General features: G+C 38.9%; 2 protein-coding genes across 3 annotated transcripts; one reads left to right on the forward strand and one right to left on the reverse strand.

Annotated features, from left to right (window-relative positions):
• Nucleotides 1-1,352: 1,352 nt before the first annotated feature.
• acsl6 (acyl-CoA synthetase long chain family member 6) lies at nucleotides 1,353-64,207 on the reverse strand. Its single transcript, XM_084729946.1, has 22 exons — nucleotides 64,087-64,207; nucleotides 62,058-62,415; nucleotides 37,007-37,227; nucleotides 34,050-34,164; nucleotides 31,434-31,498; nucleotides 29,170-29,271; nucleotides 28,714-28,813; nucleotides 27,137-27,315; nucleotides 25,873-25,905; nucleotides 24,734-24,785; nucleotides 20,126-20,199; nucleotides 19,889-19,966; nucleotides 11,658-11,792; nucleotides 10,469-10,603; nucleotides 9,427-9,522; nucleotides 7,316-7,388; nucleotides 4,067-4,155; nucleotides 3,721-3,837; nucleotides 3,475-3,618; nucleotides 3,171-3,272; nucleotides 3,010-3,081; nucleotides 1,353-1,709 (listed from the first exon to the last, which is right to left on the reverse strand). The coding sequence occupies exons 2-22, from the start codon at nucleotides 62,101-62,103 to the stop codon at nucleotides 1,569-1,571; spliced, it is 2,169 nt and encodes a 722-aa protein (XP_084586072.1). The 5' UTR covers nucleotides 62,104-62,415; nucleotides 64,087-64,207; the 3' UTR covers nucleotides 1,353-1,568.
• An 11,824-nt stretch (nucleotides 64,208-76,031) lies between these two features.
• irf1b (interferon regulatory factor 1b) lies at nucleotides 76,032-79,952 on the forward strand. 2 transcript variants are annotated; one of them, XM_084729947.1, is made up of 10 exons: nucleotides 76,032-76,189; nucleotides 76,910-77,002; nucleotides 77,471-77,570; nucleotides 77,664-77,831; nucleotides 77,984-78,021; nucleotides 78,130-78,259; nucleotides 78,378-78,500; nucleotides 78,627-78,658; nucleotides 78,867-78,978; nucleotides 79,739-79,952. In XM_084729947.1, the coding sequence occupies exons 2-10, from the start codon at nucleotides 76,916-76,918 to the stop codon at nucleotides 79,849-79,851; spliced, it is 903 nt and encodes a 300-aa protein (XP_084586073.1). In that variant the 5' UTR covers nucleotides 76,032-76,189; nucleotides 76,910-76,915; the 3' UTR covers nucleotides 79,852-79,952. The 2 variants fall into 2 exon arrangements, with proteins under 2 accessions (XP_084586073.1, XP_084586074.1); XM_084729948.1 differs by lacking the exon at nucleotides 78,867-78,978 and having other exon boundaries at nucleotides 79,739-79,897.
• Nucleotides 79,953-138,973: the final 59,021 nt, after the last annotated feature.

Consider the following 138,973-nt stretch of genomic DNA (forward strand, 5'->3'; position numbering starts at 1 on the left):
TTACAGGGACAGTGAACATCAAAAAATATTTCTCTAAATGTGCCAGTTTAGCCACCTTGGCTAATTTTCAACTGTGCAAGGCAGGTTTAATAACAACAGTTGATGTGGATGAGTTAGCCAGTTAGCTAGCATTCTGCTGACATTGGCTTTAAATGAGACTACATATATGGAGCATTTACAGGTCCCCGAGCAACATCTTTTAACCATCTTCAAAAGTTTTGTTTTCAACATAGACAAGCATAGCTAAGTACAGGAAACAGGAAAGGAGGGAGTTGGCCAAGGTTTTGGTCAATTATTTAGCTTTTTGTCTTTAATAACAGAATTGTTTTTCATTGCTACATGAATTTTCTAATGCCACATTAAAATCAAATCACATCACAGAAAACAAAGTGAGATATTGCATTTGCGTATTGTCCAGCAGAGAGCAGCTTGTACACATTAGGTCACACTGTACAGTCATTTTCTGAAATTTGTGCTGTCAGAAGAAATGTGTCAATGAGAGCTGACTGTCAGAAGATGTAATGTTAAGCACTGAAATATACCTTCAGCCTGTCAGGCAGTTTGAGTTATCCGCCTTGTGGCTGCCTCTTAGCATTAGCTAATCAGTACAAAGTGAGTTTGTCATTCTACCTAACTTTGTTGTAAATAAAGTTGTTAAGTTGTTTCTATTAGCTTTAGTTTATACTCCTCCGTTAAACCACATATGATCATTTTAAAACACAAATAAAATTTACGTATGTATGTCCATTTATGCTACAAACACAGACACAACACAGAGAAAACAGCAAAAAACTGTTGATTTTGATGGGCCGAGTGGGATGAATTTTAAAGTCTCAATTTTTAAGTCTCTAAAGTCTCTGGAGGAAGAAACTGTTCTGTAATCTGATGGTACGACAACGGATACTTCTGTATCTCTTGGCAGACAGCGGCAGGATGAACAGGCTCTAAGTGTCTTTGCATACTGTCATACTGCCAACTGTCACTCATTAATGTAACCACATGTACAGTCAATGGTGTCCCTTTGGCTGGGTAGCTGACAGCAAATGCTAAGCTCCACCTACAGCCCCGCCCCTAACATTATGACTGGGCAGTTGATTGTTTTTCATTTTGGGATTGACAATGTGTTTCCATTTCAAAAAGGAAAAGCTCTCCTGCATAGCTGCATCAGAACTAATGACAGTGCCTTGTATTTATTATCGGCAGCTCTATGTTGCTGGACAAAACTGAAATGCAACATTTGATTTGAATTTTGATTTGTTTCAATTCATGCACAACACTAAATCATTGTCCTTTTAACATATGCTTTCACGTAATTATGACACAATAAATGCATACATGCAGTAAAAAGGAAATACACATAATGATGTGTATGTATTCCACTTTATTTCTTTGCTTTGTTTTTATTTGGGCATTTTACATCTTCCATCCATAGATGGGCCAGATTTGGCTTTCTTTCCCAAAAGCATGTTAAGCCTAAGGTGTCATATCTTTGTCCCACTGCGGGTCAGTGGTCAAAGCAGATCTTAGCGTTAAAATGCTCGAAGGGAAATTAGGTCGACTGCCAGCCTTCACATGGAGATACTGCTGTAGAGCTGGTCGATCTTCTTCTTGAAGAACTCCTTCAGCTCCGGCCTCTTGGCCTTTAGTGTCGGCGTCAGGAGCCCATTTTCAATGGAAAACATCTCGTTGTGGATGTAGATGTTCTTCACCTTGAGAAGGACAAAGGAACGGACAAGAAAATATGTTGAATGAGAACACGATTCTTCAGAGTGTCCTCGAACTTATTGCAAGCTTCCTTGGTTATAACACTTTAAAAACAGTGAAATTTTAACCAATTATTAATATAGATAACACAAGTTAAAGCGTAAGACCTGTAAATACACAGTATTTTTGCACCTATGTTAATAACTCTGTAATATCGTGGGAAAAGATCTGCTAGACACAATTTTGAAAGACAAAACATTGTCTTTCATGTTTATGATGATGAGGATAATGATGTTTACAATTTGCAATATAAACACAGTAAACTGATTCAGTATAAATATGTTACTTAGTAGTTCTACTGGAGCGATTTGTGGACAGCTGCATCACTCAAAGACCCTATAAAGACATTAAACTTAATAAAACAGACCTTACTTGAAATACCACTGGCACTGGAATAATTTGGAGTTTTTTGAGGTACTCGTCCATAATCAGCGTATCACCTACAGTAGATTGACAGTTGGCACAGCCCCAGTTCGGAAAAGCAGCAGGAATTCAAGTGTCAGAAGCTAAGCAATGTACAGCTATGGACAGGGTCAGCAACAAACTGTATTTTAGCCCCCTAAAACAAGGCCTATCTAAAAAAATCAATATCAGTTTAAGTATCTGCTATATTTACAATATTTTCACAATTTTACCTTGAGATCAGACAGCCTTTTCTGTTGGGAACCCGCAGTTATATAAACCAAATATCACTCTGTCCAAACCAACCAAACTCCATTGACAAAACCAGCAGTTTTATCTTGCAGAACACAGGAGCTGCCAGTCTACTGCTGCTCTGGTCGATTAGTTAGTTTGTGTTATTGTGTGACTTCGGAGAATCTGAACTGGCTCAGAAGTCACACAATAACACAAAACAAAATAAATGATCAAGGCAGCCGTAGACCAGCAGCTCCTGTGTTCCACAAGGTAAAATTACTGATTTTTTCAAAAGGGAGTCTGGTGGCAGGGAGAAAGTGATTTAACAAGCTATTTAACTTCATTCTCCCATCGGAAAAGGCTGTCTGGCAGCAAGGTAGAACAATAAAAATATTCTAAATATAAATTACACTTAAACTAATTTTTTTCTTTTAAATATTTTTTCCTGCTGACCCTGTCCACAGCAGTACTCCCGCCATCTACAGAAGGTAAAACGCTGACTATTGATTAAGTATCTCAGATAAAACAATCCCCTTCAGAACAAAGTTAAAATAACAGTTACAACAAAGGTCAGACACGCTATTAGCCACAATAATAACTGTCACTTACCTGTTCAAAAGAGTGGAGGCCACTGGCCTTGCCCAGACGCACCAAATCTTCAAGGATCGCCTTCTTTAATTCCTGTCAACAAAAGTTACAGAAGTTACTTCAGTATGTCCAGCACGTATTATTATCGGTATTTTGAAGCGTTTTAGTTATGTGTCACCTACCGTGTTTTTACAGAGGTCCTTGTAGGTGCCTATGATGCCTTTTTTCTTGGCCCATTCAGGCATGACTTCAGGGTCAGGAACCACAATTCCCACCAAACAGGACTGGAAACACAAACGTAAGAGGGAGGAGTTAAAAAGACTGCGTATTGATTTTATTTGTGCTGATTTGAGACAGAGCACAGGAGCCACGGACATACACTCGGGCTAATTCCAGTCATTCCTGACACTAACAAAGGCAGCTGACAATCACATCAATTAAGGCCTGCCACATGTTAAGATGCTGAGTGTGTGTTAGTATTCGTACCTGCAGGCTATCTCCATGAACGTACAGCTGTGCCACGGGTTCACTCCTGATGTAGATGTTCTCGATCTTCTCAGGGGAGATGTACTCGCCCTGCGCCAACTTGAAGATGTGCTTCTTCCTGTCAATGATCTTCAGTGTGCCATTCTGCAGGAGGGGAGAGGTTCAGTAAATCACGAGAAGAAGAAACCCGCATAAAAACAACGCGCTGCTTAATGTTAACGTCTGATGTGATGTGTGTGTACGTACAGGTAACCATTTGCCGATGTCTCCGGTGTGAAGCCAGCCGTCTGCGTCCAGCGTCTCGGCCGTCCTCTCCGGGTCTTTGAGGTAGCCCTTAAACACGTTTGGTCCTTTCACGCAAACCTGGGTGGGAGATGAGAAAAGTGCAACCGAATTTTGAGTAAATCAGAGGAAAATAATGCAGCTGAATGCTTGCTTCCACCCACTGCTGTTTTGCGTTAATTAAGCAGTAGGTGGTGCCAGGAAGAGGGCGCAACAAGATAAGGCAATTAGAAGAGCGCCAGTCAAACCTCAAATGGTGAATGTATGGGTATATGTGTGTGTTTCTTTCTTTCAGGATGGTGTTGCTCACCTCTCCCTCTCCCTTGGAGGCAAAGTAGTTCTTCTCAGGAACATCCACCAGTCTGATGAGGTTACATGGCAGCGGGGCCCCGACGTGACCTTTTCAAGGGTCAGGACAAGCAAAATAATTAAAAACTCAACAAACTAACCTCTGTATTTGAACTTTATCTGTCCATTGACCCCAATACTGTGACACTGCTAACACTGTCCACTGCTAAGTGGATTCACCTGATGTTTATATGAAACCAAATATGTGAGGACAAAGGAGACCTTTTCACCTGCACACATTTGGCTACTTTGATTAAAACCAATTTCAAACTTTCAAACAACAGAAAGGAAAGAAGAAAGATTAATCATCATGCTTTTCATAGAAAAATAGATCTCTCTTGGAGTTTCAGGAGTGAGCAGCAGGGGGCGATGTTACACTACAGTTTGATGCTTTTTTTATTGTCTAATCTTTTAATTACAGCCCCTGTGACAAGCTGCACAGCAGGCTGAAGCACATACATTGTACTGGTCATTTTGTGGTTCTGTCTGTGTTTGTTTTGCCAATCTTAATTTGTAAAAACAAAATGTATATATGTGGACCGATATTAAATTCAAGGGTCAATGAAATTAAATGCATTTACTCCTGTTAATGTGATGTGTAGCTTCTTAGTGTTCTTGTCCTTTAAGCTGCTCTTTTATTTTACAATGTTTGACATCAGAGGAATAATGTTTAACAATTCAAACTCAAAGAAATCTAGTATCTTATCTCCTTTATTTACCGGGTTCTGGTCATTTGGTAAAGCTCAAATGCAATAATGTTGTTCTTCTCAAAAGTATATCAGTAACTATTCTAAAGATTTATTTTTTAAATTAGGGGCATTTTACTTTTACTTTAACAGATTGTTATTAAAGTGCATTTTTTTCTACTCCAGTTAAACTGCAGTAAATAAACAGTATTTGAACTCAGTTTCTGGCTGCACAGTTTCTGAATGTCGAGTATAAATATTTTTACCAGTTCAAACAAAAAATAACTCAAATATGAGTACAAAAATGAATCTGTCTCATAAAAACCACACAGTCTCTTCTGCTCTCCAGCTGCTTTGTGCTGTAAAGGTCAGAGTTCACGATTGGGAATTACACTCCACATTAAGAGTTACGCCTATTGGGAATATTTTAGAATAAGAATGATGCAATTCTGCGTAAACAATGCAGCTGACAAACTTTTAAGTCATGTTTCTCTGTTATTTTTGCTAAAGCTGTTGCTGCTTTTTTACCATGAGGTCATACAGTGTAAAAAAAAAAGAAAAAGAATACCCATGCAAACAAAAAGACAAAGACGAGTCAAAGAATCCTTCGCACTGTGAGGGATTCATATGTTGACTTTCAAGATTACAGACTCACGTCTTTCATCTCTACCTTCCCCTTAGGGATTAAGAGGATTTATTGAGGGAATCTAACAAGACAAAGTCTTCACATTCTGTCCACACAGACTAAACTGATGTAACTGAACAGGTGAGAGCAGGTTCACAGCACTGAGCTTTGATTTCTTGTGATTTTGGTGTCAAACGCTCCGGTGTTTTTGGGCTCAGAGTGTGGAGCTCTTTGGTGTACAATGCTGGGTGATCAACTTTTATTTATTTCAATGGAAAGACTCCAGAACTGAACTTTCTCTGCCACATTTCACAGATTTTTGCTGCTTGACAAGGGAAACTCCAAGAAATTCTGGCATTTCATTTTGAATTTTTATTTTTTTATATTTATAGGAGACTTTATAATTAATATATTTTTGTGTCATATTCTGTAGATTGCAGTACCCATTGTGTGTGATTGTGTTTAAATGGCACAAAAGATGCAATTATCTCAAATGTTTAATGAATTGTGGGTATTAGGTATTAGTTTATGTGATATGATGTGTGCAGCTTTTACATTTTGCACAGAATTTTGATACTGTAAATTGTAAATAACCGGGTTGGGTCAGATTAGTTTGAAATGTTGTTATTTACAGTTGAATACAAATTACATGGCAATTTTTGGATTACAAAAACAAACAAATGAATAAAGAAAAAATAATAAACAATAATAAATAAATACAAAAATACATAAAAAAATAAAGAGCTCTACAAACATTCCCGTTTTCTTTTTAAACATCTCAAAATATTTTTTGATGCAAATAAAATGCATTTTTGCCCGTGGTTCTTTTTTGTGGAGCAGTTGTCCGATAAACCCTGTATGAGTAATAGAGTAGTATATATCATTTTAAAAAGTGTCATAATTTTTAAAAACTGTCATATTACGAAAATATAATAATAATCAAGTTATAGTTATTTATTTTTTGTAATCTGATTACATAATCCCATTCACGTTATCCATTACTACCCAACTCCAACTGTACCTGCACATTGTGTTCCTTGGTTACTGTTTTGATGACCTTTTTCTCTTTATTTCTTTTATTTTTAGATTTTTCTTCACTCTTTATACATGTGTTACATTATTTAACAGCATTCAGAGTGAAATGTAAGGAAAGCATTTCATTGTCCAGGAAACTTGCTTTTAACTGTGCACATGATAATAAAGTTTAATTGATTTTGCACGTACAGCTAAAATCAGAAATAAATGTGATGTATTAAAATGTACTGATTTACTTTGATTAAACTCTAAAAAAAATCTATTTTGTTGACTGTCTTCAGAGGAAGAAACACTTGACAATAAATCCAGCAGCCAATTATAACACAGATTTTAAGTCTGTGTAATTGCACTGAGGTCACTTGGAAATTTACCATCAATGCCAGGAGGTTTAAATAACAATACAGCACATTAGAGGGTAAATACAGGCAGTTAGGGCAGCTACTTGCCTTTTGTACCTGTGTGTTGACGTTGGCTCTCTTCTGAGCACGCATTATGTGCGTTAATAATGCCACTTAACAGCTCTTTCTTCCACCTGTCTCACCCTTCAAGGCCCCTCCTTTTTCTTCCCCTCTTGAGCTCCTCACTCTCGCCCTGCTTTTTTTCCACCGAGCGTGATCTATAAAACGTTCACCGGGCGCAGAGCTGATAAGGCCGGCTGCGTCAGTATCTGGGCGGCTGTGGCTCCGCCGTCACAATTAAACACCGTTCTAACAGCGGAGATGTTTATTCCTTAAAATCATGACTCAACCGCATCACTTGCAGACCTTTGAACCGAGCCTCGGGTCAAGTAAACAAGTTCACAGATCTGGGCAGAGATAAGATACAGTATGTCTCCGTTTTCTAGGTCAGTTGCATAAACGCTTACCTGGGGTCCAGTCTCCAGGTGTGGTGAAGGTGCAGCCAGCTGTGCACTCTGTCTGGCCGTACGCCTCGTACACCTACGAACAAACAGAGACATTTAGAAGAGGGGTGCGTGAGTGCACCCACATGCTAAATGTGTGTGTGATTGTGTTCTTAGAGGCATGATCTGTACGCTGGTTGTAGTTTGTTCCTATCTTTATGAGGACCAGTTCTAATTTTACAGCTTGAGAGGGAGGACATTTTGTCTGATCCCCACTTCCTCGGGTGAATTATGAGACATCGGACTGTGCCTTTTTGGCCCATTCAGTAATCCATCCACACCCACTTTGTATAGCTGCTGTTTGAATATTCAGACTTGGCCACTAGGGGGCATCAGTCAAAGAATTTATGAACAAAACATCAGGTATGTTTCAGATGAAACGCACCTCGCCTGGATGAGATCAGGCAGCCGCAGCAGGAGGTGGTGGCCAAAAGGTGCAGTCACTATTTGTTTTGATCCTCTTACATAAATATCATTTATTATTATTATCACAGAGATATGTCTGTTAACAGTTTAAGCCTTCATTGCACAACATCAGACTAGTGTCAAACATTACAATAACACATAAAATTAGGATTTTGTGCAACACGTGGTGCCAATCAGAGCCTGTCAGCTCATTGTTCAGCCAGGGCCGGGATCATCATGAACGAGTCTACTGACATATCATCACATGTTAAGTTGACATGGCAAAGTCGTCAACAAACAGTTGATTTTTTATACATCCAACAGTTAAGGAGCAACGCTGTCATTCGTTTAGTTTTGTGCTTCTGGTAACCTGATGAGTTTAAGCTCTGTTTTTGTTCTCCACCAACACCTCAGAAAAAAACATCTGGCTTTTCAGCTGATAAATGCTCCACTGTAGCTCTCTCTTCCTCAACCACATGCTCACTACACACACAGAAAGGGGCTACGCTACTCTTAGAACAGAGATTATGAAGGGTGGATATTCTTTATACATCTGCACTTTGCCAGGAGACCTCGGTGTGGTTTTGCGGGCTGCCATTTTTGCATGAATAAAAAAAAAAAAATTGTGGTCTGTATTTGATGGTAGCTTGGATATTTAAAAATGCTGGGTTTGTGCAGTAACTCCCGCGTCACATCAATCAGCAGTATGCATGTCATCTTTTAGTATTGACTCAGCTCGCTTGGATCTTTTCGGTGGAAATGTGGCTTATGTTGACCAGCTAGTCACTAACTGTGTCTATCTGCTGTTTGGTGCTGCGCAGGTAGCATACAGTAGGTTATACCTTTTTTTTTGTTATGAACAGTTGCCTGCAGTGGCCAAAAATGACACCATGAGACCAGTGAGAGTGAACCAATACAGTAAAGACATGAGCTGAAACTACAGCAGGCAGTGTCACACTGTTTACACGTTGTCGTTTGATACATCATCAGTACAAAAATATACTAGAACTAGGTTTAGATAAGGGCAGGGTCCGGGTTTGGGTTAGGCACATAATTGCGATGGTTAAGTTAGGGTTAGAGCCAAGAGAATTCATGATGTGAAAGAGGCTCTTCTCAGAATAGAAGTATAAATGTCTGCGTGTTTTTGTGTGCGTCATAGCTGACAACCCACCTGTCTTTCCGCCATATTTAAAGGAAATCTACTAGCACTCTCCCATTTTATTATTTCTGTCCCATAATTTGCATGGCCCTCATACTTAATTACGAACACTCGTCATCCACGGATTCTTAAGTTTCGTGTGTTTGTTTGATGACACCAGGTTGTCTATGAAACACAGTCTACACACTGCATACTTCATTTTAGCCCATCTGTTACCACACTGGCAACCCACAACCCAAAGGGCGTGTGAACAGCTGCTCTCTGTGCAGGCAGACAGACCAGATGTCAAAATGTCAGGGCAGGATGGCGTTCCACCTACATACTCTAAATACACCTGCAAATTTAAGCAGAGTTTGACCAAACAGTTTTCATCTATATCTGCTAGTCACCAGGACGGTGGCCAAGATTATAGGGATGATTTTAATACAGGAGACCATCACCGTAACATCCTGTGTTTTGAAATGTAAATGTTAGCAGGTATGATGTTTGTGTGTGTGTGTGTGTGTCTCACCTGGCATCCCAGAGCTGCTCTGAGGAATCCCAGGACACTGGGCGAGGTAGGAGCTGCTCCTGTTATAATCATCCTCAACCTTCCTCCCAGGCTGGCCTGTTCACACAGGAAACACCTTATCATTACAACATCAGTACAGACAGGTCTTTATTCTCTGTTTCTCCTAGAGTTACTATGAGTGATGGAGTCCAGTACAAATGCACAATTTCTGCCAAAGTTTGAACTGTTTTGTTTATTATTATAAGCGTTTTTGTTCTTCTTACTGGTTTGAAGTGGGTGAGGCCTGCCTGGGAAAATATGATGTCACATATTTCTAAGTAGTCAGTCTGACAGTTGGCAGATTTATGTGGTTGTTTCGCTGAAATCTAAACAAACTGCACCCACGCACTCCTGGGAGAGCAGTTAACTAACAGTTTAGCAAATAATACCTAAAGCTATGGTTTTAAGCCTGGCCTTTTTGGTCATTAACATTTCATAATGGCAAGTTTTCAGGGCCTCTTGGTCCACAGCCACAAAGAGGTCACCTGGAAGATCACCATGAGTGTCAAAGAGTTAAATGACTAGTTTAACATCTGGCCAGGGGACAGTGGTTGAGGATTAGTCTTTTGGTTTATACTGGCACATTTGGGTGATGTTGATCAAAGAGTATTGTCCACGGAAAAAAAAGCTTGTCTCTTAAATAAGCTTGTTTATATTGAAAGTTAAAGAATTGCCAATGCAAAAATTAGATTGTCTCTTCACAATTACCATAAGCATTTTATTTGGACCCACCTTACTATAAAATTACAGTGAACAGTGTCTTGCATGGTGCATTCAAGCATGTAATCTGCTCTTTTCAGAAAATCTATAAAACAATACAATAACTTTTTGATACCAAAATGGTGCAGCATCAAACAGGTGGGACTTTTAAGGCCAGACAGTTGCCTGGAGTGCAGGAGATGCATTTCCTTTAACATCATCAAAATGTTATAAAAATGAACAGAAATGAATAAAAATAGCTCATGGTGGAACATTTAACTCAGGGAGAGGAAACACTCCTTACCTGAATCTTACTGAAGAAGATTTTGTCCCAGATGCTGTCACTGCGAATGATCCCACTGCTGACCTCAGCACCTTTTCTCTTGGCAGCGAAGTTGAGCAGCCAACGCTTCAACGGGCTGTTGGCCTGGCTGAAGATCTGCAGGGGAGACAAAGATAGAATAAACATTGTTTTTTGGTTGGGGACGGTCCCCTCTCATTCAACCTGTAAAAACAAAAAAAGTAAATAGAGACACAGAAGAGCAGCTAAACTGCAAACCAAAGAGGCTTTTTAAAAAAATATCTTTCTCTCTGCTCCTCTGCATACTCATCAGTCAAGATTAAGAAGAGAAGGTTTATCTTGGTGCTAAGGGAAAATTCCCATGTATCCACCTACTGTGGCTGGAATAGCACAAAGAAGATAAAAGTTTGAAACTCAATCTCGATACAACTGGGCGTGACTATAAGGATGGATTTGTCTGGACCCACAGAGGTCAGAATAAAATGAGAATTGTGCTTCTGAGACTTACAGTTTGAAAGCTGCAGGCCCAAACATAAAAATTAATTATTATAGCGCCGACATGTGGCCAAATTGCACCAAACGTGACACTGCACTCCGTTGGGTCCTCAGCAATACGCCCACCAAGTGTGAAGTTGATCTAATAAAAGGTAATCAAAAAAACACTGAAGGACAAACACAGTCTCCAGCCAGCTGATATCAATTGCAGCAGAGGTTTTTTGGTAATTGGCTGGTTAACATGTTGCAATACATTGTAAACAGAGGCTTTGAGTTTGTCCCTGTTGCTACGGTTACGCATTCCACTGCATTAATTTAGAACAGAGAACCGACAGTTTCGCTGGAACTTCCCAGTAGGTATCAGGAGTTACTGGACCCTGCAGGAAAAAATGCATTGGGTTTTCACCCAGACATGGACAACCACACAGCCTGCATTTCTTAGGAAAGCAGGTTCAAAAAGCATTAATCATTGCTCATAATAAGTACTTCACTCTGTCCATCAACAATACCTACGCCTACAGTCACCTCAACATAACATAATAAAGGCAGAGTAAACCACAAATCACAGTCAGTCTCCCAAAACAGTACTTATTTTCACAGCTGACTGTTTTAAAAACAAGACAAATGGCTTCATCGCTACAAGAACAAGCAAGTAAAGGTTTCTTTAAAAGCCCTTTTATCCATCTGTTGATCTCACCTTGTCGTACATGCGGTTGAGCAGTCGAGGCACCACAGGGAAAATAGTCGGCCGCAGGGCCTTCATGTCATCTGGGAGCAGACGGATATCGCCCTGATAGAACCCGATCCGTCCTCCATGGCAGTACACCACAGACTGCGGAGACACACACACGAACAATGAACGCTGTTATTAGTCATCTCACTGGTTTTCAACCTGGGGTCCGTGTGCCCCCTTAGGGAGGTGCCAGAAATCACAGGGGGTCCCCAAGACTTTGCCTGCTCCGAGGCCCTCAAAATCAGATTTACACATGTAAACTAAAATCACAGTTTCAGGGTTTATACACCTTTTCCAAAGTCAAATTCAAGCACTTTTCAAACGTTTTCAAGCTTTTCCAGCACCTTACAGCTGTGCTAAATGACATATTTATATACAAAATGATAATTTCACCTCTTCATCACATTAAATCGGATGTTACTGTGCTATTGTCAACCAAAATTATGTTTTGTGACAGAAAGTTTAAGGTTTCAAAATCTGTCACCTGCCTGTAAGTAGATTTGACTCCCTGTTAAGGTTGCAAAATTTTTACTTTTTCTTTTTCTTTAACTGATAGTTGAAAATGCTTACAATTGATTAATCAGTAATAATTAATAAAATATACAACACATTTTTAATTTTATTCCTTTTAAGTTTAATTTTAAGTTTCCTTAGCCAATGAATGGCTCCACCAGACAAAACAACATCAAATGAGGCACAATGAATGCCATTTCAAGACTACTGACTAAATATGAATTAATTATAATCAATTAATACATGTTTAATGAAACAATTAGGGAGAAATAAAGAGAATAAAGAAAGGCTATGTTTTAGTACCAAACTGAGTAAGAGATATGTCACAAACAGGTGAATTACTGGCAAACTTACGAGCATTTGTTGGACATTTATGTGAAATACCAGTTTATCTCTCAGTCATCATACTTGTCGTAAAAGGTCAGGGTTTTTCAATCCCACGCTCTCTAACCTCGTGTTTTTTAAGAAAAAGAGGAACTCAACTTGTACTGCATGCAGTCTTTCACTGTTTTACATTGCGATGTATCAGATATTGCTCCAGTAATGTGGTCTTTGTCAATTATGTAAATGATTTTCAGAAATAGAGAAGAAGAGCTTTGGCATTCAAGTCTGTAGCAAACATTTCATCACAGGTGAATTAATGATGTCACGGAGTAAATGACGTGTGGCGTGCTGATTGTCACTGTAGATCAAAGTGAATCAGAAAAGAGTCTTAGTGATGGTGTAAGTTTTTACTGGGAAAAACATGATGCTACCTTGAAAGAGATGCTTATATAATGGAGTTTGGTTTACAAGAACAATATGAAACAGCTGTGTGTCTAAAAATGAGTCCAAACATCCAGTTGGAGCCACTGACAGTATTAAGTAGGTTGGAATCCCATTTAACATACAGTCTATTGTTGAAGAGATTTCCTTCCAACCCAGACTCAAGAAAGCTCAGACAGGCTGCAGGAGTGCAAGGCGAGCCCAACAACTGCAATTTTTACAATAATAAGTAACAATAATTCCTATACTGTAAGTTGATAAGCTGTTTATAACTGTCAGTTGTCTGTCAATGTAAAGTGAAGCCCATTAAAAACCCAATGCTCTGAAAATACACAGTTCAGTTACTGACTCCATTAACATATTGCTCAGTTTAACTGTTATAAACATCTATTTCTTCTAAAAGAGATTAATGATTTCTTACGACTTACTCATTCTGTGAACATTTGGCATTAATTTGAACTCTAATTAACGTGTAACAAACAAATGATGACAGTTATTCTGGCCCAGAATGGAAATTTCAGAGGAGGACACCATGGCTGTAGCTTTGTTGTCAGAGTGGCGAGTATCTAGTTTGGTTTCCCCAATTTGTCGCAACAAACCATGGTCATTTTTTGATTTATTACAGTTAATATATTACAGATTTCTGTAATTTTTCTGTAACTTTGTCCACTTGAAAGACTGAAGGGAGCACATTTCACGTGAAGAATTCACACACACTGAGCTGACCTACCTTTTAATAACGAATCTTGTAAACAGCATAAAATAACACAGGAAGTGGGGCTAAAAAACTGACCTATTTTCCGCTTCTCACGGTTTGTAGCAAAAGGTCACGTAATAAACACACTCGACAATTAAAAATAGAGACTGCTTTGCAACCCTTCTTGAGTAAAAGTACATAACTCTCATCAGAAAAATGTACAGAAAGTATTTGTTCTGCAGAAAAACGGCCCCAGTGACTAATTTATTATATATGACTGTTGTTGTCTGCATAAGCAGAATTTTGTTTGTTTTTGTGTAACTTGTCAAAATGGAGCTTGATTTAACTACATTATTTACAATGAGGTGTTTCAATTCAGTGGATCCCAAAAGAACAAGAGCAAGGAAGTAAAATAAAGTTTAGCTTTTCCCTAACCAGCTATCAGATAAATTTAAGTTACGTAAAAGATACAATAGTTCCTGTCGCAGTAGGGTGAAGTACAAGAAGAAAACACTTGAGTACAAGAAACTCAAAATATTGCTGTAGTTGATTAAATGTACATAGTTACTTTCCATCACGGGCTTCTAATGAGGACATGATTGATTATATTGAGTGAGATTTGAGTCACAAATCTGATGACTTTAGACTTTGCTTGACAAAATCAATGACTTGTGACTCCACTTGGACTTCAGCCTTTTGTCCTAAAAATACTTTCCTATAAGCCCAAAGATAAAAAAGCCTATTATTTAAAAAGTGCCAAGAATCAATTAATTTCACTACATTTCTTGACATTAACACAATGTCTCAGCAAGTCGACACTTAATTCCCCACTTCCACTTTGTCTGAATCAATGCAAAAGCATCCAGCCTCGCTGCAGGAGAAAAACATGAACAACTAATGATACGTTACTGAGTTTTGGCTAGAAAAAACAATATCAAACATAGTTTAGTTTGCAAACAAAAACTACAAGGTGGTCAACAAAAAACAAACTGCAGCATGCAGAATGAATGCAACGAGGCAACATTTGAAGTTTCAGAAAGAACAGTAAATCAAGGCTAATATTAACAAAATTAGCAAACAAATACTTGGCTAATGTTAGTTTAAAAACTAAGTAACTGCAAGTCAGTGAGGCTGAAAACCCAAACTTTAGGACTTGACTTGACTTGGGACTTCAGTGCAAAGACTTGAGACTTATTTGTGACTTGCAAAACAATGACTTGATCGCACCTCTGATATTATCTTTCCATCGACTAAAATATTTAGGTGAGAGGTGGACAGATTTTCTCTTTGGGTGTTAATGTGAACTGAAATGAACTTACTCTTTGTTTTGTAACGAGACTCTCTACTGTCTGTGTTGAGGCAGGACACTCACACAAGAGTGAAAATACCAGCGCTGACAGAGGATTATCTCACGTTAACAGCAGAAGAAGTGACTCATCTATTAACTTCTGACTGCTGACACTCATTTGGACCCTGCTGCTGATTATGTTTTAACAGTTCTGACTCAGATCAACAACCGACAAATCAGGAAACCAAGAAAACTGACGTGTAGTTTGCAAATTGTTGCTGCAGGAGTCTCTTAGGAATTATTGTACAAACTGAGAGGTGCAAATACACAAAATACTTTTACTGCAAATTACTGCATGTTCAGTTGGCCTATTTGTGCCCCCCCCTACACACACACACGCACACACATCACCACTACACAACCCTTTATAGATGATCTGCAGCTTGTGACACGCTTCCACAGCCTGAATGTGACCTGGAGATTAACTCAGCTCACATCCTATTGTTGTGAACCCTCTTCCTGTTTCTGAGGGTGTCTGAGGACATGCTGAAGCACAAGGTCCACCCTCTTCTCTTCTCTTTGGTTGAGATATCATCACCTGCATGAGATACAGACTGCTGAGCTTGTGTGTGCGTGTGCACGTGCGTGTGTGTTTGTGTGTGAGACTCTTGAACCTGCTGCTATTGTGCGACCTGATGCGCAGCTTTCTGGGGAAGTTAGGTGGTTTCCTGTGTCTGAGTCTCACGCTGCTGACAGCGGTGCTGCAGGCAGACAAACCAGGCTGGTTCAACCTGATGCAACCAGCTGGATGTATGGTACATACATGACACACAACACCCAGATGTGTAGACACACACACTTATATATACTTATATGGATTATATTATTTAGTTCTAACCAGAGTTTAGCAAAACTTGATTTAAAATGAGTAGCTTTAAAACTAAGCAGAGCTCTGTTGCGCAATCAGATAGTAATTTCTGTTTAGTAAATCCAAGTTTTGTGATGCAAATTGAAATTGAATAGAGTTTCAGTATGGATAAAATAAATAAATAAGTAATTCAAGTGCTGTTGGGACCTTCTAAGTCGCCTATAAAAGATGGGAGAAAACCATTTTGGCTGCTCTATATTCCTTAACAAAATCTTACATTGTTTGCATTGTTTAGCTAGCTAAAAAGTTAACAGCACTGTTTGCTAGCTAGCTAAAATGTCAACAAAACATTACGTTGTTTGCTAGCTAGATAAAATGTCAACAAACCATTACGTTGTTTGCTAGCTAGCTAAAATGTCAACAAACCATTACATTGTTTGCTAGCTAGCTAAATAGTCAACAAAACATTACACTGCTGGCTAGCTAGCTAAAGTTAACAGAACGTTTCATTGTTTGTTATCTAGCTAAAAAGCTAACTACACATATGGTTTGCTAGCTAGCTAAGTTAGCCCTGTTAGCCCTGATGCTCTAATTTCTAAGCCTTTCTTGGCCCAAATAATGGAAGAATACAATAGCTAAATTCTAAAAAAAAGAAGAATAAAAGCAAATAATTTAAAAAATGGACACATTAAGAAGAACGAGACGACTTGGCAGCAACTGGCAGACCGTTGTTACAGATCAACTGATAAAAGACAGAAGGGACCTGTCCTGTCCCTGAGGATTCTTCATGTAACTTCATTATTTTTACTCAATTCACCTCAAAAGGCAGCCATTTTAAAAGTTAAACCTCCTGAAGTGTTGGTTTAAAGTTCATACTGTATCACAGTTTAAAGTCTTTGGGTCTAACGGGATTAGATAGAAAATTTAGAGAAAAAAACTACCCTGGGGTTTAATGAGAGATCAATTTTGTTCTTTGTTTTAAGCTAGTTTTTTAGGTTTGGTGCAACATAAATGAAAGTTAAACTATGACGTAATCTGGGTTTCAAATCCATCCATGTTGGTGGAACGCAGCCTTAGTTAAGTAATGATACCAAAGATTTACAGAGCGATAAAAAGGCTCAGCAGGGCTTATTGAGGGAGATATAAAATGCTGTCTCAGCTGTTTGTTGTTTGATGTCTCATTTTATGACTGAATCAGCGATGAAAAGCTCTCAAAGCGAGCACCTGGAGCCTCTGATTGACAGGGTTTGTCTTCACAGCTTCTCAGTAAAAACAACCTTCACAAATCTGTCTCAGGTTTGTTGTCTTTGTTGTCAACATTTTGTAGAAACCTGGATGGAAACTGCTGGTACGAAACTAAGCTGAAACTACCCCACTCAGTGGGTGAATAGCTGGGGCTCAAGAGAGACCAATACCAAGATTTACTGATACCGGAACATTTTAGCTTTTGTAATCAGCTCTGTTTGTGAATCATTAAACCATGAACGTCAAGGAACACATTTTCTCCTCTTAAAATGGAAAAGTAAAATCTTTTGAATAAGACGGAGAAAAATGGCCAAACTACCAGTGCACCTGTTTGTGATGACAAAGGACAGGAACGTTTGCCCTGCAGGGGTGTTAACAGAGAAGCTGATGTTTCCCGTGTGCAACGTGATTGAGTATTGTTGTTCGGGTGTTATTTTATGACACGGTTTAGACAGATGACCATGCTGACACACACACACACACACACACACACACACACACACACACACACACACACACACACACACACACACACACACACACACACACACACACACACACACACAGCATGGGTCCATGAAAGGGATAGTCAGTATATTACATGGTCAAAAATAAATATCAGCTTCATATTGCCATCAGACAGCTTTTTCCATTAGAAAAACGCCATCTCTCTTTCTTTCGTTCAACCAGACTCCTTTTGCAAAATCACTAATTTTATCGTTTTGCTTGTCTACTGCTGCCTTGATCTGTTAGATTGTTTTTGTTATTGTGTGACTTTGGTGAATCCAAAGTAACCTTTTAAAACACCGACGTCACACAAAGAAACTAACCCACTGAGGGAGGGATCGACCAGCGACTCCTTTGACCTGTGAGGCAAAATGATCATTTTTGCCAATGGAGTCTGGTTAAACTGATATTTTTGCTGCTGACTCTGTCCATAGCAGGACATTGCTTAGCTTACTACACTGGTACTCCTGCTGCTTCTCCAAACTGGGTTCAATGCTGACCTTCATCTATTGTACATAATACACTGACTGTGTATAAGTACCTCATATAAATCCACTTCAAATAACCCGAACTATCCCTTTAAATAATCTTATGCAACCTCTACTGTTTGTTTCTACTTGACGTTGGCACCACTGTGCATGCGCGTGTGCTTTCTTGTGTCTCAGGGGAACCATTGTCCTTGTCCGGGCAGAAACGCCAGGGAAAATCCTCCAACGTGTGGACATTTTTTCATACTTCAGTCATTTAATGGCTGGTTTTGGAAATGCAGTGGGGAATGATGAGAGTTTAAAGAACAATCTCAGTCATTCAATGGGTCTGGCGGGCCGGAGCGACCTAATATCTCAAACATGTAAACAGGTTTGTTACTGGGCTGAGACTTGGAACGGGGAAAGTGTCCCTTTGGCAGCAGCGTGGGATGAAGGGGATAACTTTCCTTTCTGACTAAAATTGAAACTTAAAAATCAAGTTGTTTTCCACCGTGGAACAGTAGACTCTTTGTCAAATTTTAGCACTGTAAGGACTGTAAGGACATGGTGCGTGTTGTCATTACACTACTGTACCCAGCAGCCCGAATCTGACGACTAAAACTGAGCAGCACGATACACTTAAATATGACAGATGTGGTTCAAATATAAGAGAGGAGGTAAAGTACACTCTTAGAAATAAGGGTTCCTGAAGGGGTCTTCCTGCAGGGCAGAAGCTCTACCCAGAACAATGTGCTTCTGAACAACCATTTTTTGGAGACAAGGTTCCTCTGAGGGTTTTTTTTTTTTTTTTATAAGAACCCTTTTTAGAAGAAAGAGTTCCTCGGTGATTGTCGAAATCCTTGAAGAACTCTTTTATCAAGGGTTTTCGTAACATAATGTAAAAGGTTTCTTGGTAGAAAAATAAAACATTTCTTTGTAGAGTTGCATGGGTTGGTTCTAGATAAAACCCTTGGAATATAAAGGTTCTCAGTAGAACCCCCTGAGTGGGTTCTTGATAAAATGCTCGGAATATAAAAGAATTCTGAGTAGAATCCCCTTTGTGGGTTCTAGATAAAATCCTTGGAATATAAAAAGGTTCTTGGTAGAACCCTCTGAGTGGATTCTAGATAAAACACTTGGAATATAAAGGGGTTCTTGTCAGTATCTTTTAGAAGTTGGAAGGGTTCTGTACAGAACCTCCAAAGAGGGTTCCAGGTGGAATCATTACACCATAGAGGGGTTCTCTGTAGAACCTTTCTTGGGGGGTTCTAGGTGAAACCTTTCACAGAAGGTTTTAGGTATAACCCTTTACACTGGGTTCTCAGTAGAACTCTCCAAAAGGATTCAAAGTAGATAAAAAGGGTTCTGCTATGGGGATAAGCTGTAGAACTCTTTATGGTTCTAGTTAGCACCTTTATTTCTATGAGCGCACGGGTTAAATGTGATTAGGGAGCAGCTGCAGGAAAACAGATTTACAGTAAATTAGATTTCACACCTTTACCTGATTTTTCTAAAGAACATACATATATGTGACTGTGTGTGTGTGTGTGTGTGTGTGTGTGTGTGTGTGTGTGTGTGTGTGTGTGTGTGTATGCTAGGAAATGATGCAACATCCCAGCCAGTGGCTCTAAGAGGCAGGTATGGAAGTCACTGTCAGAGTTGGAAAGCAAAACCAAAGAAAAACAGAGGAAAGGCAAGTCCCTCCCTCTTTCCCTTCCTGTCTCCCTCCCACACACGAAATAATCTCAAATTAACGCCCACCCTCCTTCCCCTGCTGCTTAACATCTTGAAACTCATAACTATCACATTCCTGTGGTCAGATATATCTCGGTTCAACCCATTTACCTCAATGAGTCTCTCGAACATGTGAGCCAGTGGCAGGAAGGAAATGAGGCAATCATCTTGGTTAGGGAAAATGACTTTCTGCAGGAGATATAAATAAGGAAACAATCAGTTTACATTAAAAAAAAAGATCTTGCAACACAGCAACTTAATGAAAACCAGAAGTTGCAGAGAAGAGAGAACTAACTCGGTAAATGTATTACAATGTCTTCAAAAGATCATCATGAGCGGGTCACTCACATCTGTTACTTTGAGGAAGCCTGAGAAATCTGCCACCACGTTCCCATGGGTGAGCATGACTCCCTTTGGGTTCCCTGTGGAAGCAGGCACAGAACACAGCCAAAAATCACAGAGGTGAAACACACCTGCACCTGCCCGACTCGAGGATCACACACACAACCAACGGGAGGACAAAAGAAATCTGACATGGAAAAACAAGCCTGGGTTTTACAAGGCTTTCCTCTGAACTTCACGTGCATGTAATGCCTTGCAACACAAGGATGACGGTGATATGTGTTAACAAAGGAGCTATTATGGGGCTCGCACTCACAGAGGGGGTGTGGGGAGCAAAATATATCAGAGGATTTCATTCAATAATAGTCCTGAACCAACCTTGGGTAAATAATAAATGTTTTCTTCTAAACCAGCTAATATTATCAAGACTGATCAATTGCCAGAATTTCTTTGACCCCTAAATTCACATCTGTCCCAACTCCAGGACATCTCTCAGCACATCATCAGCTCGTACATCAAAATGGCAAAATTAGCCAGTGGAGAATATCTAATTGTGGACAATACATTGGCGAAGGCCAAGTCTGACGTTTTGGGACAAAATTTGGAGTGATCAAAGACTGTGAGAATAATGTTATCAGTGACTTTGCTGCTGGTAAAAAGTTTTTAAAAAGTATTACCTTCCGATAGCCACATTGCTGCCGATGAAGTACACTGACAGCTGCAGGCATGGGTGTCTAGATTATAATTACAGTGGGGTGCAAGATTTTTTTTTCTGCCGTGGTGACAAAAAGTTACAAAAATATACATATAACCACACTGAGTTAAGTACAGCTCCCTGAGCTTTCCAGGGAAAGTATTATGCCAAACTCCCTTTAAGAAATATGACAATTCCTTACATGTCTGGAAAACACACAACTCTAGAAACACAAGATAAAAGGCGTCATATGTCGGTATCAATAAAGATAAACTGAGTTTCTGTGCAAACTTCAACTCGCTACCAGCTTTTGTTGGTTGGCAGCACTATTTAAGTGACGGAGGACAGTGGTGATGAAAGGCAAACTGTTCCACAAATAAGATTTCTCAGTGAAAAACATGCTGATTGGTGCTGAATTAAACACAAACTCATGACACTGTTTTCACCTTTTGTGTGTGTGTGTGTGTGTGTGTGTGTGTGTGTGTGAGACCATACTTAAGGCGGCCGTTACCAAAGTGACTACCTGAGTGACGAGTGATGGTATAGCCTGTGTGTTTAATCGCAGGTCAGGTTGCAGGACTTGTATAAACGGGTTTTTACTGGACCAGATTTCACTGTAGATACATGCGGGTAACAGGTTGGTTCTGGTACTGGAGTGATGGCGTGCGGGTTTGCAAACCAAAGTGAGACAAAGTGTTTCATCTTGTTTAATTCTTTTCTCATGTGAAGACTTCACATCCTGTATAACTGTTAAAAAAAAAAAAAACTTTTTAAAATGTAATACACTCTAAATTATTTTTCCAAAATTCACCTGCATTTAATAATTTAATCCTGTGATAAATCAAAATTTTAAAATTTGGTGTGCTGGTTGATATGGCTCATAATAAATACCTACATATTTTTTAGGCTCTGACACAATATAGAATATATATCTCGACATTTTCTGGTTAATTATACACTGCAAATTCTCAAATAATAAACATATTGATCTTGAAGAAAATAATTCATTGCTATACAGCCGAGTAAAATAACCAACAGATAAATGAACGCAACCTTAAATGTCAGTAAAATGGAACATGCACATGAATCCAGCCGTAATATTATAACATAAACATCATACATAATAAAGTTAAACACTGGCAGTAGAACTCAACAGTATGGACAAAATCAAAAATCACAATATTACTGATCAAACACCTTGAATTGATCACGCAACAATATTGTACAGTAGACTATTTTGTCATGGGAAATGGTTGGATATGACAACTAAGTAAGTAATAGAACAGCTTTACTGTAATGCAGCTTTTTAAACAAGGAAAAGACAAAACTAATGCCAAATCAAGATAAAACGATATCTAAACTCTAAGATGAGATCTAGTCTCACATCACAATATCACTAAAATATTGATATAGTGTTCAGCCCTGTGTTGGAATATTTCTCTTATTTTTCCAGTTATTTTACCTCTAAAATCTATAAATAAATATTTCACTTAAATTACCAGACTGTGTTTTAAAAGCCATGTTGCAACTATTATGACAAAAAAAAGAGAGAAATCTATTGTGTCAAAATTTAAAATAGCTCTTTCCCAGTGTGTGTGTGTTTGTGAATTCCTACAACAGACTAAATTTACCATATTTTGTTTCCAGTTACTGTAATGTCATTGCTCAGGCCCGTTTTTAACCGCACAGCAGTCGTCTACATGAAGCAATGTGTCTTAAACACAGTGTTCCTCTTTCCAGACGAGTCAGCTGACTCCCACAGCTATGAGCAATGTTTGAGCTTCAGGGCCGGGGAGATGTCGCAACAGAGACGGAGGGAATTCTCGAGAAATGCAAACTGATTTATGGAAAACTTCACCCCGTGTTGGCGTGGCTGCAGCCAGCAGGTGGCGGCGTTCTCAGTGGACTCTGGGTAAGCGTGGCGAGCTGTGTCACTTGTAAACCGACACCAGTGTGTCCTGATACGACCTTGCGTTTGTTTCCGTGTCTGTTCAGAGGTTGGCGCTGACTGTGGGATAAGACCTCCCTAAAAAAAAAAAGGCAGCGGTGCCTCCTCACTCACATGAACGCGCCGCCCTCGAGCATTTCTGGGCTCGCAAGGGAGTGATTATGTCACTCTGCTGCTGCTGTGAAGAAACTGGATCCATTTACTGTAAATGTGAGGGGACTCCATGAAACAAAATCCTCTCAAAACTGGAGGTCCATGGTCAAATGTGCATCTACTGTGGGGCTCCTTGACATGAAAAAGTTTGGGAACCCTGGAGCTAACCAGAAAAAAAAAAATACAGTTTTCCTGGGTTTATTTTCTTCATCAGTCTCCGGCATTTCAGAGCAAATCTCATTCATGTCACTGCACCATACCTTTCTGTGCACATTCTGTATTCAGAATATAAATAGAGGAAACTGACTAAATAATATGTAGGAAACATTGCCGGGTAAATAATTGTCCCACCGCTCCAAAAGATGAGCTGTAAAAAGTGGGGTGATCATCTACATGAGGAAGCTGACAAGATTATAGTTTGTAGGTTAAAGAGGACGTGATGGTATTTATCTTTTTATTTAAAATCCATGTATAAAACAGAGAACCGCAATAATAAAACAGGGGTCGAAATGACTTTCTCATGTCAGACTCTGGCTGTAGGACAATTGTAGTGATTAATATCATTAAGGACAAAATATTTTTTTCACACTAGTAAATGTATTTGAATAAATGTTCTTTAACTCAACCAGTTATTGTTATTTTGCTTCATTTCTAATTTTGAACTGTGAACACTTGCATTTACTCAGAAGATCCCAAATGCTTTTTAAAGCATACATTTATCACTGTGCAGTCACTGTATTCAATCACTGAATGTTTTTTTAAGTGCATATCAAGTGTGAAAAAAATGCCTTGAACTGCTTGTTTTTATCTAATTTAATTTAATTCACTGGCAGCACCCAGCATCACCATGAGAGGGTGGTCATGGGTAATAACAGTTTAAACTGGGAAAGCTGTGTCCACTGAGTCACATGGGATCAACACGTACAATAAAAAGCAAAAAGGTGTTGACTGATGTTGCAGCTCACCACAGCTTTATTAGTGAATAACTTCGTTACTGTCCCAGAATGGACTCTTGCCAGGCTTCTTAATAAAAAATTATAATGAAAGCATGTGTTATGTTTGACCAGCAGCTGCATCGTCACTAATTTAACTTGGAGAGGAATGTTGTTGACAATATTATGTGTGTCATCAGCAGGTTCTCCTGTCCAACTTGTTTCATAATGCAGATCAGTCATTAATCTCATTTTCCTGGTGTGTTAATTTAGTTGAACTCAAAGTTACCTGTTGAGAAGTCTGACCTCTGCAGCTGCTTTATTTGTATTGACAAAATCTTGGACAACTTTGTTTTATAACTTGTAAACTCATAAACAACAAGGAGAACAAAGATTATTCGATCATGAGTCAGCGACCGCTTTATTGCTTTGCCAGAATTTAAGGGAGTAGTATCGGGTCAGTGTAGTGCAGCCGCTAAGAGGACGAAAACATCGTTCGGACTGACGTCAGCGTGAGAAACTTTGTTAAAGGTGTGGTTGTTGGCTAATTATATTGGGGCATACTGAACATGTTGGAGTTTTGGCATCATGCAGTATTTATAAGAAGCATTTTGCATGGGGTTGCAAACAGATACTAACAAAGAAGGAGTTTAACAATGGAAAAAATAAAGATTATCACCTACGCTGTGCATTTTTAGATACTTAATGCACCAAACCTAATATTGCATTTAATTTTCTTAGCATATCATTAATTGTCTTCTCTTATTTTTTATTAAAAGAACACGTGTGATTAACATTAACTGGAATAAAAATAAATAAATGACTTGTAGTTGTGAATTTCTCAGAACAAAACACAAATATAAGCATTTACTTCACACAGTTCTTACCCGTGGTTCCACTGGTGAAACACACAATGGAAAGGTCATCTGGTACTGGTGGCTGTGGAGAAATAATGGTACCAGTCAAAGCATGAGATTGACATGTAACTTCTGCTTGGCACTGACTTGCACCATCACGTTAGTATAGATTAACATTTGTTTACATATGTAGAACAGCTGTATTTATAGTTGTATTGTACCAGCAGTAGTACACGTGGTCTTCAGGTGTAACTTGCCAAAAATGTGTCACTTGGGCTGTTTAAAGTAAATCTCTCTGATTTTCTGAGTAGTAAATACCAGCTTAGCTGGCTAATACCCAGCAGCCGGAGGGCTAAGTTGTCAGTGTTGAGTGATTTATTAGTAAACAAGAGCAACAAGTAAGTGAAGCTAAAATATCTGTCACGTTACAGATAAATGTTTTTATCTATTTATAAGAGAATGTCACATTATTAGGACCAGATTAACAGGCTCTAAACAAGTTCAAATACGTGCGCTGTTAGACTGAGTTCATATTAACACCAAAAAGAAGTGTTTCATCCTGATTTACAGTCAAAGCAAGACTATGCTAGCGGCTCTGGGAGGCCACACCACAAAAGCTGAGAATTCTCATAATTTAAACTGCCTCCTCTAGATTTTTGAGTTTTTAATTAAACTCAACTTTTACGTTTTGAAATGAATAAACAAAGTTTTGCCGACCTATAATCTTTTGTTTAGATAATTTCCTTTCCTTCTTTAGATAAACGTTAATCTTTATTTAGTCAATTAATCTTGATTGTTTGGAATGCAATTTTTGGTGGGTGATTCCAAAATTCAAAGATTCAAATGTATCTAAAGTAAATAATCTCCACAAAACATTATTTGTTGGTATAAGTCGGACTCAGAACTCAAAAATCTATTGAACTAAGTTGCCTTGAAATGTTTACTTTTCTCAACTTTAAGCAGGTTTAAAAAAAAAATCTAAATTATTGCTTTTTAATTATGCTAACATTTCCTGATAAGCATTAAACAGAGTAGAGTAGTGGTTTGCGCAAAATTTCATGATAATACATTTAATAAGAGTTGAGATATATTCACTGACACACCAACATTGCTAAACACGGTGCATCTTTCCACATGTACGTATAGTGGGATTTTGAATCAGTACTTACTATGGGGTTTCTGTGGTGCTCTCTGCCCAGAGCCTGGAAGAAAAAAACAACATGAAAATAACTGTTACCACTGGACTTGACACTTGATATGAAATAGTATGATTAGACACAGCTTTAGTGTTATTTCCTATGACTCCTTGAATAGTGAGGGTCTTGTGAGTTCTGTCAGTAAATTTTCTAAAACCAAGGACGGCACAGGTCTAAGTTCTCCAGAGAATGTGTGATTCAACTGGTTGCCAACTTTTGGGGTTCTACGTTGATGATAAGCAAACGTGCTCAGAGGGGCATCTCTTCAAAGTAAAATTAAAAAAAATTGCCAAGCCCCCTGCATTTGTGCACACTTTACTGCTGACTTTGTGATTGTAGGTCAGTGTTTAACAGCACTTACAATAAATCCTCATCTCATTTCTTTGAAGACACGTGGTAAACCAGCTGAACTGGGGCGTTTACCTCACTGACACAGTGCAGACACTTCCATTAAGGGTTTTCATCAAAGAACAATGACAGATATGTACACATGTGACTGCTGGCTGCTTGCCTGCCATTGTCTTGGGTTTCTGAAAATCACTTGAGCATCCTCAGTGTGCTATAAATCCCTCATCTATTTTATTCAAACACACCAAATGTTTTATTTTCCCTTCTCACACACATTGTCTTTGTGATGGAGCCAGAGGAAAAGGGAAAAATATTTGCATGTTTCTTAAATTAGCTGTGATCTGCTGGACTGGTTTCACATGTCTGTTTGGTGTGATTCTGCTAATGAAGCATTAACAGTTACAGGAATTGAAAGAGCAGTGCAGTTACTGTAAATGCCCACTTCAGACGTAGAGGCGCACCTTGTGTTGTCTGTGTGTGATTCTGTGCGTGTGTAATGCCACATTTGTCAGATTTTGTGCAACCAGAGTAGAGTAGATAAAGATCTCACCTAACATGCCTGGCAGATGACTTATTTTTCAGATATCTTGCTGATAAAATCAGTTTTGTTTTGACTGGCTGTTGTAGAATTTCAGTTTGTGCATATTTGAGACACTCAACTTTGACCAGATCAGAAAAAAGCATGGCGCCGCTGTGGTCATTAGTGTAGATCAGACGCAGTTTCACTGACAATCAAGGCATAAATATTTAGGTTAATCACAGTCAGCAAACTGATGGTATCAACTTTCTGAGAAAAAAAAATCCACAAGGTAGATGTGAAAATAACAGTAACATCGTCCCCCACCAGACCCTCTATAGCTGTTTTTTCCCCCGTCACGTCATACTGTACCTCGATTTCATGCATGGCCTGCACGTCGACGCCGCAGCTCTTGCCGTGCTCCACGAGAGCAGAGTCAAATGCATCCATCAGGATGATTCTTCGCAGGCCCGGAGTCTCCTTCCGCTCCACGTTTTCCAGAAGCACCTGAGCTTTGTCTACTTTGTCACAGATGACCGTGGAGATGTCCGCTGAAAAGACACGAGCACACAAGAGCACACGCACCCTTGTGTGAATATCAGCAGAATAAAAAAACCAAAGCGAACAAAACATACGGAGATTTGATCAAATTTTTGATTTTAGAGAGGGATTTTAGAGCTCCAAAGCATCAAAGTTGTGTTTTAACTTTGGGGGGACTTATTTCTGATTAGTAAATGACTATGCAGCTCATTCAGTCTTTTCTTCTAGTCTAAGCTCACACCACTGTGGTGCTTTGAAGAGTGAGTTCAATCCATTTCTGATTCAAACAATTAAGTTTATTACAAAACTCTGCCTCTTTCAGCAGTGTTTATAAGGCCAATTACTCAGCAGCCACCTATTTGCAGCAGAATTATCACATTATGACTGTTTCTAAGGATTTTCAGTCTTTAAACAAGATTTTATCCAGGAAGTAACTCATGACAACAGTGCTCTCAGACACCAGTGAGGGGAGCTCCACTGCTAAAAGTATGTTGCTGACTGAATGTATCTGCAGTCATAAAAAACTGATAAAGTTATTTATCTGCAGCCTTCGTGGTTTATTGCTTCCATGAGGAGAGAATTGCTTGTCATGTTCACATTAAGGATGGGTGATACCAAACTTTTTTTTTTTTAATTTGACATGATAATGACACTTTATAATTTTACTGATACCAAATCTGATACTGATAATTTCTTAAATGTGCATATGACTTTTCAATATACTTGTCATTTTTATTAAAGAAAATTGAAAAATCACGACACATGCACATTAATACACATCAATTAATTTAAAAAAAATGTATCACAAATGTAAATACACAATTAGCACAATTAAAAAGAATTATTTGTGCTATTGAGTGTAAAATATAGTCTATTATTTCACAGAGATACTATGATAAAATGCAATTTTGTTCAGCTTGCATATGTATTTTAAGTGTCTGAGGAAATGACTTGCGTTGCTGCTGTGCAGCACCTTCTTGTCACACACAGTGCATCTTGCTGTATTTTTATAAGCACCAAACCACGCCACGTTTCCTTTCTGCCGCACTCTCACAAGTTTGATGCAGAGGTGTGTGACCGTTCTCATGTCTCACGGGTTTCTACAGTCATGTGATTCAGGTAGAGGTGGAAATAACTCATTACATTAAACATCACTGTCTAAAAAGTAACTAATACTCTGATTAGTTTTAGACAAGAACACTTTGTACTTTTATTCACAGATTTATTTTAATGCCAGTAGTTTTACATATAATTGAATAATATTTTAGTAATTGTTATAATTGCAAATATCAAAGTATTGTGCAGAATCAGTCAGCTCATTCCTAATTTACATCTCAAGCTCAAAAGTTAGCAGGGTTGGAGGAGAGTATTAACCCTGAATGACCCTGTGAGTGTGTAACAGTGGTTACCAGTGTTGATGATGAACCGTATGGCGTCTGGGCCCAGTGTGTCATAAAGGGGAACCACCACCATGGAGTAGGTGTAGCAGGCTAGTTCTGAGATGATCCACTAAAATCACACACAGACCAGGAGCCAAAGGTCAAACAAACATTTTAAACCGTGCATATACCTACTAATTCCACTTTAAAACAGTACATTTTACATTTTTCAACAAAGAAAAGGTTAAATCTGTAAAAACAAGAGAGCATCACTATGTGCAGTTGCTAATAGAGTGTGAGTGCGTATGTGTTCGTGTTTACATCAGTGGGTTTTTATGAATGAAACCGCCTGTAGAATGGTTTTATGTGTATCTTATCTGAGCCAGTTGGTGTGAAGCAGAGAGACTGTGAGAAACAGCGAGTCAGAGCGAGAGAAACGACACCAGCAGATGAGAGATAGAGATCGAGACAAACAGCGAGAGTCACCTCTGGCCTGTTCTGGGCGAACACTCCTATGAACTGGTTGGGGTTGGGCTGGCAGCCCTGGTGCAGAAGACCCGAGCCCAGATGTTCAGCCCGGGCCGTCACCTGTGGAGTGGGAAGACGGGACAGCAGCAAACAAATGCTGAGCTAGTGAGACATTTCATCGCCAAAGATACCACATTAACAACAGATAGTGCCACCTCATGTGTAGGGAGAACCCTGCCTTTGCAAATATCTAAAAAAAAAAAAAACACATTAGTGTATTTTACAGAGCCCCAAGTCCCAATTCATCTTCCCAAGCTGCTGTGCAAACATTTTTGCCTCACACCAAGTAGGTTGTTGGTTCAAATCCCGGTTCGGACACTTCTTCCATTAAAACTGTGTACGCTAGGTCAGTTCTCTAGTTAAATGCAGAGACCGAATTTGACTGTATAACTGCACTCTGTATGTTTGTAAAGTTGACCTTTGCCTTTAAACTCACTGCTCTCTTTATAAACCCAACTGATCCCAACAAGAGCAAGTACCGAGGCGGCCGTGGCGAGGAAAAAAATCCCTTTTAACAGGCCGAAACCTTGAGCGTATCCAGGCGGACCACCAGAGAGAGGCTTGTTACTGAGTGCCACATGTCAAATATCAGTGAGATTTCTAAGGTACAAGCAGGCTGCAACAGTTTTAGTTAATGTTGAAAATAACACTTAGCTCTCCAGTGTTAATTGTGGAGACTGGGGATCATCAGGATTTCATATGACCTGACCTGTGACTAACTCGATCTTAGCAATGACTTCACTCCCAAATCTAAACACACATTTTTTCCAACTCATTTTAGCTTTTCAATTTCTTGGGAAACCGTTTATAGCAAGCAGGAATGCTTCTTAGTGTTTGGTGTTTGGCTTAGTGAGTTTGAATAAAGACTTCTGGCAATAACTCGGACGAAAGAGAAATCCATATCTGTGTTTATTGAGTCATGAAACACCTTAATAACCAAAGGTCGTCAAATTGCCGTGATTGTGAAAGACATCAGTGAACCGAGATTAAGATTGTGTGTAGACAGCAAATTAAGTTGCACAACAAATTTTGCATGCCCATTCCAGCAGAGGGCTTGAACATAATTTTCCAATCCGGACATACATGGCTTTTCCTGGGAATTACAGTCAAATGAATAAACACAGACAATCACCTTCCACCCACGATTCTCTTGTAAAATAACGTGATGTCACTGATGAATGTTGAAGGTTGCATAATAGTGCCTTGGGCATCGCTTTAATGCAGATTTCTACATCTCTCGTCTCAGTGAAGTTTCCCCCCAAACTGCCAGCACTACAATAAGTTTCCAAAACATGTCAGCGGATTATCTTCCAAGTTCGGGGATCTGTTGGAACCTGAAACTGCTTCAAGGGAGGTTGGAAGTTTTCCGCTGTGATACATGCACAAGGCTGGGTAGTTAAAGGGAAGGTGACACATTCAGAATTACTTTCCAAAAATAGGATAACTCATCAACACTGTCTTGTGACCTGGAGCTGATGATTTCCTGCATGTTTTTTACCACAACTGACTGATTACTTACCATAACGATTAGTCGATCAACTGATTAACAGGTTTTGATAACTAATTAGTATTACCTTTAGGAAATTGTGAATGTATATTCCACTATTTTCTGAATCAGTTATTCAACAAAAATACGAATCAATACTCAAAATAATTATTTGCAGCCCTCCTTACATTAAGATGATATCAGCAAAATTATTATTATGACACGCCAACCAGAAAAGGTTCGACTTCTCAATAACCTGCTAACTTTCTTTTTCTAATAAACGTTCACACCTCATGTACACTCACACTGCAGCATTTTTTTTAGACTGATGGTTATCTGTATTTACAGCAATGACTTGACGAGACTTGGTTGCCAGGCAGGTTTCGCGACACAAAGCCTCTGTGGTGCACAGATGGTAAACTAGACCTGGGTGTTGACTTACAGTTACTTTCATTGGGCTGGGCTGGGAGATTATAACTCATCATATGCTAACATTTCTAGGATGTGGGAAATGCTATTTGTGTCTTTAACAGACACTGTGTACTACATTTATATTTTTAATATCTCTACCACAGCAAAGATGTATGATAATGTGAGGAGAAATAAGATTATATTGTTAACAAGTCATTTTAAACTGTAAATTCTGCTTGATTTCGCCTCCAGAAAGCATTTTGTAGCTCCTGTGTGTGATTGTTTTACATGCCGGGCGAAAAGACATGACCTGAATGGCACTGACCTCTTTGTAGGACATCCATTTGTAAGGCTGGTTGGGGAGCCGCGAGCCTAAGCAAGGTCCGTCGCCTGTGGAAAACATGCAGCGACACATCAAATTAAGGCCTGAACGAAATATTATAAAGAACCTACATGATGGAAAGAGCTTTACTGTGAGTTTCAGCTCATTGTTTAGCTGTACAGCCTGAAACTTTAGTGTTTTCATTCAGTGTTGTCACTGTAGCCTGCATAAAAGCATAAACCTTTAAAAACCTACTGTACACTACCTGCAGCAGACAGACACAGTTAGCAACTAGCGAGTGACCATAATGGAAAATTATTTAGAAAACACAGTGTGTTTAAGAGGCACAGGATTATTTACACATTATTATGATACACATATTATTAACTTGATATAAATATTAAATTTTTTACATATCATGGTTATCGTCAATACCGGTATATATCATAACACCTCTGCTCTCCTCTAGCTTAAGTAACCCTTCACTTCCATCTGTCACTTTTTCATAAAATAAAATTTTAATTTGCACTGGTACGGCGATTCTAAACAAGCTATGGACTCCAGTAAACTATAATACGTGAGTCACTTCTGAAGATGCAGGTGTGTTTGAGTGTTGTCCGTGAGTCAGTCATGTAGTCACTACAACTTCCTGACACCGTTACCGTTGGCAGCGCTGGCCATTACCTTGGAAACCGGGAGGCTTATTTTATCTTCGGCAATAAAATATGTGATTGGATGTTTTATGGTCACACCGCAGCTTTGTCAGACTGTGTGCTATTTGCGTCTGCAGGGTTGCTCGGGTGTGTAATTTTGTCCACAGGATGGTACAGTATTGTAGTATGTGTGTGTGAGTGTGTGTGCGTGTGTGTGTGTACTCTTTTACTGTCCATCTAGGAGTCTGAAAACTTCTGTGCGATGATAAAAGAGGCTCAGTGGTGTAAATGTGTGCTGTGAAAATCCTGCCTCACTTTAGACTTTTGGTATCCCTTATAATATTTTACATTTTTATAAATGACTTATAATCTGTTCTCGATTGATCGTTTCCTCCATCAGTGTTTCTGCAAAGCTGCAACATGATACTGGGGTTTTGTCCATAAGCTAAATGGAAATCCACTAATGTACTGGGGCAGTAAAATTTGCCCACATTGTCATTTTAATCAAGTTAAAACAGCGACAACATTGTCAGCAATTAATTCAGTCTCAGTAACTGAATGCTCCCATGGGGAGGGTTAGACAGTGCATCTATGGCAAAGACTCATGGGAGTTGTAGTTGTTACTTTCATTAGCATTTTATTACCACAAATCACTATTTTGTCTTGTTTAAATCAACAAGGTGCAGATTTTTATTACTGTAATTATGATACACTTATTAACACTGACACTGAACTTATTTTATTATTTTCTAGTTTAATTTTTTTTGTATATATATTGGTATTACATACTATAGTGTAAGGCACATATTTTTAAACATTTCTTATTGTGTCATACATTTTTTGCTACATTATGATTTTTATGTTATTTTGTCTTTAGAATAATGCACATATTTTTAAATACTTATTATTTTGTTATCTTTATTTGTTATATTATTATTTTCTTATATATTGTGGCAGAAAGCACCTATTTTAAAATATTTTGTTATGTTTTTTATTATATTATTATTGCTTTATTGTTTTTGTTATTTTATTCTTCTTATTTTGGTATATATTTTATTTCATTTTATTATATATTTGTAGTATAATTCACACTTTTTTCCGTACCTTCTTATTTTCTATTTTCTTGTAATCTTTCTGTGCTTATATATATTTCTGCTGTAGAATGGGAGTAACTGCAACATGATCCAATTTCCCCCTAGGGATCAATAAAATATTTCTGATTCTGGTTCTGATTCTGACACATGAAAGTTTTTCTTTAATCTCAGTAAGACAGTAAGTTTTGTTGATTCTTGATTACTCTGCTCCCAATTTATCTGATTTTTAGTGGCCGTTTTTATAACCTGTATGATCTCAGTACTATCTATTGACCAGGATTTATCTTGACCAGGACAAGGAGTAATTAACGTTATTGATTAAAGGGCGACTCCATCTGTGATCTCTTCTGGGTTTTTCAAAGGGCCCACCCAGCTGTTTGCAGAGAGCCGTGATGTAGGTCACAGTGCTGATGCCCTTCCTCCCTCAACCTCGATGGTTTATATGTAACGACATCATCATGCAGGAAACTACGTCAGGTCAGGTAGGAGAAGGCTTTTAGAGGGTCTTGGAAAATACAATCTAATGCTACGTACTTCGACCAAAATCTGAATGTTTGAGTTTGAAATTGAGGAGCACTACAGGGAAGCAACAGAATAATAATTAAAAACAGACTTGCATATACTGACCTGTAGATATAATATTAAACCTATAATATGGACAGAAAACTCAAATATCTTATATTTTTTAGGATGAAAGAAAGAAAAAGATGAAAAATCTCTTCGTGGAGAAAGAAAAAGACAGTGGCTAACTTGAAAAGTCAGCAGGCGTCAGCTCTCATTATGCAGAGTCAGACTGCGAACATCTGTCTGTATCTGTATACTGTATGTGTGAGTCACCGCTGCCTATTTTTCCCACCTCACGTCATACCCACCAGATATATGGAGGCCTCTCTGGAAGACCTCGTACATGGTCTTGGCGTCGTCATGGTAATGAGTCAGCAGCTTGGAGCTGTCGCCCATCATGGACCTGCGACCTCCACCTTCATGCTGCGAGACAGAGGGAGACAAAGAGAGAGAGACACAGTGTAAATCAGGACTGTTGCACCAACAAGGACTAATTTAATCTAAGATAGGTTCTAATTAGAGTTTGGCAGTTTTAGAGTTTTAAATACTTTTTTTATGGGCTTTTATGGCTTTATAGCTATGGCTACTTTAAACGTCTGGTGCAGCATAATTTAAAGTTAAAACCTGATTTAATCGTGTTTAAAAACAAATCCTTGGTAATGCAACACAGCCTTGGTGTGTCGGTGTCATTAAAAATAAAATTTGCAAAAGCAAGAACTAATTCTTCTTTATCATGAATAGATGCCAAAGCCTGAGGGAGAGTAAGAATAAAATTGTTTTCTTTGTTCTCCAAATGATCATTTCTGTTAGCTCACTAATGCATGTAAAAATATCTGAGCTGCTGAGATAAACTGAGCTTTGTTTCCTTCTCTGTTGTGAACATCACTGATGCATTCTGGGTCATTAGAGTTCAAGCTCATAAAGATGGAGAGCGACCGAAGCAAATTCCTTTTTTGGAAACGAGTCATTTAGGTTGTAAAGATTACAGAGCCTGGTATGTATGAAACCCATGGGTGTATGTGTGTGTCTTTGCACGCATGTGTGTGCTTGTCAGGTACACAAGCCGTCATGTCCATCTGTTAGATTGTACTATCACAGATTCAAACACCTTCTCAGGTTACAAAAAAAAACAAACACAGAACCTCGGAGCCACAGAAAGCTTTTCAAAGGAGTCTCACATTGTCTACAAACGCTGCCAGCCTCACCTGTCAGGGACGGGGCTGTGGTATGTTTGAGCGACAAACAGCGTGTGTTTGGTTTAGTTGGGATGGTGGTTATGGTAAACCAGGGCAGCTGTAATCGAGGGCATTAAATGAAGTCAAAACAAGCTTTTGTAGACACAGAATAGTGGCTAACTGTCCTTTGTTTATACGTAATTATATAACTCTAAGGTAAATATCTGTGACGCTGTTAAAGGAAAGTATTATTATTAATATCAGTGAGCAAACATTATAAATTGAAGGTATTAGGGGTGTAATGATGATGATTGATGCAACATTAGTGTATTAGTACATCTCATTAGGACGTGCATATGTTTCATTTTTGGCATCAAGAAGCTGCCGCTGTAACTTTCCTCCGTTTTCGCTCTTCTCTCTCTGCCTGCACCGCTCTCGCTGGACACCTGCTGCCGCCCTCACGCAAAAACAAGCGCTCCCTCCTCCCTCTCCAGCGTCTCCCGTTCATTTACTCAAAACAGGCCGCGCTGAAAACAGCGACAGGAGTGACATCGTACCGCGTCGCACCGCCAAACTTTCATAACACGCAAGTGTAGAATAAGTTTGGGTTTTTATAAGGAAGATGAGAAACGCTGCTGCAAATCATTCATGCAAAACGTGTCGGACAGCAGAGGACAGAGATATGAGTCTGTGTCACATCAGTGTGAGAGCAGGTAACACAGAGCATCACTGTTCCTCCACACTAATCAAAACCACAGCACTCTTCACATGAAACAGAGTAGAATGTCATCTTACTGCAAAAACACTAATATTTTAAACAGTTTTAAAGTTTGTTCAGTTTCTCATTTAGGCTGCAGTATCTCATTTACACATGAGACTCATAATAAAATGTTAACACCACTGTAATGTCTCCTTTCTGTCTCTCCTGTAACTATATTTGGTAAAACTATCAGGATTTCTTTTGGCCACTAATAGCGCTCTACAAATGCAGCATTAATTGAATCAAAATGTAAAAGATTCATACACTGCATTGTCTTGTGTTGCATCATATCGTATCATGACACAGCTCAATCGTATCGAACTGAATCGTTGGTAAATGCTTCTCAAATATGTTTTGAACACAAGATATTTTTCACTTTTTTGACATTTTATAGATGCTGCAGCTCTAGCTTAAACATGACAATTAACCTTAGCTCTCGTCATCATTTGATAACAGCTAATTAATAAAACAAATTTGAACAGGAGCTCGTAAAAATGGGCTTTGGGCAAGTAGAAAAACATTAACCTTGAACCCTCACAAAGTGCATACAGAGGAGATCACAGCAGAGTCAGCTGGCTGCTGTCAAGCTGTTCAGATGGTTAGAGCAGCATGTATGTAACCTGACAGGTAAAACCCAGGGCGAAAAAAAAAACCCATCACAAAGCACTTCCATCCATGCTCATGAAGCTTAATGCTGTGAGTGCATGAAAACAACTGAAGGTGACCTAAATGAGCTTATTAGCATTTTCTTTTTCAACTCTGACTTCTCTCATCCAGATTTTGGCACTTTAACAAATAATATTTTGAAAAAGTGAGACACATATTATCCTTTTGGCATATCTATGAAAGTTTTCCCAAATATTTACAGCATTTGTGACCCAGACCCTGACTAACGTTGAGTGATTACGCAGCTGAAACAAGTACCCAGTATGTATAATGTACTTTTTAAGATTCATCAGAGTAAAATCAGGGTAGAATTTGTCACTATCGAATCTTATGATGAAGGAAAATCCTCAGTGGGTAGCTAATACTGCATGTGTTGTGTTCATTCATTCACTTAAGTTTGTTCATTTTTTTTTATTTGTAATGAGAAGCTCAATTCTGCTGCTGTTCTGTATCTCTTTAAAACTAAATAATCAATACAGCAACTTCTAATCAGCTCATATCAATTAAAGGCTTAAATTATAAATTTGAATCCCTGCCCATCGTGAGTACAGAAGATAATACAGATAATTTAGCTGGTTGAACGGATACAGACACAGTTAATAATGTACCCACTCATCACTGACCCTGCATCTGTTAATCTATCTGGGTGTGTGCTCCGTCTTACCGGCACCTCCTCAGACTGGTGCAGCAGGCTGCAGGGAGGCTTGATGGGACGGGGTCTGGTGGCGAGCCAGTACGCCAGCACGGCGGTCAGAGCACCAATGCCCACCAGCGTGGAGGTCGGCAGGGAGCGAAAGAACTGTCCGAGATCGTCCATCTCCGGTATCCTCAGGCCGCTCATCATCTCCTGGGCCTGCATCTTTTCCATCAGGGTGGAACTCAGCTCTGCGGGACAGAAGGCACATTTTGACACATGACTTCTAAAAGTAGATTTGGTGGGGTTTCTGTGCATGTGTAAACAGTAGTAGCTTTGTTATTACAACCCAGACCTGAAAATTACTTTGATACAGTGGCAAGCACGTGAAATATAAAAAAGTCTAAACGTTTGGGTTTTTCCCGATTTTTGTTAGTGTATGTATGTGTAATAATCAAAGTTTTCAAATTCCAAAACACTATTTTCATTCAGATTTTATCTTTGCTTAGAAAGGGTTTCAAATCAATATTTGTTAGAGTAGAGTAAGTGATCCTGTCAGTGTATTAAAGGGATCATTCAGAGTATTTGAAGTGGGGTTGTATGAGGTACTTATACATAGTTTTCATATTACCTACAGCAGAGGGTGGTCTAGTTTGGTGAAGCAGAGAAGAGTACTGGTGTAGGAAACTAAGCAGTGTCCTGCTGTGGACAGAGTCAGCAGCAAAATGTATTTTAGCCACCTAAAAATCATACCTAAATAGTGCTCTCTTTTGCTCAACCAAACTCCACTCACAAAATTGGCAATTTTATCTCACAGAACACAGGAGCTGCTGGTCTACTGCTGCCTCAATCTGTCAGTTTGTTTGTGTTACTGTGTGACTTGGGTGTTTTAAAATGTTAGTTCAGATTCACAAAGTCATATGATAAAACTAACTAACTGACTGAACGAGCCAGCAGTAGACCAGCAACTGATCTGTTCATCGAGGATAAATTACCAATTTCACCAATGGGGTTTGGTTGAGCAAGAGAGAGTGATATTTATTATTTCTTTGCTAACCCTTTTCACATCAGTACAATGTTTAGCTTATGTGCTGGTCTGTATATTCATGTTTAACAACTTTCTTATGTGAAGAATTTATATATTTATGCTTTTTATTCATATCTATAAATGATCAAACAGCCAGAGGCCATTTAAGAGCCGAATTTGACCCACTTGCCACCAGTTGAACAGGCCTGTCCGAAGCACTATAGAACAATGCACAGAAATCATGACAGACATTTATATGATGGCACCAATGACCTATCTGCTAACCTAGAGTTAGTAAATGTAAAAAAGTAACTTGTTAACATTCAGACAAAACTGAAAAGTTTAAATAATAAAATATAGAATAAATAATAATAAAAAAAGAATTAAAAATAATATATTTCAAGATACAGGATATGTACATGCCCTTCTTTGATAATCGACACGTTTAACCATGGCTGTTTGTTTTTGTTTCTCAGTTAATTTGTGTATTTTTGTTGTCTTTTACTCTATTTTTGCCTGTAGAACAACTCATATAGTTAACATACACAATACCTTGGATATACTCAAAAAAAAAAAGACAATAAACATTAAAATTTCCCCCCGAAAAAAAAACAAACAACAAAAACATTGGGACAAAAATTATTTTTGTTTATTATTTTGTTTATTATTAAAATTATTAATACCCATACTCTAATTCCAATTTTTGGGTGAAATGTATTTTTAGGGCTTTATATATATGAAATATATGTAATTTATTAAATGTTTTGGTTTTGGTTTGATTAGCATTAAGAAAACGCTTTATAACATTAAAAAACTCAACTACTACAACTACGCTGTGAAATGAAAAAATAACATTTTATCAACCTGTAAGTCATCACCAATGCTTGGAAGTTAGCCTCTTAAAATGTTTGATAGCTGAGAGTCTGATATTTTAAAACATATTTTCCCAGCATTATTTCAGAGTAAAAATCAAACCCCCTTAAAAAAAAATTAAGATTTTTGTCCTAATTTTCAAGAATGAGTGAAATATATTCAGTTCTGAGAGCTGATGACATATGACACACCTACAGGTCTCAGCAGTGGTTTTTCAGTTTGTCTGACCTGCGTGTTTTCGCAGTGCAGGAAGAAACCCACACACGGTATTTTTAAAGCAAAGTTGCATTTTTGGAGGTTCAAATGACAAAAAAAGAGAGATATATGAGTGGGCTTGACCAAATGCAGACACACACAAAACAAGACCCTCCTACAAACTTCTCAGGGTCATGTTTAAACCACTCTGAGCCAGTCTGATTATGGTGTTTAATGGATAAATCTGACCCCCCTGCTCCTCCATCCAGACCCTGTGACCTTAAACACATCATTTACGCTTCAAAAACGGTTGACTGCGGGGTCGTCCCCCGCATTCCTGCTCTTACTGTAAAAGCAGCTCAGAATAAATCATCTACGCTACAGCATTGAGAAGTGGTGGGACTAGAGAGTAGAAAAAAAAAAACACACGTGTGTCACACAGTGTTCATTAAAGCTCAGTGTCTGTCATGCACACACACACACACACACACACAGTATGAGATGCATAATTTATCTGGGGGAGGCTGGAGCTGCAGCGCTGACTGGAGGGTTTCCTTCCCTCCCCCTGGGAAATGAGTCACAGACAGCACCACCTGACTGAACGAATGGCGTTGGGGCACTGCTGCAGCTCACGGCCAATCAGAATCACTTCCTGTCTGTTAACACTCTCTCTTTATCTCCTACACACACACACAAGCCACAGACAGCGAGGCCGATAGGTATAAATATCTGAGGCCGTGGGAACACTGACTTCCTCATTCACCTGTTATTTTGCGCTGAAGCACTATAACTACTTTTTAAAACGGAAGCCAAATCATATGAAGTAACACGCGAGTGACAACACACTTGAGGAAGCCCACATGCAGCAGAGAGGATCACCTGAGCTAAGCAAAGAGCTGCTGGGGACGGGCTTAGAAGCAAAATGTACTTTAGACATTTAAAATAAAGTCCACCCCCAAAAATATCAACGTCACTTCAAGTGTGCGTCAGGGTGAAAACTCTTTTCTCACTGGCTGGCAGATGTGCATTAAAACCGCTTAATGCACACATAGTTTGGCTCAAATTTAATCACCGTTTGAAATTCATCTGCTACCCAAACTGTAGCCATAGCAACCATAGCGACGTTAAGGAGCTCAGCTGTCGAAGGTCACACCGCTTCTAACCTGGAAGCGTTTTGAAGGAAAAAGGGGAACTTTTAGGAGTTACAAATGAGTAAACTTTCCTCCAGCCACATCGAAACGAGGCTGATTTACGAAAATGACGTGAACTCACCATGATCTCATCTTCCAAATGATTCACTTTTGGTCCTTGGATATTCCTGACTAAATCCTCATTTGTGCTGCATTATACGAGGGGAAATCACAAATAAGTATAAGTAGGTGCCATCAGTTATAAATAAACATGAGATTTACAGATCACTGGTGCTTACGTTACAAACTTTCCTCTCAAAACCTGCATTGGCAAGGTTCTTTTTTTGGCTTAGCATTTTTTATGACTCAAATTTACAGTAAGCACACCACCGGAAATGATCTGAAGAACTCTAAGAACATTTTTATAAATGATGCCCCTACTGACAGAGGTCATTATAGGATACATGCATTGTCTCACTTACAGTGCTTCATGTCTTATGTGCAGTTAGCATTCTTAGACAAGTATCGATGGGTTTAAATACTTAGAATAAAAGAATCTATAGGAAATAATGTATGTTCTTGCTAAAGGACCGGATAATACTTGTTGTTGTGGATAACAGCACATCATGTGGGTAATAAACTGCTTTTGTAGTTGGAAGACATAATCTCAAAATAAAGAGATATCATGTTCACATGATTGGGACTTAAGGTCACAGTGACCTCAAAACTCTGTCCAAGAACGAGACGGACGCTCAAGGTCACGGTGAAGAATTTGAAGGCTTTCTTCAGATACTGCGTTCACAAGAACGTCTGGATGAATTGCACATGGACGACGGGACGGATGGACGGAGAGGCAACTCTAAAAAATAACACCTCCAGCCATGGCTGTCGCGGGCCTGGAGGCATAAAAACAACTGATAGCAAAAAAAACAAACAAAAAAACAAAACAAGAAAACATTTAATTGGACACAAATTTAGTAAAACTCTGAAATACCATTAAAAATACTCTTCAATATCTACAAACTTTTCCAGTTGGGTCAGATGCTGGCGTATAGATGACGTATAGTGAAATATATATGTGATAAAAACACCTTTAATATCAACTGTAACTTTAAGGACTCTGGTGGCTTTGGAGAGAGCAATATTTGGCTAAAAATAACAGCAGTTTCCTGTAGGAAATAGCTATCCGGTGGCAAGGTAGAGAGATGAAAATATTCTAAATATAACCATATGCTTATACTGATATTGATTTTTTTTTTTAGGTGGATGAAATATATTTTCTTGCTGACTCTGTCCATAGCAGTTCATTTCTAAGCTTCTGTGCTGTCAGCTAAGCTGGAGGTGTGCAGACCTGCATCTGTTGTAGGTAATACAGTGATGGATAAAAACCTCATACAACCTCACTTCAAATAATGCAGACTATTCATTTAACAGAAATAAAAAGTTTCTTTATTATGATTTGAAAATATTAACATCAAATTTATTGACGAGTTTATTTCTTTATTTATGGTCAAAACTTACTAATTCACTCATCTTTCGGCATCACCACAAAGCCCACATGCTATTACTTAAGTGTTCTTACACACACACACACACACACACACCCACACACACACACACACGCACACACACACACGCAGTCAGCAAGAAGCAACAGTCATTTGTAAAGTGTAACACAGCTATTACTCATCGCCTAATTTGGTTCAAGTCAGAAGCACAGTACCTTGAGCTGTAACAGTGAATTCCCTGACGCTGCTTTCCCAAAATCTTCTCAGGCTCGAATCCTCTTAATTCAACTTAACTTGAGTTTCTGTTCAGATAGAAACTACCATCTGTAACTGAAAAACCACAGCTTCAGGGATCCCTCTGATGTGTCTGAAAACAGAACTGCCTCTAGAATACCGCAGGACTCCCTGCTTCTCTTTTCGTATCTGCATCAATCAGATATTTCCCTTTTCTGTTGTCCCCTTTTTGTGCTGCAGTTTCAGTAATGTTGTTAGGGGTTCAGAGCTGCCCAACTGCTGGGAATTGTTGCACGATGAGCATGGTAGTAAACACAAACCATCTGATGACGGTTCTGGGCAAAAAAACGCTGCTCGTTGCCACGTGTTTGGATGTAGAAGCAGAGTGTCAAGGTTACTCCAGGATAAAATGTCCTGCCCCGTTGAGTACATTAAGTCTCCCACTGGGCGTAACTGGGGTCAATTAAATTTAATGACCACAAAGACATGAATTGGCACAGACTCAAGTATGTAGAACAGATTGAGAGCTCTGAGAAACTTTCTTGACAGCGAAACATCTGAAAAGTGAAGTTAAACACCTAATGAACAGAATATTATATCCAGTGGTGGACAGAGTACTCAACCCCAGTACTTGAGTCAAAGTATAGATACTCCTGGTCAAATATTACTCAACTACAAGTGAAAGTTGCTCAGTCAAAATTTTGCTTGAGTTAAAGTGCTAGAGTACTTACTTTTAAAAATACTTCAGTATTCAAAAGTACAAATTACAAAGTACATTTTCTAATATCAATACATTTGTAGAACAGCTCTGCTACACAAAGCCTATAGAAACACCTATTAAAACTTCAGCAGAGAAATGCAATCAAAAACAAAAAGGACAGGTGTTGTCGTATTCTGTCACTGTATCAAAATCATCACATAAAATTAGATCGAAGCCAACTGTAAGGAGTTCTCCGAGTCTGTTAAATACCTGAGGGTTCTTTCTGGCTTCAGGGACAGTATATACATTAATTATGTGGTATTTTTCACCATGATAAAAACAATCCGACATTAAAACCCTACCTAGAATTATTTCTCTTTTTCTCTGTGACTGGTTTCCTTCTGTGAGGAACATAGCGTGTGGCCGGTCGCATTTTAGAAAAGAAAAAACAGCAACAGCTGACTTCAAAGAGTCAAAAGTACAATATTTGTCTTTGAAATGTAGTGGAGTGAAAGTCATAAGCCCCCCCCCCCCCCTCCAAAAAAAAAGTAAAGTAAAGTAAAGTACAGATACTCAAAAAATTAAGTACAGTACTCAAGTAACCTAGTTACTGTCCACCACTGCTTATATTACACCTCATAATGTAATTTTATTTAATTATTCTATATCAGAAAACCAAAAAAAGGCAAAGTGGTTTTAATTTAGTCAAGGTGTGTCCAAAGCCACCTTTGCTGTTTTTGCTGAGTCCTACAGCATCTATAGAAGTCTATAAGTCTATATAAGTCTATATAAGTCTATAGAAGACTATATAGGTCTATGGAAGTCTATGGAAGTCTATCCATTTGCTCAGTACTTCAGTGCAGTGTCTCCCTTTAAAAGACTGTCTACATGTCTGTATATGTTTGGGTGAAATCAAGCATAAAATGCATTGATTAGTAATGGATTACTTGTAATTGAAATTATTTAACTAGATTACTTGATTATATTATATTTTGATTTGGCTGATTTCTTAGACAAACACAAAAAAGAATCTGATGCGTTGAGATGTTTAAAAAGACAAAATAATATTTGTGAAACTTCAATTTTCACGGCTGTTTCCATTTTTTAGTGTAAGGTTTTGTTTTGCTGTTGATCCTGTCCACAGCAGTGCATTCTTTAGTTTCCTCCTGCTGCTTCTCCAAAATGAGGCGTGCCGGCATGCAAAAAACTCAGACTATCCCTTTAATGTGGCTGTGGTTTTTTTCTAAGCCAAAAATACAGCTGACATTCATATTTAATTTGCTTTGCACAGAGCAAGCGGATGTTATCCTATCATACGCTTCATTTTCCACATTACAGCACATATCCTGCACCTCACATTGTATTGTTCCATATTTACAGCAGATGTATCTCAGCAGTTGTGATAGGAAGATCAATGACAAAGTGCCAGGCAGGCAGACAGCACAGCACAACACACACACACACACACACACACACACACACACACACACACACACACACACACACACACACACACACACACACACACACAGACGAGATCATTTCCATGTCTGTGTCGTGCCGTCATGACACCAAACTGCTGGAGCGTGTTATAGAAAAACAAACAAACAAAACTTCTCTTCACGGGCCAACGTCAACAAAAGCGCCATCGTTCACCTCATCTGATACAGAAACAGTGATGTGACTCGTTCTACAACTGTGGAGTGACCACGGACTGCATCCCACAAGAGATCTGATGGTAGATTCTGGCTGTGCTGCCTGACGATAAACGCATTTAATCTTCACAATAGTCATTTTTGAGATGATTATCAGGTTTCTGTTTAATGGAAATACATCGAGACTACAGATAACCACTAAGATAGTTATATAAATTATTTGCCTAATAGGGTTTCTATAATTCAAATAGAAATATGTAGGAATTGCCTGTGCAAAAAACGAGCACAGCAGTCCAAAGTGTGAGTTGGAGCCTGCAATAGAGATTTCATTTCATGTTTGGTTGCAGCATTTATCTCAGAGAAACAAGAATTTCAACTGATATGTTTCCTTGATCTCTGATGACGTATCAGGGTCATTTTATGATTCATTTCAGTAAATATATTAAATATTTCTCCTTTGAAGGTCAAACTTTTTCCACAAATGTGCAGATATTTTTTTAATGAGATCGCTGAGGCCTAAAATGCCTGATTCTATTCCTGATCCTAATTCTATGGCAACCTGTTCCAAGGAGAATAAACCCACAGTCTGAATGTCCAAAATAATCTGACCAAAAAGGCTCAAAATTCAAGAAAATTGTGCTTGATTTTAGGGCTGCAAAATATGGTAAAAAAAAGACTCAGCACAACATTATAAAATATAAAAGTGCACAGAGCATTGATAAATGTCAATAACAGTTGCAAACCTTATGTTCTTTTTGGCACCCGTGAAAATAAAGCAATAATAGCGCAAAAAAAGTCTAAGAAATAAAACACTGAGTCAGTTCAATGAGACGTTCATGTATGACGTTTGTGTTGAGGACTGCTATGACTGGTGGAACTCATGGGAAGCGACGATGATTGGTCAGCTTTGCGGAAAAGTTGCTGTGATTGGAAGAAATTGCAAGATTGTGAAGAATTCACGGAGATTGATTGAATTTGCATTAACTGTTGTGATCATCGCAACTTCCTGGAAGGACTGCCTGAAGAGACACACTGACTCAAAGTTTCCAAATTTTCAGCTGCAGCTGGATTTTAATAAAATAGCTTTCACAGCACTGATCCAAGCTGAGATGAAACTTCAAAGGATCTGTGTTATTAGTGAATATGACAGTTGACATATTCATTTACTTGCTTTGTCTGGGTGTCGGCCTGCATGCTCGATTGATTTTGTCATCGAAATTCAGATATCCTTCATGAACGCTGATGCACCGCGGTGGGAATGCTTCGATCTGACGAGGGCAGCGTGGATGACATAGATATGACGCAGCTCCCTGCATGTGCTTTTGTGTGGGGTTCAATGACTCGTGTGGCCTGGCTGCAGGGAGGACGGAGCCACAGTGTAATGGCTGGTGTTTGATAAAGGGAGGCAGAGGAGGGAAAACAGCACTCAACCAGCTCTAAATATAGACAGACTTCATAACCCACTGACACTGCTGTGTGTAGATAGCTGGGATACAGGAGGCTGAGTTTGGCTTGAAGGAGTAAGAAAGATTATTTTCCGACGTGTCAGTTGTTGTGTTCCGACACAAACGCCCCACTGAGCAACAACAGGGTTGTCAACGTTTTTTTCTAGTTGAAAACTGGGTGATATTTGTCCCTTTTCAACCAGCTAAAATGTGATTACACAGAACACACATTTGTTTAATCATTCTGATAATTTGTTCAGTTGTAGGCTTCATTAGTGTGAAGGTATTTCTCCAAAGTCATATTTCACTGGTAGGTGAAATCTTGTCAACACAAAGACATATTTCAACATATTTCATATAAAATTTCATAAATAAGAAACCGTATCGGCTGTGTGCTGCTAACAACAGGCTTCTAGGACATTGTAAGTGGACAGGTTTTGAGACATGCAGCACTGGGAGAAGTCAGTCTTCAGATCTTTCAACTTTCTGGCAGAAAGACTTTAGGGTGTCAGAGATATATTATAAATAAGTGACTAAGTCCGTATGTTCAGGAAGATAGGACGGATGAATGGGGAAAACACAGGAATTTCATCCAAGCAGCTGGGGTCTGCAGCCTGCTCTCATCCCAACTCATCACATACTGATGTTTTATCACCACCATTCGGCTGAAACAGATGCTGCCAGAAAGCCTGTTTAACACTCGAATAACACTGTGAAATGGACACAGTTTGGGTTTGGGTTGGTTTAGGGACAAATACTATTTGGATAGGTTTAGGATGGGACCATGTTTGGGGTTACAATAATTATATTATATGGTGAATGTCACGTGACATCTCTGAAGTGACTCACAAAACAAAAATCACGTTACATTACGTAACATTAGCGGTTGGTCTTTGTAGCTAATGATATCAGTTTGTCTTTGTAGCTAATGTTAGCGGCTAGTATATCAGTCAGTCTGTGTAGCTAATGTTAGCGGTTAGACTGTGTGGCTAATGATATCAGTCGGTCTTTGTAGCTAATGTTAGTGATTGGTCTGTTTAGCTAATGTCAGCGGTTGGTCTGTGTAGCTAATGTTAGCGGTTGGTTTGTGTAGCTAATGTTAGCGGTTGGTCTGTGTAGCTAATGTTAGCGGTTGGTCTGTGTAGCTAATGTCAGCAGATGGGCGGTGTAAATAAAGTTAGCGTTTTGTCTTACCTGTAAGGGTTTCTTTAAATTAGATGTTGAGTTCTTGGATGATGACAATATTTTCACAGCTAAAGTCAGAACTGTCAATGTTCTATGATGTTGTTCCTCTTCAAAGACAAAATAATGGTGAAATTTACACCTAGTGAAGCTTTTTTTTTCTATAGAGGACACTTGACTCTAAGATTAGCTGCTGCCTGCTGCTGTGAGACGAGGCTACACCGTTCTTTATTTTAAAATATAAATTAAAAACAACATCCACAGAACTATACAAAACAGCACGATATAATGGAGTCCATCAGTGTGAGGTAATGGATAGAATCGACATAATAAATTTAGCAGTTTGGCAGTGACAAAACACTGGTGTGTGACACGTTGGGAATGAGAACAGGCTGAGATTTGAGTCGAGTGTGAGGACATTTTTTCTGGCTGGCGTTTCTTGGTTAGGCTCCAAAGCGACAACAGGCTATTGTTTGTACATTGTAGAAAATAGAAAATGTTGCAAATCCTGGTGATATTTGGTTTAAATCTTAAGGTTCAATTTTAGACTTTAAACTGTCACTACTGAGCCTTTTTTGAAATCGTTTTCACCTGTGACCAGTCGCTTTGTAAATGTCTCTTCAGCTGAGAAATGCTCTCTGGGACTTGAACAAGCCTTGCATTGGGATTGTAGAGTCAGTGACACCTGACTTTTTATGATTTTATTAATATTGTTTGTTCTGTTGGATTCTATTAAGCAGTTTAAGATTATCCTGCTCTTTATAAATATATAATATGTTAAATGAGGTGCCATCTCACATCTCATTTGAAAGAAGAAAAAAATCTTTGTTGCTTATCTCTACAGAGCAATGCTAGATGCATTTTTTTTTAAACTTTCATAGTTTATAAGCTGTAGTGGGGACAACATCTGGAATTAATCCACATCTGTCGGCTCGTACTCAAGCTCATACCGATGCCCCCCTCTTTGGCACCTGTTTGTGAAGAAACAGGCTCCCATGTGGAGCCTGCAGGGTTAAAGGAACCAGCCAATGCTACAGTGCAGGCATGTTATCACGCCACATCTCCCGACAGCAGCAGCAGGAGACGCGCAGCCTGCCAGGCGCCTAACTGGCCACCAGGAGAGATGCAAACACTTAACTGCTCGTCTTGTGTCTTGCTCTCTTTGTTCTGCTCTCATCTGCATTTAAAAAAAAAAAATCAGTTTTCTTATAATATAAAAGATAAAACGCAGGAAATGTTCAGAGCAGAGTCTGACCCACATCAACTGTAAACTTGATGACCTCCTCTGATAAACCTCTCACTTAAACCTCAACTGTACACGACGCAGACAGTGTGTCAGACTGTGTCCAGACAGAGCAGGGTTGACTATACACAGCGGCTGTGTCCCATTTGAGGAGCCGACTCCCTCAAAGTATTAATATTTGGGCTGAAAACACTATAATGTCACCAAAAGCCTGTGAGATTCAAGAAGCTCAGTCCCCTGCCCCCCTTTTCCCCTGTAATTTAGATGATAACCAGCGTATCCTTCACTCAGTGTGACCCCGAAGTGAATTCTCAGTACGCCGTCTCATTGACGGAGGAGCTGCAGGTTCAGCTGAAACAAGCTGGCAGTCCTCTAAAGACCATGTTTGCACCCTGAAATCTGACACACATTTAATGTCTCTGTTTTATGGAAACCCATTTCTGCCAACGGGACGAGACAAAAAAAGATCCTGCAAGTCATTATAATGAAAAACAGTGTTTAAGTTTGTGCCAGTTTAGGCCAATACAGTTATAGGAAATTGTAATTGAGGTTGACAGGTTATGTTGCAATTCATAAAGCAACAGTTAACTCTCTTAACACTTTTGTATAATAACCAGATTCCTTACCAGTTTGATAGTGCTAGCCTAGACTTTCCAATCGGTTTTATTTTCTGCTGGATTATGTGTAAAGTATATCCATAAATCATCAAGTCTTTTCCGCCCTTGTGCTGACGTCCATTAACTGTGTCTGCGACTGGCCCGGTGTGCACTGTGCATGCCCGGCGGTGGGCGTGACCAAACAAGGACGGGATGCAGGTGCATTGTTGATATCATCAGCATTTGGCAGACAGATTGCACGCACAGTTGGAGGAAATGCCATGCATTTTGATAGTCCTATGGTCAAGCTACTAACATTTTTGTCTCGTCTCTTCTCGTCAACGAAAACAAACATACTTTCGTCATCAAAGAGCTATGTTTAGCTCGTCACGTCTCGTTTTAGTCATGAAAAAAGGTGAGTTAACAAAATCATTTCATCATCGTCATCGTTAACGAAAACAACACTGATGAGAAACTATCAAAATAATGAATTGGCAATCAAAATATTGACTTAGTTTAATATCTTAATTTCTCAAATTAGTGAGAAACACTCACTCACTTGCTCATCTCAAAAGAGTGACTTTGTATCTCAAAATAATGAAAAGCTTCCACAAAATAATGGCTTAACCATGTCATGTAAATAATAATTATTTAAAATAATGTTAGTATCTCAAAACAATTATTTAGTGTCTCAAAACAACGAGAAACTCACAAAACAATGACTTGCTTGTCTTGAAATAATAACTGTGTATCTCAAGAAAATGAGAAATTTTCTTTAAATATTGACTTAGTCATTTAAAAATGACTTAGTTTCTCAAAATATAAACTAAGTATCTCAAAACAATGAGAAACTTAAAATAATACCTTACATAGCTCAAAGTAATGAGTTCTTATCTCAAAATAATGAGAGACTTTATCAAAATAATTAATATCTATCATTATTTTGAGAAATGTTCTTATTATTTTGAGATATTAACACACTTTTTTCACTATTTCTCATTCTCATTCTTTCTCATTACAATGACTTACAGGATCTTTTTTCAGCACACTGGCACTCTGAATGAACGTTTAGCCGCTCAAGTAAAATTCAAAACCGAATTTGATTTCAAATGTCTCCCAAATGGGAGACTAGAAAATGGATCTTACAGTTGAGATCAGGCTGCATGTTTAAATTTGCATGACTACTTTGGATAAACAGGGTCATTTGCTCAGCTGTTTCAACCTTTTCCCCACTACAGCCTATGGCTCTGTCCTGTAGTAACCTAAAAAACACACCACACGCACACACACATTCAAGTCCATCCCCGTTGCCTTTCTGCAAAGATTGTTGCTACAGCTGGTGCGACAGGACAACAGCAGGTCGGCAGCATCCCCATCAGCAACAACAATGACCTTTGTCAGCATGTGAACTCAACAACCTCTGGGTTTAATTTGTGGAATCAAGAGCACATCGCACCATGAAAATCTTTGTCGTCCCCGCAGCGGCATTTTCAGCTCGAGCATTTTGGAGGTTGATTTGAGGTTGGTCTTGCTCGGAGGTGAAGGGACTGTTGATGTGAACACAGGCTGCAGTTTAAAGCATCATTACTGATCCATTATAAAGCCACCAATGAATATACTGTACCTGCCTGAAGGAAATTTGCAGCAGAGGCAAAAGTACACATAAAATTTCTTAAGTATAAGCACAGATACTTGTGCTAAAAAAGACTCTTTTATGCCATTTTGATTTGTAACATCTTTTATGTCACATTATGACTTTTGTGCCTTGTTACTTCTTTATGTAGTTTTTCATTTGTTACGTTTTTTTTTGTCTTTTTACACCATTTTTCATCTTGTAACTTCTTTTACATCCTTTTTCGTTGTGTTACGTTTTTTCTTACCAACTCTAAGGCTGGAGAAATACTTGCTGCTTAACCATATGTTTGCGTTCGCGTATGCGTAGCGTTAATTTCTGAGGACACGCACAACCATCGCTCCAAATGGACGCAGGATACATGAGGCAGCCATGAAGCGTAGGGATGCGTATGCGAACGCGTAGTTAAAAGCAAGTATATTTACGCCTTAACACAACAGACTAGTCTAAAATATCTTTGTGAAACCGGCCAAGTCATGCGTTACGTGCCACAGTGTGTGTTGACTTCTCTCCTGTGTCCAGGTGTTGCACCTCCCCCTCCTTGCAGCTGCAGTGATTGGCAGCAGCTGTCACCAATGTTTCGAAGCAGGGAGTTTTGCGACAGAACAGGGCCAGTGGGCCATTCGGCAGACTTTGGTCTGCATGTCTGCAGTCTAGTCCAGTCGTGGCAGGCTAGCATTAATGTTAGTGTTCGTTAGCATGTGTCTTGCAAGCCTCCTTGGCTAGCAAAGACGCTCATTGTCAGTTTGTTTTCTTTCTTTTTTCTAGGTTACTTTTAATTATTGTTACACCCCTCATCCGCTGGCCCACACTTTGGTTCCGAAACACATGTGACTCAAGTCCACACCAAGCTAATAAGGCAACTTTGAGTTATGATCAAACTGTTTACATGAGCAACACAATTTCCCCAACAGAGTGATGCATTTAAGTGACCACAACAAACATTAGCATTTCAAAAGTCTTCCTACTGCTGCAGACCGCTGTAGCTTTCTCTCAAAGAGCCATGAACTTCTCTTTTGACTCATACTTTATAAAATGCTTGTTGTTGATCATATACTGAGATTTTATTTAGGATATCCAATAACACCGTCTGTCATGTTCTGAATTGTAAAGGAGAGATGGGATCAATATAAACTAACACTGAAATCTAATCCTGAGTGAGTTCTGTCAAGAAGACAGAAACGAGCCAGGACAACAAAACACAATCAAGACTGACAGAAAAATGCAGCTGCAGTGTCAATCAATGTCCGGCTTGGAGGGAACATCAGGTGATGAACACTTGGCCGGAGAGCCTGACAGATGTGCGCAGTCAAACGCTGTACTGAGGGAACATTATACAACCTGTGTCATATCCGTTACAAAACATTTAGAGCACATACTGTGCCCGAGCAGCTGGATTAAAAAATAATAAACATTTGAGTTGTGTGCATGCTACAGGATGCCTGAATGAGCAGGGCTTCATCCTATAAGGGCCAGAGCCCACTTGATTAAACCACCTTCAAACTTATCTAATTAGCTAAAAACAGTACAAATGGGAAAGGGAAGTGAGATTGTTGACTACAGTGACAGAAGCACAGCGCACAACTACAAGTTCAAGGATGTGGAGGGAGTTTGGGTGGAAACAATCTAAATGGCTACTTCATCACACCTAAAGTGAAGAGTAAATAAACTGGTTCACAACAACCCTGTTGGAGGATATGCAGGAATACAGAAGCAAACCACACACATTCTTTGGGAGCGCCATAAATTACACTCATTTTGGGAAAATGTACATCCCAGAATATCTTTAATTATGATGCACATTCTGGGAGAATGCACATGTACACATCATCATGTTTTGATGTTATTTCACAGCATTATTTTCAGTGGTAGCTAGCTTCTCTGAAATGGACAACAAAGAGAAAAAAAAGAAAAATTAAAGCCAAACTGGACAGAAGACGAGAACGTTGTTCTCCTCAAACACTATGGAAAGAACAAGCACATACTCCAAGTAATAAACCTACAGCAGATGATGTGACAAGAAGTAACTGACAAAATCAATTTGAGAAACATGTTCTTCAACAAGCTGTAGATGATGTAATGAAGAAATATGAAAATCTTACTGTGACAGCAAGAAGCATCGACAGGAATCAATAGACTGACAGATTTCGATAGAAGGATATAGCTAATGTTAATATATGAGACAGTTATATTAACATTTGGCTAACTAGCTAAAAAAGGACCAGGCAAAAGCTAAAAAAAACCCCAAAAAACATAAAGAGTTAAACTGTTAAACTATTTTGAAAGTGCTGTTTTGATTTTTCATGCAAAATTAGTAAAAAAAATAAATAAATAAATTATATATATATAAAAAAAATACTGTTTGAAGCCTCTCAAATACTCAAAAACTGAATATCTTTGGATTCTAGGCAAAACGAGACATTTAAAGACATCACTTTGGGCTTTGAAAAAAGTGGGATGGACATTTTTCACTATTTTCTGACATTTCATAGATGTTGCAGCCCTCCATTAAACATGGCAATTAACTTAAGTTTTTGTTGGTGTTTGATAACTGTTAACAAATAAAACTATTTGTATAGGACCAAATAAAAACCGACTTCAGGCAAGGAGATTTATGACACAACATGCTAACACGTTGCACATAGTGTCCAGTGGGTATTTTTCTTCTCCTGAAAAATGGTTCTTGGTATGTTCACCAAATTATTTCACTTTTTAGAGACTGGTAGGGATCACTTAAGTTTTTCTGAGGAAATGTTTCTAAGGACCTTCTTACAATGCACAAAGGAATAGGAAAAGGAAGGCAAAGGACTTCCCCTTACAACATCCTAAGGAAATCCTTATGGTGATTTAATGCAACTCTTTTTTTTCTAAGGCATTGTTGGGTGAAAATTCAATGGAAACATTAGCTTAATTGGTTGACTGGAACCGGGCTCAGGTTAAATCAGAATGAGAAAAACTGTATTGATCCCCAAGGGGAAACTGGGTTGCATTACAGTTGCTCCAAACAAAATTTGAAATATATAAGCAGAGGGAATTGTAAGAAACAGACAACATAGGAAGTGTGTAAAAATATGTGCATTATACTACGCAAAATAATACATAGTATTTATACAGAAAAAAGAGAAATAATAATTATTTCAGCTATAAAATGGATCAGCAAGTGAAATCTTTAGGGCCGTAAATAAGTGGCACATAAGACTAAACTAACTTGAAGGAGCTTAAGATGAATAATGTGAGCGAGTTCAGTTACAACGTTTGAGTCTGAGGATCCTAAAGCTGATCAGTTCACACAAAAGGCTCAGTAAACACGCTTATATACTGAGGAATGGAATCACATTAAAATTACATTAGTAAAAACTGACTTGACTTTCATTGAGAAAAACTTCATAATTCCATAATTTCTTCTTTTTGCACATTTTTATACTTTCTGAAGATAAGTAAATAAATAACATACAAAAACTAAAAGATGTGAACTCAACCAGAACAAAGAAAGAAAAGAAAAAGGGGAAAGGGTTAAAAAAAAAAAAAAGGGGTTGAGGAGGGTATTTATCGCTAACCTTGGACTTGATTGATAGATTGAGATAATAATTTTACGTCTATCTTTGGGGTTAATCACACTACATTTTTTAAATGTTCTGTCTGATTGTAAAGGTTAATCTTACATCTCAAAAAATTGTTCTATTGTTATTAGTCATGAAATTAGTTTTGGTGGATTTGGCTCCTGATCACCTGCTTTGGCTGTCACGCACAATCTGTAAAAAAAAAAAAAAAAAAAAAAAAAAAATAGCTCTTGATGTGATAAATTACAATGAGTAGAAGAAAAAATTACCAGCTGTATCCACTCACATAAAGAGCTAAATGTGTCCCAGAAGTGGCAGCATTTTGGGAAAGGAAGGACATTTTTTAAACGTTACAATCCCACAAATGGCATCTAAAGTGCCTCTGAATTGTGGCTTCCCTGAGGATGGAGTGAAAGCTTTCCATGCAGCAACACATTATTCAGTCCATTTGAACAACATGCATAAAAAAAAAAAACTTGTCAAAATATTGATTTTTATCTGCTGCGCCGGCATTTGTTTAATGCAGCAGCTCCTCATCTGTACTCTCGTGCCACGTTCCTCTTCCTCTCTCGGGAAGACCCCACTTTGCAAAGATTTTTTGGTGCAGCGTGGGTACTGCAGGGATGGAGGCTTGTGAATGGGCCAGCTCGACTTCCTGTGACCTCTGAGGCTTAAAGCGGAGGAAACGCAACCCTCCTTCATCCTCAAGCCCCACCCCATCGGCCCATCTGAGGGACGTCACCAATGATTAGAGTCCAGCGTGGGGAGATTACAGCCTATTAGCACAGAGACAGATGACCAGTAGTAACCTCACTACAGCACTCTATTTAAAGACATCCTGCTCGGCTTTCTCTTATTCCTTAAACGCTTTTTTTCCCTCTCACATCAATGCATCTGCATCTTTCTTTTTTGCTATTTTAACAACCAATGCTTAATCATCATTGCACAGCGCCTTCTCTGTCACACTCTCCTTACTGCGAGTCTGCAATTCACCTACTTAGACCACCCTTGAAGAGTCAAACCACAACTTCTCCCTGTCACTGTCACTGAGGCACAAGCACAGACACAGTTGCACCATGTGCCCACAACAACAGCCACTTCCCATCCTCAACTGAGATGCAGCACAACAGGTAACTGCTGTTATCGTTCATAAAATAAAATCAGACTCATACAAGCTGTGGAGGACAGAAGTAATAGGAATGAAAGCATAAAATAAATATATAAAGTCAAAGATGCAGTGCTGAAGCAAAAGTAAAAAGAGACATAAAAAGCAAGCAAATGCTAGTAAGATCTAATCTGTAATTGCGTTGCAGAAGGGTTAAAGCAGCTGTGGTCTAGGCAGCAGCACTTACAAAGGCGTCGGAGGCAGCCAGGCAGCCGGTGAGGTGTGATATGTGTCTGTGTACGTGTGTGTATGTGTGTGTGTGAGAATGTGTGCGTGGTGTGCCAAGGGGCCTCAGGCGGATATCACATCACCCTGTGCAAACTAGTGATTACCTTCCCATTGCCACCGGTCAGATTAAGCTGAGGCAAGCAAGAGGAAGGCAAGCGAGATGGCCTCGTTTGGGCCCTGCTGGCCTCCGTATCACACCACCCTCAGCTCGACAGACGCTGCGCTCTGCCTCACCACACCCACCCACCCCTCCCTACGCCACTCTCTCTCTCCATCTGACACCCTCCCCCTGCCTAAAACACGCAGCGCTCATCTTCTCCTTCACTAAATGACACTCGCTGGATGACACATAATATATATACACATGTAGGCACACATATGCAAATATGCATGTCTGCTTACACTGTTGATATTTGCACATTTAAACAAATCACACAGAACAACTAAACAAGGCTGCTTCCAGTTTGATTTGACTATCAAAGCAAGAGAGGGAGGGGTGGTACTGTAGATGTCAGTCTGACCAAAGGGTTGCAATGGTACAAGGTACAAGATAAAAGGTAGATATATTTATTGTTACACAACAAAAGCAAGGAAAAACACACTTGTCTGCTATATTAAAGGGATAATAAAGAAAAGTTTGGATTATTTGGAGAAGCTGAGAGGGGCAAAAGCACAGAAGCTGATCAAAGAAGTTCAGCAGGTCATCGACAAAACGTATTTTAGCCACTTAAAAAGACCCACCTACGAAAAAATCAATATCTGTGTAAGTGTAGGCTATATTTAGAACTTCGTCACCACTTTACTTTGGCATCAGACAGCCTTTTCCAGCAGGAAACCACCATTATATGAGTCAAACATCGCTCTCTTCAAGCCAACAAAACTCCATAGGTGAAATCAGTAATTTTGCCTCATAGATCACTGGAGTTGATGGTCCACCGCTGCCTCAATCCGTTAGCTTGTTTCTGTTAGTCTGTGACTTTGGTGTTTTAAAAGGATAGTTTGGATTCACTGAAGTCACGCAATGACACAAACAAACTACCAGATCGAGGCAGTAGTGGAGCGGCAACTCCCGTTTCTGGGAGGTGAAATGACTGATTTCACCTGTGGAGTTTGGTTGGTTTGGAGAAAGCGATATTTGGCTAATTTAATGGCAGTTTCTCATCAGAAAAGGCTGTCTGACAACAAAGTAAGGTGGTGAAAATATTCCAACTGTAGCGCAGACTCTAGGTGGATCCTTTTTCAAGGGGCTAAAATACCTTTTGTTGCTGAACCTGTACACAGCAGTACATTGTTCAGCTTCCATACTGGAACTCCTCTCTGCTTCTCCAAAACAGCATCTACTGTAGTTAATACACTGACTATCGAATAGCTCCTCATCCAAACCTCAAATATCCCAAACTACCCACTTATTTTTAAAGCTGCAACAGTTCATTGATTAATCCATAATCTGTCAACTGTAAAATTAATCCTCAGATGACTTGATAATTGACTAATCATTACGAGACTGATTTTCTTTTTAAATGTCTTCATTTCATGATTTCACCTTTAACATTTTCTGGTTTCTTCAATTCTCAGTGACAATAAACTTACTACCTCTAGCTTGTGGACAAAACAACACATTTGAGGAAATCATTTTGGGCTTTGGAAAACACTGATCAGCATTTTTCACCACTTTTTGACATTTTATAGAGCAAACAACTAATTGATCAATTGATAAAATGATCAATAATGAAAATAACCGAGTTGCAGGCCTACCCATTCATGCTGATTAATGCTGAAAATGTTAAATCCTTCGAGTTGAAAGGGAAAAACCACTTTCATTAAATTTCTTCACTATGCATCCTGTCACGGGGGCCTTTGTGGCCACGGCTACATTTTTAAGGATATGAAACAAAACTGCTGACAACCAACAAGTTAAAAGCTGGATGTTACTGCCTCCTCCATTGTTCCTTGTTAAGGGATTAAAAAAAAACTCCTTTTGATTAATTATGAAATTAAACACTGAGATTTTAGGATTAAACAAGGCGTCTGGAAGGGTTTTTACTGAAATGAGCAGGGGCCTCATTACAGGAAAAAAAAACTTAATTATCTTCACTCAAAGATAGGAAAAGTCCTATAATGTAGAAATACTTTCTAAACTCATGGCTGTGACTGAAGAAATACAAACTGTAAACTTTATTCTTCGATTGACACTCTTCATTTTAACTTTAATTAGCCAGGGGCATTAATTCTGTCAAATATACCCACATACACCCATTAATACATTGTTTGAGAAATTTAGAGCTTCATCAAAAAGTATGAGCAGCCTTTGAATTGTCATATTTCAGAGGTCATGTTGTTCCTCATCTCAACTGTCATTGCTGTACAGACCTAACGGTGTCTAATGTGCTGCTGCCAAATTTTGGCAGTTATTTCAAATTTATGACAGATGCCATCATAACTTCCTCACTCAGAAAAATCTTCAGTTAGAACAGCTCTGTAATGACTAAATTCCTAACCTATAGTAAGATAGGATTTTTTTTTCCTAAATGCAGTTTAGAAAACATGTTTTTACAAAACAAAAACTCCTAAATCCAGTTGTTTCCCCACGCCCCCTCCTCTCCAGATGTGAGAAAGCTCCGTCAGGCTGCAGGATCAATGCGGTGAAAACTGAAAATTGACGATAACGAGCGAGGACAAGTCCTGTGCTGCAAGTTGATCAGCTGATTATAACGGTCAATTGTCTGTCAGTGTAAGGTTAAGCTCGTTATCCTGAAAACAAAAGCTCGCTGCTCGGAAAATACACACTCTGGAGTTTGAGTTCAGCGGCTGTCTGTCTCACTGCCTGCCCGACTCCATTCACATATTGCTCAGTTTATATAGTTATGAAAATCTACTCTGTCTAAAAGGTTATTAATGATTTCTTGCCACTCATAATAAGACATTTCCTCATTCAGCAAACATTCTGAATTAATTTGATCTCTAATTAATGTGAAACAGACAAACTAAAGCAGTTAATCCAGCCTGGAGTAGAAATTTCAAATGAGGACACCGTGGCTGTGGTGTTGTCATCAGAGATGATGATTCAATCATTTTATGATTATGATTATAGTTAATATATTACAGATTTCTCCTCTAAACTCAGATGAGATAGAATTTCACAAACCCCTGGACTACAAACAAAAACCCCCATCAGACAGTACTGTATATTGTACTCGTAAGACAGACGGGCAGACCTGGTTCAGCACATTAGGCTGAGCCATTACTGCCCGGCATCCCACAATATTGAGGAAGAGGATGCACAGAATGCTGAGACAGCAAAACACCACTCAGACGGAAAGCTGCCATGTGGATCTGAGAGCACGATATTGATTACGCCAGGATTGAGGCTTGAGAGTACTCGTGTATAGGTAAAGTAGATCCCAAAACGACCACCTTGACATACGATTGTTGCAGAATTAAAACAAAAATCACCTGTCAGATGCGCAGCTGTTCAGGAATGTGCCTTGGTATAATTAAATCACAACCTCTAATACTCAGTGCAAGTGCACAGTGACTGACATTCATTACACAGCAGGCAAGACTTAACACTCAGCATTTATCCTGTCATATTGTGCAGTCATGCAATGTGTCTTTAATTTGCAGGTTTTCAACATTTTCACAATCCCTCTGACTCCCCTCCCTCTGTCTTGTTACGGTGCTGAAAATGCAGCACGCATGGTACACTGAAAAATCAAGTTTTGGACACTTTCAAGAAAATATTAGTCCACGGTTCATCACATGGCAATTCAGAAAGGATGACTGACAGTAGAAAGGCCCTAAATAGAACACTTGTGACCACTCCATTATTAGAGATTTAGCCATTATTAGGACCTAATATCATTTGTGCGAGGCCCATGGCAGCCTGATCAATTTCTCATGTAGACTTTCTTTCTAAATAATCACCTGCGCATTGTTAAATATCCCTTACATGATGCAATACTGTAATCTATCCGGTAGTAAAGTATCTAAAAATGGCTCCACACTCATTAAATTAAAACATTAAATTGCTCTTACGTGTAGTTGTTAGTGATTAAACCAGGATTGTATAATATTAGATGATAACTTTCAGCTGTTTGTTTTCCTTGACATACCATTACACTGTTTGCTAGCTAGCTAAAAAAAAAAGGGTTAATAAAACATTACATTGTTACCAAACAATGTAACGTTTTAAAACATTACATTGTTTGGTAGCTAGTTAGAAAGTTAACAAAATATAACACTGTTTGCTAACGAGTTCAAAAGTTAGTTAGCTTTGTTAGCCTATTCACAGTGGCTCGACAGAGAGGCTCTAATTTTTCCTAGAGAAAAACTTATTGGCTGAATTGCCGGAGTAATATGGCCAAATAATAGAAAAACAAAAAACAGACAGCACAGTAAGGAAGAAAGAGACTGTCAGGCTGTTTTAACAGATGCTCCTGTAAAATAACAAAGAGAAAACTCAATTGGATTAAGCTTGTCCCTTGACTTCTTTGAGGAGCTTGATTATTTTGCTCTATCCTTCTTAGAAAAACAGCCATTTTAAACAAAACTGAGCTTTAAAGATTTAACCGTGTTTAAAAATTAATCTTTATTGGTGCAATCCCTTACAGTTACAAGCCATTATTCCTCTGGTGGGCACGGGGCTCAAATACAAAAACATCACTGGTTACTTTTTAGCCACAGAGTGGGGCGATGCCACCACCACTACCACCATCCTTTTTAATTAAATATTGAGGAGGGAAAAAGAATAGGTTTACATGCTGCGTGGGGCTGCACTAGATGGTGATTAAAATGAATTATTTATAGTGAGGAGCAGCTGGGTGTTGGGATGTGATGACAGGTTAAAGGTGGCATGAATCCCCCCAGGGGGTCCTTTTATCGGCTGCACTGTACTCTTTTACTTTTCAACCAATCAATTCAGCATATTTCAAACAAATTTTGGGCCTCAATTCTGATTGGCTGTCTTTTTTTTTAAATCAAATATACAACGCCCGCAGGCCTGTAACAGCACGTTTTAATATTAATGCGGCAACCAAAATCCCAACTGTTACTGGTTGTTGGTAACTTAGCAACCACGCAGTGCAGCTGCTACCAAAGATCTATACTCTTTGGCGGAGAAATCAACGGTCACACCCGCGCATATTTAGCTTTAAAACTTAGCTTTGTGTGTAATCTACCACCATGATACGATAGAAAAACCCTTCACTCAACATTTACGCCGTTTTATTTCACGACACATGAAGCAATATACCTCCGCTATTGTGCCGTACAACGCCTCTAATCGGTTCTGTACCACTTTAAATTACATTTTTTAAAGGGATAATACGCTTAAAAAGTCTCCTCCTGTGCATATAATGTCGGTTAGAGGTCAAGGACTGTCTCTCTGAAGTATTTCGATGCCCCTAAACCGGCTCTGTACACCAGGGTGGGGGTGGTGTCGGTAAGAACGGAGCATGCTGTGCTCTCTAGTTTGCCGGTAGGCCGCAGGATTTGGTCGTATTTAGAAGGAACCCCAGACACGCGATAAAATCTCGCGAGAGTGATTGCTGTAACCCACATCATTATCTTTCCCGAACGCTAACCATGCGGCCTTTGGCTCTAAACCCACCCAAATCTTACCCACAATGTTGTCACATTATAAAACACGGTTAGTTTGTACAATAAGTAACAAACTATACAATTCTCGCGAGAGTTTCACAACGCAAGGGTTTCCCTCTAAAATACGACCGCATTATTTCAGCACCCCTCTCTCTTGGACAGCTCCCGTCCAATCATCTGCGGTTGTATGAAGCACGTCATCCTTCCTCATCCTCCCTCCCCTCCATCACTGAGACGTGGCGGAGGACATCACAGACAAAAATGCTGAGTTTTACAACCGGCTTCCTACCAAACTGACACGTTTTATGTGAAATAAAAGCAAGATATATGGATGATTGTGCAGCCTCGTTTGGGTAGGAACACCAGCCCCATCAGGAGGTCGTGAGACTGTACCTTGATAGGTGTTTTTTTCCTTTTTAAATGACGTGTGTCCGGTTTCTACGCACAATGTCACACGACCTTAGCAGCTGGCCGGCCTCAAATGCACACGTTTTATCCCGGTTGAATCACAATGAGAGCAACCCTTTCTGTAAATGGTGGATTTTCAACATAAGACACTCACAAATTTGACATGAAAAATTAAATTACTCATGTGCAAAATGACCCACATGTATTCAGCCGCATGGCAGCTTGTCCACTCCCACTGCACCTGATTATAATAGGTAAAGCCAACCTGGATGCATCCATCCATGTTGCACTGATAAATAATAAGAACCGGAGCAGAAATTCAAGCCCCGTGGTTGCAGCTAGGGCCTGCTAAACTGAGATAGCACACGTGTGCATTGAGGCTGGGTTTACACACGTGTAGTGTGAGAAAAATAAAAAAAAATGACACTGGTGTCATTATCGTGCAAATAAAACACAAAATGCAGCAACAGAATATCATTAAATTTTGGATGAAACAGGATTTTAAAGCAGTAGAAAAACCACAGAGCTGATGAATGAAAAAGCCGGCAGTGAATGATACACAATGTGCTTCAGCCCCTGCAGGTGCATCGCGTCTAGCCACAGCCCTGCCGTGCTAAAAAAAAAAAGAAACAAAAAAAAAACAAAAAAAAACAAAATAGCACCAAAATGACTGAAAATACGAGCAGATACTCAGAACTCACCTAATATAATCCAGAGCGACCCAGAGACCAGGACGAATGCGAGCATGTCTTTCTCATTGAGTCAGCGGTGCCGGTGCAGGAGCGGCTCAAAACTGCAGCATCGACTGCAGCAAGTCGCCGACAATCTGGGAGATTAAGAAGGGAGGGGGGCGACAATATATCTGAGACAGAGCACAGAGGGGGAGCTGCCTGGGCAGGGGGATGGCGGTGCTGTCCGGCAGGATTCGTGCTGAGTGGAGAAACAGACCCCGACCGACGGTCTATTGAAGCATCCTTCCTGCTGCTGCTGCTGCTGCTGCTGGTGGATTTTCCACCTTCACCCAGTTGGCTGCTGCGTAATGGCAGAGAGACACCCCTGCTGCTGACAGGAGAGGGTTTATAAATCAGACGGGAGATGCGATCGACGCCAAGGTTACCGGGGATGCCTGTCTGTACTGGATGCAAACGGATTAACGAAATATTAATTTTATTCTCAAGATTTACTGCAAAACAATCATGCAGTTTAGTGAAGTTGTCTCAAAAAGCCACGGATTCGGGCTTTTAAATCATCATCGTTATAATATTAAACGATTGCCTATGCTTATAATTTGCGTTTGTGTATTTCCACACATGCTTTGAACGTTTTATTTTAAATGAAGCTGTGTTATTTTTAGTCCATGATAGCCTACATCACACCATGCAGTCCCTGCAGCTGAGCGCAGCTTTGACACAGAGTAACTTTGCATCAGGATCACGTGGTACAGTAAGACACTCCCAGTGAACTAAAGTAACCTTGAGACAGAGACCGACAAAGTGACACAGTGAGTGACAGCATGGATGAGACAGAGGGGATGAGAGCAAGAAAATATCTGGATTACATTAAATTCAAAATTTACAGTGATTACATTTTATTTCATGTGCCTTCAGACTGATGAGTGAATGAACGTGTCACAAGTGATTCCGGAAGCCCATTTCTACCAGTAAAAGAAAAAAAAAACAAAACATATCCATGGTAAATCATAAATAAATATCTCATAATTATGATTTTTTTTTGTCATGATTTCAAACATTTGATTTAATAATTCTGACTTCATCTCATAATTCAGACTTTTTAATGTCATTTCTATTGTGTCTGATAATTATGACATTCAACTCATAATTTTGACTTTCTATCACACAATTCTGAATTTTGGTCCTAATTCTCTCTCTTACAATTTTGACTTTTTATAGTGTAATATGACTTTCGCTCATAATTTCAGGATTTATCACATAATTTACTTTTTATATCATATTTTGTTCATCACAATTCCACATTTAAACTCATAAATTTGACTTTCAATCTCATAATTCTGATATTTGATTCATAATTTTGAATTTTTAGCTCATACTTTTGACTTTTTTAAGAAATTATTTCAACTATTTTTTATCTTACAACTTCAACCTTTTATCTTATAATTCCAACTTTATGTGATAATTATCTCTTAATCTCATAATTTTGACTACATAACTCATAATTATGACTCACAATGTCAATGTTTTATTTCATAATTATTACTTTTTGTGTCATGATTTCAACTTTTTATTGCATAATTATGACTTTTTTTATCTTAGAATTCCAACTTTGTCAAAATTACCTCTATCTCATAATTTTGACTTTTCTCATAATGTGGACTTTTTAAAAACCTCATAATAATAATTTACTATGGGATTTATTTTTTTTTTTACTGGTGGCAATAGACTTTAGTACTGTGGCACCTTTAGGGGCAACCTAAACCAGATTTTCAGTGTGACAACAGACAGATTTATTTGAGTATTTCCTGTCTGTAATGATTTTCAGTCATCCGGGTCATGTAATTCATAAAAGGGTTATTGATAACCCTTTTACAAATTGAAAATTCCATATATAAAGGATGTAATAAATCTCATCAATCTAATGTTTGTCATCACTATTCATTCACAGACCCAGTCTGTTTATCTACTGTATCCAACGGTGTCTCCGGTAGTGACCGACATGCTTACTGCCTTATTGTGCTGCTGTCATGTGACTGACCTTATTAAATGGGTCACTTGTCAGGACCTCTAATCTGTCACTCACAGCCGTGCCATCCGCCACCTTCCTGTTCTCCTTCTATTTCTTCTTCTCTGATCCCACTGTAACAAAAACACACCTGGCAGAAGCAAGAAAGACAAATAATAAGTGATGGAGGAGGAGGGAAAAATGGTTGAACAGATATAAAAGAAGTGTAAATAATCGAAACACAAATTGTATTTTATTTTTCAGTGCCGTTACCTGTGATCTACAAGCAGGACACCAGGAGAGTGACTGGGGTTTAGGGGAGAGCACCGATTACTTCATTTATTTGTTTTGCAATGTGATCAAAGTACATAGAAGAGAAGATACAAAAATCTGCTGAGTAAAAACCTGCCCATTATGTAAAACACTGTACTGTAAACGTCTTTGGCAGGCTGGTAGTATATTATTATGTTTCAAGGTCAAAATGTCATTTTCTGATATGCATGAAAAACATCAGTGTGATGTGCTTTTCCAATAAAAAAAAATACTAGCAAGTGAAAGAAGTAAATTTTAGTTTAAAGCAAATAAATAAAGTAAACATTACAATAGTAGGTCAATGTGCATTTGTGTGAGAGTGGTGTGATGTGTGTGATGTGTGTGATGTGTGTGTATGAGTGTGGGACACAAAATACAAACAAATGATTGTATCAGTTTGCAGGCCAAGGGAAAGAGTAAGAGGATCTTGCAGGTCTGTTTCACAGCTTCCTGAGTCCAGCCTGCTCAGGTGTGTGACACTGCTGATGAGGTCTCAGCTCCACCCACCAACTTCCACGAACAAAGGAGATAAACAGAAGGACAAGACTGGGGCGACTGTGAGGCTGTCACATGCAATTTTTTAATAAAACTCACAAGAAGGACTGCCACAACTCAATTGACCCTTTGGACATCAGTTGAGCAGGCTCTCCACTAAGCAGCTCTTCGGGTCAACTTTTTTTCTTTTCCTGTTTTTCCTGTTATCAGCTATGTGCTAGCCTCGTCTACGTTGAACCGCAGCAAGCCTTGACATTATGCCAACTCAAAATGTACCCCAAACACAGTGGGAATGTCTTTTTTTGCAGGCATTCACAAGGTACAGACAAAACTTTGACCTGATGATGGCGCAGGATGAAAAACTGGACATCCAAATTTATTAGGATTCATCCTTTTGGTGTTTTGAATGACCTTCATGACAATCCATCATACAGTTATTGTGGCTTTTCAGTCCACAGAGACTGACATTACCACCGCTAGCACGGGTAAAAATAACCAAGTGGTAATTCAACACTTACTGACGCAGAGCAAAGGAAATCTAAGCAAACAAAAAAAAAAAAAATGAGTGGGTTAGTAAGAGGTCTTCTAAGATGTGTGGATAAATGGATCTGTAAACTCAGCTAGGACAACAGTGTTGAAAGGACAAATAAGCTGCATGAAATATCTGCGTAAAGACCTGTTGAAGGCAAGAGAATTAAAGAGACTGTTGGCATGCAGGCATGTAGAAATACTGTATGTTTCATGATTTACAGCACTTAAGATAAGAAATGCCGTCATCACTTTGACCCAGGGATCCTCTGAATGTATTTTACTGCCGTCTTTGTTCCTACAACATATAGGGTTTAATTTGTAACCACGTCTGAACCCAGAGACTTCGTTGTAATGTACCATTTCAGTGCTTTACACAGTGTGGGCTTTGTTTAATTTACAGTAGAGCCGCTGCACACAATTTGATGAGATCTGGTTTCAGGGAGTTATCAACAAGTAAAACGGTGAAACTGGGAAGATGAAAAAAAAGACTGAAGAACCCAAACCAACTCTTTCCCACCTCTTCCTCTTGCTTTCCTTACTTCCTCCAAATCCTAGTCATTTTTCACGACTTGGTTTTTATTCTGTCACAGAACAAACTGCAGACACATATGTTTAAATATTCACCAAAAATAGCCCTGAACAAAAAAAATAAAAAATAAAAAATAAAAAGAAACACTCTTTCAACCTATTACTCGTGTTATAATTAAGTGCATTTACTCAAGTACTGTGCTTCAGTGGAAAAATTCTAATTTGTACTTGAGTATTTACATTTTTTGCTACTTCCTACCTCTGATAAAAGTAGATGTACTGATTGAACCTATTTACTCAAGTAAAAGTGAAAAAGTACAAACTCTGAAATGTAATCAAAGTATAAAAGTAAAAGTCACCCTACCAACTGTTTCTGAGCAGAGCTAACTGAAGGTTCCACCTGGAACCTAGAACTCAACATGAAGGGTTATAACTAGAATCATCTATGAAAGGTTTCAGCCGGAACCCTCAGTGAGAGGTTCTACAGAGAACCCTTCTAAGGTGCAATGGTTCCACCTTTCCATCCTCTAAGCGTGCTGACAAGAACCTACCCAGGAGTTTCTACCTTAAAACCCTTTGTATATTCCAAGGGTTTTATCAAAACCCCACCCATGGGGTTCTAGTGAGAACCCTTTCATATTTAAAGGGTTTTACCTAGAAACCATCCAGAGAGTTCTACACAGAACCCCCCTTTTATTTTTTTATCTAGAACATGTATTTGCATGGAGAACTCCTTTATATACCAAGGGTTTTATCTGGAACCCAACAAGGGGGTTCTAACAAGAACCCTTACATATTCCAAGGGTTTTACCTAGGACCCAACCATGGGGTTCAAGCAAGAACCCTTTACATTCCAAGGCTTATATCTGGAACCCACCCAGAGGGTTCAATAGAGAACCATTTTATATTCCAAGGTTTTCATTTGGAACCCAACCAAGGGGTTCTATCAAGACCTCTTTTATATTCCAAAGGTTTTATCTGGAACCCAAAGAGAGGGTCCTGCGGGGAACCCATTTATTTTTTGATACACGGATTACTTGAGGAAAGTGTTCTTCAAGGATCTCAACAACCCTTTAAGAATTCTTTCTCCTATTAAAAGGTTCTTTGAATGAAAGGGGTTCTTAATGGAACTCTCAGTCTTACAAAGAACCCATGAGAAACTTTTTATTCATAAAAGGATTCTTCACAAGCAAATGGTTCTCAGTTGAAGTCAGGCCTCCGGGAAGAACCCTTTCAAAACCCTTATTTCTAAGGGCGTAGGAATTTTCACATTGTGTTGATTTTGGATGAGCATGTGGACAGACGCATTAGTGTCTCCACTGCCGAAACCATGAAAAATAATGTCAAAAATAAAACTACCTAAAGAAAAATGTCCCTCTTTTTAACTGGCTCACATACTCCTCACTGTAACTTTGTCTGGGAAATAACACAGGCTGGTTTCATCTGATTTCAAGGGAAATCCAAGCCTGTAGCAGACATTAAGAATGACACACTCTCACGGACGGTCATACAGAGACATCAGTAAAAAAAATCAGACAGTTTCAAAATCAGTTAAAAACTTAGAAGAAGTAGTAGACTTAAAGCAAAACTTTGACTTAAGATACGATGAAACGAGTATTTTCACACTGTAGTAATGGTACATGTACTAAAGGATCAGAGTACTAATTTCACCACTTCTTATACTTTAAAAAGAAGTTTATAGAGGATGATGCATTGTGTCTCTGTGTTGTGGCACTCACAAACAGTACACTTACTGGCCTGAAGGGGGAACTAAACTTTAAAACCATCACACACCAGCAGCAGGCCGATTACAGTGAAACCTGCAGTCATGATATCATTTGTGTCTGACTGGCCTGAGGGGTGTCTCTCTCAGTCATGGAAACCTGACATGTTTACTCTCAAACATATGTGGTAGAACTTGTCCCAATAATTAATGGATTTTTAGCTCTATTTTCACCTCCTTTATTAATCTCGTCTGTCTTTCTTCTTCATTTTCTCCCTCCATTTCTTCTCTACCAGAGTCACAAACTAACAGAAACTTGGGGAGAAAAGTTCAGGAAATGTTTGTAGAATTTTAAAATAATGGGACAAAAATGACTTGATATTTGAGATGACTTGTTATTCTGTTCTCATTTAATCACATTTTGTGTTTTACAGCAGTAATACTTTATTTTACGGGTTAAATTTTCAAATGATTTCCATTAGGTATCCTTCACATGTGTTTTAAACTCTGTATTTGGTATGAATTAGGGAAAAATACTGACCGTGTCAAACACACTCTGAGAAAAAAGGGTTCTAGTAGAGTTCCTCCTGAAGGGCTGAGGTTGTACCCAAAACCATTTGCTTCTGAAGAACCCTTTTTTTGAAGAAACTCTTTGTAAAAGGGACGAAAAGGGCTCCATTAAGAACCCTTTTCATCCAAAGAATCCTATTCTGATGAAAGGGTTCTTTCTTTTGTCATGTGTGATAATATAAAGGGGCTCTCAGTACATGGGTTCTAGATAAAACTCTGAGAACATAAAAGGATGGTGGATTCTTGATAACACCCTTACAGTATGGAAAGGTTCTCAGTAGAAACCCCTGAATGTGTTCTAGATAAAAAAAAACCTTGGAATATAAAAATGATCTCAGTAGAACCCCCTTTGTGGGTTCTAGATAAAACCCTTGGAATACATAAAGGTGCTCTGTAGAACCCCCAGAGTATGTTCTGGATAAAACCCTTGGAATATAAAAATGCTCTCAGTAGAGCCCCCTTGGTGGGTTCTAGATAAAACTCTGAAAACATAAAAGGATGGTGGATTCTTGATAACACCCTTATAGTATGGAAAGGTTCTCAGTAGAAACCCCTGAATGTGTTCTAGATAAAAAAAAAAACCTGGGAATATAAAAATGCTCTCAGTAGAACCCCCTTGGTGGGTTCTAGATAAAACTCTGAAAACATAAAAGGATGGTGGATTCTTGATAACACCCTTATAGTATGGAAAGGTTCTCAGTAGAAACCCCTGAATGTGTTCTAGATAAAAAAAAAACCTGGGAATATAGAAATGCTCTCAGTAGAACCCCCTTGGTGGGTTCTAGATAAAACTCTGAGAACATAAAAGGATGGTGGATTCTTGATAACACCCTTATAGTATGGAAAGGTTCTCAGTAGAAACCCCTGAATGTGTTCTAGATAAAAAAAAAAACCTGGGAATATAGAAATGCTCTCAGTAGAACCCCCTTGGTGGGTTCTAGATAAAACCCTTGGAATACATAAAGGTGCTCTGTAGAACCCCCAGAGTATGTTCTGGATAAAACCCTTGGAATATAAAAATGCTCTCAGTAGAGCCCCCTTGGTGGGTTCTAGATAAAACTCTGAAAACATAAAAGGATGGTGGATTCTTGATAACACCCTTATAGTATGGAAAGGTTCTCAGTAGAAACCCCTGAATGTGTTCTAGATAAAAAAAAAAACCTGGGAATATAGAAATGCTCTCAGTAGAACCCCCTTGGTGGGTTCTAGATAAAACTCTGAGAACATAAAAGGATGGTGGATTCTTGATAACACCCTTATAGTATGGAAAGGTTCTCAGTAGAAACCCCTGAATGTGTTCTAGATAAAAAAAAAAAAACCTGGGAATATAGAAATGCTCTCAGTAGAACCCCCTTGGTGGGTTCTAGATAAAACTCTGAGAACATAAAAGGATGGTGGATTCTTGATAACACCCTTATAGTATGGAAAGGTTCTCAGTAGAAACCCCTGAATGTGTTCTAGATAAAAAAAAAAACCTGGGAATATAGAAATGCTCTCAGTAGAACCCCCTTGGTGGGTTCTAGATAAAACTCTGAGAACATAAAAGGATGGTGGATTCTTGATAACACCCTTATAGTATGGAAAGGTTCTCAGTAGAAACCCCTGAATGTGTTCTAGATAAAAAAAAAAAAACCTGGGAATATAGAAATGCTCTCAGTAGAACCCCCTTGGTGGGTTCTAGATAAAACTCTGAGAACATAAAAGGATGGTGGATTCTTGATAACACCCTTATAGTATGGAAAGGTTCTCAGTAGAAACCCCTGAATGTGTTCTAGATAAAAAAAAAAACCTGGGAATATAGAAATGCTCTCAGTAGAACCCCCTTGGTGGGTTCTAGATAAAACCCTTGGAATACATAAAGGTGCTCTGTAGAACCCCCAGAGTATGTTCTGGATAAAACCCTTGGAATATAAAAATGCTCTCAGTAGAGCCCCCTTGGTGGGTTCTAGATAAAACTCTGAAAACATAAAAGGATGGTGGATTCTTGATAACACCCTTATAGTATGGAAAGGTTCTCAGTAGAAACCCCTGAATGTGTTCTAGATAAAAAAAAAAACCTGGGAATATAGAAATGCTCTCAGTAGAACCCCCTTGGTGGGTTCTAGATAAAACTCTGAGAACATAAAAGGATGGTGGATTCTTGATAACACCCTTATAGTATGGAAAGGTTCTCAGTAGAAACCCCTGAATGTGTTCTAGATAAAAAAAAAAAAACCTGGGAATATAGAAATGCTCTCAGTAGAACCCCCTTGGTGGGTTCTAGATAAAACTCTGAGAACATAAAAGGATGGTGGATTCTTGATAACACCCTTATAGTATGGAAAGGTTCTCAGTAGAAACCCCTGAATGTGTTCTAGATAAAAAAAAAAACCTGGGAATATAGAAATGCTCTCAGTAGAACCCCCTTGGTGGGTTCTAGATAAAACCCTTGGAATACATAAAGGTGCTCTGTAGAACCCCCAGAGTATGTTCTGGATAAAACCCTTGGAATATAAAAATGCTCTCAGTAGAGCCCCCTTTGTGGGTTCTAGATAAAACTCTGAGAATATAAAAGGGTTCCGGGCATCTTTATTTCTAAGAGTGTAGCATAACCTAGAGAAGTCATTTATTAGTGCAGAACAAGATTACACTGTTATTTTTCCAGGACTTTCAGGAAATTATCATGAAATTATTACAATCTTGTAAAATAAAGTTACATTTATACTTAATATACCAAATAGACACATGTCATTGCAAGTGCTTTGACAGGTGACTCTTAGGAGTGTTTGCTGGGGTAAAAGGACGAGAAAAAAAACACAACCACAGGGGCAGGAGTGAATTAATTACCGAAAAAATTACCTGAGGGATTTTAATTAAAAACACACACCTTTAAAATTAAAAAGATAAATGTAATGTCTGCAGCCAGTATCCAGTAAAAAAACAAGTTCAAACAAACTGAAACTTTTGTGATACTGAGCTCTAAGAAGCTAGTACAATACAAAGTCCCCCCTACAAGTCAGATCAAAGAAAGTCAAATATGTTATCTGAAAAATGTTCTATCCTGCTGCCCACGCACTCCCACTTCCCGACTTCCTCCTCCATGCATGCATGAGGTTGCAGTGCCATCACAGGCTAACTAGGGAGGGCCTTGACTTGATCCAGTGTCAGGGAGCTGTCAAAGCAGATGGTCCAGGGGGATATTGAATGCTCAAGCTGCTTGTCTCATCCCAAAGCCTCAAATTACGGTCTTATCCTTGCAGGTGGCCTAAATAATCAGAATTATCACGACTGTGTGCAGAGACAAAGGGTGCAACCAGTGTACAGGAATTTATCGCTGTGGGTGTGAAAGCACAGGATTAGGTTTCAAATAAAGTATTTAGGTTGAAACTTGGAAATACTGAGCTGGTTGGTCATTTTCTAGTTACATTTCTAGAGGATAGTTAGTTTACAGATCCAAATGTTTCACTGTTGATAGAAATTAGAACAAAGGCTACAAAATGTTAAAAAAAAAAAAAAAAAGATATTACATGCAGCCATAAATCCTCTCTGACACAGGCGGTCCCACCATTTTCTTGTATTTTGCTCATTAAAGGGAGAATGTGGGATATTTAAAGTGGGATTGTATGAGCTAATTATAAAAAGCAAATGTATTACCTATGGTACATGGCAGTCAGCATGCTCCCAGTTTGTAGAACCAACAGCAAAATGTATTTTAGCCACCTACAAAGTCAATCAATTTCGGTGTATGATATATTTAGAATATTTTCACTGCTTTAACCTGCCGTCACACAGCTTTTTCCGAAAGGAAATGGCCATTATAAAAGCCAAATGTGACTTTCTCCATACAAACCAAACGCCATTAGCAAACTCAGTAATTTTACCTCGGAGAACATGGGAGTTGCTAATCTGTCACTGCCTCAGTCGGTAAATTTGTGTTATGGTGTGACTAACCCTAACCCTGTTCACAGCAGGACATTGTTTAGCTTCCTACACAAGTACTCCTTCTGCTTCTCTGAGCTGGGGGCGTTAATCGCCATCTACGGTAGGTAACTATGGATAAGTACCCCATACAACCCCACTTCAAAAAAACCCTTTATCATCCCTTTAATTATTAGACAAAGTCAGCAGAACAGGAGAATAACTTTGCGTAGACAAAGTATTGTATTGTATCGTATAGAATCCAGTGTTGGGCAAGCTACTTGGAAAATGTAGTGAGCTCATCTACAAGTTATTCTACATTAAATGACGCTTCACTACACTGGAGCTACCCACCAGAGAAATGTAGCAAGCTAAGCTACAATAAAATGACGAAAAAAAGCTTAACTACATCAAAGCTATTTTTTAAGTAAAAATAAAGTATCTATGTATTTGTCTGTCTGTGTTTAGTAATATATTTATTAGCCCCCTTTTGTACTGGGAGCCATCTACACAAATATCAAATTATTTATTTAAATTGACCACAACAATTTGGTTTTGTAGAGAAGTTTGTAAAAAAAAAAAAAAAAACCTGTACAAGTAATATTTCTGAGTAGCATAACCCAAAGTTATACTTTTCAGCTTCTCCTGTCTTCTCATTTTTCTTACCTCTTCCTGCCTAAATTCCCTTCACGCACACACGCACACACTCACGCACACGCAAACACGCGCACACACAGTTTTATTCTTTTGCTGCCAAAGGACATGTTGCTAGCTAGCGCCATGTTAGCTGTTGGTGTTTGCTAACTGAGTTGTGATGATTAGCTTAGCTAGCGATTGTTGTGTTAACTTCGGGAAATACCTGAATATGCGTCCTTAAATTTGTGTTGGACGTCTTGGGTGTTGACAGGAGCCTCCTTTTGGGGTTCCACAGTGAACACCGGAACGTGTAACTGTTCTGTGAGGACTTGATAAGAAACATGAACTTGTTAAGGTTTGGCCATGGAGATTCACGACACGTACACGTCTCTGCCCCCCGTCCTCTGCCGCTGTCTCCTGCTGCGCGCGGTGCGACAATTCGCAGCCATTTTTGTCCACACAGATTATGGCGGGAGGGCAGGTACGTGACGTCACATGGAAGAGACGCATTTAAGGTTTAGAAATGCGTGGGGAAATGTAGCTACCGCGTTACTTGATCACTAAAGGAGCTTCACTACTGCAAAGCTTTTTGATGAAGAAAACAGCGACGTTACGACCACGTTACTGAGAAATGTAGTTAAACTAGTAACGCCGCTACTTGTAACGCCACTATTGCCCAACACTGATGGAATCATATCCTATTGTATAGTACTGTGTCATATCGTTCTTGCTTATCCAATTAATGATATTGCAACATCTCAGATTTATCTTGCAACCAATCTGAGGAGTCCTGTAGGGCTGGGCAGTATGACTTACAATATCGACAATATCTTGATATTTTTAGGCATTTCCTCAAGATACAACATATATTTTGATATACATTATTTTCTGTAAAATTACATAATTTAAATTCTCAAATAATGCGATGATAAGATTATAGAATATGATGTCCTGTGGATATAGTGGCATTAAAATTAGTACAACCTTAAACATCTACTGCAGTAAAATGATTTTTGATAAGTAATCATTAAAAATATATGGGTATAGTGATAAGAAAGAACAGCTGAGCAAATTCAGAAAATTACATCACTTTATCATAATGTTGCCTTAAAAAGCAGTTATGACACATGGCAACACTATCACATCCAAAATCGATGATAATATCTAGATGTTGATATATCAATATATTGTCCAACTCTAGTCTCCACCTGCAGTTAGGGAGCAACTACTGATGTTCATGCATTTTAAAATTATTTATTTATGCTAATTCTCCCTGAAAACAGAGCTTCACAGTTTAATCTGAGAAATACGTTGCATGTTTTGCGTCAGCAGCTCCTGTGAATTCCTTTAAGTCGCTCCTTTGTCTCCACACTGATGTCATTCTACCTCAGGGGAGATTTGTTTGTTTGACAGCTTTACAAGTTCAAACTAAACATCAATGAGCCTAATAGGTCGGAAAATCGGGATGATTTTCCCCTGCAAATCCAGATATCTGGCTTTTACTGGGAAATCCCGCGGACTGACTGCCGGTGAAAACTCCGCAGGAAAACTCCCTCCATTCCCCTCCCAGCCGTGCCCGCGCCTTCGACTCTCGTTATCACGCACATGCGCGTTACGGGCGTGAGCGCGCAAACACGCTACGCGGGAAGCCCCTAAATGGACACACCGGTATCTGCCCCCGACAACGCTGTTGTGGGGTTTCCCAAAAATCACACTAAGGCACAGGGACGGTGAGATATGCGTGTGACAACCACTTGTTGTTATATAACATGAGCTCGGGATGTATTAGGTGCTGAAATGATGCAAAAAAAATAAAATAAAAAAGAGCACCAGAATTAAAAATTTATCATAAAATATAATGAAGATCATGCACTGTCATTTTCATCCACTCTCTTGCAGTGTTGTGCACGCATTGCTTTATTTTTGGTGAAAGATCGCCACAGATATGAATGATATTGTGCATAAAAGCCTATTTTATCGAGCCCTGACAGCTGCTGCAGCTGCCGCTTCCGGGTTTCACACACAACTGCTCCTTTTTCGCGCTGTGTCATCATCACGCTGCTGCTGTCTGCCCACAGATAAGGCTGTACTGCGCTGCCCCTAGTGGCGACAGAAAATTACTACAGCATTTCTTGTAAATGCCCGACTTCTCAGCTGAAGAGCTGTTTATACTAAAGGGCTGCTCCCAGGCAGATGTTTATCATAGCAGGCTGTGGGGTCAGCTGTGTTATCTGCTGGAATAAATGTGCGTGGGCGTGTGTGTGTGTCCGTGTGTGTGCAGGTGTCTTAAAACAGGACATATGCTTTTTATTATGTTTATTAGCACAGTTTATATGCATATTCTTATTTAAAGTTAAGCACACTTTGCACAATCTCTAACCTGCACGTTGTTATTACAGATTCTATCAATACTAAAAATGTAAATTGTTATTATTATCATTAATATTACTATAGTTACAACTATGTACTGTACATAATACAATATAATCATTGATATATTATATATGATTAATAAAATAATAAAACCATGGCCTGTCATGCTTTAGTATTTGATTCTTTCTGTTATTCCACAGTATATTTTGAGCTGTATTGTTGTTTTTCAGGGGATTTGTTCATATAAATATTTGTATCTTGTTAAAATGTTATGAGCTCAGAGGAACAACATATCGTCTTTTTTCATGCATGAAAGCATATAACAATATGACAATAAACTAACTCTTGGTCTTGACAGTAAGATAAAAGCTGCAGTGCGTGATGATACCTGCAAATACTTAAACGTTTCTGCAGAACTGTCTGCTTAATATTTAAAAAACCGTAAACAAAATAACATTATAGTGACAGTCGTGCTCCTGCAGGTATGAGGTTTGGTCCAGTCTACGTGCCAGAAGTCGCCGTAATCATCCCATGTTATTATTAACTTCCTCCTTGCATACAACAGCGTGATTTCTCGGAAAAAGGTCTACTGCCGAAAAGGGAGCTAAGGCGCATGCGCGAACGCCTGCACTGTAAAAGCATGACATTTTGCTTAATTTACCGTCTACATCAGACTATGTAACGTCTTTAAATGGCATTTATGATTCAGAATGGACCATATGCATGGATTTCCACTGGCACAATCCTGTTAAGGGATAATTATATATATAAAAAATGTTACGACTGATTTAAGAAAAAGTTTTAGTCATCACGTCTTATGTTTGTTTTGGAGGCGGAGTCTTTTTACAGTGCACACCTCCTTGTCCAGCCGGGGAAAACCCGCTTCACCCTGTATAAATACAGTGTCTATCCAGTCTGAAGCCACTGCTCGCTCTTGATAAGACAACTCTTCAAGTGGATAACACACTTAGGCGAGAAGAAGAAGAAGAAGCTTCTTCGGAACGATCTCAAACCAATCGGACTATACTTGTGCATTTTCCTCTTCTTAAGGATCATTAAACAAGCAAGCCTGTAAGTGATTTGATATTAATTTATCACTTCTACTGACATGGTGTGCATCATAATTAAATATTTTATTGCTTTGTATTTTATTTTATTTTATTTTTTATAATTTTATTTGGTTTTGAGAATAATACGTGTACGGGTAGATAAAGTTGTTTGTAGCCTCTAACACGCCTAAATTACTAAAACAGTGATGCTTCTAATTTATTATTTTTCCGGATTGGTAAAGTTTGTGTAGTTCTTGCACACAATGCTTGCAGGAGAACTTTTAATTTCTTGACAGACTGATTAAACAGTCGATGAAGAGAAAAAAAACGTGTGTGTCTTATACATGCAGCAGTGCGGGTCAGGGGGACGCGTGGGCGCATGCGGGACTTTGAGGCGCACGTCTACTAATTCATGAAATAGTTGCACAAAGACTTTTGGACTGCAAAAACGAGTCCAGCTGTACAAACTTTTTGTTGATAAAGCCATAAAAAGTGATTTTCGGTCTTTTGTGACCTTCGTGAGTAGCGCTGTCTCCTGCGCGTAAACGCCCCCCGGATCGCCTGCATGCCCTGGCCGTGAACTCCTCTCACACTCCTCCTCCGCAGGATGGCAGGCGGCTGCAAATCTAAACCGAGGCAGATGCGGGAGTTTAGAGTCGCTCCCACTACTGTACGCTGTTTCTCACGGAACATTACTCATTTACCTAAAGATCTCCTTTCCTCTGTTGCTGTATGTCTTCAGGCAAACATGCCCGTGTCAAGGATGAGGATGAGGCCGTGGCTGGAACAGATGATCGACTCTAACTCCATCTCGGGGCTGAACTGGGTGGACAAGGTGAGAGGCTTACTTCATGCAAATAGTATGAAGTGTCTGCCTAGTCAGTATAGAGATCTATCTATCTATCTCTACTGCATGGCAGCAGGAGAAATGTTGTCATTAGTTTATGAAATAAAACATAAATGTTAATTTTACTCAAACATATACATATAAATAGTAAAACCAGAGAAACTGACAGTTTGAAGTAACTAATTAACTCAACTAAGAATAAACACTCCCTGGCACTCCAAAGAGGTGAAAAAAGACACCAAGACAGTCTTGTTTTGTGTGTTTTTTTTCCTACTCCGCCACTGTGCTATGCAAATAATAGTTTTACATAATTTAAGGCCATGCATTAGAAAACTGCTACAAGGTCAGCATAGTTTGAACAGCAGTCTCTTGAAATATTTGAAAATGTCTGCTCATATTTTGTTGGATGTCCAGACAGCCTCATTCTAACTCTGTATTTCATTTTGTATTTTACAGGATAAGACCATGTTCACAATTCCCTGGAAGCACGCAGCCAGGCATGGCTGGGAGATGGACAAGGACGCATGTCTGTTCAAAAAGTGGGCGGTCCACACAGGTGAGCAAGCTGTACATGCAAACTTTGCAGATAATAACACAGAAAATTCGTACTTTTATTGATGTGTTAAACTAAACAAAATGCATTCTGCAGGGAAATACGTGGAAGGTCAGACTTGTGACCCAAAGACATGGAAAGCCAACTTCCGCTGTGCGATGAACTCACTGCCTGACATTGAGGAGGTGAAAGACAAGAGTATCAACAAAGGTCACCAAGCCATGCGCGTCTTCAGGATGTTGCCCTGCAGCCTAAAAACCAGAGGTGAGACGACTGACAGGAAGCGAGCATTCTTGCTCACTTTAAAAAAAAAAAAAAAAATCTGAATTAACATTGCTGCAGGTGCTGATTTTTTTCTGTTCTGCAGTCACACGAGCTGTTTAAGTGATCAAAATGTCTTTCTGTCATCTGCGCAGATAAACGCAAGACCAAGGAAGCAAAGTCAAGGAATATGGTAAATACTGCAAATATTTTATGACAGTTCCACTTGATTTTAGTGATGTTTGCTTTATTTGTTACACAGTCAGAGACCTATTTCTAATTTCCTGAATCTCTCCTGCAGAGGTCAGCTGTCAAGGTGGAGGAAGACGACTACAGCGACACTCAGTCTCCCATGGATGAGTCCATGCAGGAAGACACTTCATCCACTCAGGAGAACACAGTCGACAGCACAGTGAACACAGAGCTGCAAGGTGAGTGGGAAAAGTGTGTGTAGATGAAAAATAAATAAGTAGATAGGTATGGACACAGGAAATGCTTTACACGTTAAAGAAGCAAAAAGTTAAATTCTATTGTTTGCCATCTTTGCAGACTTCAAGTTCGTGCCTTTATCTGAAGTTCCAGACTGCTCTTCAACAGTTGACGTCTGGGCTGACGTTTCAAACAACAACAACTTCTACCACAAGTTTGAAGTTTCACCTGAGCACAGCCCCGGTAAGACGATAACACACGACACACTGCCAGTAAATCCTTTAAGAATAATCTAAGTAAAATTAAGTAAATGCAGAAGCTCATGCTCCCTCCCTTTTCTCTCCCCCTCGATTTGCTGTGACCATCCAGATTATGACAGCAGCGCCGATGACATTATCAGGGTAAGCATTGTCTCTGGCTCCTACTCCTCTGAACAGCATGCATTTTTCATTGACAGGAATACCCATGTTTGTCTTACTCTGCCTGTTTGGCTTGTTTAATAATACCTAAAACAGTGAGACTGATTGTTAAAGGCTGTTTGGTGTTGCGAAAGCTCCAGTTGTACAAAATATTGGAGCCATATTAAGTCCAGTGTTGCTGTTCTTTCAGATTTGCGAGCAACTGGAGAAAGAATCACAGTTCCTCAGTTTAGACGACACAGGGTTCCTGAACAATGAAGCATGCGGCAGTCCAGGGAGCCAGTGGAGCGATTCTTCCTCAGGTAAATGTTGCTAATTGGATTCATCTGTAACAAAATGTCTCAATTTAGGTAATATAGGAATTGAAGAGTAAAATATAGATGTGAAAATGTGCTTATTAATATTAAAGCAGTATTCAGGCAATGATACCAAAATCTTAAAAAACAAAAAAATGCATTAATCAGGCTGTAACAATTACAAACAAAATCAACATGGTCCACCTTCAAGTGTGGAAACAACAAGGTCTTATATTATATTCTTATATTGTTGGCTTCATGATAGATTATTTAACTAACATACTTTTTTGCCATTGCACATGTGAAATAGGTCTTAAATTGTATTCATAATGGTCTTAAAAAGTCTTGAATTTAACTTGTTGAAATCTGCAGAAATCCTGGGCTGTATTAATTCCAAAATGTTACACCTTAAAGTAAAGCAACATTAAATATTAAAGAGATACTTCAGCAATAAAGCATCAAGAGGCAGATCAACAAAATAAGGCTCAAAAAGAGGCGGAGCTATCCTGACTTTTAGTTCTTTTTAAGGGTCAGCATGCAAAAAAAAATCCTACATTTCCCATAATGCAACTTAATAGCATGCTCTGTTAGACCCTCTCTGCCTGGTAAATGTTCATGTCTTTCACCATATAGTCTGACATGACCCTGCTGACATCACTATGACATCATCAGGGTTATTTTGTCAGCTTCTGTCAGACTGCTAATGTAAGAACGTGGCTTTTTTTGTCACCATCCTGACCTTGGATTTCCTCTGTTTGTTTTGCAGCCGACGACCTAGACGACAGTCCTCGGTATACCACACTGGGCTCAGGCTTCAGCAACCACACAGACGACCTCTGGAGCAACATTTGGTCGCCCCGGTTCGCCAACATTTTCTGAGGACATCAGGACAGGACAGGAAGGTGCTCTGAAACTTTGGACTTTTTGAAAAGCTCTTCCTGCCTGCCATCTTTTCCCGTCTGACCCCACCTCTCAGTCGACTCGCCCATCATCACCCTCCCTCCAGCCCGTGAAGGGCAACGTCCACATCTTAAGCTACAAAACCCACCCACTCTATCGCCATGTCTTTGACGTTCGGCAGCAGGACTCTTCCTCATTTCCCTCGACGTTTCTGTGAAGTTATGAAAGAAGTTATGAAGTGCACTGCTGTGTTAGATGAACTCACCTGTTGTTTGTTCTTGATGTTTTTGGCTGGTTCGAAGCATTTTGGGGCTCAGTTTCTTGTGACAGTGAGTTGTTGTAGCACAGTTTTGCTCAGGCATCATACTCATTGATACATACAAACAGTATATTCAGTGCTCTCTACATTTAGAAGTACCCTTTATTATAAAGAATAGAATAATTATCATTTCCTTCCGTTATACGCAAAAAGTGAATCTTAGCTTGAGGGATCCTAATGCATTTTGACAGACTTCTGGTGCAAGCTCTACTTCACATTCTTACGTTTTGTTTTCCCAATTGTAAATGTTATTTGTACATAGTTGTTTTTGTTTGTGTGTTTTTATAAAAAATAAAAAATCAAAATAAATTGAATGAATATGACTCTTTATTATTAACACAAAGGGATTTAACAGAGAAATCTGTAATATTTTTACTGCAATAAATCATAAAATGAAGTTAAAGACACATGCAAAGTTTAAATACTTGCTTATCTGACAACAACGCTACAGCCGTGGTCTGACATTTCTATTCCGGTCTGTAACTTGTGTTATTATTTGCCTGTTTCAGGCTTATTAGAGTTAAAATTCATGCCAAATTTTTGCCGAGTTTATAAGTATCTGTTTGTGAGTTGTACAAAATCATCCACAATATTTAGAAGGAGAAGATGTTTATGAGAGTTAAATTGAGCAATATTTTAATGGAGTCTGGCAGACAGAAGGGTGGCAGCCACTGAACTCAAATTCCTGTATTTTAATTTCATTTCAACATATTTAATATACAGTCTATAGTTCCACTGGACTGCTGTATTCATCTAAGTTTTTTAGTGAGCGGAGATGGATGACTTCAAGTGCTCTGCTGCAGTGAAATCAATGACTTTGACCAGAGCCTCATATTGTCAAGGATCAGCGGTGGACAGTAATGAAGTACTTTTACCTGAGTACTGTACTTAAGTACATGTTTTGAGTATCTGTACTTTGGAAAGCTACGACTTTTGCTGCATTTCAAAGACAGATATTGTACTTCGGACTCCACTACATGTCGAGGAAGGTTGTCGTTACTTGTCAGTTTTGTGTTCCTCACAGAAGGAAACCAATCACAGTAACCGCTCTCAAGTGGGATTGATGTAAAAGCAGAAATACGTAATCTGTAACAAGCGCAAGCGCAAGCAAAACTCGGTAATGGCGACGGCAGAAGAAAGACAAAATTAAATCTCAAGATGTTATTTAGAAAAATTATGATTCCAGGTGGGGTTTTAATGTCGGATTGTTTTGTCAGGGTGAAAAATACCACATAATTAATGTATATACTGCCCCTGAAGCCAGACAGAAATCTCAGCTGTTTTGATTATTTCTATGCTGAAGTTGTTATAGGTGTTTCTATAGGCTTTGTGTAGCAGAGTTTCTACAAAAAAGTCAGTGCATCATTATGTGGTTTCAGAGACTTACTATGGGGGAAGATCATGGTCTCATCGGTCAATTATCTCGGTCCAAATCAACGCCAGATCTAAGTTAAATATTCTAGTATTGAAATCAAAATGCATAAAAAAAACACAAAATCCCTCCTTGGTACAGTTTTGTCTCTAGGTAACGTCCTCATTTTACATTCACCCTATACAGCCTCCATTATGGGGCAGTGCGGTGAGGAAAGCACCAGCGGTGTTTTAACTCGTCACATGACTCATGCTGAGTCCTTTTTTTTTTTCTGCGGCCGTCCTCACATGGTTCAGTTCTGTTATCTCTCTCCGCAAAAATTGTCTGAAATGTTGCCTTGAAGTAACACTGTTCCATTATGGAGCCCCACCTTGGGGCAATAAAGGTGGGAGAAGCAGGACGACATGCAGTAAAGGGCCGCGGGCTGGGATCGAACACAGGCCATTGCAATAAGGACTACAGCCTTAGTACAGTGGTGCACGTTACATTTACTCAAAGATACTTCACAGACCTTGTTGTGAGCAGTTGCATGAAGGAACTACTTCACTTTCTTTCTGCAAGAAAGAAAGTTCCGGTAGATTCTTCTGCAGACAGAAAGTAGTTCCCACACGAAGCTGCTCACATCAAGGTCTGTGGATTATCTTGAGTAATCGAGTCATGATATTTGGAAAGAGACACTGGTTTTGAATTTTTTAAATTCATTTTTTTGGTACTTTGAGCAACACAGGCTGAGTGCCATTTAGTCTCATTATACTGGAGAGAAAGCAGACATCTCTTCAACCAGTATCTAAACTCTGCAACTCAAACTGAAACAAACCAAGTGGAAAAATATCACTACAGACCAGAGAAAAACAAAACAAAACATGTTTTTTTATTTTGGGTTTATTTTGAGTCCCTTCAAAGAGCTACCTCATTAAAATCATGATTTATATCATAATTTTTCAAACTTAATTTTAATTTTGTTTTAGCTAGAATCATCTGGCGCGCCAAACTGAACCTTATGTCGCTCTGTGTGGCTCGTGCACTGTTTTGAGAATGCTTACCATGTTGATGTGTTAGTGGCGTTTCAGTGTGTTGTCCTTATAAATGAACAGGCAAAGACTTTTTCTACGCCTGGTCTGATACGGCAGTCAATAATGTTATTAATTAACATGTTGCATCCATTATTTTTTAGCTTCCTTATCTAGAATCTCCCCTTTAATCCCCACAAATCTTGAGGAGGTGTCATCACACATATTTGCATTACTACGGTATAAATAAAAATGAATGGCATTCAGACAGACAAAGGGTGTGAGGAAGCAAATTGATTGATTGATTGATGTGATAAAAAAATGTCTGTATGTTTTTGGCAGCTGATGTTTTCCTTCAAGTTAAACCGCTACGCTGGCAGAACACACTGAACAGTAATGAGATTCTTGTCATTCACCGTGATCATCTTTTTCAGGTTTGTCGGGCTGATTACTGTAAGCCGTGTAAGTTGACTTGTTAAACCACTTGAAAGATGAAAATGTGATGATAAGACACCTGGTTTACAAAGAAACAGCTTTAGAGCCCAGATTAACTGTTGCTTGTGAGACATAGAGATGTACTTAAAGTTAAAGTACATCAGGGCACATCATGTGGGGCAAGTGAAGCCTTTTAAGGGCAAACCACACATTTCCTGTTGTTCTTAAAGGCAGAAACTGGGAGTTCAGTTTGTATGTCTGTATTTTTGAATTACAAAAAGGACATGAACATCTCATCTCGTCGGATAAACAAAACTTTTAGGAGAACAATAAGTGTCTGGGATTCTTTCTGATGTATGCGTGTGTTTGAGTGTGAGCGGCTACATTTGCTTTGTGTCTTATCTCTGCACCTATTTTACATTCCTTACTGCTGTACACATGTCTGTCATGCAAAAGTGATGTTGATCTCAATTAGTTTACCCAGATTATATAAGGTTATAAGGTGCAAATACAGTTATGCCAATTATTCTTTATGCTAAGTACTTTTTTTTTAATAATTCACATATTTGTTTTATTGATTCTGAATGGTACATGACAGGTTAACATATAAAATCAGTGATAAAAATGAAAGTAAAAATGTCTACAGAGTAAAAGAGATATCCATACTGGAAAGGAGCAGGGCGACACAAAACAACAATCAGATTTCAGGGTTTTCCGACGGTGTGATATAATTCCAAAAATTCCCCTCGGATTGGCTTGTTTAAAAATGTTTTTATTTTTCTGCTGTTATGTTCAGCACTTTGGTGATAACCCCGGCCAGAACAACTTCTATGTCATGTACTTGTGATCTGTCTCCTAATAAAGACATTCTTGGAGACACCTGCAACGTCTCACCCAGCCACTCACTCACGTGTCGTGTGTCAAGTGGACAATCCCTAACACAATGTTAAAAGGTCCCTATTTCTTTTTGTCATTTCCAACATGAGTTATTAGTTAATAAAATTCATCTTATGTTGTCTGGCTGGTGATAATATTACCTGTGTTTTATTTTAAGCCTGTGATGGCTTGTGAAGGCTGTACGTGGCTTTGTACCAGCATGGCAAAAGTTGTTATGCATATAAGGTGAAAAAGTTCTAATTCCTTGACAGTATTTTGTCCACTAGATGGGCACTTTACCATTTTTGTCAACTAGAAGAGCATCTTAGAGGGCACTTAACCATATTTTATCCTCTTGAAGTGCTCCTTAAAGGGTACTTGACCACACTTTGTCAACTAAAAGGGCATCCGAGGGGCATGTTTTGTCATCAGCACTTGACCACAATTTGTCCATTTGAGAGGCGTCCCAGAGAGCATTTTGTCATGTTTTGTGTTCTAGAAGAGCACTTCTGATTGCACTTAACCATGTTTTGTCCTCTAAAAGGGCACCCTGGAGGGCACTTTATCATGTTTGGACCTACATGCTGTCAATCACAAAGTCTAAAATTGTGGTGAAGAAATGTTATATCGTTTATTTATTGAGACTTGTCAAATGTCAACATACTGAGCCTAAAAATATTTGAATCATAAAATACAAATTGACCCCCACGCAGATCACTTAAGAAAAAAATCACAGCACATTTAAATTGTAGCTACAACCATGGCTGATGTGAGGACTTTCCATGTTTTGTTGATTTTTGAGGCACCTGTGGACAAATGCAGTTGTGACCATAAAATAAAACATCAAAAATAAAATCATCTAAACAAAAATCTCCCATTGCTTTTGTTTAAATGGCTAACATACGACTCGCTATGGAAAATATAGACTGAGGTCCGTTTTAATCTGATTTCATGGAGAGTCTGACCTGGTGGCAGGCTTTAAAAATATCAAAATAGAAATAGCTGATCTTCTTGCGTTTGGTCTTGTTTACTTATATATAGAGGCATCAGTAATAAATTTGGACTTTTTTGTAATGAGTTAAAAACTCCTTCTAACAGTATTCAAACACTTGTATGATATTGTCAAATGCAGGACTGAAAATTAAGTATTTTCACAGTGTAGTTTTACAACATTATTTTATCAACAGCTGTTTATTCTAAACAGCTTTATTGTGGTGGATTCATCCTTTCAGACATCTTTGTAAAGAAAGACTTGCTTTGTACATCAAACAAAAAGGGACTGACTGGAGTCTTACTAATATTTATATTTATTTACATCACCATAAGGGATAATATATCCTTATATACTCTTATTTTTCATACATACTGTTAATCCTTCACATCTCTAATGTGTGTACTTACTTTATGCAATATACTGCATAGTTACATTTTCTACTACATTTTTCAAACTGTAAATCATCACTGTGAAGTTTTGATGTTTGCATTCTGTGCAATCCAAACTGTTCTCTGTGCAATTAGCCTTTAGGCAATAATACCTACATTATTTTCTCTTAATATAAAGCTAAACACCATGTGTGTCACAGCATGTGTGCATGTTATCTTTGAGGCTTTGTAAAGCTTCTTTGTTGACGTGTATTGAAACAGGGATATGAAGAGTGCATTAATGTAGGTATCAACGTCCATTAATACAGCCTGAAAAAACTCCTCGCCGTCTGTTGTGGTTAAACGCCTGAATATAAATGACCTGCAGCTGCTGCTGCCGTTAGCGACCTGCTGTAAAGTGAAGTAAAATAGTCCGACCAGTTTGACAGGCTCATACACAGATAAACACAAATGAAATTACAAACATATTTATTTTCTAAATTTATTTTATTGATGGTAAACATAGCTCCTGGCTCAAAAATATATTGGTCAACTTTGAATTGTCTAAAATGTTTTTCTTTGATCGCTCACAGATGAGGGCAGGGCACTGACCTCCATTTATAAAATGTATCAGAAAAAACACATAAAAGCAGCTTTAGTACATAATTGTGTAGTTATATTATAACTTATGGAATAATTATCTTTAACTTTATTTCAAACACATAAGTCCACATCAATGTAAAAAACAATAAAATAACAATAGAATAGAAATACAATCATAGACGTCCACAATACTGTGAAGGCTCAGTTAAGGCTACAATCAATCAGTATTTTCATTTGAAATGTTTTTTTAATATAAACTACACAAAAGGCAAAGAGAACGTGATCATTTTGACCTATTTCATCCACATATAACTCACTGAATTGTTGTATTAAAACTCTCAATTTTTTTAAACAAAGTGCCCTTACTTATTACAAATAGAAAAGTTTTCAACTTTTTTTTGGTTTTATATTTGTATTTGTTTCCAGTCTTTTCCCATAGGCTATTTTCCTATATTCCTGTGATAGTTCTGGGGGGAGATGTGTTATTATTAATGTTAAAATAACATGTTTATAATCTTACAGAACACATTTAATAGTTTCTCGCTCTGAGTAATGCTAGATGAATCGAAAATTTTAATTGGATCACTGATGGTTATTATTCCATTTCATTTCATTTTGGTGTAATTAACTTTTAACAGATAAACTAGCAAAACTAACAGATCAAATGCATTAATTTCTTATTCTGGTGATTGTCATGAGAGATGAGAGAGTTCTGGTGTTAATGTGATCAAAAGCTTTGGTTGCATCCATAACTTCAAACACAGAAACACTGGTGACTGTTCGTGGTAGTTTGATCTCTCCCTCCGATGTTTGCATAAACATATATTAACTTATCTCACCATAGCTAGGTAATAAATATAACAAATTAATCATTAACTAATTCAGGTTGATGTCGTGCTGCTGCACGTTAGACGTTTGATAGTTGACGTTGAATGACCACTTTTGTTGAGTTTATGAGTGAAAAATTTGAAATAATCTTTTTGTAAATAGTTAAAAACTATATGATGAAGGTGAAATACCGCTGGTTTATTAGGCCACATCCTGAGGTCAGTATAAACTGTTGACTGGACAAACTGGATAAACCAACAAAAAACAGACATGAAACTGTGTAAAGACTGACTTCAGATCTCATTTCCACTATATGTCCATATTTTGTTGCTGAATACATATAATTACAAAATTCCCACTGTCTGACTTTGGTCAGGTTTCAGACAGTTCCTTTACAGACAGACAGGCAGGCAGATGAATGGCCATCACGCTTCTTTCTTCTTCCTTCTTCTGCTGAGACACCATACTTTCCAGATTTTTATCCTATCAGAAAAGAGAACAAAAAGTGTATGATTAGACACACTTCTGCCTTATTACATGGCAAATATGTAAATTTGTGGCACATGGATGGTGCATTTAAAATCGTTTCAGTCCAGCTGCACTCCACCTTTTTTTTCTTGAGACGTGTCAGTCACTCCTGTCTGTTCTAGTTATTCTGAAAGAGTTTACTCATTACATTACAAATGCACCAGTCATTTTAAACCGTGTGGCAGGTTTGATTGCATCATCCAAAAAAAAAAAAAAAGGGAGAATTTTTTTTTTTTTTTTCACCAGAGTAATCAAAACAAGGAGCTGGGGAGTGGAAGTACCACAAATATGAGAGTAAATTTTGTAACTGTGGCATTCAGTTGCTAAACAGGACAAAATTACAACCAATAGTAACCACGGAAAAAAAATAATGGCACCCACTTAAACTCAGCATGAACTCTATAATCTCGAAGACGGACTAACAACAATATGAATGAGAGAAAAAAAAAAAACACTCCAGACTTTTTGTTCCATCTGTGAAATACATAAGTCACAATACTGTTAAAAAAACTTCTTCAACAACCACAGTCACATGAACACTGGGTTTTCTGTTGTATCGTGAACAAACGCTAAATACGTTTGATTTTTATTACTCATCATCATCAGGAACAACGCTGACACAAACTCTGTCACATCTTTTATGTTTATGACATTTTAGCATAGTTTTCAGGGGTTTTAATTCACTATATTCTATTGATTTCATAGTAAAACACTTTTGAAACATGCAGTATGAGTAAAGTTTATTATATTTTTATATCTAAAGTCAGTCCAAAGAAAATAAACTGAAAGGCTAATGCAGCGGGCTAACTTTTAACCAGTCCTCTGAAAATGTGTTTCTGTAGCTGTACTCCATAAATGATTGAAAAAATCCTAATTATTCTAAGATTTGCACCCCTTTTCTTCAAACTTCCTACCCTAATTCTCACTCTGGGGATTACTTATTTTATTTTATTATTAAATAGTTCTCAGCATACATGATATGATCTATGATTATGTATCTCTTTGCCGACTGGTATTTGAACCTCACCAGTTTATATAAATTTTGCCCACAACAAATAAGAAGGCTATTTATTTATTTATCATGAGTGATAGTATTCTGTTTGTTAACACTGAAAGATACATTGTAGGTGCCAAGGTATCGTCCACCTTGCCAAAATTTCCCTGAAGGCACCTTGTAGTTACCAAAACACTTCCAAGTTCCCAAGTGGAAACAAACAACTTTTCAGTTCTTCCCGTTTCCAAAGTGGCATTATTGTTTGTGTCGCTGTAGCAAAGATAACAACTGTGCACAGAACACCAACACCGGATCGCTTTCCATTTCCTCAGAGCCGACCTCCGCGGAGGAATGATCAACAACACTTTGTACTAAGACAGAAGGAAGAGGCACATAATAATAACATAGTTTGAGAACATTTATTGCTTGTGAATTTGTATTGTTTGGTAATTGATTTAGTCTGTAATGGAGACATGATGGAAAAGTCGCGGTGGGAAACAGATCATCGAGAACCAATCTAACTGTGGACGGTGTCATTATTCTAAAACCATTACAATTAACATTTACTTCATAATGATAATTTAAAGCAAAAAAAAAAAAAGTCTTCCACTTTACGAATTTCATTTATTTCTGCTTTCCATTAAAATGCCTAATTGTGGTCTTATTTTCTTCCATTGATTAAATTAATTTAAATTTCTTTGATTAACTGATTTGTTTTATTTGATTTTACGGCATTGTATATTCTTTGCTTATGGCTCATTTGTAATTTGATCCAAGTGCAGGAGGAAAGTGATGATGCAACACCTATACTGTAATTATTTACACAATTATATATCAAAGTTCATCAGTGAATTAAGAAAAACAAGTGATGTCATCTTCAAAACAGTCAGTGAATGATTGCTGCTTATTATTATACTGTGGAAACAACTCTACACTTAAACCTCCTTTTTAACCTTTTTTTTTTTTTTTTTAATAGACTTCTAGAAATAATAAGAAGCAATTATCAAAGTCTCACAACATGGAACTATCATGGATCACTAAAATATTAATAATAATAATATAAATAACTATTTTGTCTAATGCACCGACCATGACAAAGTACATTTCAAAACTGACCAGTTAAACTGTCTCCCCTTCATAAAATATTTAATGTAAATAAATAACAGGTGAAGCGTCTGTATAGTAAACTCAGCAGGTGGTGTGAACAGCTGCTGGTCATGGTGCAAACTTTAAATGAGGGGGGAAAAAAAACACACAATATAATCACTTTCTTTGCTCCAAATTTTTTTTCCCCTGCTGCTTTAACCAACACTAACTGACTGTATATCATGAGTCCTGCTTACAGCCTTTTTAATCCGCTCTATTAGTTTAATTTTAACTTCAATGGACTGGTCGACGAGAAATTGGGCTGATGACAGAATGGTTGGCTGACTGTAGGTCACTCAGAATCAGTCATCATTGCATTGATTTACCAGAACCAAAACAAACAACAACAACAACAGCAATAATAATAATAATAATAATAATAATAATAATAATAAGAAGAAGAAGAAGAAGAAGAAGAAGAAGAAGAAGAAGGAGAAGAAGAAAGTCTTTGACGATTTTCAAAAAAAGTGTGCTATTTTCACATTTTACACTCCTTCACACCCTCTTAAGTTGCAGTTTATTATTAGTAGTATTAGTATTAGTAGTATTGCTGTTGTTATTTTACATTTGCTTCTTCATTTTAAGTTCACTTCACGCTGCCAACTTTTTAGGAACTACGGATAAAAAAAAAATGCCTCTTGGCTAATTCAGACATATTTACAGCAGTGGTTATTAATGTGAATGAATGAAACAATAAATAGATAAATAAATAAATATTTCAACCATAAAAAAATACGTAATTTCTTCAGGATCAAAAGACACACACACACACAAAACAACAACAACAACAAAACTATGACGGCATCAAAAGAAACTCATTTCAATGAAAGATCTGAGCTTCTACAATAAAGTAAAAAGATGAAACAAAGACACATATATAGGTGAGGTGATCAGCTTTATGTGTGTGTGTACAATATATGTTTGTGTGAATTGAGTTTAATTGTGTTTAAGTTCATTGTGAACCTCCCAGGAACTGAGAAACACCTGGTAGTGAAACATTATGTGGGAACTCTTCAGTTAGTTCCCACATAATGTTTGGTTAGTTCGATTCTGATTTTGGTCAGATGGTTTCTTTCGCTGCCTGTGTCGCCTGTGGTTGTGGTCAAATGTGTTGTTGTTGTTTTTTTTTATTTTTATTTCCACTCGAGAGAAAGAAAAGGTATAAATCTGCTGCAGCAGCACACTCAGTCACGCACACAAAGGTCAGAGAAGGAGGAAGTGCAAAAGGCATCCAAGGAAGTGCCTCAACTGCCAAAAAGACCTAATAATATTTTCTTAAGTAAATATTGGACACAACCTGAGCTCAAGGTAGATGACGGCTGATGACAGAGGCGGTGATGGATGGGTTCTGTGTTGAAGGTGTCTGGCTCTGCACCAGTTAATACCAGTTTACTGAGGTAGCAAAGTGTTACTGTGAAGAAAATCTATTGAACCCCTTCATTTACTGCTTTTAATCAATATCAGTATTCAAACCCAAGACTCCGTGTCTTTAAGGCTGCACCATTTTATCAAATGTAAATATTAAAATTCAAGATAATGCAGCACTAGTGGCAGCTTGTTCACGGTCACTGTTGCGCCTTTTCCCTTCTAGTTTTGTCTTTTTTATTCCTTTTTTAAATATATTTCCTCTGTGCAATGGTGTAAATACATTTGTTGATTCTTATATTGTATATACTATTCCTTATTTTATATGTTTTTATATTTTATATTTGTTATCCACTTTGCTGCTGTAACACTTCCTTTATTAGTCCCTCGTGGAATAAAGGAATATCTTATCTTATTTTATTCTGGTTGTCTTGGGCAACACAATCTCACCATGACATAATCTGAACTCTATAAATTCCAGGAAACAGGGTTGCATTTTATTCACACATCCCCCAAAACGTAACCTGAAACGTCTGGCATTTTAATTTTGGGATCTCCGCTGTAAATCAAAATAAAGTTCGGTGGTTTTGAGCAAAGTTTGGATATGCATATTCATCATATATTATAATGTGTGTATTTAAAGGTCCGGTAGGTGTACCGTTTCAAACCAAGGACCTACACAACCATCGCTTCAAACTGACACAGGATACACGAGAACACCATGATCTGCATGCAAATTTTATTGTTGTTTGGCTGGTTGTTAAGTTTGACATCAGGCTGACAGGACGAGGGCTTAAACAGAGGCCTTGTGGGAAACTGTGGTCTCCACCGCATGACAGGACACCACACAGAGCTGTGAACTGTGTTATGACTTCGCCCCTCTTTCTGAAAGGAGAGTTACCTAGAAGAAGACTGCGGAAGTGCTCAACCGCCCAAGGAATTATTTTGTATTTGAGTCTTTGTCTAACAAAATAATGGAATGGACTGCTGAATGAGAGGTGGCACAAGGAAAACAAGAACAATACAATAATTCATAAGTATGTTTTGAAATAAGAATTGTTTTGAATTGTGTTTTTGTTACGTCAGAATGAGCTGTTCATATCTTAGAAAGCATGTGGGTCCTCTACCACAGAAACCGCCATGTTGCACAGACATGTCTCTGCAGCAGCCAAGTATGGACGAACCAAACACTGGCTCTAGACAAAGCCGTTTCACGTTTTGCACGCAAGTTTCATAGCCACCATAAGTTCCCCTACATACAAGACGTCAAAAATAAATATTTTTACTCCGGCCTGTGGTGCTATTTATCCGTCTAGATTGTTTTTGTGTGAGGTATCTTGTTTTGGAGATATTGACCGTAGTGACGTCTGCTTGTGATACACTTGAAACACACAACAGCAGTGTTTCTCTCCATTCAAGATAACCCACAGATGTTGTTGTGAGCAGCTTCATGTAGGAACTACACACACAGCAACATCAGCGTACCCACATTAACACTGTCACAACTGATTTCAGCAGTTAATTTAACTCTTTTTACAGAGTTGGGACCTCAACACTAATATAGTGCAATTATTGACTCTTTTGGAGTTAAAACACTTCTTGGGGCATCCTTGTCGCTCAGTCGGAGGGACGTGCGCTCCAAGTGTTGAGGCTATCAGTCCTCTGCAGCGGCCGCTGGCTTGAATCCCACCTGCGTCATACTTGCTGCATATCATCACCTCTCTCTACCCTCTTTCCTGTCATATCTTTAGTTATCATCAATCAAATAAAGGCAAAAAGAGCCCCTCCAAAAAAATCTTTGAAAAAAGAAAAAAAAAAAGTAACACTTCTTACCACTAACCAGTGTCAAGAGTTTTTCCCAACTCTTGTAGTGTCAGACATAAACTCTCTCATGTTGTCACGTGTAATTATACAAGTGTGTAAGGAGTAAATATAGCTTTTCTGAATTACAGAAACACTTCGTAAATAAAGTTTACTAAAATAAAGAAAAATCATGCTTGGTTAAAATACATTTACAGAGGAACAATGTGCTCTCTTGCTTATTTAGGGTCTAAAAAACAGCTTGTTCATTATTTTTGCTCTTCTGTACAGTATGCAGCCCGCAGCAGAAAACACTGCAGAAGTTAGCCTTATCCAGGAAAACTGTCTCAAAGTTAACAGTGAAAGGTTAACATTGGCTCACCATTGAAAAAAAGAGAACAGGTACCAGAAGAGAAAAATCAATTTCTAAACATTACATTAACAGACAGCACCTCATTTTTTTTTTTTTTTTTTACTGAACAGTGTGAATGAACTTTCAAACGTTCATGTCAGAGACTCCAGCTTCAGTCTGTGAAGTTGTGTGTACGAAAATACATCCACAGTTCATTTAACACGAGGTGTCACATCCAAATAATTCAGAGTTGTGATTTAAAATCACCACAAATTGACATTTTGTTTTGACACCAGCTATCAGGTTGGAGTAAAATAAAATGGATTTGACTACATTTGCTCAAATTTCACTGAAACCAAAAATATAAGTCTTCTGAATTTGCTGCAGTCAAAAGAAAGTAGTTCCAGTATATTTTACTGCAACAAGAAAATATTTCACGAAACTGCATGCAACAAAGAGCATTTTGAGTAAGAGTAAGAATAAAAATACACATTTACATATACACATAATTTTAAAATTATCCAGCTTTATTGTTGTAAGTTCTTTACATTTTGACACACCCTGTTCTCAGCAGCCATATTGGTATGAAACAGTGGGGTAAACACAGGTGTTACCAATGATATTCATTAAGGTTCAGTTCCATTTAGTGTAGCAGAGCCTTTACATGTGCCAACATGCACAGTAGCACCCTGACTCTGTCTGAGCTGAATGGAACTGGACCTTAATTCTAATAATCGGTAACACCTGTGTTTAAACTACTACTTCATGTCAAAATGTCTGCTGTGAGAAAAGTCTATTGTTGAAGGAAAACACTGGCGTTATTCTTTATTTTTTTTTCAAATCCCATGAAGAGACCACAATGAACAATGACTCAGTCTGTCTCATCGAACTGCCCAACTTCCCTATCCTGTCTCTCTATCCTGCTCTCAGCCCATTTCTTTCTTCTGCAAAAAACATACAACGGCAAATTTATTTCCTAAAACATCTGGGCACTGTAGTTTTCAGCGAACGTTAAACATGTGGGAGTAAATAGTGCATTTAATGTGGACTATTTTCAACAGCGGAGTAACACGCAGTGTATTGGTGAGTATTAACAGCTGCAGGATGTCTGTGTGTGTGTGTGTGTTTGTGTGTGTGTGTGTGTGTGTGTGTGTGTGCGCGGGTGACTTAAAATAAACAAGTATGTGTGTTCATAATAAGGCAACATGACACCCAGTGCTACAGTGTGGCTCACTGATGTGTTTCTAACAGCTTCTGGACGAGGGAGTTCACAGCATGCAGGAATCAGACAGACACTGTAAGGCTCTGGCTAAGACTTTTTCTCTGTTCAGTTGATTGTTGGTTTTGGTCTTTTCATGGGATTTGTTGAAAATAAGAAAAATATAGAAGAGTCAGCATTAATCGGCCACTGTAGCAGATTTAGATGCAGTAGCTCAAACTTTTCTCAACTTTTCTCTTTCAAGCTTTTATTGTTTTTTTAAGGTGAAACGCATATAACCTATGACTGAAATATTTTAGTAGGCGAAAAAGGAAGGTTTGGATTGAAGGGCAGCGGACCTCAAGATGATCAACCACAGAGACAGATCAGCTGAACACGTCGCGACAGACCACCCCAGAGAGATTATATCTATGTATAATGATTGAGGCCCTGCCCTTATTTGTCCCCTGACAAAGAATCCAGGAAAGATAACGGGGGGATAGTTGGAAAAAAATGCTGCATTTCTGACTCATTCTTATTACACAGTATGGCTAATAAAGCAAATCCCTTGTTTCTACAATGAAATACTGATTTACTCAGACTGACAACTCACTCAAACTTCAAAGACAAAAGTTCATCATCATCATTATGTAATTGCTCTCTGATGTTTTTCAGGTCAGTGTGTCATGAGTGGCGACGTTTGCTTTCTGAGTGGGAATTGTTGCCACTTTTTTTGGTAACATGAACGTATTCTGGGACACGTATGAAGTGTTTTGGTGGTTTGAGTTTTGGCGTGGAGTTGAAAATGAAGAAATTGAAGTTCACCGGAGGGCATAATATGCTCTCAGGAAAAGGTGTTGCACTTGGGTGGAGTCACCAAACCCAAAATACTCAACTGTTCCTCATTTCCCTGTGCATAACTGAGATGACAGCTGAAAAAAAAAACAAAAACACTTAACTTGTAAAAGTCAGAAGAGAGAAGCCTGAAGAGGGAACCGTGCGTGTGTGTGTGTGTGTGTGTGTGTGTGTGGGTGTGTGTGTGTGACATACGGTGGGGGAACATAGAGAGATATCTCTGGTGCTTTCCATCTGGCTACTGTAAACATTTCACTTGACATGCGCTCATCTTAATGACACACTGAGTCACTTTAGACCCAGGAGATGTTTTTTATGGTTGTGAAACGACAGAAATCTACATGCAGGATTACTTCCCCCCGAAGACACAAACGCACAACACAGGAACCTGCGGGGTAAAATCAAACCGGCTTGGTATTTCCCTAGAGTTTTCACCCTCGTGACACTGACTAATATCACTCAGAATTTGAGTGAGTTTGAAACACTGTGGTGAATACTTTAATTATACACATTGCACACTGCACCTTGTGTTAAAATCTCTTTATCCAGAATTTCATAATGTGCTTTACTACACATTATGTTATATCATGGGAAAATTAAATTAAAGGCAATCTAGAGGTTTAGGTGATCTTACACAAACATCGGTGCCATGTTCTGTGAGTGTGATTTAGCAGCAAAATTCCTACCTGCAACCCTACTTTAGACTCAAATTATTCAAATAAATAAATCGTAATTTATTTTATTTTATTGTAGTTGCATTTCTTAACTCCAGAGGTGGGAAGTAACAAAATACAAATATTTCTTCCATCTGTTCTAAAGTAGAGTTTTCTGGTATTCTTACAGTATTTTACTTGAGTATTTATTTTTTTGGATTTTCCCCTACATTTTAGCACATATATCTGTATTTTCTATTTCTTACATTTTAAAAACAGGCGTGTGACTTTAGTTTTAATACATTTGGAGGAAAGGTTGGTAGAAAAGTCCTTCGGAGGAAAATCTGTCACTGTTCTACTTTGAATACATTTCAGAATCGGTACTTTTCACTTTTACTTGTGAATAAAGAAGTTGTATTAGTACTTCTGCAGAGTCTTTTTTTAACTATTTGAACTTCTACTTTAGCAACAGTCTTGCGTAGCCACACAGTTCTGGAGAAAGGTCTGACTCAACACAACATCATCATCAGGAGACAAAGCAAACATTCATACAGAGATGACACACTGGCTCCTGGATCGCACTTCAACCTCACCACCATTTCCGTCAGGTCAAGACTGACCTGTGACAAAATACGTGTAAACATTTATTTCTCAGCCAAACTCAGTGAGTGGTGTTATATTCAAGGGCTCATGATTTATGTGGAGTAAGAAAAAAAAGTTATGTCCCCTGCTTTGTCCTCCAAAATATACGTCCATGTTTGCATTTGCTACTTCAAACTTATTTAGAGCCAGAGTTCAGCGAAAAATGACGCTCATCATTTTTCTTGCAGCTCTTTCGCTGGACCAGAAGATCCTTGTTATGACGCTGGAAGATAAACTGCTATATGTCTCAGATACAGAGTTTGTGTGTAACATGTTTGGGTGAAACCTTGAAGAAACAAATGACAGACATGTAACTTTCTTTTGGGCTTCAAAAAGTAATTATGTTAAGTTCATGAAAGTTATATAACAGACCTGCGCTGAGGTCAGCTTCATGATATATGACCTGCAGTCAGAGACGTTTTAGTGTAGGAATGTGTTTATGTTAGATCTTTTTGGTGAAATATTGGCTGTAATGTGCTCTGCTTTTCCAGTTCGGGAGTATCACAGTATTGCAGATATATCTTTCTGTTAGTATCTCTCTCTGCAAACATATCTGAGTGTGTTTTTCTTGGCAAAATGACAACGGATGCCAGTTTACTGCAAGCAGCTACAGCAGACCATTAAGATACGTTTGCTTCCATCTTTTTTTTATGAATGTTTGTTAAAAAAAACAAAGACACTCATACAAATTGCTGCATATTAGAGTTGAAACAGTGGTTTCACATATGTTTTATGACCTTGGCTTTCTGAACATTGCTACTGCTGCAGCAGCTCCTTATTGGTACAACAGCATTTTCCTGTTTGGATTTTTGTAATTGGTCTCTTTCCAGTTTAACTGGGGCTGGACTCATGCCCACATTTTCAGATAGACTTGTGCATATTTGTAGTGAGATGTGCTGATATTTTTGAGAGAAGTAAACCAAATGTAAAGGAACAATCACTTTTTGTTTTTTTTTAACAAATCGCTTCAAACTTGGGTTGAACAAACCCTTTGTTTGCTTGGAAAATCACATATACATTTCCAAATTTACATGTTTTGCTGTTTTAATCCTTTCAAATGGAAAACATCAGGACAACCCTCTGTTATCGCAACATGGCAGCACACCATTCCAAGATAGTTATCTCCATTTTTGGCCTGGGAGTTGCCTCTGAGGAGTTCAAATTTACATGATCCAGGGGCAACTTAGGACAACATGCAAACAGACAAAATGCAAGCAAATTTAGAGAAGATCTTCACCACAACACTTGACAACACAAAGTGAGAAAACATGACAGAAATACTGCAAGTAGCAGAGAAGACAACATTTTCCAGGGAACACAAAAATTGTGTTATGTTTTCTCTTCTTCTTGCATACATTTTCTTAAAGGGACAGTTCATCCCAAAATGAACTTTCTCATAGAAAGTAAGTAGTTCTGGTACATTCTACCATAGAGAGAAAGTAGTTCCCATTAATTACAGCTGAGATGCACACAACTGCCCCTACTGCAGACAGCAACTGTCCAATCATAGGTTAGCAACTGTAACTACCACAGGCATGTCAAGTTTTGCATTACTCTACATGTTGAAGCGTTGTGCATGGGGCTCTAAGAGTTTTTTGACGGTGGCGTCTTTTTGTAAAACGGATAAAGCTTACTAACTGCAGTAATATTACAACTCATGGCTAATTCCCAGGGGTTACATAGGGATTAGGTGGGGCTTTAAGGAGGAGGATGTGGATTTACGACTACACACTGAATAAAACACACTCTGTCTGACTTGCTCTCTTGGGTCTAAGCCAGACTCGCTTCGCTCTCATCCCAGCTCTTTCCCTTCAATCGTGGCCCGGCTGGTCTGGCTGGGTGACCATCTCAAGGTCCGCTGCGCTAATCGATTACCAGCGCTTCCTTTTCCCACGTTAAAGAGGGTGTTTCTGTTGCCTATCATATACATAAACAAGTAGTATTTCACTGTCCGACCAATGTTTGCTCACATGTAAGATAGCTTTAGCCTCAGTCTTTTAGCACCGACCTTATCACATGTAGGCAGCCCTTAAATAACTTCACATATTTAATACACTCTCACAGGCTTCTTGTTTTAAAATGTGTCAGATGGAAACATTAAAGTCCACCGGAGACAGATTTCACGTTTCTCTCAAGGTTTAGCATTAGCTTACATGAGCCAACTACACTTGTTAAATCTGCCAGTGAGAGTCATCATTTTAGCCAACAGAATCCAGCATCATCGGCTAGAAACGAGAAACTGCTTTTGTTTACTTCTCTGCGGAGTCAATCCTTGTGTCACCTTGTGTTTCAACAATTACTCCCAGTTTCGATGTTATTCTGCCACCATTATCACTGTAAACTGCATATGTGCAGTGCAGGAACGGAAAGCTTGACAGGCATAGCAACAGTAACTAGGGAGGGCGGGGCTTAGCGACAGGTCAGTTGGATAGCACTGATCACTGGAAGTCTATTAACATTCACCTGCTCTCATTAATTATACAGAAATGTCAACGTTTAGGAGGAAGACAGACAAATGGATAAAGTTCACCTTCGATATCAAGGGAAAGAAAACTCTTTGTAAAATGTGCCACTTGACAATCGCCCATAAAAACACAGCAACTTGAAGCGATATTTACATTTTGAAATTCACAAAAAAGTCAACAAACTTAAATGTTATTGTTTTTTACGCTAATGCTATTTTATCAGGTAACTCAAGCTGGTGTGTTTTCACTAAACTTGAAATCCTTTCCTGGAGCTATTTATGTTTCAATTTGAAAAATGTTATTAAAATACTGCAATAAATGTAAAATACATTTTATCAGTAACCCACATGGCTAAATGAGGAATAACACTTTGCACAATTCATTGTTTGCTACCATTGAAAAAAAATCTACTGTATCACAAAGAAAAAAAAAATACTTCATATGGTTGAGTATGAAATGCTCCATGCTACTCTCTGTGCTTTTGGATGCACAGTCCTGGTAAAAATAGAACAAACACACGAGTAGAGACAAGTTAAGTCCGGTCTCTGGTTGTAGATGAATCTATCAACAGTATGATGGTACAGTAGCTGGGGTGCTGGAGTGAGCTGCAGCTTTCTAGGCTCTAATTAGCCGATTTAATGTAATTTGACTCCCCAAAGCTCAAAACACTCTCCTGCCATGGCTGCTGAAATGGGCGCTTGGCCTTTGTTTGACACCCTCAGACAGGAAATGAAGTCACTGAGAGCTGAAAAACAGACATCTGCACACATTCAGTCCATGCATGACAGAAAAATGTCTTTCATCTCGATACCACAGACCTTCAGTTAAACATCTCTCCTGGGTGTGCTGGTTGGGCGTCTCGTACTTTTTTTTTTTTTTTTTTTTTTTTTTAACATTTTGGTTTTTGGTGTAGTGCGGCTAAGGATGTGAGTCTGGTGTGACTGCTTTGCATATTCAAGGCGTGGGAGGACTGGCTCTTCATTCACTTGTGTTCAAACTGTTACAACCGTCTCTGTCATCTAAATGAGTACCGACGTGGGGACGTTTGTAATATTTATCTTGTCAAAACAAGTGGGTGAAAACAAGTGCATCTAAGGTTCATGTACAATTGAATTGAGCGTGAATACGCTGTTGCACACTTTTAGTGTTAAGGCAAGTCAACTGCAAACTACACCCAAAATGCATCACAGGAAGTTATCAATGCTGTGGTCTCAGTCTGGTGTCTTATGTTGTTACACAGAGGTACAACCTAACTGTCACTGTATAAAGTGTGGGTGTGTTTGAGTCATTGGACGACTCACATGCAGACATCTTTGTTGCAAACCACAGGTGATTTCAATCAAAAAGCAGGTAATCCTCTATGGTTTCCTTCACGTTTGTTTTCAGTGTTGCTTCCATCTTTGGCTCACTGCTTTTATGAGTTAAAATAAACGAATCAATTATCAAATAAAGTATATTAAAAAGTTAAAATTCAAAATGTAATGTAATAACTACCTAAACTACATGACCCAAAGTACTTAACTACTGAAAAAAAAAACACCACCCAACTACTACAAATTGTAGTAAAACTAATATTTGCACTAGTGCATGTAGTTAACTACACCCAGCACTGCACATTTTACACCATTAAATATGAATTTATATTTTGCTTTCAGTATTCTTTGAACAATACTGTAACAGCAAAACATGACTCAGTAACAAAGAACAAATACCTCATTACTGTACTCAAGTATAGAGTTTTCAGGTATTTATACTTTACTTGAATATTTATTTTTCTGGCAACTTTTACTTTTGCCCTTTCTGCCCCTTTCCTGCCCATTTCTAAAATAGTGTTGTTACTTCAGTTTTTATGCATTTTAGGGGAATTACTGATTATTTTTTTTTATTTTTGCATCATTGCACGCTGCCTTTCAAACATCAAGACTGGTTTCAACATAAACAGACGGGACAATAACACGTAGAAAAGACGATTCCTTAGGGTATCCATGAGTGCACATCATGCACGACAGACAAAACACGTCGAAAACGAAATAACAAGATGATGAACAGACAAGAGGAAGATTTGACCACGGAAAAAAGAGACGAGTTTCAGTTTTAGCCTCTGCTGTAACTTCTTGAGTACAGAATGTGTTTACTTCTGCCACCACCAATAAACTACACTCCCTATGATGAAACCTACTGACTTACAGTGTTACAGAGTTGTACCTATAGCAACAACTCCACTTTCAATCTCTCCATTTTATGCTCCTTTATACTTCTACTCCACTACAAAATATGAGACTGATGTGCCTCCACCGTAACAAACAAATTTACTTTGTAGATCAAGATTTTATGCACTTAACCACATAATCAGTTTATAAAATATGATGTATTGTTATAAAGCCTGAAGTTTATAAAATAGATTAAATTAGTTCCCTTTCAACCAGGTACAGCTTTTATATGGCGCCCATTGCATTAGTGGTAATAACAGAATAATATAATGAACTGTTTATACCATGATCTGGGTGAAGGTTAAAACCATTTAACACACAGAGTTTGGAAGGAAAAAAGGGAAGAAGAAGAGTTACAACTGTCCTCACACAAGGCTGGCTTAAAGACCCCCCCCAGTGAAAATCACATTTTTAACCTTGTTAACATGTCCATGGGGTGTTTTCCATGTCTTACAATACCAATCAGGAGCGGAAAATGCAGTAAACATCATGTCTGAACATTTCTTGCTTTAAAACCGCAGCAAGCAAGAGCAGTCTCAGAAAAGCGTATTCAATCAGGCTGGGTATATGACGTCATAAACCTAAGGAACCAATCACGTTTATCGAGGGGGTGGCTCCATGCATATCATTTGTGGATGTAGCTAGTTACCATCATTAGCTTAGCTAGAAAAACAGGGGAGAAGCCAGGTGTAGAAACTGAGGGGTAGGAGTGCGGTTTGGGGTGTGTGGGTGGTGTGAAAAGAGTGGGGACCATTTGTGTATTCATGAATCCTTGAATACTAAATGAAGGCAAGGTGTAGAGCTATGCGTAAGCCATTTTAACAAGATATTTGAACTTAGTTTGCAGAAAAACAAAAACAAAAAAAAAACCATAACATTTTATATTATTTAAAACATGACCGAGGGTGAATAAATAACTCAGACACGTAATTTACTCATCTACAGAGGGGGGAATCTCAAGTGCGCCGTTGCAACATCGCTCATATATGTGAACTGTTGTTCACTTGCATCTCTTCTAGTTAGGAAGCGGTGCTACGTGTTTATAAACTGCGGCAGGCCAGCTGAGTTTGGTTGTAAAAGAGACTAGAATTATTCCTTGTTATGACAACAGCATAAGCTCTTCTTCATAACTTTTGATTCCGAGTGCACAACCTTAACCAATAAAACTGGGAACGCTTTTTCATATAGTTGGCAAATGACCATCGTAAACAGGAAAATCAACTTATAGGTGCGTGTTAAAAGGTTTGGTTATGTCAAGTGGATCTTCGCCTCCATGTCGTGCCTTCACACCATTTAACACACAACTACTTGTTGATTATCCCTAACTTATTACATGGCTTTGTTAGATACTTGATTCTGATTGGTCAACTACAGCATGCTAAGGTCTGTTAAGCAGACTGTTGCTCTGTTTAACAGACCGTTGCTATGGATACAGCTCTGATCGTAGACAGTAAAATCACCTTTAAATCCATAGAATCATTTTTAAATTAGCATTTAGCATCAATTTATTGATTTTCATCAATAAATAACCACATAATAAGCACGATAATGTACGGTGAGCAGTTAATTATCGTGAAATAAATCCCCTCAGAATGATTCAAGACCCCTGCACAACCCTATGGTGGTTTGTTTGATGATAATAACCTGCTCACTGTGCATTATCCCTTATATATTAATCCCAGGGGCCTTAATACATACTGTTACATTTGATACTTTGCGTACATATTTTAAAATTGTGGTACTGCAACTTTTACCATGTACCAGATCTGAATACTTGTTCTACCACTGTTGTTTTGCTCTCATTTAATAATAACCACCAATACAAATACATCCCTCATTGAAAAAAAATCAGTCTAGAAAGGCTAAACAAACATGGGCGTACTACTGTTCTGTCTGTGCCACAAAAAAAAAAATAAAATAAAATACCAACAGAGCTCCTGGTTTAATTATTGAACCCTGAAGATGAAGGACAAAGCAAACATAGTAATCATAATAACACCAGACAATGAGCTGCAGGAGGTGGATTTTCAGGTTTGGAGACGTCTTCTTGTGTGATCCAATGTCAGTGTGAAGCTCTAACGTCTGCTGCTGGACACATACCAACACATACACAGATAAAACACATGCATGGACAAAGGAAACAGGTCACACACACAAGGTTGTGCTATAAAAAACAGCTATTGCGTGTGTTGTAGCGTTATTAAAATACCAAGTGAATGACTCCTACTACACATCTCATCATACAGTTTAACTGGATTTACGACTGGATTTCTGTTTTGTGTCCCCCTGGAAAATTAATGGTTTGTTGGGGTCATTTGGGGTAAAAGTGTAGCGGAAGAAGAGGAAGGTCCTCTGAGGGAAAATTGCTCTTGGGTCTGTGCGTGTATATGTGTGCGCAAATTTGCATTTCTCACTGCAGGCCAAATCTGGCCAGATGCTTCATTTAATGTGCAGGAATATAATTTGCCTATTGCAGCTCTATGTTGTATTACTAAATAACATGTCAATTTTATATAACAGTTTCCATCAGTGGCACTCTTGCAGAGTGGTTGTACAGTAGCTGGTAAGGTTAACAGTAATGTCCAAGAAAAGAAAAGCTGATGCAGTGGAAAGGTAATTTAAAATAAAGAGGGGAAAGCAAATACATGTCTGATCTTAATGGAGACAAGCTGGTATGTCTTCTTTGTCTTATACTAATTTGTATCTCAAAAGACTCTACATTTTAAACATTTACAAGTAAGACCAACTGATAACGTTAGCTACACAGACCAACTGTTAACATTAGCTACACAGACCAACTGATAACGTTAGCTACACAGACCAACTGATAACGTTAGCTACACAGACTAACTGATAATGTTAGCTACAGAGACCAACTGTTAACATTAGCTACACAGACCAACTGCTAACTTTATCTATACAGACCAACTGCAAACGTTAGCTGTGCAGACCAACTGCTAATGTTAGCTACACAGGCCAACTGTTAACATTAGCTACACAGACAAACTGCTAACTTTATTTATACAGACCAACTATTAACGTTAGCTGTGCAGACCAACTGCTAATATTAGCTACACAGACCAACTGCTAACTTTATCTATACAGACCAACTGTGAATGTTAGCTGTGCAGACCAACTGCTAATGTTAGCTACACAGGCCAACTGTTAACATTAGCTACACAGACCAACTGCTAACTTTATTTATACAGACCAACTATTAATGTTAGCTATGCCAACCAACTGTTAATGTTAGCTACACAGACCCACTACTAACCTCAGCTACACAGACCAAGCTATAACTTTACTACACAGGCTGCCTGCTAATGTTAGCTACATAGACCAACCGCTAATGTAAGCCACACAGCCCTACTGTTCGCATTAGCTAAACTGCCTAACCACTAACAGTAACTACACAGACCAACTGCTAACATTTGCTACACAGATCACCCACTACCATAGCTACACCAACTAACTGCTAACACATGCTACACAGACCAACCAGTAATGTTAGTGACACAGACTGACTGCTAAAGAAAGAAACTTGACAGGCAATGGTATTACAACCTGTTATGTGTTGTTGCTTTTTTCAGTGTTGTGTAATGATTGGTATGGCCTGCAGTAATGTGTGTCACCAACAGTAAAAATAACTGTGAGAGAGCTCGCACTGCCTTTATTATTTAATGACTCAACTAATAGCTGAAGACAGCATCTGAAAACCACCAAAAGAAGAATAATTAGCTGCAGTTATGTATTAGTTTCATTGTGACTCATACTGCAAGGCAGCGATAGCTCATAAACAGACATAACCCAAAACTATGAACTCTCACAGCTGGACCTGTCCCATTTGTGTTGGACTTGTCACAGAGAGATTAAATCATCTGGAAGACATTTGCCAAATGAAAGCCAAGAATGAAAAGTATTAAAAGTTCAAAACCCATGTTCAAACTATGGTTTTATTACTTCAGGATGTATGATTTTATATATCATGTGAGATTAAATAAACTGTGGACATGATTATCCTTCAAAGCTAACAATAACTGCTCTAAAGGGCAATTTAGAGGAACCACAGTGTCTCACCGACAGATGTATTGTACTTCTACAGGCTCTGTGTTCATGCAGAAGCAGTATGGGAGAAAGGCTGTTAACTCGCTGTCACTCTGAGATAGAAAACAATGGCAGGAAGTAGACTGTAGCAGGCAGGCAATTGCAGGGCTTATCTCAGTAATCCATGCTCTAATTTCGCCATCCATCATTAAAACAGTGGTTTGCTAAATTTGGGTTTTTGGAGAAGAAGGTCTAACATGCAAAACTAAAAAATGATTTGCTACCTGAGGGAATACAGTACAAAGGTGGTTTTCTTGCTGGCTTTGGCTCCTGCCACCCTGAAGCTTAGTCACCTTAGTCAGCTAAACTTGGTGTTAGCTGCGCAGCTAAGCAAGTGAAGGGAAAAACATCTTGATGAAATGACGTCAGTAATATATTCCCTTTTCTGCATGGCTAACTGAGCAAACAGCAGTTAGCGGTTAGCCACTTTGGCTACAAATAAAGCTATCATAATGCTCAGAAAAACATAAGGACAACTTAGTAAATTACCTTGGTAATGTATTCCCTTTCTGTGTGGCTAACTGAGCTAACAGCAATTAGCAGTTAGCCACTTTGGCTACTAGTAAAGCTATCTGGATGCTCAGTAAAACATCAGGACAACTCGATAAATGTCCGTGCTGTGTTCTATCCTGGTCCGACCTTGAACACTTGGAGGCTGCTGAGCCTGGCTCTGTTGCCCGCTAACAGCAGCTAACTGCTAAGTTAGCAAAAACTCTGAGCCAGAGTTGAAGATGACCAGCTGGGGGACATCAGAACAAAAAACAAAACTTATTTTCTCCAGAAATTATGTTACCCAAATTTGTGAATAAAGTCATAATGTTGTGTTTTTGTACAGTAACATTAGTCAGTGAGGTTCCCAGTAGCTAACATTACATTATATACATTTTCTTTATCTGTTGCTCATAAAGTAATGAATTAGCTTCAGTGCAGGTGGATGTCATGATATGATTGGTTGACATTAAAAAGAAATTTGTATTTTTATTTGCATATTGTTAAGTAGTTGCACAATATGACTGAGGATGTGATATAAAGGGTTTAAAAGGCATTAAAAAATAGCAAAGACAAAGAGCAGTGGATGGTTGACTTGAGGTGATGGTGCCTTTCAAGCTGTTGCACTCAAATTATAAAATGCTTTTCCTTTACTCTGTGACTCCTGTGATGTTTTTCATGAAGCAGCTGAAAGTATTTTCAGACAGGCTTATAATTAATAGGTCTGAATAGCTGCTCCATTTTATTATTTATTGCTTGGAGATAAGCCTATAATTCATTGGGAGAATCGGGTTGAATCAGGTCAGGTCAAGATTTGTTTGTTTTGTTTTGTTTTTTCTTTTTTTTTGGTTTTTCAGCAAAGGCTGAACTATAGCATGTTTGAACTGGCCGGGTACATGAGAGTGACGGCTGGAATCAACTGAATAATAGTTCTTTCTTTTCATTTGCCAACAAAAATGGCTCAATACTGACGTTACTTTTTCAAAACTTAAAGTTTTTTGATTTTTGAAGGTTGGATGATTCATTACATAAATTAGTATTTCAGTGTAGAATTACCTTTATCCACTGTATTAAAGTATGTGGAACAAGAATGAACCTGAAATATCCTTTGTTTTGTCTATATCTTTGCTGATGGTAATTTGCCATCTCTTTTTGTCTGTTTAGTAATGAGACTACAACAAACAGGACGTCTGGGTTTTCAGCTGAAGGTGCAATCAGCTGTGTTTGTAATGAATTTATTGTAAATACTTTCAACAGTGATGAAACCAGTGTATCAGCATCTGAAAAATATAGTGTAATTATATAGCGTTATGCAGTATAGCTGCAACACTTTATCAATTCATAATTTACTATTTTGATAACTGATTGTCTTTTTTTTTACTTAAAAGATGCCCAAATTCTCTGATTTTGATTCCTAAATATTAATATTTTGTGGTTTCTCCTCTTCTCTCTGACAGTAAACTTTGGGTTGTGGACAATAAAACATTTGAGGACATCGTCTTGGACTTTGGGAAACAGTGGTCGACATTTTTCACCATTGTCACCACTGTGACAGGATCACTTAATCAATTGCTGAAGAAAACGACTGACAGAATTATCAACAATAAAAATAACTGTCAGCTGCAGCCCTCTTATGCAGGTATCAATGAGATATGACTTATAGGAAATGTGGTCACTGAATTAATTTTTACATGAAAATAATGAAAAATTAATCACAGTTTGGCAGCTTTCACTGATTGTGTGAAGAAAATATGTTTAATAAACAAAGGAATTAAAAAATAGGGATGAGGGAAGAAGATGCGGATGAAGGTTTTATTTTCTGCAGTAACGTAGCAATGTCCTCCAAGGAAACAGGACAAAACATTTCAGGTTGCGCAGCAGGAAACACCAGCCGTAGGATTGTTTTGATTTCACCAACACGACCCAAAAACATAGTCTTTTACACATAATCACTAAATTATTTACCACATCAATAAATCTGAGGGTGTAACGATGATTCAGCATCACGCTGCTGCATTCACATGATTAATAAATCAATCACGGATCGATACCCAGTGAATAATCGAAAGTGCTGCATTACTGCGGTATTTGGTTGCATGTGAGAGCTTGACGGTTAATCTGAGCCGAAAAAAGCTCTTTGATTCATGCATGTTTGTGGATATGTCACTGTTTGTGGGTGTGTTTGTCTGACTGAGAGAGAGGAAGGGCGAGAGAATGAGAGTGTGTGTTTATGTGTGTGTGTGTGTGTGTGTGTGTGTGTGTGTGTGTGTGTGTGTGTGTGTGTACAGTTTTAATTAGTCAGGTGACTTACAGGAAACACCAGAGCTGCCTCTGGTTGTCACAAAAGAGGTGGAAGAGAATTTTGTGGACACGAGAGCTCTGCAGGAAACCGGGTCAGATAAGTTTGAAACTAGCAATGAAACTTTCCAGTGATTAATTTTTTAGATGATCAACACGTCGTCTCGTTTTGTTTGGCTGCTCGGTTGCACTGCAGGTCATCTCAGAACAAAACGGCAGGACGCACTGATAAAGGACCTGCTGGAAATCCAGGTCAACCTGCAGAGTTTGGGTCGTCTACAATGTAAAAATCATGGCTGCAAAAGGCCAGATGAAGTTGTAATCACAGTGGTTTAGATGTTGGGGTCAAGGTTTCTGATGCTAATGTATGCTTGGTCCTGTTTCCAACCGAGTCCTTGTATTCAGAGTCGAGGGGTAATGAGGAGGAGGAGGAGTAATCAGAACTTTTCCCACCAACTAAAAGGAATCCTTCCGTCCTGTTTTTATCAGTTGAGTAGTATCTCTAAAACAAACCATTCCTGACTAATGTTGTAAGGTATTCATGTGTTTATTTAATACCATCTGTATTACAGTAGCTCTTTCAGGGAAGACTTCACTTGGGACGCCAAATAAATAAAAGACTATGGAAGAAATTCTGCAAATTTAAGATTTATATCTGCAGGGCATCTTTTGCAAAGCATTTAAGATGTGTACATTTTTTCAGTCATGAGAGGAAAAAACAAGAAGCTGTCGCTCCCATCACTAATTTAGCCTCATTTATGAAGCAGAGCTCCCAATGAGAGGAGATAAAAACAATGAGATAACTCAGCCTAACTGCTTTTATTTGTCACTTATACAGTATTTTATAAATTTAGTCTCAAATTCATCAAAATACGAGCAGTTTTCTCTGATGTGAAACGCTGGGGGCGTCTGTCTCAGCGTCAAACGACCTGTAACATGGACGCTTAGTCTAGCAGCTTTGTCGGACATGTCCAGACATGTTTGAGTCACCAGCGTCCCAGGACAGAGACAGGATGGGTTTCTATTTTCAGTTCAAAGCATATCAATACAAACTTTCACATAGTAAACAAAATAAACAATAACAACACAAAAGGGCATGGAAAACAAGAGGGGTTACAACAAATGAATGATTATTTTTTAAACAACATTAATGATTGGCCTTGTGGGATGGAGGGGGGCTTTCTCAGTCTTTTCATGTGTTTTTAGCAACCATGTTCCACCATGTATGATGTGTGTAGAAGAAAAACTCCCTTTTTCCTTTACAGGGAATTTAACGTGTATGATTTCAACAACATGCATCAAGACAATATAAGAAAAATGTGGAATTGCAGTAAAAATGGTCAGCAGTGTTAATTTACACATACTTAACTACATTTTGTCAAATGGGATGTGATGGTTTGTCATTTTTAAAAAGTGGGGCCCCATAAAAAAAGTTTGGGAAACACTGCATTGTATTAGTCAGAAAATCAAAACAGCACGTTTCTACGCTATAATCGATTATGCTCTGTCACTGAATCGATGCAGAATCGTCCACGTCCGCATCGCGATGCATCTTAGAAACGATTAACTTTGACACCCCTGTTTAATATGCTGCGTCGACTTCGCTATATGAACTGCAGTACTAATTTTCTGACGTGCAGCTGCTACTTATTGCATCTTCATGCACTTTTGCTGATAATGCTTAAATATGTTTTCTTGAGTAACATTTTTAACGCAGAGTTTTGTAATGGAGTATTTTTACACTGTGGTGTTACATCACCACCGCTCATATTTAATGTAAGCAAATTCTGTTTGACTGTGATACTTCTGTAAACAGGAGTTGTCTGTGCTTCCCCCCAAAAAATCAAATGATGTGAGTGCATCCATGTGCATGTGTGTGGGAGGGGTGGGAGTGAGAATGTATTGTGTTATGTGTGGTTGAGAGATATAGACAAATAGAGAGAGAGAGAGAGAGAGGAGGGACAGTAAGTCATCTGACTTTCTGGAAAGACCGAAGCCACGTTTCAGGCTGCCCAGTGGGACAAAGTTGCGTACTGGACTTTGTGTGGGACTCTGTATATGTGTGGGCGAGTGCGTGTGTGTGGGGTTGTGTGTGTATGTGTGTGTGTGTGTGTGTGTGTGTGTGTGAGTGTGTGTGGGCTGGTATGGGTATGTCTGTGGGAACCTGCCAGAGAGAGAAAAGAAACAAAAAGAAGTAGACAGTTTGGTAGAATCGACTGATTTACAGGAAAGACCAGAGCCCGGTCTATTACTCTCTCTCTCTGTGTTTCTGACTTGCACACAAACACACACACGGCCCAACACACACACGGAAGTGGTAGATGCACTGACGGCAGGGTGGCACATTGAATATAATACCACACCAAGCGGCAAAACAAAACAGGTCAAACCAGGCAGCAGTTAGATTTCATCAGGCAGCCATTACATGTGAATTTACATCACTATAATTATAGGTGAAAAACAAATTGTACACTTTTGTCAGACATATCACATCATAAATCATTCTTACAATAGTCTGATTGCTCACTGATACAGACCATTAACACAATGTGGTGCATTTAAAATAGCACAATCTCGTGATTCAGCTAAATGATTCGTTACAAGTGACTTTTCTTCCCTCAGGATTCCCCGTCAGTTAAAAAAACAGACTAACTGCCACTGTGGTGTTTTCTTGCTTCACGTGTGCATGTGACCGTGTTTTATGGCCCGTGAGTGAAGTGTGAGTGTACATACAAGCAACTGCGCATTTCTTCCTTCCTGAAACAAAGAAGGTCGGATGAATTTATTGTAAATCATGAGTCTTACTGAGCCTGAATAGTAAGTCAAACGTCCACTTTTACTGACTTCATCATTTGTCCTTCAAAAACTATTAAAAATCACATGAAAAACAAACATGGTTTATGATGTGACAATACTGTGATTAAGGTTTGGTGAAGGTTAGGAACGAGGAAACGTGGTTAAGCTTAGGTAAATACACAGTAATCTAGTTTAACACCATATGGGATCATGTTGACTTTGGACTTCCAAACTCTGTTATCTCTCATGATTAATATCAGAGATTAATGCATTTATTCTGTTAGTATATCTACTTAAAAACAAAATAACACCAAAATGTACATTTTGTAAAATGTGTTTATATATTTATCAACATACATGCCATTGCATATAGAAAACCTCAGAACAGGAAACAATTAAATGTATTTTGTAAAATTATAAACATGTTATTTTAACCCTAATAATAGCAAAATTTCACCCAAAACATCACAAAAAAATAATCCTATCCTATGGAAAAAGGCTGGAAACAAGTACAAAAAAGAGAGAAAAGATTACTATTTGTAATAAGTAAGTATATTTTGTTTCAAAATGTAAAAGCTTTAGCACAATTAAAAAAAAAAAAAAAATCAGCGATTTATACATGCTGAAACAAAAAGGTTACAACTGTCCCTGGGCTCCCCTACTTTATTTTTAACTTCAGACTAATATAATTAATTACATAATTTGTATTATAATCTCATAAATTTAGTCCATTTTAAATGAAAATACAAACACTTTTAGGAAAAGTCAAGTTAAGTTTTTTGATTCAACAAATTTATTGCCATATAAATTTGAAAACGACCGCTTTGGCTGTTCTAGTGTTCAGTTGAGGGGACCTGTGTTGCCATTGTTAAAATACGTGCGAACAGGCGTTCTACGCACATAAGAATCCTGCACATCGGTGCTAACATGCACCATGTTAGAACCCATGTTAGAACATAGACAGTGTTAGCACCAATGTGCAGGAAAAAGTATTTCCAGTTCAGTGAAGGTTATACTCCATCTGCTTTATCTGACACTTCTCGTGTGTTCATTTCTGAATATACTGTATATTAGTGAACTCTCCGCTTGTTAAATTAATGGAAAAATAGTAATAAAAAAGTAAAAAAATAACTGCAGTCCCATCAACTGCTCTATTTGCTGCAAGTAATGTAGAATGAGTGTTGTTTTTAAGTGTTTTTTGAGTCGTAAGTATCTGAGTGTGTGAATGTGTGTCTGAGTAGCAGTAGTTTGCCAGGTGTGTGACTAATTTGCACTGTGTTTTATCACAAGCTAATGTCTTCCACAGGTGTCCTATTTGATGTTTTTTTTATAATATTCTATTATTTGAAGCAGCAATTTCCCTTTATCCGAGACAAGGAAGACAAATAGTAACAATAAGACAATAAGTAACCATGACCTTGACCTTGATTCAGGCTAGCAACAGCAATGTATAGGCAGCTATTCGGTGCACTTTCAGATACACCAAAGCACAAAAAAAAAGGGAATATGAAGCTGTAAAGACAAGAACAGAGAGTCTAGTCCAGTGTAATCTATCCATTTAATCTGGTTAAGGAATGACTGTGGTCATTGTGAAAGGGACGGTTCATCCCAACATCAAAAACACACGTTTTTCTTCAGGCCTGTAGTGTTATTTATCCATCTAGAGTTTTTTTAGGTTGACAGTTTTAGAGATCTCAGCTGTAGAGATGTCTGCTTTCTCTAAAATGGCACTTGCGGTGCTCAATGCACCAAAAAAAAAAAAAAGAGAGAAAATTTGAAAATTTCAACCCCAAGGTCTCATACCAGAAATCATGACCTGGTTTCATGTAGGAATTTCTGTCTTTCTGCCGTAGAATCTATCTGAACTACTTTTACCACAAGCTGAGTGCAACTTAGTCCCATTATATTGGAGAGAAGTGAGACATCTCTATGGCTGATAACTCCAAAACTCCACAACTCACACCAAAACTCCCAAGATGAATAAGTCGCACTCCACAGGTCAGGGGAAAATACGTATTTTTGATTTTGGAGGTGAGCTGTCCCTTTAAGTTAAACTGCCTCATTGTGTCAATGCTGTACTTTAATATTAGAAAAAAGAGAGTTCACAAGAGTTCACAAGTCATGAATGAGTAGGTTTAACCATCATGACTCATTGTTAGTTGTCTTGTCATGCAAACAAACAATTCTCAAATTTATCTGATTTTGGGAACATGTCTTGGGTGCGAGCTATTTTTCCGGACATTCCTAACAAATTCTGCTTTTAAAGAGCGATGGGGGACAAAATCAGCCGTTGAAAAAAAGTGGCGGGGACATGTCTCAAGCGTCTCCAGTGTAAATAACACCTGTGTAGAAACTTAATTATTGTTACCTAAAAATTCAAACCTAAGATAACGACCACAGCATCACTGCAGCTTTTGTGTTCAGATTTTTTCAGTGTTGTGTCACTTCAGTTTTGTGTTTCACCAGTACAAATTCCAACATCTCTGCATCACAGACTTCACAGGAGACCCAACAAATCTTGTTAATCGCCCTTCTGCATCCACCCAAAATTTCTGGGGAAAACTTTATCATCAACTGACCTCACTAACAGAATCAAAATCGGGTTTTAGTGCCAAGTAGTTTCACACATTGCTGTTTTGGTGCGTTACCATAAACACAGCATATAGAAGAATGTGAAGAAAGATAAAAGGCAAACCAGTAAAACAGTGCTGTCAAACTATTTTTGTTTTTATCTCCACAATGTTATCCTTATAGATTATCTTCGTAAAATGTTCTCTAATAATGAATTACTTTGTGTAATTTTATACAGTATATGAATACCTGCTAGTGTGTGCAATCTAATCCTGTAACTTTTTTTCTCTTTTCTCTTCATTACTAATATTACTAATGGATTTGGGTATGCACTGGAGAATGTGCTGATTTTTGCACCTCTCCATTATATTTTTATCTGTTTATGTATGTATCCAGCTTGTTTTTTTTTTTTATGTGTGAACAAATAAAATCAAAAGCAAAAAGTTAGATAAAATTCCCTGCAGGTTCCAGGAGATTTAATGTTAATGTTAATGGCCATGAGGATTTCCATAGTCCAGCTCCTGCTGTGAAGATTCAGCCAAAGAGCACTGAGATTGAACAAGCGGAGTTAATTAAGGTGATTGATACCAGTGTAGAAATTCATGGGAATGTGGGTGTAAACTGGCGCTGGCTGATGTACAGGAATTCCTGACCCTCCTCTTCTCCCACTAGAAGATAAAACAACCCTTCAGCTGACCCCAATACCTGCAGGCTGTGTACACGTCAGAGAGTATGTAGGTATATGTGTCGCAGTATATCTAAGACCAAATGGTTATCAGAGGGAGCAGGTTCCTGGCACGGCCGCCAGCAGAGCAAACAACGCACATGGACGAGCTGCGGCTGTTCTCAACAATGCAATGTGTGTTATTTAATACCGCTGACTCACTCAGCACGCATCAGAATCCCACTAAAACATCCCAGCGAATCCCTCGACTTCTTTACTACTACTGCCGTTTAAAACGTGTAGAAGCCAACATGCGACGTCAGTATACTTCTGATATCGGGACTGGGTCAGAGGTCACTTCAGGACTGCTGCCCTGCTACGTTTAAAATAAACACAGTTGAACGTGCAGGACTGCCCTCCAAAGTTTTTAAAGCTGTAAATCATCCATTCTGGACAATAGGAACAAATCGTCTTCTCCAGAAAAAACTTTAGAAATGATCACTACTAACACTCTAATTCCACCCTCAGTCAGTGTACTTTATTTTTTATAAGAAATAATTTGGTGTGCAAAGCTGTCATCAAATCAAAGGTGGCTACTTTAACAAATCTAAAATATCAAAGATCACAAAACCTTTGCGTACTTGTAGGTTGTCAGTTGCGTAAGAGAAGACCATGGGTCCAAAGGAGAAAGACTCTTCCAAACTGTCTTCTTCACTTGCAATCAGAATCTTTGCTTGCATGTGCAGAAGAAGTATGCTTTGATATTTATAATTATATATTTGATATTTTAAATTTCTTTGATATTTAAGATTCTCAAAGGAGCCACCTTTGATGACAGCTTTGCACACTGTCGGTATAATCTGAACCATTTCTCATAAAAATAAAGAAAAACAAACTGAATGAGAAGCGTGTCCAAGCTTTTGACTGGTACTGCATGTTTTTGATATTAAAATAACCTCATTGGATAAAGCAGTCTGTGTCTATGTGGGAGCCAGTGTGCGCGACCACATCCCTCATTTACGGGAAATCGCCTGTCAGCGAAGAAGTCTTTGCGCTGCCGTGCCACCTGCTGTGGGTGTGGCCACAGGTGAGATGGTACAAAGTCATGGCAACAACATCAAAAGCAGCAAACAGGAAGAAAACAAAAAGCGGGGAGACTAAACATGCAGGCTGCAAGACCTGTTGAAAAGCATACCGCAGATTTTTAATCATCTGTTTTAGAAAAGGATGCATTCATGAATCTCTTTGTAGTCTCACCCTCCCCTGTGATTATCAATTCCAGTGTGTCCTTATTGTTTTGACCCTCTCCCCTTACAAACAAAGACACTGCTGGTGCAGCTTTGACACCAGTCTGCCTGCTTCCTGCATGAGGAGAGGTTGCTCACTGGAGCTGTCATGCATGCAACACTTTACAGATTTTTTTTTTTTCAGGTTTTGGGCTTACAGCACAATTTCACACGAGAATGGAGAATTGAAAAAAAAAGCATGCTGGTCAATATATTATAGTTAAAAGTGGGAGTGCAGGATTAGTATCACAGGACATTTTTCATGTCATGAACACTTTAAAGTGTCATTTCCTGCAATATAGAGACTTCAATCATGAACAGTAAAGCTGCTCGGCCACAACTGCCAGGAACTTTCACATTTTGTTGATTTTGGAGGCTTCCACCGTAATAGCCCCAAAATGTAACATTGAAATTAAAATGATCCAAGTAGAAATCTCCTCCTGCTTGTTTTTACCAACATACTACACACTCGAACTCTGCCTGGGAAAACGTAAACAAAAGCTTGTTACATCAGCTTTGACATTAGTCAGCCTGCATGCTGCAAGTGGAAAGGTTGCTGATTAGAGTTGTCACGCAATACTTTCCAGATTTTTTTCCCTCAAGTTTTCACTACAAGTTGAAAAAAAATATAAATCTTTTGACTCAGAGCACCGTTTCACACCAAGATGGAGAATTTAAAAAATGCATGGCGGTCATCACGTTATAGTTAAAGCGGGGGGTGCAGAATTAGTGGTGCAGGAAAATTTTCATTTAACACCACAACACTTGAAAATCTGCAAAAACAGAGACTTAAATCATGACCAATAAAGCTGCTGTTACTGCACTATTATTCACATTGAACCCTAACCTTAACCCTTACCACAAAAAATAACATCAAAAATACAGTTATGTCTTGTTACATCTGATTTTTACAGAAAATAAGACCCAATGACAGGCACTGAGAAAAACTACATTGACGGTGGAGCTGTATGGTCTAACTATACCGACGGTCTCGTTAATTTACCATCAGTAATAAACTGAGGCTGTTTCATAACCAATTTAAAATTCCTTCCAGTAGCTTTAAGAGACAGATAAATGCACACAAAGGGCAACCATTTACTGCCTACTGCTGTTACACTGCCAGGTGCAATTAGCTGATGATTAGCGTGATCCGCCACTGCCAGTAAATCAATACACACATTTTTAAGCCATTAATCAAACCAGTAATTAACAGCAGTCAATGTCAGAGATCCTTCTCATAATTTTGCATGTATCGAGTGTTTCTGAAGTAACATATCTGACAGCATGTAATATATTAGAAGTTTGTACATTTTAACAAGTTTTTATGTGTCCCCGAGAATAAGAAGACAGTCTTCTGCATCAATGTAATCCACAGAGATGAACTGTATTTTTGTGCAAACTTTACATTTTGGATTCTGTTACCTCAACTTGCTACCACTGTTGGTGAGCTGCTCCATTTCCTCCATTGCTCAGACGCCTCGCCTCTGGTGGTAATATAATAGCTTTATAGCCAATAAATGACCCATTTCTAGCCCTCCCGCAAAATGATTACACTCTGGATGACTAGGTCTAAATTTGGTTGTACTAAACATAGTCCCAATAAAGGCACGTGCCTTTAAAAATATCCCCCCTTTATGGTGACATTATGGTCTCACGTTAAAGTCACGAGACCCTGCAGCCAAAACTCCCACCTGTGAGTGTGACAGGGTTCATGTGTGCAGACTAATATTTCAAGGCCAAGAGTTCAACTCATGTGCTGCAGGTCCCATTCACAGACAATTCTGAACTCTGCAATCGATAGATAAGAGAAATAAAACTGCACACATGATGCAAAAAAAAACAGCAACTGCTGAGTCAAGATGCTTACAGCCTCTCTGTGAGACTCTGTAGCCTGCCATAAACTAAAGGCTCGATTTCCTTGAAACCACGTGACTTGTAAGAAGGCCTGCGAGCTCGTGGCCTTGTGACAAGCGACCAGCAGATGGTGCTGCTCGCAGAGAACGACCAGGCATTTCTAAGAAACCCGCCTCGAGTTGGGAAATCCAACTCTGAGGTTACCCCTCCCTGTGAGCATTTCATCCTGGGCCAGCTGCACCGATCTCTACAGTAGCAGCATTGTAAGAAGTTACTGCAACCATGGCATTTACAATAAGTCACCTGAAAGTGTTGTTGTTGTATTTATGGTTTTTCTTCAGGGAACTGAATCAGCTGGTTTCAAGTTAATGAAGTGCCTGTTTTGTGAGTGACGTTACTGCACAGCAGCTGACAGATGACAGTCAAATTTGGATAAAATCTTGCAAATGTTGTTTGTTTTAGATTCCTTAGCTTGCCAGATGGGTGGAGTTCACAACATCACAACAGATCAGACGTGTTAGATAAGTTGTCAATCACAGAAAAACATATTTATTTACTAAATTACTATGATTATATTGTTTACTCAAGGGGCAGCATTCACTCATTTACTGGATTATTCAGGATTTTAATCATGTTCTGCTGCTTTTAAGACATATCACAACATGCTGAGCCCTGGGAGACTGTCCTATAAAACTTAACAAGTCATGTGAAATGTGCGTTGTGTTTATGCACAGGTCTTGCCTCTTTCACAGTAAAAGTCTTGGTATTTACCATCACACAACACCTAAAAATACCAGAATGGAGAATAATCAGATAATAATCTCTATCGTGGTTCGGCATCTCTCTCTCTCTCACACACACACACAAAAAAATAGGCCAGTTTGTTTTGGTACTTCAAGGGGAATGCCACTCATTTCGAGCTCTTGCGCCAGTGGACAATTAGGGGTTTCTTACTTGTACAGCTCTGGAAATCAGACAGTGAACAAGCCGTGACCCTACTGGCTTCATGGTGTGAGTCTAAGTTAACTACTTTAATAGGACTCATACATACATTAGCACTGCAGACAAACATGAACCACAGCCACTGCAATGTCACAGGGTTCAAAAGGACAAAAAAAATCACATCCGTTTTTCTGTGCTAAGAAAGTGTGGTGCACCTTCATGGGTAAAATCTCAAAGTGTCGACGATTGTCCGAATGTATCGGCAATCTGCGATGGTTTTTGAGAGCAATTATTTAGCTAATTTAATGCACTGCACGCAATCTTGTTCAGCGGTGCAGTACACACCCACTGAGCTGGAGGAGAAGTGAGACGAATACAGCCTGTCTGTGAACATCTTCACATTTGAAACAGTGAATTATGAATTTATTTTAAGAAGGAAAGAAGAGGAAGAAGAAACAAGACAGACCTCAACTCATGAGAGCAGAGACCAGCGCGGGCGAGGCCTGTTCTGAAGGACATGATGCTTGCTAGCCTGCTACTCACAAAGCTAACCCACTTCCTCACTTGTCTTTGTCCCAGAAAACCAACCCAGTTTAATACGCTGCAACTTCTTGTTCATGGTTAGATGCATGCTTTCTTCTGCGTGGTGATACGGTTCGGAAGACAGACAGAAGTTCCTACATGAAACCGTTCGCAAACTGAGCGCCATCTAGTTCCATTATATTCAAGAGGAGTCAAACATCTCTGTCTGCCTCTATTGATATCTCCAAAACTCGGCAACTCACACCAAAACAATCTAGGTGGATAAACAGCACAACAGGACGGAGGAAAAACATGTATTTTAGGATGAACTGTCCCTTTAGGCTTTTACTTGCTTGTGATGACTTGATACTCAATGACTGGGTCAAAACATTGAGTGTCTGTCTCCTCTGCTTATGCCCAGATGTCTGATAATGGAGGCATTCAACGGCAAAACAGATTCCGTGGAAGTGATACAAAGGAATACCGAAGGCTCAAGCATTTGCATGTCGCGATCATCCATCGTACTGGAGTTGAGGCTTTTATGCCACAGAAATATCTATAAGTGATCTTTGATCTCTTTTTGTGTGTCAAATGTTTTGGCAGGTGATGGTATGAGGAAGTCAGTTTGTGATATCTTGTGTCACTGTGATACATGCTTGTGCAGCACAAAGGCTGTTATGTAAAGGCGCTCATGACTGATTGAGTTCAAAGTAGATCATCCGCCCCCCGTTTGGAATACTCATTTCCTGTTTTTACTGTAGGACTCTTATTTAACAGCCCTGCAGGACGACCGTGAGTGAAATTAATGCAGTGAGGTGACAATAGCCCTTCGGCTTCGGTCTACTCTCCTCCACACACAGTTGAGCACATGCAAATTCAAACAATGTGTGTGAGAGGGCAAGTTAAGTTTCAAGATGAGTAAATAAAAAACAAGGAACGCAGCCGCCCTGGTGAGTCATTAACAATGAAACCACGATACTTCCTTTTTCACATGCCATTAACTGACTGTAAGCTGAAGATAAGCAGGTCAAGTTTATCTTGGTTATATTAAAGGCTTTACTGCCATCTAGTGGTCATTTATGACACAGTGTTGATCTAAATCTAAACCAATGGTGACACCTGGTGGTCATTTATGAAATCTGATGTTTTAACATTGATACCCACCTCAGTTTAGCTTGGTCAAAGTATAGATGGGACAAAAAGCACACAGCCACAGTATAATAAATAAATACATAATATATACATACATAAAATACATATAAATACATTAAAAAAAATCAGACTCAATTAAATGTTTAAGTATCAGTGTGCTATGGTATCAACAATAATCAAGCCTGACTGATTATTGATCAACCAATATTATTGACCCAATATTGGCCTATCACAGCTATATTGGCTCATATCAGTACTGTCATATAAGTGGTGATTGTTTTTATTTGTCAGCTTTATAGGCAGCATGTTTTAGACTTTCACTTGTGCATTTTTTAATATATATATATATATATATATATATATATATATATATATATATATATATATATATATTTCTATAATTTTATTGCTTCTTCTTTATATTTTTGCGGTCGACTTTGCGACTTTAACACCGAAAATTTCCCTGTTGTTGGACAAATAAAGGAATGTCTCATCTTAACTTATCATACATTTGATTATCTTCTTACTTCAGGTGTACATACATTTCCTCTATTCGTGGTCTGTATTTGTCATTTTTATCATTGTCAAAAATACCAGTGAACATAATTGATATAATTTTATCTTACCTGTTTCACAATAAAAGTCTAGGTATTTACCATCACACAACACCTAAAAACACCAGTAACCATTAAGAATGATCAGATATTTAGCTCTATCTTGGTTAGGTCTCCCTCTCTCTCTCTCTCTCTCTCTCTCTCTCTCTCTCTCACACACACACACACACACACACACACACACAAAAAGGCAACTTTGTTTTGGTACTTGCAGACAGTTAGGGGTTTGTTACTTGTACAACTCTGGGAATCAGACAGTGATCAAGCCGTGACCCTGCTGGGCTTCATGGTGTGAAGTTAATCACTTAAATAGGACTCATACATACATGAGTTACTGCAGACGAACATTTGTCATTTTTATAATAATCAAAAATACCAGTAAATATAACAGATAATTTTTAATATATAATTTTGGAATTTTGTTAATCTTTTTTGTTTTTGTTAATCTTGTTGAACTGTAATATATCCCTTTGTGTGTGTGTGTGTGTGTGTGTGTGTGTGTGTGTGTGTGCGTGTGTGTGTGTGTGCGTGTGTGTGTATTTTATTTATTTATTTATTTATCTTTTTCAATATATATATTTCTGAATTGTTTTACTCCCTAATATCACTAACGTTGTTGGTCCAGAGTCCAGTATCAGTCAGGCCAAAAAAAAAAAAAAAAAAAAAAAGTACAAAAGTATTTGCATCAAAATATACTTAAAGTACCAAAAGTAAAAGTGCTCATTGGAGAGAAATGGGACATATTGTGTCAAACAAACAAACAAACAAAAGAAAAATAAAACCCACAATAATTGCTAACAACAATATAAATAAAATTTTGGTGTGAACATTTATTCTTTTGTTCTTTTTTTTTTTGTTTTTAAAATAAATAAATAAATTTCAAAATGCTTCCCTTTCCGATTTTTTTGTTTTTTAAATGAAAATGCTGACCCTTTAAAGTTGTGTCCCAGATTTCCGACAACTCCGTCAGATTTTTACAAAAACATGGTTTAATCGGGCATTAAGAAGTTTAGGTATACCTCCTGTCTCACTTCCTGGTTTAAGAAAGGAGGAAATATTAGTCAAGCTCTGGTAAACCTTTTCATAAATCCATTAAATAATATTGCTATCAGATGTGTCTCAACCATAACGTGTCTTCTCTGTAGCCTTTCTAAATCAAAGATAAATAAGAATTATGGTTTGAAAATGTGTGTTTTGATTAGATTAGATTAGATTAGATTAGATTAGAACATCAAGGAATAAAGTGACCACTCACTACGACTGTACTGTGAAATGAAACAATGAACCATTTTGTCCAGTCTGTGAGACGTCCGCTCCATCAGATTATTGATTCATTAACGTGTCCATCACTTTAATGCTGCAGCTGACAAAAGTTAGGCTCATTTTAATTACTTTATATCATGCTGGTAGCTTCTGAATTCACCCCGGAAGATCAGCAAAGTTTTATCTTAACCTGTGACAATATATATCAGAATTTATTTGTTGATTATCTTTTGTATCATTACAGCTGCAACAGAACCTAAAGTTATCAAAGTTACTGAAATAAATCTAGTATTAAAAAGTACAATATTTGTCTCTGAATTGCAGTGGAATATAAGTATAATGTAGCAGAACATGAAAACATGTGTCAAAACTGTACTTAAGTCCACTTCTTGAATAAATGCACTTATTTTCCATCACTGGTGTTCATTTAAAAATTATGGTTATTAATGACTAATCATTAATCAATCAATTTCCATAAAGAATTTCACTGATTAAGAGTGCATTAATCTGTAGTCTAGAAGTGCCAGGAATTTTGCCTAATTTGACATGTTTCGGTCTGACGGAGCCATTTGTAGAATAACGAAACTTAAACTTAAAATTGAAAATGAAAACTTTACTTGAGTAAATACCACTGGTCTCATCTTTAACAAAGTGTTGTATTTCATGAGCTTAATCATCAGATTTATTGTGTTACTTTCACTGTCAACTCTAAATCTGAAGAGTGAAATCAAATAAATACAACATTTCCTCAGAATCACAACACTGAAGCAAATAAAGGGTTAAAAAAAATAAAAAATAAAAAATACAGCACCAGATTTAATAAAATGGAAAAAATATAGTTCAAGAAGTACAATAAAGTGTCTCTCAAAGTGAGAAATATAGAAGATGCGTTTGAAAAAAGGAAATATATACACTCCGTAATTAACACTTACACCCAGTATATGTATATGTATATGTATATGTGTGTATGTATGGGCAAATGTATAGATAAATAAATGTGAATGTATTTAATTTTTTTCCCTTTTCCTCTTTTGCTGTTGTTGTTGTTACTTGTGTTTGTGTGTTTCCTAATATATAACATTGATCAAAAAACGTTCAGTATTATGAATTGTAAATTTGAAAGCAGCTCAGACACATGTATGAAATCAGTCTTGGAAAAAAAAAATAAAGTATTAAAAAAATCCCCAATGAATACAATAATCCCTTCTCAAGTGTAGTAGTATAAAGACCTTAAATGGAAATATTCAAGTAAAGTACAAGCATCTTAAATGTACTTAGATAAATGCGCCTGAGAAAATCAATACAGTATAAAGAACAAGTAGAAAATCAAAAAAGATAACTGTAATTATTCTGCAGTACATTGCACCTTAGACCTCCAACAGGAGCAGACAAACAGTTTGTCTTATGAATGTAAGATATTTTTTTAAGTCGCCTCTTTAGGATCATGTTGCACAGACGCGTTTGGCGACATCTAGCGGCTGTTATCTGACACAGCGTCTATTTTGGCCCGCAGCCATTTAAAACATGTCAGCAGACGATTGATTGATGTTTTTTTTTAGTTTTGTATCACAAATTCGGCCATGTGAATTGATTTTACATAGATTAACATCCAATTAATAAAGCACTATAAAGCTATAATGTTTTTTTTTTGTTTTTTTTTAAATGTGGATTGTTTCATCATCAACAAAGGTTTTGATTTTTCACCAGAGCACGAAATCTGTTCAGTTAGTGCCTGTAAAACAACTAGTTGGTCGATTTATGAGTATTTATAGCTCAACGGTGAAGACGTGTGTCATCACTCAGATCTTTAAAACTATAAAAATGTGTGTCAAACAAGGAACTAGTGTTTGTTTTTAAACAGCAATAAATGTGCGGTTAAAACAAAATGTGCACACCAACATACACATTATATTAAAATACACAAATCAGCATTAATGAACAGGACGTTAAGAGAAATATAAGAGTTAGAGAAGAGATAAGTATCTATTGCTGGTATTTTTATCGTGGTTTCCGCACAGTCACTTTCACATTCAGTTTGCTCTCAGAATACAGAAAAGCTGAATAAATGTACAGAACCTGTAAATCTACGGATTGACGTCCCTTTAAGACATGATTGTAGATCAATAACGAGTTGTATTTCCTTTAAAATAACTGTTCACGATGACTTTTTCTTCATGAAACACCATGACCATCTCCGCCCAGGATTAAGTGAATTAAAGCCCACACCGGATAGAGGAGGAGAAAAAGAAGAAACCTTACCTCAAATTATGAAGCGATCATTATAATCCATATGGAGGTTATCTTCTGAGAAATTAAATAACTAAATAAAATGTGTTAACCGTTGGATAAACTGAACAAAGAAGCCATCGGCTGGTTAGTGTGCCAGATCAGTTTGTAGTTTCACTTTTACTTTGGTTGGCCCTACAGGAGAAATTTGAACCGCAGCAGCAGCAGTAACTCCCCCAACAGCTGCTTTACTGCACGGTGAAGATTATTTTTAACTTCAGTAAATATAATGCAGAGATTCTGTGTGTTTTGCTACAGACTAAAGGTTGAAACATTAGACAGCACAAGAACATCTGGAGCCCACTTTTAATTCCTGATGCTTTTTCAAAAAAAAAAAAAAAAAAAAAAAAAAAAGCATTCAGATCTACTTTTAAATAAATATAGAATAAAATTGACAAAGTGAAATCATCCTCAACTGATATGATTTGCTCTTTCATATCTTATGGTAATATAGAATGAGCTGCTCACATACGAAACCGTCTTTTTATTGCAAAGAAATTTTGTGAGAATGATCACCAACTCTAGCTGGAACGCTCAGACTGCCCTATTATTTTCAAACCCTGCAGCTTCAGATAGGTACCATTGTTTTTTTAGTGTTTTTTAATAATTCACTTCCCACTTCCTTTCAAATTTCTTTGTAACACGGTAATCAGATCTGTTGATGTAGTCAGTCTGGTCAGTTTTGAACCGGGTACAGAGGTCCAGTCATATGGAAGTTTATCTGCTTCACTTTGCGGTCAATCTTCATTTACAATTTTTTTTCTTTTTAAAGATCTACAACTCTTTCTGGGGGGGGGGGGGTGGGTGTACTACTGTTTAAATTAGGTATGATTATATTGAATGAATGCAGTCCAAAGATATTGTAATCCATGTTTTTATTCATTTATTTCTTCCTGTTAGTTCTTTTTGTTGGCAGCATTTTCTGCGGAAACTGTATTCACTTTAAAATTTTTTTTTTGAATACTTGTGTGTAGTGTAGTGGTGTTTAATTTAGATTTTAGGTGTTTCTTTTACAACCCCTCAGAGTTTTTTTTTTTTCATCCCTCTTGTGCAATTTCCTACGCTATTGTATGTTTCTTCTCTTTTGTTTTATTATATGTGCATGTAACGTGTCAGCACTCTTGCGTTGTGTAGATTTAATGATGATCCACTCTCGGTCACTATTTGGCTCGGCCCGCCATTTATTTCGGCACTGGTGAACAGAACAGCGAATTAACATCCACAGCCAGCTCTCATTAAATATGCAGCTCAAGGTGCACACGAATCCAGAGACAGCAGACTGTCACACAGTACACAAAATTGCAATAAAGCGACAATGTACATATGTATATATAAAAAAAAAAAAATTTACATGTACCTGGTGAACAGAACAGCGAATTAACATCCACAGCCAGCTCTCATTAAATATGCAGCTCAAGGTGCACTGAAACAAAACGAAGCAAAACATATCTGACTTGCGGCTAATGAAATAGCTACATCACCTGAATTACCCGCGAAGTAACAGTTAGCTAACAAGTTAACTACACGGCAACCTGTACAACAACTTACTCCATATACTTTTCCATCCACCCAACATCATCACAGAACATTAGTTAGTGTTTTTGGGAGCTTATCTTCCACATTTATGGTAATAAAACACACTCTCAACCGTAAACAGTTAAGTAATTTAGCGGAGCTTAGCCGAAGTCAACATACCACGAATCCAGAGACAGCAGACTGTAACACAGTACGGGGCGCATCTGTGAAGTCTGCATGGGCTCGTGAGTGTGGCGTTCATGTACACAATAAAAATAGGAAATTTTTGTAGTACATACATCATACTAAAGCAAAATAAAACAATGAATAGCATAATAATTAAACAGTTTGTAACAATCTAAATCCAGTGCACCTTCAATAGTGACAGTAAGAGAGCTTGTAATGATAAGTGAGATCACCTACTTATTAAATCCGTTACACTCCCCCCTACTGATCTCCACTTACCCATACAAGCCTAAAGTTAATACAGAAAACAAAAAAATGAGGCTAGGCTGATGGATAATCATAAAATAAAAGCACACCAGGTACCCCAAAACACCAGACCAACAGGAGGAAAAGTAAAAAAAAAAAAAAAAAAACAATATAGAAATCTTGTGTAGTGTACTGCACAGAACACTGATACAGAGTATTCCAGTCATAAGACTATTCCTGAAGAATCAGGACGAGACAGGGTTGCAAAGCCTGTCAACACCCATAGGAAAACATGCCCATCTACATGTTAAAACACTCAGATATCACTACTTTAAACAGTACATTCATTCACCTCCTGAATATACACATTACCATTAATCACATATTATGTGTCCACATCCAGAGGGCAAACAGAAACATCAGAAACAGGTCCCCCTCAAACATCAGGAACATAGAAAAGTACCCACATGTACAAAAACAATTGCACAATATAACCACTAACGACCAGCACGAACTTTCTGGTGCATGTTTTGAATAAGCCTGACAACAGGTCTAACTGCCCTCCCACACCTCGTCCTCACACCCAATGCCCGCTCACTGAAAAGGCTACGCTCTGCCCCTGTTGTGATTACCGAACCGATATCAGAAGGCAGTGTGTCAACTGGGGGTGTAGGGATGGTGAGAGTGGGGTCAGTCTGTACACAGTCAATGTCAACAGTGCGGTCACAGAGACCGGGCTGGTCAGGTTTGTCAATAGCCACCGAATCATCAACGGCAGCGATGTCAGCCACAGTCGGTGACACATCTCCAGTGGAGGCCGGGAGCTGGGAGATCCATGAAACAGTCCTGTCCTCAGGACCACAGTCAGGCAGTGTCAATGGACCCTCAGCGTCCACATCCAGCACAGAGTTATCCACATCACAATCAGTCAGGCCACTGACAGAAGAACCACAGTCCTCAGGTTCAGAGGGGACAGGCAGGAAATTCACAGGCATGATGATATTCCTGTGCACCACTTTCTCCCGGTTCGTGTCACAGTTCCTGATTCTGAAGGTATGAGTATTCTCATGCTTCTCCACAACAGTGTAGAGGTGGCTCTCCCAGCGATCAGCAAGTTTCCTCCTGCCCCTTTCTCCCTTGTTGGCCAAAAGGACTCTGTCTCCCACATCCACAGGTGTACCTTTCAACTTGCGGTTGTACAGGTCAGTTTGTCTCTTCTGTTGTTTTGAGGTTGAGACTTGGGCAATCCTGACAGCATCTGACAAGTCCCGCCTGAGACACTGTACATAGGCATCATAGTCCACCACTTGATCATCCAACAGCACAGACTCAAACATCATGTCCACGGGCAACCTGGGGGTTCGGCCAAACATGAGCTGAAATGGAGCAAAGCCAGTGGTCTCATGTATTGTGGCGTTATAGGCGAAAGTGAGTGATCTCAGCAGCTGGGGCCATCGATGCTTGGCCTTAGGTGGAAGGGCTCTGATCATATTCCCAAGGGTGCGATTGAACCTTTCAACTGCTCCATTGCCCATTGGGTGGTAAGGAGTAGTATGAGATTTCTCCACTCCAGCAACCTTGAGCATCTCAGCTATCAGACTGCTCTCAAAGTTCGCCCCCTGGTCTGAGTGTACCCGTTCAGGAAACCCGTAGACACAAAAGAAACTGTTCCAGAGCTGCTGAGCTACAGCCTTAGCTGATTGGTTGGGACAGAGATAAGCCTGAGCCAGCTTAGTAAAATGGTCAGTCACCACAAGCACGTCGAGGGACTTGTTAGAGGAGTCCTCAGCTGACCAGAAATCAATGCAAACTAACTCAAGAGGTCTAGAGGACTTGACACTCTCAAGTGGCGCTCTGGCCTCAGGGTCAGGTGACTTGCTGAACACACAACGACAGCAGCGTCGCACGTAGTCCTTGACATCACGTTCCATCCCATGCCAGTAGAACCGCTGTCTGGCCAGATAGAGAGTCCGTCTCTGCCCTTGGTGACCCGCCTCGTCATGGACTCCTTTGAGCACATTCCCTTTTAAAGCAGAGGGCACAACATACTGGTAAGTTTTTCTTTTAGTCACAACGTCCTTAGAAGTGCGATACAGCACCCCTGTTTTGACAATGAGTTTGTCCCATTGCCGGAGTAGCCATAGAGTGTTAACAGGTTCATGTGAGCGCTCTCTTCTCGATGGCTGTCTCTGCCGTTCCACAAAATAAAGCACGCGACTCAAGCAGGGGTCATCACGCTGCTTAGCCATCAGCTCATTTCTAGGCAGAGGGTGGAAGCTTGACTCCTCAGGAGGTTTAATGGACTGAATGAGCTGCGGCAAGAGGAAGGCATAAGGAGGAGGATGCTCTGGACCCAGAGATTGCTTCAGGACAGCAGACACCACCTGTGCAGAGATGGACTCACCCTCGAGGACTGCTGTTGCATCTTCAGAGGCCGCAGTAACCGGATGGCACACCTGCTGATGGCCCACTGGGTCACAAGACAGTCGGAAAGTGTCCTGTACACAGTCATGGTCCAAGGCATGCGCTTCCTCCAGGAGCGCGCCGTAAGGAACTTTTGTGAGGCGATGAAACACACTTGGTTGCACAAATGGCTCACGGCTGAGGGCATCCGCCACAACATTCTTTGATCCTGGGATGTACTTGATCTCAAAGTTAAATGGGGCCAGCTTCGACACCCACCTCTGCTCACAGGCATCAAGCTTCGGCTTAGTGAGGATGTGCGTCAGAGGATTGTTGTCAGTCCAAATGGTAAATGTTTGGCCTCTCAACCAGTGGCTGAATTTATCACAAACAGCCCACTTAAGTGCGAGGAATTCCAGCCTGTGAGCAGGATAGCGAGACTGGGCATAGTTGAGTGATTTGCTGGCAAATGCGACAGGCCGTGCAATGTCAGTATCTTCTGCCAGCTGCGACAATACAGCCCCGAGGCCATTGGAAGAGGCATCAACCGACAATAGGAAAGGCTTACTGAAGTCGGGATGGGCAAGAGTGGCATTATCCAACAAAGCCAGTTTCAGCTGCCTGAAAGCCTCACTGCAGTCGGGGGTCCAGTCAGCAGGGGAAAGCCTCCTAGCCACAGGTGAGCATTTTTTTTTCTTGGCATGACGTGGCCTCTTTACACCAGACGTCAGCGCAAACAGAGGTTTGCTGATGCGAGAGTATCCCTCGAAGAACTGTTGATAGAATCCAACCATACCCAGGAAGGATCTGATCTTGGAAGGAGAGGGTGTGTTGGTGCCCTCCTCCATCAGGTCCCCCTCACCCAGGTCAACAATGGCTTTGACTTTCTCAGGGTCGGTAGAGATGCCATCCTTCGCCACGATATGCCCCAAAAACTTCACAGAAGACCTCATAAAGTGACACTTTTTAGGAGCCAGCTTCAGGTTGTGCGCCTTTAGCCTCTCAAACACCATTTCCAGCCTCTGCAAGGCTAGCTGTTCATTGGGGGCAAACACAAGAATGTCGTCCAAGTAACACAGGAGGCACAAGAAGTTTTGATCACCGAAGATGGCCATCATCATCCTCATGAACGTGGCTGGGCTGTTGCACAGCCCCTGTGGGAGCCTGTTGTATTCGTAGAGTCCAAAGGGAGAGGTGAACGCTGTGAATTTCTTGTCCTCCTCATGGACGTCCACATTGTAGTATCCTGATGTCAGGTCCATGGTCGAGAAGAAAGCATTCCCCCCCAAAGCGGCCAAAGCGTCAGCCTGGTGAGGCAGGGGATGTGCATCTCGAATGGTGCGTGCATTCAGCCAACGAAAATCTGTGCAGAGCCTCAGATCTCCATTCTTCTTCCAGACGAGAACAAGGGGTGAGGCGTACTCACTTGTGGACTTCCTTATGATTTCACGTTCCTCCATTTCATCCAAAGTTTTCCTCAGTTTCTCATAGTGTGAAGGTGACAACCGTCGATATGGGAGTCTGAAGGGCTTGCTGTCACTCAGCCGGATGCGATGGACAAAGTCTTTGGCTTTCCCACAGTCCAAACTGTGGCGGGAGAAGATGGACTCATATTTAACCAGCAAATCAACAAGTTTTGTCCTCCAGAATGGAGTCAATTTACTTGAGTCAATGTCAATGTCTTGCAGTCCCAAGTCGCGAAGTGTAGAACTGCTAGGTTTATGTGCAGCACACTCCGAGTCAACAGTCAAGCTCTTCTCACTGCCTGTGTCAGTCTGGTTGACCGTCCTAGTCACAGTACACTTAACATCCATAGGTTGGTCATTTTCATACAAGTAGTCAATGTCAAAGTCCTCCAGTGCCACACACGGGGACACGTCGGCGATCTTGCTGTTGCGTCTCAGAGTCACTGGTTTAGTGGAAGGGTTAATGACTCTCACTGGGACCCATCCATCGCCCCATAACGGTGTTACTACTCGTCCAACTATCACTGTCTTTGGCACTGTTCGGGACTGACTCGGCTCCACAACAACTGTGCTGCCAGCTGAGAGACACTTGTGGTTAGGCAGGCGACCCCAAACCAAATGCTCTTTCATGGGCTCCAACGTTACAGCATGCTTAAGTTTGACAGTGCCCACCTTGTCAGGACACTCACTGCCCTTCCATGTCTCCACAGAGGCTAGCAGCCGCAGAAGTTTATCCTCCTCCACAGATGTTTTATCTGAAAGGGACACTTTCTCCCAGAAATCCCCAGAATGCTTCTGCATGCGAATGAGATGCTTTATGACATTGCTGCCAAGAATGAGATCATCATTCTGGCCCTCCACAATGAGTGTTGGGACTGAGATGTGACAATCAAGCACTTTCATCTGAAGCTCACACACTCCAACAGGGTTTGTTCTTGAACCCCCGCATCCAATCAGGATAACAGATGTGGGTGAGATGGAGTCTGGGGAAACAACATTGGCCTGCTCAAGGAGGGGGAGGATGCGAGAGCTCAAGGAGCAGGCCATCGAGCCACTATCTAGCATGGCTTGCAACTCTACAGCATCCTGGATCAACACATTAGTGTGGAAAAGGTCATCCGTCGCAGAAAGTCTCTGAGTATTTTGAAATATCACTGTGGACTGACCACCTGTTGAGGCGCAGAATTGTGAGTAAATAGACTCAAGGTCGTCATCCTCCAAATCTTGTGGGGACATGTCATCTGGCCCTCCACTAGTCCCCTGCTCATGTGGGCCAGTTAGTTTTCCTGCTGGTTAGGGCCATCAGGCCGAGGAACAGGCGAATCAGCTGCAGGAGAGGCTCGACAAGTCACAGCTTGATGTCCAGCGCCATGGCAGCGGAAACAGAGGTGTTCTCTTCTACAGTGGGACGGCGTGTCATGGTTATCACTCCCACAAATGACACATGGGCCCCGAGACCTGGCACGGCTGCCGGTTCCTGGTCTAGGTGGCCTGGAATGCTGGGAAGCCTCCCGCTGCAATAAGCGCTCCAGCAGAGAGATTACATGTTCAAGGGATTGACCTTCAGTAGGGAAAGATCTGCCAACTGCATTTGTTTGTGGGGCAGGGAGGCTCTCTGTAGACTGAGTATGGCTGCGTAAAACCCTTGTAGGCTGGGTGGCGTGCAAACCATCAGCTGGGCATGTGGGCTGGCGCTGCTGGAGGCGTCTCTTGCGGTGGTGTTCATCCAGCCGCACTTGAACATCAGTGGCAGTCCACTCCTCTAGCGGTTTGCAGCCGAAGACGAGAGACAGTTCAGTGTCAGGGCAGTGAGTGATAAACATGACTGTCACTTCACGAGAAGGGTTGTCAAGAGTCCTGCCTTGTTTCTTTAGTCCTTCGATAGTAATGTCAAGGGCTTTGTTGAGCCGAATCCAATAGTCAACAGCGGTCTCTGTGGGGCAGGGCTTTGTGTCATAAAAGTCAGCAAGGGGCATAAAGGAGGTCACAGAGTCACTAAAGTGCTGTTTGAGTATGTCAAACACAGGTTGCGGCCCTGACTTTAAGTTTAGAGAGGGTTTGCTACGTAGTCCAACTGTCACTACATCACGTGCTCTTCCCCGTAGCCTGCCCAAAACCTCTTCCACCTGGTCACATAACTCAATGCCCCTCTTACTCAGATAAAGTTTGACAGATTCCTCCCACTCAGAGACTGAAAGTTTGTCACTGTCATCACCCCTGAAGGGGCGTGGTTCATAACTATCCTGGCAAACCGTCAGATTAGCCCTAGAAAGATCAGCTGAGCGTGTTTGCTGAGCCACGCTAACATCACTAGCTGGGATGGACTTGAGGCATGACACAATGTTTTCACCTATACTGGTTCCTATCTGCTTCACTAAGTCGCTGAGAACAGAGACCGGGACATGCTCGACATCCTGACTGGAAGGTGTAGGCTGATCATTTTCCCCAATGTCTACAGTGGGACATGCATCATCACACACAGTATGAGTAACATTAGCATGATGAGGAGTAGACGTTATGTGTTTATCACCACTAAGCCCACCCACAGTCGGAGACTGAGTAAACCACAACATTGTGCCCCGGCCTATACCTGACGTACTAGGCCCATCCATTTTCCGATCAAAAGGGACAAAAAAATAAAGAAATCTCAAAATCTGACCCTTATGAACCTTTAATCTGTTGTTATTATTATGTATGTACGTTGTTTTTCCTACTTCAATAATTGTTTACCGTAACTTCACTCTGTTTTTGTTTATTCTCTTAATAGAGAAAGAAAGAACAAAAAAAACAACAACTTTAAAATCCCCCTTTTCTTTTCTAATACTTGAGACACACTTTACATCAGTGCACCCACAAAGAGGAAGAAAAAGTAAATAATTAAAACGAAATAAAAACACCTAAACAAAACTGGCCTTCACAGATGCAAGTACTCAGCCAGACTAAACAATTAGTTTATACAATATCCCATATTTTTCCCATATATTTTCCACTAACCATAAAAGGCAGTCTGTAGGAAGCAGTACATATTTAACTTCAAGACACACTTGGACTCACGGCACCATGCGAGGGGTGAAAAACAAAACAAAACACAGGTCCAGCTGTAACATGCAGAGATGGCCGTTCCACGTCGAGCCCACAGCGACACCAGGGAGAAGAACGGGTCACGGCACCATTGTAACGTGTCAGCACTCTTGCGTTGTGTAGATTTAATGATGATCCACTCTCGGTCACTATTTGGCTCGGCCCGCCATTTATTTCGGCACTGGTGAACAGAACAGCGAATTAACATCCACAGCCAGCTCTCATTAAATATGCAGCTCAAGGTGCACTGAAACAAAACGAAGCAAAACATATCTGACTTGCGGCTAATGAAATAGCTACATCACCTGAATTACCCGCGAAGTAACAGTTAGCTAACAAGTTAACTACACGGCAACCTGTACAACAACTTACTCCATATACTTTTCCATCCACCCAACATCATCACAGAACATTAGTTAGTGTTTTTGGGAGCTTATCTTCCACATTTATGGTAATAAAACACACTCTCAACCGTAAACAGTTAAGTAATTTAGCGGAGCTTAGCCGAAGTCAACATACCACGAATCCAGAGACAGCAGACTGTAACACAGTACGGGGCGCATCTGTGAAGTCTGCATGGGCTCGTGAGTGTGGCGTTCATGTACACAATAAAAATAGGAAATTTTTGTAGTACATACATCATACTAAAGCAAAATAAAACAATGAATAGCATAATAATTAAACAGTTTGTAACAATCTAAATCCAGTGCACCTTCAATAGTGACAGTAAGAGAGCTTGTAATGATAAGTGAGATCACCTACTTATTAAATCCGTTACATGCAAATAAACAGCTAAATCCTGCAGCCAGTACATTGTGTGACTTGCCCACACATGCCTCTGCTGAAACACCTGTGGCTTTGTTTCTGCTTGTTAGATCAAATAGCAGTGGTTCTCAAACTGTGGAGTGAATTCCTCTTGTGAGCCACAGTCACCGCACCAGGGTGAAAAAGAGTTTGCTGATGTCATGCTGATCTTTATTTCTCTAAAACTTGGGTCCTTTTTTCATTAGTTACTTCCTCTATCACTGTTAATGATTTTCAGTGATTTTAGAACTGCAAAGGATGTTGTTAGGCATGAGGTGAATCAGTTTGCTACTCGGCGAGGTTTCATAAAATAAACACAGCAACAACGAGGGCAATAAATCATTTAGCGTATGACAAACAGTCATTTTGCCAAGCTTTGTAGGTCTTCAATAACATTTAGTAGCCAAACAACACTCAGACTCGGTGGAAAACATGTCACTTTGAAGTGATATTATGTTTGGCAGATGCTATTTGCACCCAGGTGTCATCAACCAGCAATACTATTTGCACAAAGGATGGATTAGCCAATGTGATTATTTACACTCGGGTGTATATAGCTTTACATGGCAGAGACAAGCGCCTAGATTTTTTTATGCAACAATGCTAATTGCACCTTGGGTGTAGTCAGTGTAACTATTTACACCCAGGTGTGTACATACAGATTTGCAGAGACAAGCACCCAGATGTCTGTAGCAAACAACACCATTTGCACTCAGTACAAGACAAACTATGATCTTTTTCTAATCATGAACAAGTAGTTTAGTTGGCTAAAACTAACCTCTCAAGGTGTTGTTGGGCTTTATTGTATTTTTTTATGCCTTTATTTTAGAGGATGGCTGTAGCTGTAGCTTCAGTACACGGGGTGCACACTTTACCAACTGAGCTACCAGGGCGCCCTATAAACTGCTGTGTCTAACTCTTTCATCCACCACAACCTCCGCCTTTGTCGTTCTTTATGGCTAAACTAGGGGCCTGGGTGCAAATAGTAGAATAGCTGCTGTGTGAATACTCTCACATGGGTGTAAATACACACTCTATCTTTTCCAGGGTCGTGTTTAAAAGCAAACCTAGGCCCACGACAGATCTTGCAACAGTGATTTTAATTTAAAACATGATTTTCCAACCCTTAACCAGATGTTTTTTGTCCCTAAAGATGCAGATCTTACACCTGGTGGGGATAATTAAAGCCAGACTTATTTGAAAAATGAGCACTTGAACAAACATCAGTGTGATAAGACCCACCTAAAATGATTTGATGTGTTGGTCCATGTCCTGTCTATTAAAAAAAAAAGAGGGCTGGGTTTATGACTTGTACTGCAGCTAGCCAACAGGGGGCGATTGAGATGTTCATGGTTCACTTAGGCCTCTATTTCAGTCTTTCAGGGAAATGGAACAACACTTGTGATGGCGGTGGGGATTCCCCCGAGTGTGTGTTTAATGACTAATGAAAACATGGCGAGATCAACTCTCCGAGGGCTGAGGGAGCGAGTCAACAACGATGGTCACTCCAGAGGATTATATCACTTGCACTGCATCGCAGTCATGCAAAAACAAAATGACATGGGCAAAAAATTACTGCTTTGCAAGACATCATAAACCCACAGCTATAATAGTTGTGATAATCATGATATGGACATTTCTAAATCCCAAACTGATGCTTTTGCCTCATTGTAACTGAGCCTCCAGGTATTTCTGATCACTTGTTTGATCTCCAAGTGACCTCTGTGTGACACACAGTTACATCATACCAAGGACCGAGGATGAGTCAATGAGGTGGAAGTGGAACCACTATTCAAACGCAGCAACGTTGCCCATTTCTGTACATGTGAAAGGCACGACCGCATGCTGTTTAATGGTACACATGTGTGGCCACTAGATGGAGGTAGAGTGCTGCGTGACCTGACAGCTCATATTCACCAAGATATGTTGTCATCAATAATAGGACAATTACTAATCAATCAATAAGGCGCTGATAATTTCAGTTCCATTTGAGTTTGCTGGGGTTTTTTTTATACCACAACATATTTAATTCTAAAACTGAAAATAGTGTGTATATGTGTGTGTACATCCTGGTCATTACAAAGTGGTCTGTATTTTCTGCTGGGTGACTCTGACCAGCAGCTCTGTCAGCCAGTTTCAGGTTCAGCACACCCAGTCCTGACAGCCCAGTCAACTGAGAGCATACTGGTGTTTCACGCTGGGTTAAATATCACGATTTGACTTTTGGTCACTAGCGGCTTTAGTGACTCATATGTGTATTTATATGTATGTGGTTATACACTCAAAAATAGAGTAACCAGAACGCTCTTTTGAGAGACATTTGCGTGCCCTTCAGTGCTGGTCCGTTTTTGCACCTTATGAGATTTAAGTTAAATTGTGTGCCCTGCAAGACACAAATATACTTTAAACTATAGTACAGCAATGTGCCCAGTGGAAAGAATAGGTTACTTATAAGGTTACCACTCCAGGGACAAGAAATTCTGAACTTTAAAGAGACAAAAATTGTCCACAAAAATGGCGTCTTGACTGTTCATTCGCTTTAAAAAATCATAAAAGTTCATTGTGAAAATCTATTGCTTGGGCTCAGTTGCTTTTTATTGATCTTTGGGGGCGTTGTCTTTGGATGGATTGGATCTAAATTTACATCTTGATCCTTTGATCACAGCAAATCAATAAAAAGTTATTCTGAAGTCAGGTATCAGCATTCAGAAGCTGCCTCTGACTTGTACTGTATGGACAATATACATCAGGAAAACCACATATCGGCCAGTCATTCCTCCAAAATACAGTAAGAATTTTTAGCTTTTTGGTCCCAAAACAACTCTGAACATCAACACAACTTCTTTTATAATTGTAAAGTCATGTTACATTTCACTGAAATGCCAATATTTCTCAATGTGTTCCCTGATCTTGAGCTTGTTTGTTTTGAGGGGCGCAAGTGTTTGAATTGGGCTCAGAGTTCAAAAATATATTGAAGTAAGCTGCCTTGAAATTTTAACTTTTCGCAACTACAGTACATGTGCAGTGTATGAGTCACCCTTTGAGGGGAACCCACGATGTGTGTGTGTGTACTGTACGTTCAGGACGCCTGTTGCTTAAAGGGTTTTGACAAGCATAGTTGGCAAGACCGTGCATGCCGCTGCAACTGTAGAGCTCACCGAGGGAAATACAACGTGAGAGTCTGACTGGCAAGCTCAAACACAAGAAATGTGTCTAAATGGCCAACACCATTTTCTGTTCTGCTTATTGGAAGTCAGAGGTGAACAAACTGTGATGCAGCTCTGAAAATTAATTTCACTTGTGTTTTATGTCACAAAATAACTTTTTCTTTTGCAGCTAACAGGGTCGCGCACAGAAGTTGTGGCTGTGGACTTGACCCTGGACTTGTGAACATGCGTGAACTGTGCCCCACTGGAAAAATATTAAAAACTACGGCAAGGGACTTGTTGAATTTGGAGCCCCCTGTGGACAAAAACAGAACCCGACCTGGTGGCAGTCCTTAAGAACAGCTAGACAGAAATATCCAGGCTTCTCAAAGATGGTCTTTTAACTTATGTAGGTCATATGGAGGCATCGGTAATAAATTGAGACTGTTTAACCAGTTAAAAACTCCTTGTAGTTAATCATGAATTACCAATAAAACAAGAAAAGACAAAAACTAATTATTAAGCAACAAAAAACATTCAAAAGGGTTCCAGCATAATGATTATCATTCTTCTTCTTCTTCTTCTTCTTCTTCTTCTTCTTATTATTATTATTATTATTATTATTATTATTATTAAAATGATTTTAGTGATTCAACATTGTTTTTATTGATCCTACAGATTCTACGATCAGAACTGTGTCCATAGCAACGGTCCGTTCTTCATAGCAACGGTCTGTTATACAGAAATAACAGGCCTTGGAATGCTGTGACTGATCAATCGATATTGAGTAATTAACAAAGCATGTAATAATTCACAATAATGACCTGCTTATTGTACATTATTCCTTACATATTATACCAAAAAATCTGTATATGTACAGTACATATCACAAAAGACGTGGTGTATTATTCCTAATGATATTCTCCGATAGAACAGGAAGAACATGGAAGAACTAATCTGGATTAGTGAGATGAGATCTTTATTTAGGATTTCATTTATTATTATTTTTTTTATAAGAGGTGTAATATTCATGATATGCAGTGCAACTTGTTGTGTGATTTAGGTAACATTATATGACATTAGTGTATGTATATAATTAATATTAGTATATGTGTAATGCATTAAGCACTTTGTGTTAAATTTTGTTAATAAAATATGCTACATAAATAAAGACTGATTGATTGAATGACTGATTTTTGCTGTCTTGCTGTAGAGATGCGTACAGAGTCATTGATGTGTGTGTCCTAAAGTGCCACTAGGTGGCGTGTAGAGTTGCCACATGGTGACATGTTGCCTGTTTCACTGAGTCCATTACATCATTATGTAGTTTGTCAGATACAGAAAGTTTGAACACATGGACACGGAGGGAGAGACTTCCTTTTCATTATGTTACCTTCTACTTTTTTAACAGATGCCATAATAATATGTTTGATCGTGTCCTTCTCATAGTTTTTTTGATGATTAGTTGTAGTTTTTGCTTTTAGAAGGACATGATTTGATTGTTCTAATATGATTCTGTTGCCTCCATGTTGTACCCAGCGATGATGTGTTTAATATGTATGTACCAATTTAAACATTTTCACTGATAATAGTTCTTCCATCCTTTGTAAACACTTCAGAAAAACACTTCACGTACAAACCCCAATTCTAAAAAAGTTGACATGCCTTGAAAAACGTAAATATAAAACTTTTCAAACTTTATTCAGTTGAATACAGCACAAAGACAAGATACTTCATGTTCAAACTGATAAACTGTCTTATACACTTATTCTTACACACTCATTTTGAACTCGATGCCTGCATCATGCTCCAAAAAGTTGGGACAGAAGCATGTTTACCACTGTGTTACATCATCTTTTCTTTTAATAACACCCAGTCAGTGTTTGAGAACTGAGGACGCTAACGTCAAAGTTCTCAAAGTGAAATTCTTTCTCATTCTTACTTGATATACGAGTTAAGGTACTGAACAGTCCAGGGTCTCCATTTGCTCTTCAGAATTCTCCACACATTTTCAGTGCTATACAGTCTGGTACCTGAGCTCTTTTATCACAAAGCCATGTTGTTGTAACATGTGCAGAACGTGTCTTAGCATTGTCTTGCTAAAAAAAGCAGGGATTTCCCTGAAAAAGATGTCGTCTGGCCGGCAACATGTGCCTACCTTTCATTATTAATGGAGCCTTCACAAATATGCTAGTTACCCATGATGCCATGGGCACTAACACACCCTCATACCATCACAGGTGCTGGCTTTTGAGCTTTGCACTCATAACAATCTGGATGGTCCTTTCTCTCTTAAGCCCACAGGACAACAGTGTCCATGATTTCTGAAAACAGTCTGTGAACTCGTCAGACCACATCACACTTTTCCACTTTGCGTCAGTCCGTCTAGATGATTTCGAG

The sequence above is a fragment of the Lutjanus erythropterus genome, chromosome 11 (genome assembly GCF_056507025.1).
Source record: "Lutjanus erythropterus isolate fLutEry1 chromosome 11, fLutEry1.hap2, whole genome shotgun sequence".
Lineage (NCBI taxonomy): Eukaryota > Metazoa > Chordata > Actinopteri > Lutjaniformes > Lutjanidae > Lutjanus > Lutjanus erythropterus.

Coding starts and splice junctions, on each gene's coding strand:
- acsl6 (XM_084729946.1), bottom strand. CDS start 62,103: ATGCTCGCATTCGTCCTGGTCTCTGGGTCGCTCTGGATTATATTAG. Junction 37,228..62,057: donor GTCGCTCTGGATTATATTAG/GTGAGTTCTGAG, acceptor TCTGTCCCGCAG/AGCTGAGTTCCACCCTGATG. Junction 3,619..3,720: donor ACATCGGCAAATGGTTACCT/GTACGTACACAC, acceptor CCCCTCCTGCAG/AATGGCACACTGAAGATCAT.
- irf1b (XM_084729947.1), top strand. CDS start 76,916: ATGCCCGTGTCAAGGATGAGGATGAGGCCGTGGCTGGAACAGATGATC. Junction 77,003..77,470: donor GGCTGAACTGGGTGGACAAG/GTGAGAGGCTTA, acceptor TGTATTTTACAG/GATAAGACCATGTTCACAAT. Junction 78,979..79,738: donor GTGGAGCGATTCTTCCTCAG/GTAAATGTTGCT, acceptor TTTGTTTTGCAG/CCGACGACCTAGACGACAGT.